Genomic DNA, 144,179 nt, shown 5'->3' on the forward strand with positions numbered 1-144,179 from the left:
TAGCTTTCTGGGCAATTTAGAGACTGAATGGAGATTACATTCAGAATTGGCATTGCTATTACACAGATAAATGCCTGACCACAGAAAAACTAAACAAAGCTAGAAGCAAAAGGCAGACAAAATTATTTGTAGATTATAGAAATAAACATTTGAATTTCACCCTATGGGAGCAGATGGGCCTAATTCACTGTTGTATCCTTGTTTATGGGACTTTACAAGGATCCAAATTTTTTTTTTTTGCGGGGCAATGAGGGTTAAAGTGACTTACCCAAGGTCACACAGCTAGTAAGTGCCAAGTGTCTGAGGCTAGATTTGAACTCAGGTCCTCCTGAATCCAGGGCCGGTACTTTATCCACTGTGCCACCTAGCTACCCCTGGATCCAAATCTTTTGAAAGCTTGTTGGTTGTGTTCAGTCACAAAGAAGGAACCACATGAGTTGACATACTTTATTCAGGTACAAATACTTATACAATGTGTACAGATATTTTAATTTCATATTATTATAATTAATGCCCCAGATAAAAATATTTCTCTTCAGAAATTAACGTGTAAGCTCACATTCTAAGTGGAAAACAGAATGACATGATTTTTTAATCACTTAAAAAAATCATTATCAAAGTTTAGTGAGAGAGTTTTATATTTTTTATATTTATACCCACAAAAGCAGTGAAAACTTGGTCAGATCCACTGTGGAAGAGACAGCTCTAAGCCAGTGCAAGTGCAGGAGGAATGTGGAGTTGAAGAGATGGTTGGTTTATCCCTGAGCAAGTAGCTTTTCTCTACAGCTCTTTCGAAGCTTGGTGATGGTGGCTGTGGACAAACTTCCAGGTTCTGTAAATATTTTCTGGAACAGAGAAAACTAATTAGGGAAATGGTTTGCAAGTTTTTAACCTACCACTGTTACTGGGTGCAGAATTTATAGAAACAGAAGATTCAACCAAGATGAGAAGGCTTGGGTGGGTTGACATAGCAGTTGTACTGATAGAGGGAGTACCCCAAATGGCAAGAACACAAATCCATTAAAATCCCTATCCATTCTGAAAACTGTTCCCTAAGTTGAAATAGACAATTACAATTTACTAAGTGGTTTCTATAAATGTGACTTTAACAGCATCTAAATGAGATGAAAACCTGAGCATGAGACCATATACTTATAACTCATTTACTAAAGACAAAATAATCTTGTTTTTTTTTCCTGTTTTCCTAGGGCATTTTTTTTCTGTATTTTTTCTTTTCCTCCATTATTCTAAACCTAATATGTAGAAGGCCTTCTCACAAATACAGTCACCTCATGCAGGACAGAGACTATTCCATTAAAAAAAAACTTAAAAAACAAAACAAAACAACCCCCCCCCAACTTTTAATCCCACCATAGCACATGGAAGGCATTTAATAAATGTTTATTGGAGGAATTGATGAACTTCTGTGTATTAGTAATAGTATCAAAAGTATACACAATTAAATCTTACAAAAAGCACTCTCTTTACTCAAAATACTTTACAAAAGTAAAACAGTGATCATTGTACTGTCATTGACTTGATAAGAAATTGTGGGAAGGTAACAATATGTCAGGACCTAGAGGAGCACAGCTCCACCACAAATACCCCTCGAAAAATGCAGCAAAAGGAATAATATTAAAGATACCAAAAGGGAAATAGCTGTAAGTTTCACCATCCTGCCCAGAACAAAAAGACTGGTGGAGTGCTTAAGTCAGATCCATAACAAGACAGAGCTACCAGAGCCAGGCCCAGGAAGCCTTCACCATCTGTATCCACAGCAAGAGGAAATGCCAGGGCAGCAACTGAGAAGTAAAGTACTTGGGGTCTTGCAGGAGATTTGCTTTCAGGGCAACATCTGATTGGGACCTTTCGGAGTCACAGCAAGAGATGGAGCCAATTCTGGGTTTAGCACAATGCAAAGAGGAGATGGAGAAGGGAGGGGCCAAAGCCAAATTCTAAGTTAAACAAGTTGGCGGCTGAATCAAAAATCTACGAATTTTTTAATTCTTTTTTCTTTGGGGGGGGGGGGCTTTAGAGGAGTTGGCCTTTTTTTTTGATTTCTTTGTGAAAGCCCCCAAAGTCCTGCACAGTTGGATAAACAGATAAACAAGGGTTGTGTTCTTTTAAGACCTGCTTCTTCTCAAAGGCTGAGGGTGCAGCCTCCCTTAGCTTCCCCAGCTCACCCGCATCTATTCCACGGCTCTTTGCCCAGGGGGCTGGCCTGTCTATCTGTGCCCTTGAGGGTCAGTCAGGCCATCATACTCCTGAAACCCAGGAATACTTGCAGAAGGCTAGTCCCAGTCTTAGCTACGACATCTAGGGCTTGCCATCAAGTGAGGCTTGCCCGCACCATCCAAGAGTAGATAGATAAAGCATTTATTAAGCACTATATTCCAGGCACTGCTAAGGGTTGGGAATAGTCAGAAGCAAAGCAGTTCTTTTTTTTTTTTTAATTTAATTTTATTTTTTTAACTTATGGAGCTTAACAAAGCAGTTCTTACCCTCTCACTTTTTTTGTTTTGGGGCAGGGCAGTTGGGGTTAAGTGACTTGCCCAGGGTCACGCAGCTAGTAAGTGATAAGTGTTTGATCCTGGATTTGAACTCAGGTCCTCCTGAATCTAGGGCTGGTGCTCTATCCACTGTGCCACCTAGCTGCCCCTTGCCCTCTCACTTTTAATAGGAAAGGACAGGAAGGGACATAAAGGGGAGCTGGAAAGGGGGAAAGAAGGGATACACATACAGTGGCATGGAGGGGAGAGTGCCAAGAAATGGCCCTGAGACATGATTCCTAACAAGACAAGATCAAAATTCAGCTCTCAGAGCCAGGGGATGTAGAGGCTGAGTACAAGGTTGTGTGATAGGGAAAAGAGGCTGATGGCCAGAGGGCAGGGAGTATGTTTGAGAAGAGGAAGCAGAGTATGACCTAAGCAGAATGCCCCACCCACAAACTGAGCAGAAGATAGAGCAAACAGAAGAGAAAGACTCAACAATGAAGAAATACTATGCATTGAGAGAAGCCCACGAAGTTAAAATAAGGGGAAGAGAGTAACTCCAAATAAGTCCAAGGAAAGCCTCAGAGAAAAGAATGTTCTGGCCCTAGAGACTACTAGAGTATCTGGTAGAAATGAAGTGAGAGGGGACAGCTAGGTGGCACAGTGGATAAAGTAGGATTGGATTCAGGAGGACCTGAGTTCAAAATCCGGCATCAGACACTTGACAATTAATAGCTGTGTGACCCTGGGCAAGTCACTTAAATCCCACTGCCCCACCAAAAAAAAAAAAAAGAAAGAAAGAAAGAAAGTGAGAGAGAAAATGTAATACTGAATGAAATAACAACTAGGGAAGAAAGAACGGTAAGTAGAATTAATAGGTTAGAACGGAAGGTGGTAATCTTTACCCCAGGATAGGTTTCCCTGAAAACTAGAATGACCCAAACAGAAAGCAGTAATTTTATGAGAAAACAAAACCATAAAAGATTGAAAAAAAAAATAGAAACTATCAAAAACAAGTGACCTAGAAAACAGGTCAAGACACACAGTGATATATACAAAACACCACAAATTTATATGTTTGTTTAAAATATTTTATATTTATTTACATGTGAAATAAAATTTTATTTCTATTTAAATATATTTATTAAACTTTCTATAATACATTAAAAGTTGCGAAAGGTAGACAGATGATGTTAATATTCCCACTTTACAGAGGAGGAAACTAAGACTTTTTTTAAAAAGTTCATTGACTTGGGACAGCTAGGTGGCGCAGCAGATAGAGCACCAGCCCTGGATTCAGGAGGACCTGAGTTCAAATCCGGCATCAGACACTTGACACTTACTAGCTGTGTGACCTTGGGCAAGTCACTTAACCCTCATTGCCCCATGCCAAAAAAAAAAAAAAAAAAGCAATCAAAAGTTCATTGACTTGTCCAAAATCACATGGCAAGTGAGTATCTAAGGCAGGATTCAGTCTCAGGTCTTCCTGACCCCCAAGTCCAACACTTTTCTCCATTGTGACACCTAGCTGCCTCATATAAGGAAAACTGATCTATTAGAGCCAGAGGACAAAATGAAATTAGAAATAATCCACTGGTCAATTCCTGAAAGAAGTCCCAAAATGAAATGAAAAGTGGACAGCCAACATTTCTCTTTTAAGGGCAAAACCAGATTAATCTGTGTTAAAACAATTCTGAAATTGAAAGACAAGAGCTGAACAAATGGAGTATTATGCTACATATTCCCCTACAACATCAAAACATAGCAGGTATTTTTTCACCAAACCTGTTCTTCAGGACTGCTTTTCCAAACTACAAGCTTTGAATGACAAGAGCAAAATAAAACTCCTGACCAATGAAAAAGAGTTAATTGCATGATCCGAAGGGGGAAAAGTATCAATTTGGGAGGATGGGGGGGGGGAGGAGAGGGGGGGGGAGGAGAGAGAGGGAGGAAAGACAGATAGATAGACATTACATTTTTACTATGTGCTAGGCATTCTGCTAAGCAGTAGAGACACAGAATCACAGAATCAGAGTTGGAAGGGCCCTTAGTGAGCTACCAACTTCAATCCATACCCCCAAAAAGTATCCTGCTTACAATACATTTGACAAGTGGTCAGCCAGTTCAAGCCTAAAGACTTCCAATGAGGGGGAGTTCTTCTTTCCAAGGCTTCCTACTTTATTCCACTTCTAGATGGCTCTTAATGGCTAGGAAGCTTTTAAAAAATAATAATAATAAGGGACAGCTAGGTGGCGCAGTGGATAGAGTACCAGCCCTGGATTCAGGAGGACCTGAGTTCAAATCTGGCCACAGACACAACACTTACTAGCTGTGTGACCCTGGGCAAGTCACTTAACCCTCATTGCCCTGCAAAAAAAAAAATAATAATAATAACAAAACCTAAATTTGCCTCTGCAACTTTTACCTATTACTCCTAATTCTGTCCCATGAGGACAAGCAAGACAAGTGTAAATCCTTTTCCACATGACAGTCCTTCAAATACTTGAACATAGCTATTATGTCTTGCCTCATCCTTACTCCACTTTCACATCTTCAGGCTAAATATCACCAGTTTCTCCAAATGACCCTTGCATAAAATGAACTGAAAGCCCTTCATCATTTAACTCTCTCTATGACTCTGATGACAGTGTTCAAGATGGTTCACATGTAACCTCTCTCCATATTAGAATGAAAGTAGTCTGCCCTTTATCATTATTCACTCATGGTCACCTTTTTATGATTCTCTTAATTCCTGTCTTTGAACCTCAAAGTTTCCATGTAACTCATCTTTTCATCAGGAATGTTTGGAAGTCTTCTATTTCATTAAAATCCATGTTTTCCCTCCAGCATTATACTCAATCTTGAAGACTAAGTTAGTTCTGGCTATAAGCCTGTAGCTTTTGCCTTCTGGAATATTGTATTCTAAGTTATTCATTTCTTTATGGTAGTGGCTGCTAAATCATGTATGATTATACTGTGGGTCCACAGTACTTGAATTTTTTTTTTTCCTGGATGCTTACAGTAATGTTTCTTTAATTTAGAAACTCTGGATTTTGGCAATGATGTTCTTGGGATGTTTTCTTTTCAGGGTTTCTTTCTGGGGGTGACCAGTGGATTCTTTTTATTTCTATTTTGTCCTCTTGTTCTAAGAAATATCCACAATTTTCTTTAAAAATTTCCTGAAATATGACATTTAAGCTCTATTTTTGATCATGGTTTTCAGGTAGTCCAATAATTCTTAATTTTTTCCTCCTTTTTCTGTTTTCCAGGTCAGTCATTTTTGTGGTGAGATACCTTACATTTTATTTTATTTCTTTCAATCTCTTGACTTGTTTTCATATTCCTTATTGCCTCATGGAGTCATTGGCTTCTAATTTGGTCCATTCTAATTTTCAGGGAAATTGTTGCTTGGGTAAGATTTTAAATATATTTTGCCAAGTCATTCATTCCCTTTCCAATTCTTTCTTCCATAGCTCTCATTTCTTTTCCATTTTTTTCCTCAAGCATTTATAAAAAAAAAAATGAACTCTTTATAAACTTTTGCTTCATCTCTTCCAGGAATTCTAGGTGAGTTTGTGCTCAAGGTGTGTTTTTCTCTGAGGCTTTGCTTGCAGATCTTTTGGAGTTGTGAATTGTTCTTGTGAATTTCTCCTGCTACCATAATAGCTATTTATGGTGTAATTCTTTTTTAATTTTTGCATTCTTCCAGCCAACTTTCTGACTTTGGGTTTGATGTTAGGGTTAGGCACTGCTGCATTTCTGGAGGGAAGATCTAGACTGGTCCTATTGCTGCTTTCTTTGTGCACTGAATGTTGTGTCATTCTAGAATTTCTGTGACAGGTTGGAAACCTTCAAGCTTTCAGGGTTCTCAAAGCAGTCTAATCAAGAGCAAAATCTCAATTATTCTCCTGATCTGAGCTCTGCAAGTTCCTGACCTGGATTTCAGTCTGAGCAGCAGTAGATTGCTGCTGGACTTAGCTCCTATCAGCCAGCTGGAAAGCTCTGTTGGTTCAGAGTGAAAGAATTGTACGTTTTCCTTTGGTCTGGGATTCCTGCCTTGGCTACTCTTTTGCAGGTCAACATTCCTTACTAGCCTCAGCTCATTCTAAGCTCTAGTACTCAACTATTCTTACAGGAATAATGAAGGATATTAGAGCCCTTTCTGATAATTATAGTATATGTACTTATAATTTACAGATGTAATATTGCATATAAATCCATTCAAATTATAACTCTAAGCAATACTAGTGTCAGAGGATTCCTCCTGGCATGAAGGACCAGATATACTTTGGAACTACTTAGTTCTCTGACTTGTTGCCCTGAAAAAGTGAAACCTGGAAGCTTCAGTATCCAGCAATCCACCAAGGGTAGCCTCCAACTTCCCTTACAAGCATTCAGGTTAACAAACCTTCTAAACACAGAATAATTCTAGTTAAACAGTGAAGTATATGGAAAAGACTTTTACCCAAGACCATAGGCAGAGTCAATTAGATCCATCCTCTTATGGGCCACTATCTTTCCAGAAAACTACAAAGTTTCCATCATTTACAATTTTGTCGGCCCCAAATCCAAAAGAGAGGGCTTTGCTCCTGCACAACCATACTCTCTTCCATCACCCTTTCATTTGTTCCCCTCCAAATTCCCATGTGGGTCTTTAGCCAGAAGTTTTCCTTCAATCCCTGCTCCCCTGTAGTTCTTGGTAGGTCACATGGGTCTTATTGCTACTGTTTTCACCCAGGTCCACTGCAATCCTGAATTCAACTCTCTTCTAGCAGAGAGTATTTATTCTTTTCTTTTCTCTTTAGTCAACCAGTTCTTCATTATTTGGTCTGTGCAATGGATCTCAAAGGATAGAATCTCTTTCGTGCTTTCATGTGAGACTGGCCTTAACTTTTTGAAATTTTCTGGCATTTTTTTAACCCTCAGATTGTACAGCTCCCTCTTCACACACATTTTCTTTGGGTATCTGAGGGAACTCCTTCCTTCTACTCTATGGATAATGACTCACTCATGGTGAATCTGTCCCACTTGCCTCCTATAGAAGTTGGACCTACTCTTTGCATTCTATCTCCCAATGAGTCTTGAAACTTAAAAAGGCAGTCTTATTTTCTGTTTTCCTCCAACACAGAAGAACACATGGCTTCTTTTTGAAAGATCTTTAAAAGAGAAGGGAGAGGGCAGCCAGGTGGCACAGTGGATAGAGCACCGGCCCTGGAGTCAGGAGTCCCTGAGTTCAAATCCGGCCTCAGACACTTAACACTTAACTAGCTGTGTGACCCTGGGCAAGTCACTTAACCCCAATTGCCTCACTAAAAAAAAAGAAAAAAAAAAAGAGAAGGGAGAATGGGAGACCTGGTGCCCATAGAGGGACAACCCTGTCCTGAGGATGAAGAGTTTTGTCCTTACCATCACTACACTATATATGATTTAAAATTTAAGCAGTAATTGCTGGCAAACTGAATGAAATCAGAAATGTGTTATTTTAAATTTTTTATAATTTTATTTTCATGGCATTTTTATTATAGTAACTGACTTTTTAAATAAGCATTTTTATTTAAAGTTTTGAGTTCCAATTTTTATCCCTTCCTCCCTCTCTCCCCTCCCCCTCCCTGAGGCAGTAAGCAATCAGATACAGGTTACACATGTGCAATTATGTAAAACATTACCATATTGGTCATTTTATATAAGAAAACTCAAAAGGAAAAAATGAAAGAAAGTGAAAAAGAGCATGCTTCAGTCTGTGTTCCATCAATATTTAGTTCTTTCTTTGGAGGTGGATAGTATGCTTCACCATTAGTCTTTTGGGATTGTCTTAGACCATTGTATTGCTGAGAATAGTTAAGTCATTCACAGTTCTTCATCAAACAATATTGCTGTCTCTGTCCACAATGTTTTCTTGGATTTGCTCACTTCACTATATATCAGTTCATACAAGTCTTTTCCAGGCCTTTCGGAAATCATCCTGCTTGTCATTTCTTATAGCACAAAAAAATGTGTTCTTTAAATGAACTCATATTTCAATAATTTAGGCTTGTATTTTCTTGGTTTTTTTTTGTTTGTACTATATTTCTTGCACTAATTTCCTCCCCTGAGTTCTCACTGTGGCATGCAGACAACCCTGGTTCCCAAAGGCTATGCTATCAAGGCACAACCAGGCCCTAACCTAGATGGAACAACTTTGAGCATGGGACTACAGATGGACTGATTATATCTGTTGTTTAAAAACTAACTTACCTTAATTCAAATTATCTACCAAGTTATAGTGGGATAGTGATCCCACAAAATTATGTACCCTTGTAGTAAGTGCTTTATTCACTTAGTGGGAGAAGGATTTCCTGACTCTTGGTTATTTCACTTTACTTCAGTTCATATAAAGTCTTCCCATATTTCTCTGTATGCTTCATATTCATTGTTTCTCAGGAAAAGGCTTATGGAGTTGGGGAAGATATGGGGGAGGAGCAGAGCAGTAAATGAATTTTACACTCATCAGAAAAGGCTCAAAGACATTAAACTTATCAGAATTGGCTCAAGGAACAAACTTAATTCACATTTTTGCTATCAAATTATCCTCAGTTGTTAAATTCATATGAGACTTGGATTATTGGAAATTTACCATTTTAAGACATTAATTGCCAGTTGGAACTCTAAATCTTATGAAAATGAATGTTGAAAACTACCCTTACATGTAACTGGAAAAAAAAAATAATATGAACTCAGGTCCTCCTGAATCCAGGGCCGGTGCTTTATCTACTGCGCCACCTAGCTGCCCCCTTAGTCACTTTCTTAGGATAATTCCTTATTACTTCTCCAGAACAGTGGAACTAATTCACATCTTCACCAACTGGCACAGTAGTGTGCCCATCTTTCCATCACCCTTCCAACATTAACTAACTCCATCTTTTGTCAGACTCTTTCCTTAAATACACATGTATTCTGAGAAACCCAATAAAAATTCTGAGTACTGCATTAAAGGACAGAATTAAAGACAAATACTAGAGGGAGAGTCCTACTAAAATTGAAGCCACTGGTGATGCTGAATGCTACCAAGGAAGTCCAGAGTCCCTTCACTTCTGTTACGTTTTCCCTGCCAAGGAAACTGGCCTTATAGGATGAATGCCAACTCCTAAGGCAACTAAAAAGACTGGTGGTATTAGCTTTCACTCACAGTGCCACTGTTAAGGAAGAAGCAGAAGGAACTGAAACATCCATAGGGTCTTCACAATTTCCTTGTCCCCCAGCACAAACTGGTCAATCTGTCATCTTAACTTTCTCCTTTATGAAACTACAAAATGTTTTGATCGGCCATCTGGAAGCCAAAATTAACCTGAGAACACTTATGTAAGCCCCCTAGAGAACTTGGAACCTGTGCTAACTTACTCTAAATAGTCCTTTAATAGGCCCTGCAGCTGACAGTGTGTTAAAGTTTGCATCTTGCTTAACAACTACTCGTGTCCCCATATCCTATATGTATTCTACTTTGTTCATCTCATTAGCATTGTGATATATCTTTTAAGTGGCTACAGAATTTCTCTAAGATTGCCTCCTAAGGCAGGAAGAATATTGCATTCTGCATTTGTGTGGGAGCACCAACACCCATAAAATCCTGGTCCTTGAAATATCACAGTATTTATCTCTCTTAAACACACCTTTAAAAAGCTACTAAGATTTTTTTTTTTCTTTTCTTCAGCTAGGAATCCAATCTTCCCTTGGACAAAAAGTGTCCTGAATAGAGTTGGATTACTCCAAAGAATCAGGTCAGGAAGATTTCCATGACGCCAGGCCCCTAGGCAGAGTTTCCATGGTCCCAGCTGCTCCAAGCCTTCTCCCATCCCCCTCCCTATCGTTGATCTTTTTGATTTGTTTTTTTTTGTTTTGTTTTGTTTTTTTAAAACAAAGTATTATTTTATTTTATTTTTTTAGGCAATGGGGGTTAAGTGACTTGCCCACGGTCACACAGCTTGTAAATGTCAAGTGTCTGAGGCCGGATTTGAACTCAGGTACTCCTGAATCCAGGGCCGGTGCTTTAACCACTGCACCATCTAGCTGCCCCCTGATTTGGTTTTTTAACTGATGGTACTGGATCTGTGATGGTAACTTAGCAATATTGTAAATTCTCAATATTCTATAAGAAAAAGGACAAAATTAAATCCACTGAAATCTAGTCAACAATTTTAACCACCTTTGCTTTTGTCCTTCCCAAGACTTTTGAAAGATGTGATATAATAAATAAGTCTTCCTGTTAGTTTTCTCTCTGCAGCATCCCTTCCCTCCCACTGCCTCCATCCCCTTCATAAAGGTAGAGCTCATAATTTCCCATGAGGTAGGAATGAAGAAACTGTACAAATCCATGTCAGAGGACGAACTTCCAGGGGAAGAGCCAAGATGGCGGAATAAAGGAAGCACTCAGCTGAGCTGGGTCTGGGTACAGGACCAGATGCTGCCTGGCAACTCCACTGCCTATAACCACTTCTGGGTCATAGTTCAAGGGAAGAGAAGTTTACCTTCAGTTAAGAGGAAATGGAAGTCCTAAGGAGCAATATCAACTTTTGGTCACTGGGGTCTGGGACCCCGAGAAACAGATCAATTGCAGTCCCAAAAGATCAGGGGCCCTTCCTTGGTAAGGACCTGAGTGCAGACCAGGACTGCAGTGACCACACTTTTCCTCAGATCACACCACTTTGGAAGCACCAAAAACTTCCACACCCCCAGAACTAGCTCAGAAAACATCAGTGCCTTAAGCTTGAAGATAGTTTTCCCTTTCACTTGTTTCATCTATTTAAAAAAGGGAAAAGCTCCCAAACTATTAATTAATCCCTTAATTAAAAATAACAAATATGCATAGTCAAACAAAACAAATATATATTGGCCCTTTCAAAAAATAATTTGTCTCATTCTGTACCCCAAGTCCATCCTCTCTCTTTAAGGAAGTGGGTAGCCTATTTCATTATGGGTCACAAAATTGGGACTGGTCATTGAGTTAATCAGAACTGTTGTTTGTCTCTATAATATGATAACACCCAAATCTTCATACACTTCACCAATTTTACCTAAAGTCCTAGAGGACATGCTGCAACAGAATGAGGAAAGGAAGCAAAAGTCTACATAGCTTATCAGTGGTCCCTGAATAAAGCATTGATGAAATACAAGTAGAGTGTAATTTAAGTTATTATTTTTAGTAGCATAGGGGTCAACAAGTTTTTAAAAATATAAAAACCATTCTTAGCTTATGGGCCAAACAAAAATAGGCAGATTAGCTGGATTAGGCCTATGAGCTGTAGTTTACCCAGTTCTGGTCTAGCACATGATTTGCAAAGTACCTCTACTACTATAGCTTCTCCTCTTTTTGGGTTAAGGATGAGACAAACAGCTTACCTGCATGAATGTATGACATTCAGTGACAAATGGCCCCTTTGTGACCTGCTTAAATTTTTCACATACGTCTGGGAAATTAGTGGCTTCCAAAATAGAGGATTGGTGTTGTTTAATTAATGTTAAGGCCACACGAAAGATAACTTTTGAACCCTCATAGAATAAACAATCCCAAATTCGGAGTACCGTCTATAGAAAAACAAAATTGGAAAAATAGATTACTTAATTATATTAAGAAAGACATATATATTTGAGGATTTGAAAAGTGCTAAGGAAATGTCATCGTGAAATGCATTTAAGTCCTTACCTCTACTGGGAGGATATCAATAAATAAACAAATAAACCAACGGGAGACAACTAAGGTCCACATGACATTATGTCGGTCCATTAAGTTTGCCACAGCTGGGATTTTCATTTTCACAAGCTCACCAAGAACTTCCTGATCTGTTTTCAGACCCATCATTGCAGGGCTATAGTAATCTTTGATGGAAAGAACATATGGATAGAAAAATAATAATAATAATAATAATAACAATTAAAAAAAATAATAACAATTTTAATATCATTGAACTTAATCGTAAAAATCAGAGGATTTCAGAGTTATACGGTACCTTACAAAGTTCTCTCTCTTTACGGATGAGAAAGATGAAGCCCAAAGAATTTTAAGTATATTGTGTCTGGCAGAGCTGAAATTAAAACCCAGACTCCAAATCCAGTACTCTTTGGGCTCACAATAGCCCCCTCCTAACCTTAACACATCTCCTTTGTTCGTTCAACTTTTTAAAACAAAACTCTTGGGGCAGCTAGGTGGCGCAGTGGATAGAGCACCGGCCCTGGAGTCAGGAGTACCTGAGTTCAAATGTGACCTCAGACACTTAACACTTATTAGCTGTGTGACCCTGGGCAAGTCACTTAACCCCAATTGCCTCACTAAAAAAACAAAAAACAACAACAAAAAAAACCTAGCACCGTGGGACACACCTTTAACATAAATGTGACAAAATTAAAGGAAGAAATACATGGAAGACTCTCTCCAATCCTCCACAAAAACCTAACATTGTGGTCTTGAAGTCAAATAAGACTTCAATAACTGCTTTTTAAAATGACCACTGGGGGGAGCACGGGTACTTTAAAATAAAGTATGTTCTCAGAAATGCACTCATTGCCCTGTCCTGTTTATCAGATACCTACAAGAAAGATGCCACTGCTGTCTTTCTTCATAACAGGAAGGCTGGAACCATGCATGAATTTTCTGAACAATGGACAATTCAATTTCAGTTGTAAATTCTGGGGAGGCTGCAAATTGCTTTCATCAGTTTAACAGAGAGGATGGAGAATTTCTAGACAGGGTGAGAGAAGTAAATATGAAAGAAAAAGCTTCTGAAGAGGCAATGGGAATCAGAAAAAGTTTTAAATGAATAGGAGAATGTGATGGATGAGAAGAAATGTACTAGGAAAACAAACAAATTAGACTGACCCTTCCCAAACAGGGTGAATTTAGACCTTCTGAAGAGATAGCCCTCTATTTTCCAGAGACAAGAAAGGAAAGTTTCCCTGCAAGGGTGCTCTGGTTGTCAAAAGCCAATTGTCAGGGGGCAGCTAGGTGGTGCAGTGGATAAAGCACCGGCCCTGGATTTAGGAGGACTTGAGTTCAAATCCAGCCTTAGACACTTGACACTTACTAGCTGTGTGACCCTGGACAAGTCACTTAACCCTCATTTCCCCACCCTGCCCCCCAAAGAAAGAAAGAAAGAAAGAAAGAAAGAAAGAAAGAAAGCCAATTGTCAAATGGAAATAAGCAAACAACACGACAAACCAGGCTTGATTTATTGTTGGTTGACTGTCTAGACTCCAGAAAGTGATGGAGAAAATTTAATAATGAAGATAAAACTTAAAAGTTTGTCCTTTGCAGATTGCAGACCTGGATGTTAGATTAATAATAACAGTTCATATTTAAACCATCCTTTGTAATTTACAAAATGCTAAGAGTGTATCATTACATGTAACGGAAAAATAAAATATCTCATAAAAAAAAAAACAAAGAGACTGCATAGTTTCAGCAAAAATAAAAAAAAAATGCTAAGAGTGGGATCTAGTGATAAAAAAGAAACAATCCCGTTCTCATGAAGCAAACATTCTACTGGGAGACGTGCAAGCATGCACAAACACACACACAAACACACATGCAGCTAGGTGGTGTAGCAGATAGAACATTGGTCCTGAAGTTGGGAGGGCCTGAGTTAAAATCTCACTTCAGACACTAGCTATGTGACCCCGGTCAAGTCATTTAACCCTAACTGCCTTAAGCACCTGGGGCCATCTCCAGTCATCCTGATATATATTTTGCCACTGGACCCAGATGGCTCTGGAGGAGAGTGTGAGGTTGGTGACCTTGCACAGCCCTCCCTCACTTAAATCCAATTCAGTGCAAGTCATGACATCACCCCAATGTCATGGTCCTCTTCAGGAACAAAGGACAAAACAATAATACACACATATGCATACATACAAACACACGCACACGCACAGTACATGTATGTATGCATGCATATATACACACATACATACATGTGAGTATGTGTGTATACACACACACACATATGTATACTAAACTAGCTCCAAGGTGATTTTCAAGGGGAAGGCACAAGCAGCTGAGGGCAATCAAGAAAGGCTTTGAAGAGACAAAGGATTCTACAAGGTGAGATGCACTACTGCATTCCAAACATGAAGAAGAGCTAATTCCAAGGCATGAAGATGGGTAATCAGGTGGGGTATATGAGTAGCAGTAAGAAAGCCAGGTATATTCAAGGGAGGACTGTGCACTAATGTCTAGAAGTGACAGCCAGAGAAGTTTCTATGTGATCCCTGGAATAATAAGGAGCCACTGGAGTTTATTGAGTAGGGGAGTGACAGAGATACATCTGCTCTTAAGGGGAATCCACTGTGTAAAATGAACTAGAGAGTGAAGAGACTTGAGGCCACTGCAAAAGTCTAAGCAAGAGGCAATTGGAACTTTAGCTAGGGTTGTGTTTGAATAGGTTTGGATTTAGAGATGGGAACAAATGAGAGAGAAGTTGTGGAGATAGAAAGAGAAAAACCTGACAAATGATTGGATATGACGGGTAAAGAGAAGTGAAACGTGAAAGATAATGCCAGGGTTCCAAACCTGGAAGAATGATGGTTCCCTTGTCAAAAAATAGAAAAATTCTGAAAAAGGGTGGTTTTGAGGGGGGAAGATGATGAGCTGGATTCTGAACTCTTTGAAACAGAGTTTAAGATGACCGTGGAACATCCAGTTTGAAATGTCCAATCTGAATGTTTGTTGTTCGGTTTGAAATGGCTATTACTGATGTGAGGGTCGGGCTCAGGAGAGAGATGAGGACCGGAAATACAGATCTGGGAGCCGTATAAAGCCTAAGCCACGTGATCTGATGAGGTCATCAGGAAAGAAGGAACAGAAAGAGAAGATGACCTAGGACAGAACCTTGGGGTACACCCATATATGGGGGGGTATATGATATGTATTCCAGTGAAGGAAATTGAGAAGCTATGGAGAGGTGTCTAAAAGGAGAGAGGTGTATAAATAAAAAACCCCAGAGAGGAGAGCATCCAGGAGGACACTACCATTTTACAGATGAGGAAACTGAGAGAGGAAACTTTAAGAAGCAAAGCATTTTGAGTGGGAACATGGGCAAGTATGTGTCAGAGGTGGATCTTGAACCCATCAAGTAGGCTGGTTTCACATCCAGGTTTCCTTCCACTAACAACACATTAGTGGGTGCAGCTGGGTGGCGCAGTGGATAAAGTACTGGCCCTGGATTCAGGAGGACCTGAGTTCAAATCCAGCCTCAAACAGACACTTGACCCCACAAAAAAAAAAAAAAGGAGAGAGAGAGAGAGAGAGAGAGAGAAGAAAAAAACACATTAGATGCCTTCTAAATTATATAACTTCAACTGAGTCCTCACTGAGGCTCTATACCTCTCTAATTGATCCACTGCTCCACTCACCGTGGTGCCAATTCCAAACCTCTTCAACCCTTCTCGAACCACCCCACAGTTTCCTTCTTGGCTGAGAACCTTGCCTTATATTTCACTGGAAAAACTGAGGTCATTTGCCAAAAACTCTCTCACCCCCTCCTTCTCATTTCACATCACTAAGATGGTTTCTGCTGCTGTGTCCTCTTTCACATGAAGAAGTGAACCTGCTCCTCGCCAAGGCCAGCCCCTCTACTGGCACAAGGAATCCCATTTCATTCCATCTTTTCCAGCAGATTGTTCCTTCTACTACTTCTATTCTCTTCTTTATTTAAAACCATTATTGATTTCTCTTTAATATTCATTTATTAAAAAATTTGAGTTCTGAATTCTCTCCCTTCCTTCCCTCCCCTACTCACTGAGAAGGTAAGCAATGTGTTATCGATTATACATGTTCTTATTGCTGCTGTTTGGGCATTTTCATCTGTGTCCAACTCTTCCTGACCCCAGGGTTTTCTTGGCAAAAATACTGGAATGTTGGGGGCAGCTAGATGGCGCAGTGGTTAAAGCACCGGCCCTGGATTCAGGAGTACCTGAGTTCAAATCTGGCCTCAGACACTTGACACTTACTAGCTGTGTGACCGTGGGCAAGTCACTTGACCCCCATTGCCTTAAAAAAAAATACTGGAATGTTTTGTCATGTCTTTCTCTAGCTCATTTTACAGATGAGGAAAACAAGGCAAATGGGGTTAAGTGACTTGCCCAGGGTCACACAGTTAGTAAGTGTCTGAGGCCAGATTTGAACTCAGGAAGATGAGTCTTCTTAACTCTAGGCCCCGTGCTCTTTCTACATGGCACCTAGCTGCCCTACTCTTCAGTTTCTCCCTATCCTTTCTGTGTACAAACATACCCAAGTCTCCCCGATCCTCCCTGCTGTTTTTTGCACAAGGCACTCTACCTCCCAATTGCAGGCCTTTTCCCCTGCCTGTCTCCCATGCCTGGAATATACTTTCCACTCATCTCTACCTTCTAGCCTCCCTGGCTCCTTCAAGTACCAACTAAAGTCCCACCTTCTGCAAGAGGTCTTTCCCAGTCCTTAATTTTAGTGCCTTACATCTGAGATCCTCTCTTATTTATCTGGCATATATCTTGCTTGCCCATAGTTGTTTGCAGATTGTCTCCCCCATTAGACTGTGAGTTCATTGAGGGCAGGAGCTGATTTTTGCCTGTCTTTGTATCCCTAGTGCTTAGCCTAGTGCCTAGTACATAGTAGATGCTTAATAACAATGTATTAACTTGACTTGACTGGAACAAGGAGCTGGCCTAAAAGAAGGCATGAGATAGTCTTGGGCTCCAAGCCAGTTTTCAGGAGAGGCCTCCTTGGTTGGGATTCCCCAGGGTCAGGAACAGGCTACAAGTTGTGGTGAAGAGAAAAGGAGGTAGCTCTTCACTGAACCCATAGCTATAACAAGAGCCTTTCCCCAGACATGCAAGCCATGCTAAGGATTATGGGAGAAGGAACAGAAACTGGCTCCTTTAATTCCTCAAAATGTCCCAGTGGCAAAGTGCAAAGTTCTGAGGATACAAACAAAGGCAAAAAACCAAACCAGAGCAAAACCAAACCCTACAAGCCCAGCTCCTGCCCTCAATGAGCTCACAGTCTGATAGGATAAAGTGGAAATAATAATCAAGGGAGGGAAGGCACTATAGTAAGGGGTCTCAGGAAAAGCTTCTTCAGAAGGTAGGTTTTTAGCTGAGATTTGCAGGAAACCAGGAGGTAGAGGTGAGGAGGGGGAACACTTGGAGGTATGAGGTACAGTCACCAGCAAAATGCCTGTCATCAGGAGTCTTGTGCAAAGATTGCGAGGAGTCCTGTGTCACTGGGTCACAGAGCAATGGCTGGAAAGGTAAGAAGCAGCACATACTGTAAGTGCAGTTCCTGTGGGCTTTTGAGAGGCAAATGTGGAAACTGCAAAATGAAAGTCACTGGACCGAGTTGGGCCAAGAGAATAAAGGTCAGCTTTGGAAGGGAGAGGAGCTCAATCTCAACAGTCATATCTTTCTCTGGAAAAGAACAGCCCCTGAGGGCCGGAAGGCCTTTCCTCTTATTTATGGGGTGCTCAAGAAGTTCCCTTTACGCATGCTGAATCTGTATTGAGTCTATCCTTTGCTCCCCATGTGGATAGTGGTGTCAGCTGATCTGACAATGATAACTACTAGGACAGTAATCATATAATGTAAAACCACATTAACCAGAACCACATTCAGTGTTAATTCTATCTGTCCCCTGGATAGAGACATCAGATTCTCAATGATCTACACTGAATTTTCTACAGAAAAGGCTACCAGACAGTTGGCCCCCTGACCCTTTTCTTGTACCCCTGATTCCTGGTCAAACTTTCCTTCCTTTTTTTGGCCTTACCAAATCGTCTTTTCTCTGTCTTCAGCAAAAATTTTTGAGGGCTATCTCAGCTGTTTACTGTTTATAGATTTACCAGGAGATCCTGAGGAATGTGACAAACTCCCTCACCCCTATGAAATATGATGGGGGAAAAGTGTTAGCTCACCCCTATGAAATATAATGGGGGAAAAGTGCTAGGACCGGCAAGTCTCCCCCACCTTCCTCTGCTTCATTTTCATTATATAACATCTCACTGCACTTGGGGATAGGGATGGGAACAGTCTTTTAACAGCATTTCTTCTCCTTTTTACGGCGGTTGTTAGCAGACTTGAATTCTACAAGTAACGCCTCTGACGCCAAAAACAGCCTGAGATGAAATTGGCTTCCAGCATCTCAGAACAATAACAGGATTTGCTGAGAAGAAAGGATAAAGGCTAATCCTGCTATGACCTTGTTCTCAGTTACAGAGGGCTTCAGAAGAGGTTCCAAAAATAAAGTCACTCTATCAGAAACTGTTAATATGCTTAGTCAGAAGGCTCAGGTCACCAAGGTATGATAATTAAATTAAACCCAGAACCACTTTCCCCTGCTCACATGCCTGAGGTAGGCTGATTCTAGAACTGCCTGTGAGATCCCTGCCTCCAATCCCCAGTACTGATTCTTAGGCAGAGGGACATCAAATTAAAGACATTTTAAAGAAAGGTGGCCTGACACACAGCAGGTAAAGGGTGTATATACACATAGAGTATACAATGTGGATGCATACACATATGGTATATACATACATGTGTACGCACTTAGATATAGATACCCATTATAGATAACATAGAGTAACGAATTGAAAGCTGGCCTTGGCTTCAGAAAGCTCCAGATTCAAATCCTTCCTCTGACACATACTGGTTGTATGATCTTGGGCAAATCACTTCATCTTAAGTGCCCCAGGTGACTCAAAGACTATAACTTAACAAATGAGTTAGTTGCCTGATATGGTACAAACACTAGGAATTCTGCACACTAATGAAATTTCAATTCCGGGGCAGAAAAACAAACAAAAATGCACAAATCTGGAGTCACTCTGCCATGAAGGAATTAAAGGAAGATGTGTTTGGACATCACATTAAATATACTGACTTTAAATGTTACCAGGAAGCATGTTTTTTCTATTCTAACAAAACAATAACAAAAACATAAAAAGAAAGCCTTGCGCAAAGTAGGTACTTAATAAATTTTGCTTCATCAAATGACTGTCATCATCCTCCCCACTGTTCCTGTGAAACTTCAGCATCTTTATGAACATTTGTACCCTTGGGAATAACTTAACATCCAAAACAATACTCTGTGTCCTTTTAATCATGCCTTCCATGAGAAAACATAACCTTCTGACATATAAGCTCCTAAAAAAACAGATGCTGCTTTTGTATACCCAAGGTACCAGATGGAGTAGGTGAAGTCTTAATGGTATTTGATGGCAGTTTATAAACAAGGAAAGCTCTATAAATCTTGATGCCTGTATCTTTTTATACTCCCTATCAAGTTTACGAGCACAATAACATAACCACAGTAAGAATTCATTTCTCTTCTTTCATGATATATTTTTTTTAATTGTTCAGACCTGTGGTTTTAGCTGTGTAGGGAAATACTAGTGAAGAAATTTCTTCCAATGGATGCAGGTTGGCAACTGTTCTGTAATTCTGAATCTTTTTTTGTACCCTCAAGTAGCTTACATTTTTTTATTCTTTTTTCTTTTGTGGGGCAATGAGGGTTAAGTGACTTGCCCAGGGTCACACAGCTACTAAGTGTCGAGTGTCTGAGGTCACATTTGAACTCAGGTCCTCCTAAATCCAGGGCCAGTGCTTTATCCACTGCACCACCTACCTGCCCCACATTTTTTTATTCTTTAAAATTTTATGGAACAAAACAAGCATTTCTATAACACAGTATAATAAATGTAATTTTTAAATTTAAAGACAATTAATTTAGACATTTCAGTGGGATGTGGAATAAAGAGTGCTGGATTTAGAGTCAAAGGACTTGGGGCACCTTGGGAAAATCACCTGATCCCTCTAAGCCTCATTTTCTTCAACAGTAAAATGGGGGGATTGGACTGGATGACTTGGAAAATCCTTCCAAACTCTAAATCTATGATCCCATGACTCGTCCATAATCACAGACCAGGTGGTATGTGGCAGTTAGTGAAGGCCTGAATCCAAGTCTTCCTGACTCTGAGACCTACTCTCTAACTTCTCGTCACAATTGTCCTGCCTTCTACAAGTATGGTCCAAACCTACTTTTCTGATCTTATCAAAGCACCACAGAGTTGGATGGACCCAACTGGTCCACTACATAATGAGCTGGTCTGTACTTAACTCAGCTGGTTCAATACATAACTGAAAAGCGCATTACACTTTTGGAAAGATGTTATGAAAATTTCTCAACATCAACCCTGAACATGTCTTTTCCACACTATTCTCTACAGTCCCTGGAACAAAATTTGAATATTCCCATTTCCTTCTATGAATTCCCATATCACTTTATTACCTCCCAATCACTTGGCAATCATATTGATCCTTGCCCATTATCAATCTTATGCCTAGGCCTTTAGGAATCCCAGTTATAGCCCTGAAATTACCAGGAAGGGAAGATGAATCAGTCGATTAGTTGGTCAAAAGGCACTTATTAAGCTCTTAGAGTTTTCTAGGCACTGTGCTAAGTGAAAGGATATAAAGAAAGGTAAAAACAGTCCTTGCCTTCAAGGGGCTTGTACTGTAATGTATTTCTAAGCATAACCCTTGTACTTGCTCTTTGAGTAGTAGAAAGCTCCTAAAATTATGATCAGTAGTATGATTAGTAGCCACACAGCCTCTACCTCCTGCCCATTCCATCCACAGCCCACGTGGAAGTGACATATAATGGGCAATGTAGTGACATGGAAAGGGCAGTCAGAGGACCAAGGTTTGATTCCAGCTCTGCCACTTACTACCCATGTGAGTGTGGAAGGATGTACATCAAATTAAGGCAGATAATGTGAAGTAAAAAAAGCAGACCTAGAAAAAGAATATTTAAAGAGACCAGATATGTGGGGAAAGTACACACATGCACCAGAATGAATGGACAAAGTTTATACTTATTTGGTGAATGTTTTATTAAAAAGCCAAGTTATAATGTATATCTAATCTGTCTCTATAGTTAAAGTTAATCATAAACTATTTGAAAAAAGAAAAGAAGAAAAAGGATATAGGATTTAAGTATTTGAAACTCTTTCCCAAACTGATGTTTGTGTATCTGATGACATGTATCACCACATATATACAAGCAATATGAAAAACATAACTAAAGTTTAAATATGTAGTTTTTAATAGTTAAAATTAAGGCTGGATAACATTTTTTGCAATTATGTAAAATATTATTAAATTAATCATTTTGTATAAGACTCAAATAAAAGAAAAAAGAATGAAAGAAAGAAAGTAAAAAATGGCATGATTCAATCTGAGTCCAATCATATGAGTTTTTTCTTTGGAGGTGGACAGTATGCTTTATCATTAGTCCTTTGGGATTTTCTTGGATTACTGTACTGCTGAGAAATAATATTGTCATCACTGTGCACAACATTCTCCTGGTTCTGCTCATTTCACTATGCATTAGTACATATAAGTCTTTCCAGACCTTTCTGAAATCATCTTGCTTGTCATTTCTTATAGCACAATAATATTCCATTACAATAATATACCACAACTTATTTAGCCATTCCCCATGTGATGGGCATCCCTTTGATTTCCAATTCTTAGCCACCACAAAAAAGAGCTACTAGAAATATTTTTGTACAAATAGGTATTTTTCTCTTTTTGGGGATGTCTTTGGTATATAAACCTAGCAGTGGTATTGCTCGATCAAAGGGTATGCACAGTTCTATAGCCCCTTAGGGATAGTTCCAAATTGTTCTCCAGAACTGTTGGATCAGTTCACAACTCCACCAATAATGGATTAGCACTGGATAACTTTAGACAGGCATTCCTATGATTATAACTATGCAGGGACAATCTTACAAAAACTTTGGGCCTCAGGGGCAGCTAGGTGGCGCAGTGGATAAAGTACCGGCCCTGGATTCAGGAAGACCTGAGTTCACATCCAGCCTCAGACACTTGACACTTACTAGCTGTGTAACCCTGGGCAAGTCACTTAACCCTCATTGTCCTGCAAACAAAACAAAACAAAAATTTGGGGCCTAACCCAGTTAGTTGATTTAATAAGCGGGTACAAGAAGCTTAAGTAGACATAACAAAAAGACAAGCAGGAATTGCTGAGGTTAGGTCTTACCGGCTTGGTCTGGATCTGGTGGCAGGCAGGTTGGGGTAGGTGTTTTTCGACCATGAGAAGAAACCCATGATACACTTGGTTAGCATTAGAAAGTTACTGGTGATCATCAACATGACTAATAGACAAATATGTGCTGCATGACTGCACATGTATAAGCTATATCAAATTGCTTGCCATATCAACGAGGGGGTACACCAATGCAATGGTACAGAAGAGTTCCAGGGAACTCATGATAGAAGAGGATCTCCAAATCCAGGAAAAAAAAAGAAAGAAAGAACTGTGGAGTATAGATGCTGAATGAACCATACTATTTCTTTTGTTTTTGGTGCTGATGTTTTTCTATTTTGAGGTTTTTCATCATTGCTCTGATTTTTCTCTTATAACATGACTAATGCAGAAATATGTTTAATGTTATTATGTGTATGTGTGTATATATGTGTGTGTGTATATATATATATATATATATAAAAATAAAACCTATATCAGATTACCTGCTGTCTAGGGGAGGGGGGAGGGAAGGGAGGGAAGGAGAAAAATCTGAAATTGGAAAGCTTGTATAAACAAAAGTTGAGAACTATCTTTACATGTAATGGGAAAAAAAATACTTTATTAATTTAAAAAAAAAAAAGAAAGTTACTAGTGGCAAAATGCCAGAGAACAGGCAGCAACTCAGCTGAACTCTCCCAACATTCCCCTCAAATCAAATTCTGGAGTGACAGAGCCAACAAAAGGTTAGGGTGAGACATTTTTCTAGCCCAAGACAACTCAGGTGGTCAGCAGGAAAGTTCTGCTGGGTAGTGGTAGTATTCAGCCCAGAGCACAGCACATGTCACAACACCACCAGCAGTAGGAGGTGGCTGTGACAGCAGCAGCAGCAGCTTCAGGAACTTTCAGTCCACAGATGATAAGGGGGTCAGACAGCTGGTCAGAAAGAGATTACAGGGGACCTTTTGCTGGTGCTGGGTTCACGAACCCATTGCATTGCCCATATGCAGTTCCAGGGTGAAAAAGAACCACTAGTGCTTGTGGCCTCTGGAGAGTAGGAGTCTAAATTATAGTTCCAGGGTCAAAAGGAGCATTAGCAATTGCAACTAGGAAAAAGATCCCTTCCCAGGTAAAGACTAGAGCAGAACACAGAAGAACAGTGACCACATCTCTCCTTGGATCATAGCACCATTAAAGTACCAAAAACTTACAGATCCCTAGAATCAGCTCTGAAAACAGCAACATGAAAAATCTGAAGCATGTGTACCCTCCACCCTGGGAGCAGAGCCCAACTTTAACATAAAGTTCAAACTTAAGAAATACGCTAGAAAAATGAGCAACCAACAAAAAAGAACCTGACCATAAAAAGTTCACTATGGTGAATGGAAAATATGAAGACATAAACTTAGAAGAAGACAATAATGTCAAAGCAAGTATAAGCAAACCTTGAAAGAACAAATGTGAATTGGACAGAAGCCCAACAAGAATTCCTGGAAGAGGAGGCAGCTAGGTGGCACAGTGGATAAAGCACTGGCCTTGAATTCAGGAGGACCTGAGTTCAAATCCAGCCTCAGACACTTGACACTTACTAGCTGTGTGACCCTGGGCGAGTCACTTAACCCTCATTGCCCCTAAAACAAAACCAAAACCAAAACCCAATAACTACAATGATATAAATGAAAAGAACTTAAAAAGAAACCAATCACTCCATAATTATAATGGCCAATTTTGGCCCTGAATAAGGAATGGGAAATACAACTCCTTCCTTCTTCTGAAGAAATGGGGAATATGAATCTGGAATATTGTATATACTGCCTGAAATGGTCTACCATGTGCTAGTTAGTTTTATTGAAGTGTTTCTTCCCACCCTCCTCTGTCTTTTTAAAATCTTTGTTACAAGGGCAGGCTTGCTGTGTAGGGGATGGAGGACTGAAATATAGGTGATATAAAAAGAAATGCTATCAATATAAAACAAGATTAAAAATAAAGATAGATTAAAAATAGTATATGTGTTAGAAATCTGACAGTGACAGTTCCACCAAAAGCCACCAGCATGACAACAAGGCTTACAAAAAGCCACTAGGATGACAACAGGGCTGAAATCATCTTCTTTAAATTGGATTTCAAAATAATTTCAAACACCAGAAAAACACTATCTGCCTTCAGAGAAAGAGTCTGAATGCAGATCAAATCATATACTTTTTTATTTTTTTGCAGGGCAAGGGGGTTAAATGACTTGCCCAGGGTCACACAGCTACTAAGTGTCAAGTGTCTTGAGGCCAGATTTGAACTCAGGTACTCCTGAATCCAGGGCCAGTGCTTTATCCACTGTGCCACCTAGCCGCCCCTAATCATATGCTTTTTTTTTTTTTTTTAGTGAGGCAATTGGGGTTATGTGACTTGCCCAGGGTCACACAGCTGGTAAGTGTTAAGTGTCTGAGCCTGGATTTGAACTCAGGTACTCCTGACTCCAGGGCTGGTGTTCTATCCACTGCGCCATCTAGCTGCCCCCTAATCATATGCTTTTTAATTTTATTTTTCAGGGTTTTTTTGTTCTGTGTTTTCTTTCACAACATGACTAATAGACAAATATGTGCTGCATGACTGCACATGTATAAGCTATATCAAATTGCTTGCCATATCAACGAGGGGGCAGGGGATGGAGAGGAGAGAATTTGGAACTCAAAATTACAAAAAACATGTTAAAAAATTTTGCACGTAATTGGAAAAAAATATTTAAAGTGCAATAATTTCAAACATCAGAAAGAGGTAGCAGGAAAAAAAAAAGGAATAAAGGAAGTAATTTCCTGAACAAAATGACTTAGCTGATAAATTTGTTAAAGGCCTTAGGCCTGTATTCAAAAGAAAAAAAAAAAGCTTGAGCAGGTATAAAACTAACTCTCCCATTTGTGCTGATTTCAAGGATTCCTTGTATACTTGACCCAAGAGAAGAGATGATCCATAATATTTATACAATAAATAAGGATTTGTTGCATGCCTAGTGAAAGCCACTGTGTTAGATGTTCTGGCAGTAACAAAGAAGAGATGGGAGGAAGTAAAAGTAAGTAAAAAGTTAAAAAGTTTGATATTCTTTCCCTCCCATAGGAAGACCAGCTACTGTAGAGGCAGGAATGCATCTCAACAAGGCAGAATATGCCGTACTGGCTGAACATGTGTGAATGATATTATTTCAACTATCTTGAGGGTCAAATAGGCTTCTGAGGGAAAGTCTGGGAACCAGAACAGGGTACTTGACTTTAAGAAGATATGAGTTGGGGTGGCTAGGTGGCACAGTGGATAAAGCACCGGCCCTGGATTCAGGAGTACCTAAGTTAAAAACCGGCCTCAGACACTTGACACTTGACACTAGCTGTGTGACCCTGGGCAAGTCACTTAACCCTCATTGTCCCACCAAAAGAAAATACACACACACACACACACACACACACGAAGGAAATACAATTTCGGGGGTGGAGAGATAGGACTAGGCAGCAACTGGGGCATCAAGATGGGTTTCATGTAGAAGGTGTCCTTTGAGATGTGTTTTGAAGGGGCTCTATTGGTGTGTGATCTTCCGAATAAGCTCTTGGAACTCACGACATGATCACTCCAAAAGACCTCCAAATAATGCCATAGGACAATTCCTGGAGCAGCAGAACCCATAAAAGAACGGGATGAGATTATTTTTGAGCCAAAGATGGCTTAGAAGGTCGGCAGGAGGGGGCTGCTGTGCTGGGGCAGAAGTGGAACCCAATCACGAGGTGACGCTGACACAGATCCAGTCCCAGGCAGGCCTCACCAGAGAAAGAGACCCCCTGGAGCCTCTGAATCAGCTACAGCACCAGTGTCATCTGGAACTAAGCTCACAGTCTGGTGAGAGGGCTGAGTGGTTGGCAAGGGGGAGATTATAGGGGTCTCTGCTGGAGCTGAGGCAGAACTTGGGTGTTTCACCCCTGCTGGGAACCAGGAAGTAGGCTTGAGTGGCGGTGGCCCGGGTGGGTGAGGGGAGCAGGCTCATCAAAGCTAATGATCAAAAACAAAAAACAAAAAAAAAAGGGGCAGCTAGATGGCGCAGTGGTAAAGCACCGGCCCTGGATTCAGGAGTACCTGAGTTCAAATCCGGTCTCAGACACTTGACACTTACTAGCTGTGTGACCCTGGGCAAGTCACTTAACCCTCATTGCCCTGCAAAAAAACAAAAAACAAAACAAAAAACAAAGCTAATGATCACAGCACACAAAGTTTTGCTGCCTGGTTAATTAGCAAGTTGGCCTGGGGTTACCTATGGACCAGAGAACAGGCCATGAGAGTGAAGAACCTGTCCCTCCTTAAATACCACCTTAGACCCCTTGAAGCTTGGGACAGCACATCCTGAAAGTAGTGCCCCACTTTAAGGAGATAAAAGTCAAGTAAAAGAGGGGCAAGATGAGAAGACAGAGAAAGATGAGTACCATAGAAAGTATCTTTAGTGACAAGGAAGATCGAGGTATACCTCCAGAAGAGGGTAACAATGTCAGGGCTCCTACATCTAAAGCTTCCAAGAAAAATATGAATTGGTCTCAGGCCATAGAAGCACTCAAAGAGGACTTTGAAGATAAAATTTGAGGTAGAGGAGAAAATGGAAAGAGAAATGAGAGTGATGTAGGAGGGTCATGAAAAAAAGTCAATAGCTTGAGAGTGGGATAGGAAGGGGATAGTCTGTGCAAAGGGACAGAGAAGAAACAGGGCATGTTGTATACAGAGATCCTGATTTGGCTGGAATATAGAAGATGCAATACAGAGTAATATGCAGTCGGTCTGGGAAGATAGGTCAGAACCAGATTGTAAAGGGTTTTAAAGACCAGATAGATGAGTTTATAGTTTACCCTACAGGCAAAGTGGAGCCCCTGAGGCTTCCTAAGCAGGGGAGGGTCCTATCTGTATTTTTAGGAATGTCAACTTGGTTGCTATGTGAAAGATGGTGAAGGGCATCCATCTCTGCTCCCCCCCACCCCCTAGAACAGGGGTTACAGGATAATAAATATGTATTTACTTATACATATATGTATGTTGACAATGACAACACCTATTGGTACATATTGATAAGTAAGAAAGTGGCTGGAGAAGGGCAAATAAGTTGGTGAAGGGCCTTGAATTCAAACCATAGGACTATCTGTTGGAAGAACTGGGTTTAATAAGCCCATAGTATGTGTTTAATGAATCAAAACAAAACTAAACAAAAACTTAAAATAAATAAATAAAAACAAAACACACACACACACACACACACACACACACACACAAACTGGGTTGATTATCTGGAGAAGAGTAGACTTAGGGGGAACATGACAACTATCTGAAGGGCATGATTCTAGATTTGTTTGTATGGCCCCAGATGGCAGAACCAGGAGCAATGTTGTTGTTGTTGCTGTTCCTCCTTCATTTCTGAAGAGGACCAATGACATTAGGAGGGTGATGTCTTGACTTGCAAGTGAATTGGATTTAAGTGAGGCAGAGCTGGACAAAGTCATCGGCCTCACTTAATGAGCAGAAGCTGCAAAGAAGCAAATTTGGGCTTGATATCAGGAAAAATTTCCTAACACTTAGCAAAGTCCAAAAGTACACTGAGTTGCCTTGGAAGATAATAGGTGCTCCCCCTCATTAGAGATTTTCTAGCACAGGCTGGATTGGTCACTTGTCTGATAGGTTGTAAGGGAGATTTTTCCATCTATAAAATTCTATGATTCTGTGAATTACTTTCCATTTAGTTCATGGAGCCCTAAGTTAATGGAATAGAAACAAATGAATAAAAACATTTCATGATGCATAAAAAAGAAAAAAAAAGTTCTGATGTGCTTAATCTGCTGCAAGATTTCTCCCCCCTTAAAATGTTGATTTATTCACCTATTAATCATATTAATGAATTCACATGTACTCAGCAAATTCTGAGGTTGAGTAAGCTTGAGAAGGTGAAACATTCTGAGATTTTCTGCATTAAGTAAATTGATACAGCCTGAATGATGATGAATAAGCCATACTGTTAGCTGAATTGCAATATAAGATTATAATTACTTTTAAAAAAGTGCACTCTTATGAAAAACAGTCTGCTGATAATCAGATGATGTTGTGTGTCTGTAGAAATAACTCCCAGGAAAAATGAAATTATGTCCATTGAAAAGATCTGAGAAGTCATAGTGCTTCTACCCCAAACCTCTCCACCCCAAAACTGCCACAGCTTAAGTTAGACCCTGGAAAGAATATAAAATATCTAATGTTAAACTTAAAACAATTTGCTTTCAACCTAGGATGCATATATCCCTTCCGAAGTCATCAGCTTGTGTCTCCCCTTAGTGATAGATAATAAGCTCTCTCCAATACAGAAGAAAAGATTCTTTTCCAACATCTCTTGCATTCTCCTCCCCCGCAGTCCTCTCCACCCCATGCTCGAGAAAGGAAAGGAGCTGGTTTTTGTTCTAGGACCCACACTGCTGGCTGCATACCCCCATACAGCACATATTAAAAAAAACATTTATGACAGCAAAACCAGCTTAAATCTTTCCTCTCCCACCCTTTGTACCAACTTTATGCTTGTCCATCCCCATAAATAAGTATGTGTGGGGTGGGAGGTAGGGGAGAAGGAGTGGGTGGGAAACCAGAACACGGCCATGCAGTCATGTCAGAGATAACATCTGTCACTGTGAAATATGTCCCCCACAATGAAATGTACACCTACAATGGAGAATGCACCTACCCTATCATACCCTCCCAGGACTGGGTTGAGCTGTCCCTAGATGCTGTCTGCACAGTGAAAGAAGAATCAGGTTTAACCAGATTTTCAGGCCACTCATATATTACTTTATCAAATTTACTGCTCCTGCTCCAGGTCTGAATGGGACATCCAGATAAATAATCATACAGAATGGCTCCCTGGGCTCAGTGCTTTAGAATCAGTAATGGGGTGCTTCCAGCCTCAAAATTCCTACTCTGCTTGTGTGCTAATAAAGCGAACAAATCATCTTTGATCTCAAAATGTGGCAGGGGCTGCACTTTTCTCCCTGAATCCTTTTCAGGGAAGTTTGAGAGAACTGAGCCTTGGTTTGACCACAGTGATTATTTGTGACAATCACTTTGAGAGTTCAAAGAAATATTTGTATCATAGGAGTGGTGAGGAGAGCCCTGGGGGCGCAAAGGGAGATGCAAATTAATTAAGTTAAGCATCTATTGATATTGCTTCTTAATATGGGGTCAAGAGATGGCACAGTAAGAGGAAGCAGCCCAGCCTTCTTTCAATAATTACCCCAATAAATATCTAAGTAGAGTACCAGGTCAAGTAGTGATTAGGAAATCCAAGGGGAAAACCAGTAAGTCAGCTTTCTAGTTTAGGGAGCAGGAATAGGAAGATAGCTCGGAGTTGTGTCATCCAGAGCTTTATAGCTAAGATTCAGGAGACATGGGGCTAGGCCCAGCCCAACCTTGAGGCTGCATTCCTGGGCAAGGAGTCATCACAGATCCAGCAAGGATTAGGGATGCTTATGTACCTTCCAGGGTGCAGAAACAGAAGGCAGCCAGCAGTTGTGCCTCTGTGACCTCAGAACTGGGTTGGAGACACAGTGTAGATTTAGGAAGGAACCTGGGGCTAGGCTTGGGGCTGATTTGCAGCTGTATTCTAGGGCAAAGAGAAGTCACCTATGTATGGGGATCCATCTCAGATCTGTCCTGAGGCTGTGCACTAGGCTGGGATGAGGAACAAAATCAAGCAGCATCTATATGGCAATAACCCTAAAGAGAAGCTTATGGACTCAGACCTAGCCCACTCTGAGGACTACAGCTGAGAGAGCAGAGTGGGGAGATCAGACTAAAAAGGAGCAAGCAGTTAGTTATGTTGCTCCAAAGCTGAAGATACTTCCGGACAGCTGACAGAAACTGTAGCTTGCTCCAACCAGGGGCAAGCCAACAGTTGTGTCATCTAAACACTAACTGGGATTTGCAAAATGATCAGACTTCACCAGAGATCAGACTGCTTAGGGTACATTAAAGCTTGCAGTCTCTGCCGGAGGGGCCCCTATGATCTTTGAAGAACACAATACTAAATATCTTGAGAAAGCAGCAACAGGGCCCAGAAACTATAAAACAGGATTAAAAAGGCCTTTCCAGAAGTATATAGAAACTGGCTCTAATATAAAACTGTAATCTGGGAAGTAAGACTGTAAGAAAGAATAAACAACAACAATGATAACAAAAAGGCTTCTATGATAAAGAGCCATTATGGTGATAGATGCTCAAGACACAAATCTGAATGAAGAAAATAACTTCAAAGTACCAGCAAAGCCTCACAGTAAAACATAACTTAGTCACAAGGTCAATTAGAATTCCTGGAAGGGAGGAAGATTTTTTTTTTTTTTGCAGGGCAATGGGGGTTAAGTGACTTGCCCAGGGTCACACAGCTAGTAAGTGTCAAATGTCTGAGGCTGGCCCTGAACTCAGGGTCGGTGCTCTTATCCACTGCGCCACCTAGCTGCCCCAGGAAGAATTTTTAAATGTTACAAATGAAATGACTGTACTAGAGGAAAAGAACTGGAAAGGAAATAAGAGTTTTGGAGGAAAGACTTGAAAAAAGTTAACAGTTTAGTATAAGATGCACAAAATCTTACAAATAAGGGAATATCTGAAAATTAGAATATACCAAATCGAAGGTACATGGTACAAAAAGAAATATTAAAACAAAGTCAAAATACTGAAGAAGTAGAAAGAAAAGTAAAGTATTGAGAAGACTTAAATTGATCCTGTATCCTTTTTTATGGATCCTATGATTAATTGACTTTGTCCTGTAACTGCCTAAGTCACAGTTCTCTGTTTCTGAACTTAGTTCAGAACTCAGCCGGCCTATAATAGGTTAAGTTTGGAAATCCAGTTCTCTTGCTAATCACTGTGCTATTTTTGCCTCCGGGAATCTAGCTAACCTTGGGGGAATGGGGCCTTATATCTTTACACCACCAAGCTATCCTTCAAGGACATCTGGTTTGCTACCCAAAAAAGTCTGAACTACTATCTTGGAGGTACAATCAAACAGTGTACACTTATTAGTCACAGGAGAGAAGGAGACGGATTGTTGCTAGCCCCTATTTTCACTTCCAATCAATCATATTGTTCCCTATGCCCCAGCTATGTAAACAATCATGTTACCTTCAATCCCATGATGTTCTAACCTGTTCTGTGCTTTGTTCTATACTCCCCAAAAACCTACAAAAAGGGAGATGTCATTTTGCTCAGGGTCTTAAGCTGGAAACTAAGGCAGTTACTGACCCATCTTATTCTCAGATTACCAGCCCTGATAATAAAAAGTGTTATATTTCTCAGAGAAATATGCCTTGGTTTGCCTTTTTGTTTAATTTAACTTGAGATAGTATATCATAGAAAAACTGACCTGGAAGAAAAATAAAAGAGAAATAATTTAAGAATCATTGGAGGGATAGCTAGGTGGTGCAGTGGATTGAGCACTGGCTCTGGAGTCAGAAGGATGAGTTCAAATCTGGCCTCAGACACTTGGCACTTAACTAGCTATATGACTCTGGGCAAGTCACATAACCCTGATTGCTTTGCTAAAAAAATAGAAAGAAATGAAGGAAGGAAGGAAGGAAGGAAGAAAGAAAGGAAGAAAGGAAGAAAGGAAGAAAGAAAGGAAGAAAGAAAGGAAGAAAGAAAGGAAGAAAGAAAGAAAGAAAGAAAGAAAGAAAGAAAGAAAGAAAGAAAGAAAGAAAGAAAGAAAGAAAGAAAGGACAAAGTAAAAACAAAAAGAACCTATTGGTCACTCCTGAAAGAGCCCCCAAAATGAAAACTCTCAGGAACATTGGAGCCAAGACACAGTTTTCAGGTTAAAACAAAACAAAACAAAACAAAACAAAACAAAACAAAACAAAACACAGTGCAAGTAGCCAGAATACTGTACTTAGAAATCAGAGTCAGAATTACTCAAGATCTAGCAGCTACCACTTTAAAAGGAGCAGAGAGCTTAGAACATGGCATTCCAAAAAGGAAAAGATATAAGCTTACAAACAAAAACATCTTACCCAGGAAAACTATAATACAAGGTGGGAAAAGGGATCTTTAATGAAATAGAAAACTTATAAGCATTCTTGATGGAAAGCCCAGAATTGAATAGAAACTTTGAAATACAAATGTAGGAGCCGAGAGAGACACAAAAAGGTAAATACAAGTAAGTAATCAGGAAGGGACCATGCAAAGGTGAAATATTTATGTTCTGATGGAATGTGTCAACTCAAAACCTTTATTAATAAAATCTGGTTAAAAAAATAAAATAGAATAAAATAAAATAAAATCTGGTTCACAGGGGGAATTAAACCAGACAATGGACATGGGAGTGGTTTTATTATGTCTTAATGATCATGAAAGAATGAAAGGGAGAGAAAATAGAATATACTAGTGAAGAAAGGGGGAGGAAAGGTGGTACAGCTTATCTCACATAATTGGTTTGGCTGAATAGAAAACTCCACAAATAATGAGAAAGGGGTGGAGGGAGTGGTTGTCACTTGAACCTCATTTTCATCTCTACCAGTCAAAAAGGGGTAAATATACATAAACATACAGAGGAAGAGTTTCATGTAGAAATATATTAAATTCAAAAAGGAAATAGGAGGGAGGGGGATGGCAGGAATAAGAAAGTGGGTAGGGTTTACGGATGGATTAGTTATAAGAAAACAAATTCTAATCTCAGAAGGAAGATCATGAAAAGAAAGGAGTTTAAAAGGAAAGAAAGGATAAGAACTTGGGATTGGGGTCTGGATGAGGGGAAGAGAAAAGTGGCAGGAAAGCAGAAGATTATTTTAATTATAGATCACTAGTGCTGGGTATACTCTCTCTGCTCTTATCACATTCTTTGTAAAGAAAGTTTAGGGAGCAAAGAGAAGAAAAATATAAGAAAACTAGATGGAGGGAAAGGCACAATTAATGATCATAATTATGAATCCATAAAATGGAAAGAATGGCAGAATAATCTAGAAAGCAGAATCTCAAAATATGTTGTTTGTAAGAAACATACTTGAAACCTAAAGACTCACACAAAATTAAAATAAGGGGCTGGGGCAAAAAAAGTTAAAAATTTTAATTAACACCAAAATGAAAAGCCTGAAAATCAAAATAAAGATGAACAAAATTGGAAGCAAAGAACCAATGAATTAATAAATAACATAGGAATCCTTTTTTAAAATAGAAAAACCATTAATGTCTCAGTTGAACTAAAAAAAAATCAAGAGTAGTAAACATGATTTTAGACAAAACAATAACAAAAATAGTCTTAATTAAAAGAGATAAACAGGAAACTATATTATTCTAAAAGGTAGCATAGATAATTAATTTAACTACTTAACATATATGCACAAAATAGTAAATACCTAAAGGAAAAGCTAAATTGTTACAAGGAGACATAGACAGCAAAACTTTAATAATGGAGGACCTCAATGATTTCCTTTCAGAGGGAGACAAAATCCAAGAAAAATGTAAGAAAGAAGTTAAATAACTGAATAAAATTTTAGATTGGTTAGCTATTATAGAACTCTGCAGGTTACTGCTTGAGAATTGGAAGAAAGAAGTATGTGTGTGTACACATGCACACAAATACATACATATGTATCTCTCAGCTATGCATAGCACATTTACAAAACAAATACAGAAAAGCAGAAATATTATACAACACCATTTTCTGACCACAATACATAGATATTATATTTAATAATCCACTGAAGAAAGCATTAAAATGAATTGTAGTCTAAATGGCTAAACGCCAAAGAAAAATAGTAGAGACAATAATAGAGATAATTTCATTAATGATAATGACAATATTGAGACAAAATTTGGGTGCTGTAGCCAAAGTAGACCTTAATGGAAAATGTATATCTCTAAACACTTTCATCTCATCAACAAAAAAGAGAAAGGATATATCAATGAATTGGACATGTAACTAAAAAAGCCAGAAAACCAATATGTTAAAAATTTCAATTAATACCAAAATGAAAAGCCTGAAAATCAAAATAAAGAGGAACAAAATTGAAAGAATTAATGAATTAATAAGTAACACAGAGGGATTTGTTGTTGTTATTGTTGTTGTTGTTTTGTGTGGGGCAATGGGGGTTAAGTGACTTGCCCAGGGTCACACAGCTAGTATTTGTCAAGTGTCTGAGGCCGGATTTGAACTCAGGTCCTCCTGAATCCAGAGCAAGTGCTCTATCCACTGCGCCACATAGCTGCCCCTATTGTTTTTTTAATAGAAAAACCACTAATTTTTTTAAAAAAGAGGAAAACCAAATCACCAATATCAAAAATCAAGAGAATTTACAACAAACGAAGAATAAAGGAAATTATTAGAAACTATTTTGCCCAACTATATCCCAAACTAACAAACTAACAAATTAGGTGAAAAGGATGGATATTACAAAAATATAAAATATCTAAATTTATGGAACAAGAAATAAAGATTTTTAAATAAACCAATCCCAGAAAATAACCTTTCCATGTTCTTGATGTTCTAGACTCTCTATCATGCCCAAAGAGTTTTCTTACCCTAAAAGTTCACTCTGTTCCTATGCCCCCTTCCTCTTATTGGTTGTTTCTGTAGGGTAGATTCATGAATAAGTTACTGTTCAAAACAAACTTGTATAAATCAGCCTGCAGGGGGCAGCTAGGTGATGCAGTGGATAAAAAAGCTGCCCTGGATTCAGGAGGACCTGAGTTCAAATCCGGGCTCAGACACTTGATACTTACTAGCTGTGTGACCCTGGGTAAGTCACTTAACGCTCACTGCTCCGAAAAATAAATAAATAGATAGATAGATAGATAGATAGATAGATAAATAAATAAATCAGCCTACATCTGAGCAATGGGTCAGTAATAGGTCAAACTGGGCAAGGCCTGAAAAAGTAAATAGGAAAATAAAGATTTGAACAAAAACGTATTCATAACACTTATGCTATGAGTCTTCATGCTTAGGTGCTCACTTATTATGATTAAATTCATAGATACAGCATTTCTCAAACATCTACTATGTGCTGGGAACTGTACTGTTACAGATTCAAAAAAGTCCTTGACATCAAAGAGTTTCCATTTTAATGGGGGGAAGATACCACGTAAAAGGGGCATGGAAAGGATGGGATAGTACGGGCAAGTGAGTGGCATCATGTTATGGAGATGGTCCCAAAGTGTCATGGAGGTCTGGTTTTCAGCAAGAAAAAAAAGAAAGCTCATCTATCAAAATCCACCAACCTGTGGTCATTCAAAATCAGACCTCTCTTAACTGGAACTTGGCATCTTTAAAAATTACGAGGCTCTGGGGCAGCTAGGTGGCACAGTGGATAAAAAAGCTGCCCTGAATTTAGGAGGACCTGAGTTCAAATCCGGCCTCAGACACTTAACACTTACTAGCTGTGTGACCCTGAGCAAGTCACTTAACCCCAATTGCCTCACCAAAAAAACCCAAAAACAGAATTATGAGGCTCAAATCTAAACAATAAAATAATTTCCGCCCCCTCCCCTGAAAGCTAAAGGACAAGATTGGCTTAATTTGGATAACCAGATGTTTGATTAATATTAGAGTATATATTTTTAGAGTACAAAGCTGCCTGTCTCCCACTCCATTTGGGTAGCTCCATAATGTTTTTTAAAAAAACCAAAACACCAACAAAACAAACAAAAAAAACCACCCCTATTTCAAAGCAAATTATTTGGGAGGAGGAGACTTACAGTGTGAAACAGCTACCCTAACTAAGTCTTAGAACCTTTTTAGGGTTTGCACTGGACCCTGAACTGATATAAGAATTCAATGCAATACTTGAAGGCTAGGCTTGTGGTTTCATCAGTATAAAGAACTCTAAGTATGGAAACTCCCTCCATCTACACAGAATGGGAAACTGATAGTCTTAAGAGAGTTGCCTGGAGCCCTGAGAAACTTGCCCAATGTCACACAATGTGAATGTGTTATAGGCAGAACTTGAAGCCAGGTCTTCCTAATTTCCAGGCCAGGCCTCCATGATGTTTTTCAACCAGAATATATATTTTTAATAGTAATTACATTTCTTTCTTTTTTTTTTTTGAGGTGATCAAGATTTGAACTCAGGTCCCTCCTGACTCCAGAGCTGGTGCTCTATCTACTGCGGCACCTAGCGGCTGAACACATCTTTTCAAGATTCTTCTAGTAATAATCTTGGGTTTCTTTCTATTCCCCACAATGACTCACCTAGGATTTTTGTACAGTGCAGGGAAGCAACAAATGTTTACTTATGAACCGAAAAGATAGGGAGGAAAAATTTCTTTCTTTTTTTTTTTTGTGGGGCAATGAGGGTTAAGTGACTTGCCCAGGGTCACACAGCTAGTAAGTGTCGAGTGTCCAAGGCCGGATTTAAACTCAGGTCCTTCTGAATCCAGGGCTGGTGCATAAATTTCTTTTTTTAAAGTATGTCCTTTTCATTGGCAATGTTTAAGAACACATTAACGGTGAGTGTTGATCTACTGTGATGGACTATATTCTTCTCACCAATGCAATGGTACAGAAGAGTTCCAGGGAACTCATGATGGAAGAGGATCTCCAAATCCAAGAAAAAAAAAAAAAAACTGCGGAGTACAGATGCTGAATGAACCATACTATTTCTTTTGTTTTTGGTGCTGTTGTTTTTTTTCTATTTTGAGGTTTTTCATCAGTGCTCTGATTTTTTCTCTTATAACATGACTAATGCAGAAATAGGATTAATGTTATTATGTGTATATATATATATATATATATATATATATATATATATATATATATATATATATATATATATATATAACCTATATCAGATTACCTGCTATCTAGGGGAGAGGGAAGGGAGGGGAGGGAGGGAGGGAGAAAAATCTGAAATTGTAAAGCTTGTATAAACAAAAGATGAGAACTATCTTTACATGTAACGAAAAAAAAATACTTTATTAATTAAAAAAAAAAAAGAACATATTAACGGGGGCAGCTAGGTGGCGCCGTGGATAGAGCACCAGCCCTGGAGTCAGGAGTACCTGAGTTCAACACTTACTAGCTGTGTGACCCTGGGCAAGTCACTTAACCCCAATTGCTTCACTTAAAAAAAAAAAAAAGAACACATTAACGAGTAAGCCTCTCTCATCCTGTCTACTGGCTAGGATAGAATCTAGCTTAACAAGAGAGCCAATATGTCCTCTGAAGTTTCATCATAGTGGGCACAGATTGAATAACAGATGATCCCAGTGTATGGTCTAAATCTAACACTGGGATCTGAAAAGAAGAGGGAATAAACTGTCTCAAGTCCTAAAAAAGCTCATCTGTTCTATCTGAAAACAATCTGATTCAATATTTTTCCTACTTCTAACTGAATGGCAATAATATTATAAACTTCAACTCCCAAACCAGTGAACTCTGTTTTAGTCAAATGCAGACTCATTAGCTCTGCCCAAAAATAAGATAAAATTTTTTTAAATCTAACCGATGACAGGAAGAAAATCCAACAATTATAAAAGAAGCTTTCGACATACCAGGTAATATTCTTCCCACAAGAGCATCCAGCAACCAAAAGGACTGCTCTTCATTCTTTGTAATGAGAAGCAGATATCCCGCCAGGAAATTCATTCCCTACAATAGAAAGAACAATGAAGAGAAATTCATAATGGGCCTGAAGATATTCCAGTTTATCTTATATGACTCAATAAATATAATACTCCAGATGAAGCCATTAGCCATTCTATCCTATTTGGTTATGAATTATAATCAAGGACATAGTCTCTTTGGAAAGTGGAAAGGACTAGGAAATGGAGGAAAGAGGGAAAAGAAAAGATATCTATTAAGAGTATCCCGGGGCAGCTAGATGGTGCACTGGATAGAGCACCAGCCCTGGAGTCAGGAGTACCTGAGTTCAAATCCGGCCTCAGACACTTAACACTTACTAGCTGTGTGACCCTGGGCAAGTCACTTAACCCCAATTGCCTCACTGGAAAAAAAAAAAAAGAAAGAAGAGTATCCCTACACTTCCTTTGAACATTGATCTAATAAAACTACTCCAATACTTCCTTTGAATACTGAAGTTTAATAATAGTTTTCATAATTTAATGACAACCTAAAGGAAGAAATCACATAACTTACAATAGGTTTTCCCAAACTTTAATCTAATATAGAGGGTGTCTCGAAAGTCTTTGATAGCTTAAAACTATGCTGACTTTTGGGACACCATATATAACAACAGTATAAAAATTATTACAAAGCATAAGATATATGAGGCAGTTAAAATCCATATGGAAATAAATGGGAGAGAGAAAAAAATGCATTAAGAAAAGTAGCTGTGATAACCATCAGAAATTTACAAGACGATTTAGAGATCAAAACACTATAAATATAGAACCAGGGTTTGTTGAAGAAAAAATAAATAAGCCTTGGTAATAAAAGATAAAGTTTCAGTCTAATCAAGTCTAACAGGAACAACAGTCTTGGCGTCATACATTCAATACTTACATGCATACAAAAGAATGTGTAAAAATATAATCCTGTGAATTATTTAGATGCAGTGATAACCAGTATCTATTACTGTTCTTTATGCTGGTCTTTTGAAAAGCCTCTCTTATTTCATTCCTCTCTCCTTCCTCCCTTTCCTCCAGAATTAATCTGTGATGACAAGCAGATAAATGTCTTTGGGCTCCTCAAACTGTGACCAGACACAAGAGAAAAGTGTTCCAACTGGAGTCACACAGCTAAAATCAACCATATTCTGCTGAGCAGACCTCTACATTAAGCAAGTTACTAGAACCATCTTGCAGTCGAACTGAGCTTTAGACTGAGCCCACAAGCTCTCTGTCACTGACTCTTTGCAAAAATCTTCGAGTCAGTCTGGCTTTCTCTGTGTGTGCCTAATGTAGGAAGGCCTACAGATCTCAAAAGCTGCTTTTCAGTTCTCATGACAGCAGATAGCTTGATGCCTGCAACCATGGTGACAGGAGACTGTGTGGTGCTTTCACAGAGTGGGCACAAAAGATGCCTCTTCTGGAAACATTCCAAGCGGCCCGCATTTCAGCAGCCAACAAGGTCTGTAGAACAGAAACTTCAAAGCTGAACTGGCTCACGCCTTAAACCTCTCCTGGCTTTGTTCTAGTTTGGGGGGGGGGGTTGGCCTTCACTCTCTAAGTGAGCACAATAACTGAAAAAGTATTATCACAGAGAAAAAGGAAGACAACAGAAAGCACACATACACATAAATAGGTGGTGTCTGACTCAAACAGCTCCATTAGGTGTAAGTAGACTGTGAAGGACTTTTCCCCCTTAGTAACTGATGCAAATTTATACCGAAAACTAAGAACATGATGAAACCTTAAAGTGCTTTACAAATGTTAGCTATACTAGTAATAATATCAAAACCATGTGAGACCAGGACATCATGCCTGCTGTTCTGTCTACAATTAGACTACAGAAAATGATCTTAGATCCCAGTACTCTTTCAACTATAAAAAGCAGGCAATTAATCTACTTATTTAATAGTTTTCATAACAATGAGGCTGGGTTCCAACTCAGGTCTTCCTAATTCCAGGTCCGGAACATAAAAGAATAATAATAGCAGGATAGGGGCAGTTAGGTGGTACAGGGGATAAAGCACCAGCCCTGGATTCAGGAGGACCTGAGTTCAAATCTGGTCTCAGACACTTGACACTTACTAGCTGTGTGACCCTGGGCAAGTCACTTAACCCTCACTGCCCCGCAAAAAACAAACAAAATAATAATAGCAGGGTAGAGACTTTCATTCAATTACAGAAAGCAGTCATTTTTATCTATCTATGTAACAGTCTGAAGAATAACAGAATAATAATAAGACAGAGATTCATTTTAGGAATTTAAGATCATAGTGTATGAATACCATAAAAATGAGAAGAATGAAATAATATTATTACGTATAATTTTTAACTGTCCTGTCTGCTGCTGGAGTTATTCTGAAAATGCTTTCCATGAGCATACAGAAGACAAGCTTTCATTCAATTACCAAAAAAAAAACCCCAAAAAACAAACTAAAAAAACCCCAATCATTTCACATTAGACATTAAAAATGGCTAATAGTATTTTAAAGTTTGTAAAGCATTTTACACACATGCAAGGGAAGGGTGGAGCCCCAGTGAGACCAGAAAACACATGAAAGTCTGCAGAGGCTAAAAGTCAGACACTGAAAGGTAAAAGTGAGAAGACTTCAGGTAGAAAGTTGAAAGGCTGGGAGAGGTGAGTTACTTACTTGCTGCTAGTAAGTGTCAAGTGCCTGAGGCCAGATTTGAACTCAGGTCCTCCTGAATCCAGGGCCTGTGCTTTATCCACTGAGTCACCTAGCTGCCCCCATGGAAGCACATTTTTAAAAAACCCCTTAGCTCAAATGAAAATTATATATCTCAGATCTGAAAACTGCAGACTTTTTTCCTTTTGAAAATATGTAAAAGGTTAAGGTGCCAGGAAATAGGTCAAAGGTGATAATCCAACTTAATTAACTTTAATTAACTTGTTTAGATCATTGCCTTCCTATCCCTTGAAGTGATGGGGCTATTAAATTACCCTTCTCCTCCACTCATTCTCCATTGAGAATAGACTAATATATGGATCTCAGGAAAATCTTTTTGATCACTCCAGGAGAACACTTTAAGGCAGTGGTCAGACAAGGTAGCTTTGAAATGTTAATCCCAAACTGTATTTTAATATATAATCATCTTTCCCTTGTTCAAAATTTCTATAAATGTAGAGAGGGATATCTGAAGCCATGGTGGAGGAGAGTGCTATGCCACTTAGGACATTTCTCTCTCTAGGATAAAAACACTAGTATTTAGAATAATGTTTTTAAAAATTGTTTCTAGAAGACTTGTGCCTAAAACGCAAGAGTATAGTGTTAAGATGTTTTTCTTAACAATATGAAGAAGCCAGCAAGACAATGAATAGGCCTCCAGGCCAGAAAGCATTTATACCTTTCTTTCTAGCCACTCATCTACATAAGATTTTCAAAGGAGTATGAAAGGCAAAAATGACTGAATTAAAACTAATTACCCTAAGGCAACATGGAGGGAAGGGACTTTGGAGAAAGGAAGAATGTTGTCATAGCTGAAAGAGCCTGGTGACATTCCAGCTAACTATGGCTCAGTCATGAAAAAATGATCACTGGAGACAAGCTGATTGATCAGTCTAGCAGAAATGCTGGGCCCTAAGAGCACAGGCAACAGTAGCATTGGAGACTGGTAAGGAGCCAACATAGCTAGTTAGTGACCTGCTTGAGCCAGCCCAGCAGCAGACTGCCCCTTCCTGCCCACACACAGAACCCCTAGGGAAAGTAATTAAGTTACAGATCCAGGAGAGACTTTGTGCCCTGCAAGGAGCCCGCCCTACAAAATGCCAGGCCCGCTAACAGCAAAATGAATTGTGGTGAACTCTATGAGGACCTTTGGCCACATGAGCATCCTCCCCTTGTGCTTCTTTACCACTATACCTTAAGTTAGTGCCCATTCTTTCCTCCCTTTGAATCTGGGTGTATTTGTGGGAAAGCCAGCCCCTGGCATTGGGGCAAATGTTTTCTAATTACTGCCCTTGTAATGTCATTTGAGTAAATAATGCCTTTGCTAAAGAGCTGAGTCTAGTGGTTAATTAGGGCAAAGTATACCAGTAGGGACTAATGAGCTGATATTCGGGACAAGCACACACAGGGCTATCTCTAGGTCTCTTGGAGTAGCAAGTCACTGTTGCCACTGGTGTTAGACGCATTATCTCCTTTGAGCCTCATAACAATCCTATGAGGTGGGTGCTATTGTTATTCTTTTACAGATGAGGAAACTGAGGCTTAAATAGGTTAAGTGCCTTGCTTAGCTAGTGTGAGAAGCAAGACTTCAAAGGATGTCTTGCCTGATTCTGAGCCCAGGACTCCATCCCCTCCATGTCAGAAGTGGTGGATTTGCCCCTCTATAAGGAAGATAAGTGCTTAAGGTTCAATATACTCACGGCTTTCACTTTTTCATCTATGTAACACAATTATTTAGACTTGTAGCTTAGACTGTACTTACCTGACAATATCCTACACCTTGATTATGATGTCCGTATGCTACCAATACATTGTACAGGGTATGTTGTAAGCAGGGATCAGCAGTCCGTCTGAATTTTACATTATCTGGAAATGTTCTGTTCATGTCTATGGAGGTATATGAGAAGAGGAAGAGGAAGATATGAGCAGGCGAGGCAGAAAAACAAGCAGTCAGAATGATGGTACATCTAACACATATAACTACAGAGGATGCTCAGGACTATGGCCTGTCCTGTTGTTGTATTTTATTTTAATTAATTAATTAATTTTTTTTTTTTTTTGCGGGGCAATGGGGTTAAGTGAATTGCCCAGAGTCACACAGCTAGTAAGTGTCAAGTGTCTGAGGCTAGATTTAAACTCAGGTACTCCTAAATCCAAGGCTGGTGCTTTATCCACTGCGCCACCTAGCTGCCTGTTGTATTTTATTTAGGATTCAAATAACCCCTTCTTGAGGAAATGAAATTTTATAATTCCCAAAGGATTCAAAATGGAGCAGTGATTCCTTCACTATTGGATTCATCCCTAAAGGACTTATAACTTCCTTTTCATGTAGTTGGCTTATGAGCTGGCTCCCTCAAATCAGGGAAAGAAGTTAACACATTCCATGTGTTCCACTGAGTCTGGTGAGAGTGCAAGGTTGGGTTGCCCAAAGACTGCTGGAGAAAGACTCACAAGTGTGTGCTCCATCATTTGCTGAACCATAAAGCAAGAGAGTCTGGAGAATAATTGGGATTCTTGCTACTCATATCTGAGGGCATCCCTGCTCTAAGGATCATAGGACCATGTAGGAGAAAAGAAAGAGGTCAAAAGTGCTACAGAGTTTTGTCTCATCCCTCCTCATCCCTTCCTATTACGGTAAGCAAGTTCTTTCTCCTCACCATACCTCACATGCTCTACTTACATAAATGTGCTTTTCCTTTTCAAGGTATTCTCATGATTAAAGATTAAGGTACACTCGGTTAAAGAGGAGTTTTAACTCTAAAGGCTATGGGCTATAAACAATAATAGTTGAAAACTTCTTTTTTTTTTTTTTGCCAGGGATTTGGAAAAGAAATCATAATTCTGTCTGTTCAGAAAAAGGGGAGATTCTTGAGACCTCTTCCAGAAATATAGAAACAGACAAACAAAATTAAGTCAGATTAAATGCAAACCTTCCTCCCCACTTCTTTGCAAAGGTGGGATGAGAGTGGGGAGAGAGGGAAGCTATGTTTAGGGAACACTTCACATACTGTCAGACTCATCTAATTTATTATTGGTTGTTTTTTTGGCTGAATCACTATTTTTCTTCCTTTTTTATTCTTTGCTAAAAGGGATGGGTGTTTGGGTGGGAGGGTAGAGAATATTTGGAAATCAAGCTAAGAAAAGAAAGGATATCAATAAAAATATTTTTTACTTTTTTTTTTTTTTTTGGTGAGGCAATTGGGGTTAAGTGACTTGCCCAGGGTCACACAGCTAGTAAGTGTTAAGTGTCTGAGGCCGGATTTGAACTTAGGTCCTCCGGACTCCAGGGCCAGTACTCTCTCCACTACGCCACCTAGCTGCCCCTAAAAATATTTTTTAAAAAACCAAATGAAATGGAAAATATTAACTGGATCATTTTGTGCCCTTTGCTGAAGCCTCTTTTTGGTCAGAAGAGCCTCTCTTCCCCATCCTCTTCCTGCAGATGCTCCCCCGCTTCCTCTATCCTTCCAATGTCTCTCACATTCCAACATCTCTCAGCAAAGGCTCTCGTGACCACATCATCTTCCCTCTGATGCTATACTGACAACCAATTCTGTAAAATTTTGACCTTTGAATAGTTCACTAAAATAAGCAGCAATATTTTAAAGTTATTCTTAAATATTAATTAATTAAATATTAATTTTGTCCAGGAGCAGGGAGAATACAGATTCAGTATCAACCTGATATATTTCCCCTCTCCAAATGCGGAGGTAGAAATACTCATTAAGATCAGCTAGCATTTGCTATTCCACTACTTATGGTCATTGTAATGGACACTGACAGTTTTACATGAAAATCAGATCTATGGATCACAGAGCTATTGGGGACTGCTGAGGTTTTTTTGATTTGTTTTGGGTTTTTTTGCTGGGCAATGAGGGTTAAGTAATTTGCCCAGGGTCATACCGCTAGTAAGTATTAAGTGTCTGAGGCCGGATTTGAACTCAGGTCCTCCTGAATCCAGGGCTGGTGCTTTATCCACTGTGCCACCTAGTTGCCCCCAAGAATTTTTTTAAAAATTCTTTTACTTTATTTTATTTTATTTATTTATTTGGGTGAGGCAATTGGGGTTGTGACTTGTCCAGGGTCACACAGCTAGATTCAGGTCCTCCTGAATCCAGGGCTAGTGCTTTATCTACTGTGCCACCTAGCTACCCCTAAAAATTCTTTTATTTTAAAAAATTTCTATTGATTCTTCTGGGTTGTTTTTTTAAAAACATCATCATAGTTATCCCTAGTATTCTCTCCCTCTGCCTCCCAGAGAAGCAACCCAGTGAACAAATAGTATTTTTCAAAGAGGAAAAAATGATGAGCAAAATTGATCAAGACATTGAAAAACATGTTTGTTTGTTTGGGTTTTTTGCGGGGCAATGGGGGTTAAGTGACTTGCCCAGGGTCACACAGCTAGTAAGTGTCAAGTGTCCGAGGCCAGATTTGAACTCAGGTACTCCTGAATCCAGGGCCAGTGCTTTATCCACTGCGCCACCTAGCTGCCTCCCATTGAAAAAACATGCACAATATATGATATCTCTGGATCTTCCGCCTCCATAAAGGAGTAGGTGGCGAGCATTCCCAACTCCTTAATTTTGCAGATAAGGAAACTGAGGCACATGTAAGTTAAATGAGTTGCTGAAGGTCATGAAGGGAGAATCAGTGAAACCAGCTCCTCCAAGTTCAGAGCCAGAGCTCACAATGAAAGTTATCATGAATGTCAAATGAGAATAAACTTCATTTATTTAAGGAAGTTAGATGTCATCTCCATGTTCTAAGAAACATATATCTGCAAGGCCACTGCATGGCACAATGGAAGAGCAATGAGTTTAGAATTATAGACCTGGGTTCAAATCCCAGTTCTGCCATGTTACCAGTGTAAAATGTGGTCAAGTCACTTCAACCTGATGGCTCAGAGAATCCTCATCTGTGAGGAGTTTTCAGAGGTCTCTTCCAGCTCTAAGTCAATGATCTTCATAAAAATACATGGAGAATTAAATAGAAAATCTCTGGCAAGAGTTACCATAGACTTTATAACTCATTCTGGGATTTAATTTAATTTAAAAAAATTAAACCTCTTCGGCAATATGGCCTAAGAGATAGGGGACCAGATAGGTTTAAAACAACAACAACCTATTCTGTTTTCCTAATCTGATCATTCTGCCCCAAACCTGTTTTTACTGTTCCAGATCCAGAATGAGCTGTTTTAGCCGTGATGAGTGATTAATAGCCAGGCTCTGATTATCTGGGGAGTCAGCTAGCACTTATGCTTTGAGACCTTTGGCTGTACATTTGTTCTGTACTGACCTCAGCTGACCAAGAATTCAGAAACCTGGGGACAGGTTTACAACCACCCACCAGAATGCCTGCTCAGCTCCCTCAGGGCCCTGGTCTGACCCTCAGCTGGAGGCCCCCTGAACTTTGATCTCCAGGAGCTAAAGAAAAGAGTATGACAAGATCACAGGACCAGGAGCTATTTTCCAATGGAGGATACACCGGACCAAAGTCTCATTCATATCCAAGGAAATCAAACTTTTGAATCATTACAGGTTCTTCTGAACTCACATCATTAAAAGTTCATCTGATCTCTAATGAGACACTAAGTACGACAGGGCTACATTTTTATTTCTCTCAAAAAGGGTAAGATCTAAGAGACAGAGCTATTTCAAAAGTACATAGAAACAGTACAAGATGAGAATTTTAAAAAATAAGTTCTCTCAATTGGCAACTCTCAATTCTTCCTCTGCCTACCCTTTTACTGATTGTCATTTACAGTATGGAAGGGTATAAAATGGGAAATCTATGGGTAGTGGGAATATTTTGAAAAACTTTATAAATAAAACACAACTAAATGAATGATTAGGATCAAACCTTTCTCACTAATACAAAGAATGAACTTTCATCTAGTTACTGTTCCAGTGAATAAAGACTATGGATTTTTTTTTTTTTGCTGGGGGGAAGAGGGAGTTATTCGCGAGTTATTTCTACTTATACCATGCTTGCTACTTACAGTCCTTTTTTTTTTTTTTGGGGTGAGGCAACTGGGGTCAAGTGACTTGCCCAGGGTCACACAGCTAGTAAGTTGGCAAGTGTCTGAGGCTGGACTTGAACTCAGGTCCTCCTGACTCTAGGGCCAGTGCTCTATCCACTGCGTCACCTAGCTGCCCCACTTACAGTCTTAAAAGATTGTCTGGGGGCAATGTGGGGTTATGAAAATTGCCCAGGGTCACACAAATAGTATGTGTCAGAGGAAGAATTTGAATCCAAGTCTTCTGGATTTAAATGCCCTCTAACCTCTCATTCCCATCCTTTCCCGCCCACTCCCCCTTTTTAAAACAAGACCTGGAATTTTTTTGGTGTAGGGATCTTCTAGAGAGGGACTTCTTCCAATGCAAATCTTTACTTGTTCTGCTATTTGTTTTTGGTTTTTTAGGGCAATGAGGGTTAAGTGACTTGCTTGAGGTCACACAGCTAGTAAGTGTCAAGTGTCTGAGGTCGGATTTGAACTCAGGACCTCCTGAATCCAGGGCCAGTGCTTTATCCACTGCACCAACTAGCTGCCCCCTGTTCTGCTATTTTGAATCTAAGGGTAATCCAGGGCCCTGAGAAGTTAAATACCTTGCCTAGAGCCATAGGTCTTCTTGATTCTGGTACTAGCTTTCTACCAAACTGCTTCATATTCATTTCTCCCTCATGAACCACCAAAAGCATTTTCTTAAATGAACTGCCTTTTCAAATTAAGAACAATGTTGATCTTCATTACTGTAATTTCATTAGCTAGTGGTAAGTCTAATTAAACTAGAGTCAAGCTGTGGAACAGAACTTGCTGTCCCATATGGTACCATCTAGTCTTCGTCATTTAACACTCATTGCCTTTGGTCAGGAGTAGGAATGATGAGCACATCACCTGTCTTGATTGCCTCCACCAATTTGGCATTTCTTTCTCCTTCCAGTAGCTTTCGATAATATCCTGGGTTCTGGTCCATCTGTGCCTGGGCTCCACTTGTGGCCATCCAGACGAATGCTCGGTGTTCATTGGGGACACCTTTCCTTATGTAGCGCTTTACTGAAAGAAGAAAATACAGTGTGTGGTCTATCTAAAGTTAGCTCTGGAAGGAAAAGACAAAGGCTAAGTAGAACCAGAAATCCAGAGGAAAAAAAACTTTACGCCAAATGGTAATGAAACTCAAATGCTTCTAGCCCTTGCCACACAAGCTTAAAGACAACAAAAATCTAATACGATACCAAACTGTACATATTCCCAAACCCTACTTTTTAAACAGAAAACATGCAGAATCAAGAAGCAACACAATTCTGCATCAAGGCCAAATTATCTAAATAATCAACCATCAATCAACAAGCTAAAAGTGCCAGGTACTGTTTGAAGAAAGCAAAAAATAGTCCTTATTCTTGAGGAACTTACACTCTAATAGGAAAGACAATTTTAATAACACTGTTGTATGTTCATAGGTGTGAGATGTTGGTCTATACCTAGTGTCTGTCATACTATTTTCTAGTTTTCCCAGCAGTTTTTGTCAAGTAATGTTTTTGTTCTAAAAGCTTGGATTTGGGGATTTATAATATACTAGATTACTATAGTAATTTACTATAGCGTAATTTGTACCTATTCTATTCCACTGATCTACCTCTCAATTTCTTAACCAGTACCAGATTGTTTTGATAATTACTGCTTTATAATACAGTTTGAGATCTGGTACTGCTAGACCATCTTCTTTTGTATTTATTTTTCCACTGATTCCCTTGATATCCTTGAACTTTTGTTTGTCCAGATAATTTTTTTTTATAAAATATTTTTTGATAGTTTGATTGGCATAGCACTAAATAAATAAATTAACTTAGGTAGGATTCTCATTTTCATTATATTGGCTTGGCCTACCCACGAGCAATTAATGTTTTTCCAACTGTTTAACTCTGACTTTATTTGTGTGAAAAGTGTTTTGTAGTTCTGGTCCTGTGTTTGTCTTGGCAGGTAGACTCCCAAATATTTTATATGGGTCACAGTTATTTTAAATGGAATTTCTCTTTCTATCTGTTGTTGCTGTGCTTTGTATTTTGTATCCTACAACTTTGCTAAAGTTGTTGATAATTTCAAGTAGCTTTTTAGTTGATTCTCTAGGATTTTCTAAATATAATATATCATTTGCAAAGAGTGATAGATTTGTTTCCTCAATACCTATTCTAATTCCTTTAATTTCTTTTTCTTATCTTATTGTGACAGGTATGTGCAATGCTATTAGTTGTCTTGTTATTGTTTTAATAAAAAGTCATGAGCCATAGGGCATCCATCATTAAATATTTATTAGGCATATATGGGCATTTATTTGGCACTATGTATGCCAGGTACTGCACTAGATACTGGAGATACAAACATGAAACAGTCTTTGCCCCTGAGGAGCTTGTAATAAGTATGTAGAAATATACCTATTTTAAAAGTAGATAAAAGGTGATGGAGTAGAAGATACTAGGAATTGGGGAAATCAGGAAAGGTTTCATACAGAAGGTGGCACCTGAATTACCTGAATTGAACCCTACAGGAAACTGGATGATGGGATCCAACACTCAGGATGTTACTCATAACAGTAAGCTCTTTGTTCCCTCCCCTTCCTTATACTATTCTCAACCAGGCCATCTCTTTATACATTCCTTTTTAGGACTTAGCTCAAGAGCTGCTCCTGTTTAAGAAGTTTCTGTTGACCAAACCCTACTGCACAGCCATTATTCCTATGTCTTATATCCCTCAGCATTCACACTTAAGTTTGTATATCCCCATAGGTATTTTAAAGGTATTGTAAATAGTTTTTGCTCTCTAAGGGTTTCTTATCTCCTTGACTTGACTGAAAATTCCTTGAGGGAGGACCCTGTCTTCTGAAGCCCCCAAATCAATGCTGCAATTATAGAAGCCATATAACACATTGAATTGGTTTGGAGTAAAAAACCACTGAAATTAAATCAGATTCGATCAATCCAGAGGTTAAGCAACTTTCTCAAGGACAAAATGAAATAAGTGATGGAGGCAGAATCTGACTCGAGTTCATTCCTCTGTCTCCAAATTTGGTGTTCTTTCCTGGGTACCACACTGCTTCCGATATAAACACACTCAGATTACTGGCAGAGACACAGAAACACTTAATGTTTAAATAAGGTAAGTCAAAGAAAAACGAAACACAAGCACTCACCATAATATTGTTTTCTAGAAACTGAAAAGACATTGGTAAAGAAGAAGAGGAAGGGATACTTCAGTCCCATTCCAGGGATAAAAAGACAAAATTAATTGCAAAGCACTGACTGAACAAGCTGAGGCCAGTCTACTTTTCTTTTTTTTTTTTTTTTGGTGAGGTTAAGTGACTTGCCCAGGGTCACACAGTTAGTGAGTGTCAAGGGTCTGAGGCTGGATTTGAACTCAGGTCCTCCTGAATCCAGGGCCAGGGCTCTATCCACTGTGCCACCTAGCTGCCTCTCAGTCTACTTTTCAGGTAGGGTTCTTTGTAGTCACAAAAGCCCCTCCACCATATGTGGAATCAAAACTGTGATTCTTTAGCTCCAAGGGCTCCAAACCCTCCTGAATGCCTGAACCAAACCAAAAGATAATGTTAATATGTGGTTTTCTAAGTCAATATGCAGCCAGCAGGGATCTTTAGCTATGGTTTAGTGATTCTGTTTCTATCTGACTTCTGATGTCACTACTTTAGGCTACGCCATTAAAAACAGCTAAATCAACCTGAATTAGAGAAGAGGTTTGTGACTTTTTCAATTTTGTGTATTCCACAATGATTTCAGAGTCTCCATCAGTACATATTTTCTAAATATATATAAATATGTATACTACATAATTTTTTTGTTTCTATATGTATAAATCATATATGTATATATATAAATTTTATGTATACCATAACATATATAAAATATTCTGTAATTTTAAAAAGATTTCTCTCTATTACAGATATATGTGTATATACTTTTTTATTTTGGTGTTTTTTTTTGTGGGGGGCAATTGGGGTTAAGTGACTTGCCCAGGGTCACACAGCTAGTAAATGTCAAGTGTCTGAGGCTGGATTTGAATTTAGGTCCTCTTGACTCCAGGGCCAGTAGGCCATCTAGCTGCCCCCTGTGAGGAAATGGGGATTGATCTCCTCTCAATAAGAATATAAAGGTCTCCTTCTCCTCCCCTGACCCCTTCAGCAAACAAAATCACATGTTCAGGGAAACCCTGAGCTGGTCACAATTAGGCCTGCTTCTGAGCTGTGTCCATATAAGGGAGGAACTGAAAAATTCTCCCTGTATCATCTCCCCCATTGGCTAAGAAACTTTTCCGATTAGCTAGTTTTTGCACATGGATTGTAACCCTTGAGTAATCGGACCAATGATGAAAAAGGGGAGGGGCCATTTTATGTTAGGGATTAGGAGATAAAAGGGGGTCTGTGAGCCTCCATTTTTTTTGGTCACCCACCAGCTGCACATGAGGTGGCCCATTCTCGCGAATAACAATAAATGAGCCTTTGACACATCACCACTGCTGAGTTCCGGAAAATTATAGGAGTGATATTCCTCACACCCCTATATACTTTTGTTTTTGCATCACTTACATTTTCTAAGTATCTCTCCTTTTTTCCCTTCCCAGAAAGCCATCCCTCATAACAAAGAATTTTTAAAAGGGACGAAAAACTGCAGCAAAACTCAAGCAAGATTTCCCAAAAGTCTGACACTATATGTAGTATTCCATACACATAGCTCCCTAGCCCTACAAAGAAGTGGGATAAGGTACTGTCATGGGGTGCAGAGCACCCCAGAATTTCTCTGGGGCACACAGAGGAATCTTCTCCTTGAGAAACTAAACCAGAGGACAGATAATGCCTAGAGAGATAAACTGAACCAAATCGGACTGAGCTGGCTTTGGATTCCCACCCTTCATTCTGGTCTCCCTTACCTTGGGGAGATAAATTTGGGTGTGGCTTCGGCCTTTGCATTCTGAAGATGATCTGTAGCCACCCCTCACCCAATTCCCCCAGCTACCACCAGTGGGGGATGGTCCTCCCTCACTAAAGGAACTTTTCACAGGCAGATGGTCCACCCCCATCAGTCCTCTATAAAAGTACCTTCCAGTCTCCTGTTTGAGGAGATTTGGTACCTCTGAGCCATGTGCTTTGTGCCTATCTCCCCATGAGAAGTCCAAGGATTTCTTTCATGGTTTCCCTCCCCCCACCCTTCCCTTCCCTTGCTCCTAAATAAACTACCACCTTATTCTAACTACTTTTGTGTGCAAGAGGGTGTAATTCTTTAAAGAGGAATTCCTAAGAACCCAAACCCGTACCCCATTCCCCCCATTACATCTTGGTGCCCACCTTCTTATATTCCTTCTCTGGGGCCAAGCTGAGTTATCAAAACCTAGCATTTGGGGGCAGTTAGGTGGTGCAGTGGATAGAGCACCAGCCCTGGAGTCAGGAGGATATGAGTTCAAATCTGACCGCAGACACTTGACACTTACTAGTTGTGTGACCCTGGGCCAAGTCACTTAACCTCAATTGCCTCACCAAAACAAACAAGCCAGCATTCCTTTTCAATTGCTTTTCTTTCCATTTAGAGGCAACTAGGAGGCTCAGTGGATAGAGTGCTGGGCCTAGAGTCAGGAAGACCTGAGTTCAAATTCAGCCTCAGACACTAGCTGTGTGACCCTGGGCCAGCCACTGAACCTGTTTGTCTTGGTTTACAACAGGGATAATAACAATACCTATCTTGCAAGTTTGTTGTGAGATTCAAATGAAATAATATTTGTAAAGTGCTTAAGAATAGTGCTTAGCACATCGTAGGACCTATAAAATGTTTATTCTTTTCCTTTTCTTCTTCCTTCATGGTGTATAGTGTTTTCCTGGGAACCCAAAAACATCTAAGTATCTCCAAGCAGTAGGGAGAGGACCTTTCCCGTCAGGCCTCAAATAACATGATATGAAGCAGTGCGATATGCTAAGCTTAATTACTGTCCTTAAAAGAAGACTCTTAAAAGAGATGGATTGGGGCAGCTAGGTGGCACAGTAGATAGAGCACCAGCCCTCAATTCAGGAGGACCTGAGTTCAAATATGACCTTAGACCCATGACACTTACTAGCTGTGTGACCCTGGGCAAGTCACTTAACCCCAATTGCCTCACCAAAAAAAAAAAGAGATGGATTAATAAAAAGCCATTCCTGTATTAGTATTATGATATCAGTATGATCAGCAGGTGGGCAGGTGTATACCATCAGTACCTCTCATGGAAAAGACGGGCTTTCTTCCTCCTCCCTGACATTCATGACCATTGCCATCTATGCTTTTATGGGTATCAATGGCAACTACTTGTAAACACACAGAACATCCGGCACGGGCTGATTGCTGGTAGTGACAAAAACACAGTCACAGAAGCTCCTCTTCTACTATCAGCTTTCTAAGAACCCCCAGGAGGAGCTTGATGCAGTGACTTGAAGTTAACTGGCTGGTGGCCAGCTGCCCTCCTGCAGCAGGAGGGACCGTGGGTGATAGATCGCTGACTCCTCTTGTTCCCCAGCTCAAGCAGTTCCCACTACTCTCTCAGAGAATTGAGGGCTTAGGCTTCCTATTTGACTGCTGTCTGAATAAAATTGTCCTGCACTCCCCCTGCCCCCGCAAAAGTTTACCCCTTAAGCCCAGCACCCCCATTTTATCACCGGCTCCTTCTGTTCTTTGCCTCAGGCACTATCAGACAAGGTTATTGCTCCTTCAGAGATGGATTCCTTGGCTAGCTCCCCACACTGGGTGCTTGAAACCTTGCATAGAAAGAGGTAGAATTAGGGGCAGCTAGGTGGCGCAGTGGATAGAGCACCAGCCCTGGAGTCAGGAGTACCTGAGTTCAAATCTGGCCTCAGACACTTAACACTTACTAGCTGTATGACCCTGGGCAAGTCACTTAACCCCAACTGCCTCACTAAAAAAAAAACAACAGGTAGAATTGGAATCAGATAGCTTGAACTCACACCACAGAAAATCCAGCCTCTGCCAATTACCACATGTGTGACCAGGGACAAGTAAATTCAACTTGCTTGCCTGTAAGAGAAGGAATTTGTTCTAAAGTGGGCATAATAATAGCACCTATTATAGGGTTGTTTTCAGGATCAAGCATATGTAAAGTGCTTTATAATTCTTAAAGCAATATATACCTGCTGTGGTTGTTGCTATTTTGGTTCTGCCCAGGGCTATGTTCAGAAAAGGAAGGCAAAGTGAAAACAAGAGATATATTTTTTTGTTTGTCTGTTTGTTTTGCAGGGCAATAAGGGTTAAGTGACTTGCCCAGGGTCACACAGTCTGAGGCTGGATTTGAACTCAGGTCCTCCTGAATCCAGGGCCGGTGCTTTATCCACTGTGCCACCTAGCTGCCCCTAAGAGATATATTTTTTAAAAAGAGAAGCAATGTGGGGCATATGTAGTAGAGAACTCTAGCCTCTGGGTTAAGAAGGTCCAGATTCTAGTCCTGCCTTGACACACATCGCTGAGCCCAAGGCAAAGCACTTAATCCACTGGTGACTTCTTTAAATGATGTGTGCGGATCTTAATCGATAGAGGAAGTTTCTTTACCACAAGTTCCTACACTAAGAAAAACCACAGGATTGATAAATGAAAAAAGTTAATAAACATAAGATTAAAAACCCTCCATCTCAGCGTCTACGCTTTCCTCCGTTAGCACTGTCTTTGAGGAGGCATCTCTTCACGTCTCAGAAACCAGTTCCTGTGTAGCCCCTACCTGGCTGCCTGTCCTATGAAGGGTCAGACTCCTCCATTCAAGTCTTCTGCCCACTCTGGCATTTGTACTGGATTCTTTCAGTAACTCCTTTATTTGAAATAACAACAACAAAAAGAAAAATGTATACTTGACCCTGTCCAACTCTCATCATTTGTATTGCCTATCCAGTGGTGGTGGTGATCTGTCCTTCGTTCTCAAAGAGAGCCATGACATCAGGATGATGTCATCTCTCCTCCAGAGTCACCTGGGTCCAGTGGCAAGATATTTATCAGGACGACTGGAGAAGGCTCTGGATGTTTGAGGCAATCAGGGTTAAGTACTTGCCCAGGGTCACACAGCTAGTAAGTATCAAGTGTCTGAGGCTGGATTTGAACTCAAGTACTCCTAACTCCAAGGTCAGTGCTCTAATAACCACTGTGCCACCTAGCTGCCTCCTTGAAATGAATTAATTCACATTCCAGACAATGACAACTTTCTGTTCTCTCTGCTGTCAGCACTAGTAGGTCTATATCCCAAAGATATCCAAAAAAAACCGGAAAAGGACCTATACATACCAAAAAACAAAAAAACAAAAACATAGCAGCTTTTTGTTGTGGCAAAGAATTAGAAATTGAGAGGGATGCCCATCAATTGGGGAATGGCTCAACAAGTTCTGGTGTATAATTGTGATGGAATACTATTGTGCCATAAGAAACTGTGGAAATTTATTGTGATTTGGGGCTCCTGCCTTTGGGCTGAGATTAAAAAGCCTTAGGCCCTCAGGGGTTTTTTCTGTGTAAGAGGGGCTAGGGCCCCTCCCCCTCCATTTCAGCTGCAGGGAGGCCTCTGAGCTGGGCCAAACTGCGCAGATGAAAACCCTAAGCCATGGGTGTGGTACGGCGTGCCCCGTTTGCACAGCAGAAAGGCCCACGAAAACTCTCAGGGACACTGGGGTTTGCTTTGCCCAGCTGCGGGCTCGTGAAGCATGGGGCTCAGCCAGCCCTGGGGGCAGCAAGCCTGGATTTCACCTGGGAGAGCAGGTTAATAAAAAGGGGGCTGACAAGAGAGAGGGGGAGACGGTACAGGGCAATGGAGAAAGCAAGAAAGGGCTACAATACAGAGAAGGTAGAGACGCTAGGGGGGAGAGGGGGGCGGACAGACAAAGGAAGGAGCCTTATGGAGTAAGGGGCTTTTCAGGGTTCAGCGGCAGTGCAGAGAGGGAAGTTAGAAAGGGGGGACGCTAGAAGAAGATCAGTTGGTACGGAGACGCTAAGAAAGTTGCAGGTGTGGCAAAGATTAAGCACAAGAGATGGCAGCAGAGAGACGTGCTGGAAAGTACTCAGGTTGTACATTGTATTTTCCTGTATTCTTAATTTTAAATTGTATCTCACAAATAAACCCTCTGCTATTAAATTGGAAGAGGCTTCTTAATCTTTTGCTTATCAATTTGGGAGTGGAGTAGTGTGGAGAAATTTTTAAAAGGCCCTAACAGATTGGCTTAGGAAATTAATAGCAGTCAGATAGCCAGCCAGTCAAAAGTCCCCAGATTAGTCCCCCAGATAGATTAGGCCCAGTCAGTAAAATATTTTCACATTTGAATGGCAACCACGAAGGGACTTACGGCCCAATTATAATTTTTCTTATAATTATAATTTTTCATATAAGTACAGTTACAAAATTTTCAGATTTAGATATAATTAATTTTTTTTTTTACAAAACAATGAGTAGGATGGTTTCAGAAAAACCTGGAAAAACTTATATGAACTGATGCAAACGAACCAAAAAAACATTATACATAGTAACAGCAATATTGTAAAGATGATCAACTGTGAAAGACTTAGCTACTCTGATCAAGACAATAATCCATGCCAGTTCCAAAGAACCCATGATGAAAAATGCTATCCATTTCCAGAGAGAATGGATGGACTCTGTATACTTTTTTGGCTTTTTTTTTTAAACAACAACATGTGTACAATGGAAATGTGTTTTGCATGACTTCACATATAAAACTGATATTCTAATCTCAATGAGTAGGGGGAGGGGCAGAAGGGAGGGAGGCAATATGGAACGCAACATTTTTTTAAATACTAAAAATAAATAAATAAAAAATAAAAGGAAAAAAAATAAATTTGAAGAAGTTCATAAGCTTTGCCAAACTGTCAAAAAGATCCATGACACATAAAAAGTTAATAATAAATTCCTATTCTACACCAAAACACACTTCCCTAGCCCACCATTCTATGTAAGTATGTATTGTCTTCTCCTGCTAGAGTAGTTTATTGAATAGAGGCCAGATGAAGTGACATGGTCAAACCTGACCTTTAGGAAGATCACTTTGATAGCTGAGTCAGAGACCAATCAGCAGTACCAAAATACAAAAGAAAAAAAAAAAGCAGAGTTGGGGACTTTTTTTTTTTTTTTTTGCATGGCAAATCTAAACCTTATAGTATGAGAGGTACTACAGGACATTTCACACATATAAAGAGAGGGGGATTGTTCTATGATGGGACCAAATACTTATAGAATAGAATGATTCCCCAAGCTCTCATGCTCAATTTGTTTTCTTTCAAAATCTAGACACCAGAGCAACTAGGTGGTGCAGTGGATAAAGCACTGGCCCTGGATTCAGGAGGACCTGAGTTCAAATCCGGCCTCAGACACTTGACACTTACTAGCTGTGTGACCCTGGGCAAGTCATTTAACTCTCATAGGCCTGCAAAAAAAAAAGAAAAAAAAGAATGAAGGACAAATAACAACATTATCTAATCTCAACTGGACCCTCACTGCAATAAGACAACATTTTTTTTCTTCCCTGATTCCTAACTGCAGCTGTTCCAAAACTTCTTTTCTCTATCTCCAGCCTCTCAGCAGAGGTCCTTGCCTCATACTTTACTGAGAAAAGAGAGGTCATTTGTTATGAACCCCCACAGAACTGCCCTCTAACTCTACATCTCAAATCCCTTAACATCAAGCCTATTTCTCTCCTCCTTAATTAAAAAGTGGCCTTTCTCTTTAGCAAGGTCAGCCTTTCTACTTGTATCCTTGTTTCCTAGCCTCCTCAGTCTCTTCTCTAATGTTCAGTATCTTGCTACATTCTGGTTCATTCTCCTGGTGCCTAGAAGAACACTTACGTGTCTACCATGGCTAAAACAGAAAATTAAAAATTAAAAATAATAACAATAACAAAAAAATGTAACGAGAACATTTCAAACTGGATGTCCCAAAGGCATCTCAAGCTCATCATGCCCAAGGCAGACCCATCTCTCACTCCCAAAGACATTCATCTTTAGAATTTCCCTATTTCTGTGAAGGGTACTGTGGAAATTTATTTTGATTTGGGGACCCTACCTTTAGGCTGAGATTAGAAAGCCTTAGGCCCTCAGGGTCTCTCCCCCTCCTCCTCAGCTTCAGCTGAGCGGAAAAAGCCCCGTGGGCTATACAACATGCCAGGTCAGACAGCTGGGGGAAAAAAAAAAGCCCCCAGCTCCCTCCGACCTGAGTGGAGCTATCTTAAGATCCCGGATAGCCTGTGCTGAAGCACATGAAAGCTGGGGAGTGCACCCCCCCACCACCAGCCGCAGCTCTGGCTGGCGGATTAGCTTGGTCTGTGGGGGCGAAGGAAACCCCGAGATTTGAGTGGAGAGAAGAAAAGGTATATATAGACCTGCGAGTTAGCTAGGAGAGAGGAGGAAGGCTGACTAGAGCAAGGGAAGCTGACTAGGAGAGACGGACTAGATAAAGGACAGACTAGAGGACGGACTAGATAGACAAGACTCAGGGGTTCGGACGGACAAGAAGAGGTCAAGAGGCGGCTGAGGAGACGGCAAAGATTGGAGACTAGAGACGGGTCTGACAAGGTTACAGGCCTTAATACAAACCAGGGAAAGTGTAACATGGCCATAGGCGGCTAAGGCCCTTATTGTATTCAAGAAGTTCGAAGCGCAGTAGGTGCGAAAGAGACCCAGTGGAAAGAGACCGCAGGAAAGCAGTCAGGTTGTACACTTTATTTCCCTGTACTCCTAATTTGAAATAGTATCTCATAAATAAACTCTGCTTTGATTACTTAGTTAAGAGCCTTCTTAATCTTTAGTCTATCAGTTTGGGAGCAGTGTGGTGGAACTTTATAAACGGCCCATGTTAAATTAACAAATTCAGATAGCCAAATAGTCACAAGTCCCCAGATTAGTCCTCTAGTCAGCTTCAGCTTTAGTAACCTCAAATTTAGGCTAGTCATCAAAAATATTTCAACAGTACCATAAAATTTCCAGTTACCCAGATTCACAATCAGTTATTTTTATCTCTCCTCAATGCTATATAGCTACTAAGCTGCCAAATCTTGTCCCCAACATCCTTCACATGTTTTCTCTATATTCACACAGCCATCACTCAGGTTCAGGCCCTGATTACCTCTCAAGAAGATTATTGCAATAGCCTCAAAATTGATCTTCCTGCCTCAAGTCTCTTTCCTCACCAATTTTTCTTCCATATAGTGGCTCGCAGATTCTAAAATGGGTAAGGGCAGATAGGCATTTATATGTATCTGCTATGTGCTAAATGCTTTTGCAAATATCCAATTTGATCCTCACAATGACCCTGGAAGGAAGGGACTATTATTATCACCATTTTCTGGTTGCTATTTAATTGTTTTCAATTGTGTCTAACTTCATGACTCCATTTAGGGTTTTCTTAGCAGAAATACTGCAGTGATTTGCCATTTTCTTCTACAACACATTTTAGAGTTCAGGAAAGTGAGGCAAACAGAGGTTAAGTGACTTGTCTGGGGTCACATAGCTAATAAGTATCTGAGCCTGGATTTGAACTCGGGTGGTCCTCACTCCAGTCCCAGTGCTCTATCCACTGCACCACAAATTACCTCCCATCAACTATAAACCCTTCTTTCAGCATTGAAAGTGCTTTGCAACCTGATTCCAACCCATCTTTCTTGCTTTATTATTCATTACTTTCATTCAAATAATCCATGTAGATTAGTCAAACTGATCCCCTTACTGTTTCTCAAATTGAACATAACATCTCACCTCTGAGCCTTTGCATAGTCTGTTTTATATGGATGGAAATCACTCCCTTCTTCACTCCTCCCCTTAGAATCCCAGGTTCAGCTCAAGAGAAACCTTCTACAGGAAGCCTCTCCTGATCCTTCTAGCTGCTTATTCCTCCCTCCCTGAAATTACTTTGTACTCAGGGGTGTGCTGCAGTGAGCAAAGTTCAGACCGAGTGAGTACTGCTAAATTTTCAATGCTGAGTACTTGCACCTTGGAAATCAGCAAATACTATGAATCAGGGCTTGGTTCTTTTTAATTGTCCAGATTAAAGAGAGTGATAAAGAAAATGTTAATAATGCAGATTAAATTTAAAAGTATGTCCTGGATACATTTTTTCCCTAAGAGAGCTGGTCTTTAAACAATTATCAGAACATTCCTGCATGTACTTATTTTTTATGTACTGATACATATGTCTCCCCTTAGAGAATGCAAAAAGTTCAAGGGCACAACTGTTCTTGACTTTGCATAGCCAGGTTCAATGTACTCAGCTTGACACATAATAGCTGCAATTTAATTATTCCCTGATTTCCCCCCAGGTGCGGTTCAATAAATACTAGCTTATTAATCCCAATCAATTATTACATCACTCTGGGTGGCTTTATCACTTAACATATTCAATTTATAGATATATGCAACTGATGTGTTGCTTTGTAACTGTTCTCATACACAGGGTTTTAAGCATTGGCAAACCACATTAAGACTTTGGGGACACCCTATATAAAACACAAGTTCACAGAATTTAGAGTTGCGAAGGACCTAGTCCAACTTACTCATTTTAGAGAGTAGGAAACAGGGTCACACAGAAATTAAGAAGCAGAAATGGGATTTGAATTCAAGTTATTTTCCCAAGTTTTGTTTCCATTATAACTTGAAGGCACTTTTACTTCTATAGGATCAGGGACCAGGATTTTACTTCTTTTTTTTTATTCTTACCTCGGGCATTGTCAATAGTATTTTCTACAGAGTACATCCTCAATAAATGCCCAAGTGGCAATATGTATGGTCCAAAGTCTTTTCTAGGTCTAACATTCTCTGATTCCAAGGCCTGGCACACTGTGCCTGGCACATAGGACTCACTTAATAAACATTTATTGGGGGAACCTAGGTGGCACAGTGGATAAAGCACCAGCCCTGGATTCAAAAGGATCTGAGTTCAAGTCTGGCCTCAGACACTTGACACTTACTAGCTGTGTGACCCTGGGCAAGTCACTTAACCCCCAGTGCTCCGGGGTGGGGGAGAATTTTTTGATTAATTGGTTGCTCTAAATCAGTCTTCTTTGATAGAGAACCTCACCTAAAGACTTAAAAGGATTTAGAGATGGAAGAAGGCCCAACTGATCCAACTCTCTAATTGTGCAGGTGAAGACCCAGAGAAGTAAAGCCTAGGCTTGCTGAGGCTCACATAGGCAGGAGTTAAGATTTTTATACCATATCAGTTCTGAATCCAATGTTCTTTCTACGGAGCAAATTTATATTTCATTTGTAGGGGAATAATATTAAATTTTTTGTTTTGTATGGGAATAATAATAAATCTTTTGGTTCCTCAATTTTAGTTTTGGTGATTGTCCCAAACTCTCCCAAAAAGCACACATACCAAAAATCTGTATTATTGGGTTAATGTCAAATACCCATTTTCAAGTAAGAGAGGTTCTCATGCAAAAGGGAAAAAAAATAATGTTGGTACAAAGATTTAAAAGGAAAAAAGCTTACACAGAAACTGTTTCCTAAATGGCATCATCAAGTGAGTTTATTACATATTGCCTCAACTATATAGACTACTCATTTTAATTTTTTTTTTTTTACAGGGCAGTGGGGGTTAAGTGACTTGCCCAGGGTCACACAGCTAGTAAGTGTCAAGTGTCTGAGGCCAGATTTGAACTCAGGTACTCCTGAATCCAAGGCCGGTGCTTTATCCACTACGCCACCTAGCTGCCCCTAGACTATTCATTTTAAATAGGCTTTTAGAAAGTTGGGGACAAAAGAAACTAAGGAAGAGCTTTCTCCAGAAGAAACTTTTATTTCAGAAGGGTAATGGCATATGCCTAGAAATCAGTGTAAAATCTGAGAAGGAAAAACAATTCTTCCTTTCAGGCAAAATTTATTTTGCTAAATTTCCATTTGTTTTGGCACATTCTTTATCCTGTTTCAAATATTTGTCTCATGGGTAATATTTAGCACAAGTATGGGAGTATTCACTCAAATACTGCTTTGTTTTCCACCAAAAACTAAATCTAATTAATTCTATAGAAAGTGCTTTCTATGAATGAAAAATGTGAAAAAGTGAAACTACTACAATTTCTAATAACTATATAAACACAGAAGAAAGTGGGTTTGAAGAAACTTGAGCCAACCTATTTTTCATTAAGTCACTTTAGAACAAAAGGGACACTGTGCAGCTGACATTCAAATTATGTCCAAGCCTCAGTGTACAACATTGTTATTTTGAGGACATTGACTTGCCTTGCAAAGGAGCTCTATGTTCTAACTAAACTAATGTAACTATTTTATATCCCTTTAACAAAGTTATAAAGTCCTGTTTTTATATATAATCATTGAAAAAAACGCACAACTATTTATAATCAGTGAATTTTTTCAAAGTAAAAAAATAACCCATTAAAATTTCATGGGCACTATTAATATAGGCCAAAATAATTTTCTGTTTTATTTTCTACTCCTTATGTTAACCATTAATTTTCCCATAACATGTATGGGGTAGATATACAAATATCTAATTTCCCCCACTGTATAGATGTTAGGATAGGAAATAGAAATTAAGCAACTGTTAGTACTTGCTCCTCCTGAAATTACTTTATATTTCCCATGTAGCATCCCCCCAGTAAAATGTAAGCTCCTTGAAGGCAAGAGGTATTTAATTTTTGTCTTTGTATCTTTGGCATACAGCACAGAGTCTAACACATAATATATGTTCAATAACTGCTGAAATGAGTTATTGAACTTTCTAAAGATCACAAGGGGAAAAGGAAGGACAAATCTGTATGTGTTAAGCACCCACTATTAATTAAAGGCTTTTTTTTTTTTGCAGGGCAATGGGGGTTAAGTGACTTGCCCAGGGTCACATAGCTAGTATATGTCAAGTGTCTAAGGCCGGATTTGAACTCAGGTACTCCTGAATCCAGGGCCGGTGCTTTATCCACCTAACCACCGTTTTTAGGCACTGTGCTAAAAACTTTACATATATTATGAGGTCAGAAATGGATTTATGAATCTCAGGAATAAAACTAACATGTCTTGTTTATACTGGACTGGCTTCCTGATGCCAGAAATAAAGTAGGATCAAGTAAGAAAACCTTGCTGAATTTTCATTACTTATTGTGCCTTTTATTTGGTATGCCGAGTTGTGCTGTTTATGTGTTCATCATTCTTATTGTTTCATTCATGTCTGACTCTTCTTGACCCCTTTTAGGATCTTCTTTGCAAAGATATTGGAGTGGTTTTCCATTTCCTTCTCCAGCTCATTTTATAGATGAGGAAACTGAGGCAAAGAGGATTAAAAGACTTGTCCAGGGTCACATAGCTAATTAAATATCTGAGGCCAGATTTAAACTAATGAAGATGGGTCTTCCTGATTCCAAGTCCAGTGCTCCATCCACTTTTACCACCTAGCTGTCCACATATATATGTACATATGCCTATATACATATATACATACACATAATCACACACATATATATATATCAACATGTAAATATATTTCAATTATATATACATATCCCTGTGGATGTATAATGGAAATGTATGTATATATTTTAGAACAGTCATGTTAACTCTCTACTTTATCTGCTATTAATCAGGTACCCTATGTGAAGTATGCCCACAATATACATATATGTATATGCCCACAGCAATGAGCAGCTAGATGACACCATGGATAGAGTACCAGACCTGGAGTCAGGAAGAACTTAGTTTAAATCCAGCTGCAGACAATTTTTTAGTTGCATGACCCATGGCAAGTCACTTAACTTTGTTTACCTCAGTTTCTTCATCTATAAAATGAGCTAGAGAAGGAAATGGCAAATCATTCCAATATCTCTGCCAAAAAAATCCCAAATAGGATCACAAAGAGTTGGAAGTGACCAAAATGACTCAAAAACTATATATATATATATATATATATGTGTGTGTGTGTGTGTGTGTGTACACACACACACACACACACACACACACACACACGCATGAGAGGAGCATAGAATAGTGGATAGAAGATTGGTCTTGGAGTCAGGAAGGCTTAGATTCAAGCCAAGTCTTGACTCTGACAAATACTGGCTGTGATCCTATATAAGTCACTTAACTGCTTAATATCAAAAGATGTTAATAGTATATGAATGTGGGAGTTTCTTGATATTTAAAAAAGGTACATGTATACAAAAAGGTTAGGGATCCTATAGGATACCATCTGCCTAATTTTACAACCTGTTTCCATTTATCATAACTTACTATACACATTATAGGATAGAATTAAGATCATTTCTGGAATCTTTTGGTAGCAAGTATCCTATTTAAATTCATAATGTAGATCTATTTCTGCAGATGAGAATTAAATTATTTAATTTCCCATCCAGATTCTTGTTCTTCCCCAAATGCTGCATTAGTTTTTTAGTGGATCAAAAATTATCACTTGGAGTATTATGACAGACCCAATTCAAATGGCTGAAGAAACAGATGCCAGATGCCCTATACAATCAGCTTTCAATTATCTACATCAAAAGGGCTGAGTAGTAGCACAGATAATTGGAAGAGTGAGTAAATCTCTAGAATTTCTTATTTTCATACTTTTAAGAATGCTCTTGCAATTCCATTTGTGTATTAGTATGTAAAGCATTCTGGAAATTCACAAGATTCTCAGAAAAAAAAGTTAGCTATACTATTAAGAACCTGAGAAGCTAGAATGTTATTCAGGTTTCGCCATCTATTCTCTTACAGAAATCTACCTTCCACTAATGAAATTGTATCAAAGTGAGAGATAAGGTTAAAAATCAACCAAAAGGTAAAGAGGCCCCATAAGCTTACTGGATTTGTTTTTTGTTTTGTTTTTTTTCAGGGCAATGAGGGTTAAATGACTTGCCCAGGGTCACACAGCTAGTAAGTGTCAAGTGTCTGAGGTCCGATTTGAACTCAGGTCCTCCTGAATCCAGGGTTAGTACTTTATCCACTGCACCACCTAGCTGCCCCCTTTGTTTTGCTTTTGTTTTGTTTTGTTTTTTTTAGCTTACTGGATTTGAAGGTGTTGCTTTATTAGTTACTTCTTCCCTCGTCACTGATCCTAAGTGAATGTCCCCCTCTCTTCCTCCCCCTTTTCCCCCTCTTCCCCCCCTTCATGGTTTCAGAGAAACCTAGAAGGCTTGTAAGAACTGATGAAGAGTAAAGTGAGAACCAGGTGAACAATTTATGTAACAATAATAAAGTAAAGACAATTACCTTTAAAAGACTTATGGATTCTAATCAACACAATGACCCATGATCCCAGAGGACTCATGACCAAACAGGTTACGCATTTCTTGAGATGAAACATATTTTTTCTTTGACATGGTCAATGTGGGAATTTGTTTTGCTTGAATATGTTTATAACAGGAGGGTTTTTGTTTTCTTTTGTTTTGTTTTGCTTTCCTAATTTAGGGGTAGGGTGAGAGAAAGAAAGAAGGTGCATCTTCATTTGAAAAAAATTTAAAATTACTCCCCTCTTTAGATATTAGGTTAGAGGAAAGGAAAACCAAGAAATATTTAATTGTGATACCAAATGACTAATGCATATTCTGCTTATGCTAAAAGAGCATATTTGTGGGTAATATTTATGAATAGAGCAAGAGCTGGGAGGGAGAAATTAAGTCTATCCTTATTTAAACCTGAAGACATGATGATAGGGGAAATAATGAAGATGATAAGAAAATCACAAAGAATTTTTTTAAGCACAGGTGAATCTCCAGAGGGGAAAAGAACATAAAGAAGGAAGGGCCAAAAATAGTGAGGAGTTAAAGAATGGGACAAGGTGATCTGTGTGTATGAATAAGAATTTCAAGTGTGTGCATATTAAAATTCAGTGCCACAGTTCTTAAAAATTATCCATTTGATTACCAATTTCTGGAATAAACATGTATTATTCAGTCCCACGCAGACTTTCACCTTAGGATGACATAAAACTGATTATACTGAAGTTAACCTAGAAAACCAAAGGTGGAAAATTCATGGGGTTTATGCATTCATAATTAGTCCCAAGCATAACAATTTTGTTTTTCATATGTAATCTCTATTGATCTGCTTATGCTATCCACCTTGTCATACAAGAAAAAGAAAACCCAACTGAAAAACAAGATTAAATACAGTATTCAAAAGGACAACAAAAAGGGCAGAAATATCAATGGATAAAACAGGCAGGATCTTAAAATAAATAAACAATGAGATGCAAGAGGGAAAGGACACTGACTTAAGAATCAGAGGCCCTGGCATTAGTCCTAGGCTTCTGTCACTTATTAGTTAGATCACTTTGAATTGGTTAAGGCAACCAAGAGGTAGAACCTAGAGTGCTGGTCTTGGAGTGAGAAGGGCCTGGGTTCTATTCCTGTCTTTGACACTTCCTAGCTGTGTGACCATGAGAAAGTCATTTATGTTCCCTCAGCTTCAAATGACCTCATATATAAAATAGAAATAATAATAACTGCAGTATGCACCTTGAAGGGTTGCTATGAGGCTCAAATGAGATAACGGATGTAAATAACTTTGCAAACTTTAACAAAGCACATAAACGTCATATTAATTTTTAAAACAGACATTTTGCAATTTGATTTAGTGGAGGGAGTGTTCCTATGGGATAATAAGAGCTGACATTTATATATTGTTTTGAGATTTGAAAATTTCGTTTGATCCTTATGAGGGAGGAGATACTTTGGCTGTTACTATGCCCATCTGACAGAGGAGGAAAATAAGACTTATAGACCCTGCTCACTTGCTAAGTGTCAAGGTAGAATTTGAACCTAGTTCTCTCCTGATCATGAGTTCAGGACTCTTCTACTATACCATAGGTGCCTTCCAGTTCTAGCATTTTACAATGCTTGGCACATCATTATTGTAGCCTAGCAGGAGACAGCAATCACTGGATAGAGCAATGGGTCTGAAGTCAAGAAGACCCAAGTTCAAATCAGGCCTCAGACACTCACTAGCTACATGACCCTGAACAAGTCACTTAACCTCTGTTTGCCTTAATCCACTGAGGAAGGAAATGGTAAACTATGCCACTATCTTTACCAAGAAAACCCTAGACCAGGTCACCCAGAGTCAAATATAACTGAATGACTGGCCCATAGTAGGTACTTAATAAATGTTTCTTGATTGATTGCTTCTAAATCCTTGATCCTTTTTCCCCCTTCCATTCTCTCCCCTTCTGTGGCTGGAAAGAATGATGCAAAAATGCACAAAACCTGTATCAGGTTTTCCTGGTAACAAGGATGACCACCTCAGTGGAGAAAGCAAAAGCAGTCCAATAATCAATTCAAAAGACTTGATCTAGTTTAAAGCTTTGAAGCTTCAACAACTTAGACAAAACAATCTCTATTCACCTCTATTCTCTATCCCACAGAAATCCTACCTAAATGCCAGAATGCCACTGAATTTCCTCTGGGAAAGACAAAGGTGTTTCCCCCCTCCTCCTCCTCTTACTATTTGGATAATTAAAGTTCTCAGGCTGGATGGTTGCCTTGTAGCATCTAAGTTCAACTGCATAGCCCTAAAAATATCTAAGCCAAAAAGTTCAATGCATATCAACTTCACTGAAGTTGCTAGACAACGAAGTTTGTCCATTTTAAAATAGCACTTGATGAGAATATGAATGAACTTATGTTGGTGTACACAACTCACCTTTCATACTTTTCTGGACACTACTTTTTCCCTTCAAAAGCTTTGACCACTTGATTGCTCTTGTAGTTAGTATCCTCAAATAGGTGGAAAAAAATTCTTCATAAGAGGCATAATCAAAATCTGCAGGCCTTTCAAATCCATATGGATCGATCCTGATATTAGGAAACAATTTCAATTAACTTTGTAAATACTTTGCATTTTCTTCTCTGTATAAGTGCTGTCTCATTCCCTTCCATCCCCATAAAAGCTTCTTGATGGTATTTTTGTCTTTGTACCCTTTATGAATGCTTGTGGAATTGAATAATAATGATCATTTAAAATATAAAAATGACAGCTGCTAACTTCATTAAGCCTAGCTCAAAACTGTACTATCAAAGCAGGAAGCTGAAAGCAGACATAGACACCCATTTGAGAGGGATAAGTGCCTACACACTTGGATACCTTGGATATGGAGAATAAAAACGTTGAATCACCCTGTTTCTTTTTAATAGGAATGATTTTATTGTTAACTCCAGTATGTTTGAAACCCAGACACAAAATCTGAAGCTTTTTTTATATTAAACTGAAACTAATCCTCTGTTTTTACAGGCAAGCCATCTGCCCTAACAAGGGTAACACCACCACAAGGCCATGTGGACGAAAAAAGACACAGAATGTTTTATGATATGCCAATACTTAATGTTTAATTATTTTTGACTGAGGAAAAACGATATGAAGTAGTAGAGCAGGGCTGAGTTTGGGAACAGAGCTGAGACTACAAGAGATGTCCCCTGTACAAGGGGGAGCACTGGGACTCAGATTTACATTCAAATCTAGCCTGAGACACCAGCTGTGTGACCCTGAGCAAGTCACTTAATTTCTCTCTGGCTCAGTTTCCTCACCTGTAAAATGGGATAATACTACCACCTACTTCCTTCCCAGGGTTGTTGTGAGGATAAAATGAGATAATATTAATAAAAAACAATTTGCAAACCTTAAAGGGTTCTATAAATGGTAACTATTCTTATTATTCCTATGAGTCATATCTGGATTAGCTTCTGTGATCTTGGCAAGTCCCTAGGCCTCAGTTTCCTCATTTTTTTTAAATGAAGGGTGACCTTAAGATCCCCATCCTGCTCCAAAAGTCTATAGTTTTCAGAAACGAACGAATAACTATCAAATGCGGCTCTCTTAGGAGATTGAATGAATGTCTTCTCTCCCTACTTCTCAAAACAAGGAGACCACCGCCACCAGAATAGGTCGAGCCCCAGCTAGAGGGATTTCCAGCCCAACTCTGGTCCCAGTCTTACCCTATTGAGTGGGGGGACGGCAGCACGTGTGGGCCCCTAGAACAAACCCCTGTGGTGCTGGAAATGATCGTTCTGCCAACGGAAAGGGAGGCTTCTGCCAAGTGAACTGATTATAAACATAAGGATCACAACTCTGCCAGGCGGTTGTGGCTTACTCCTCTCTGTCTCTGTCGGTGTCTGTGTCTGTGTCCCTCTCCCTCTCCCTCTCCTTGGGGGCGGGGGCTCACTAAAAAACGGCCTTCGAAAGAATACACCCAAGGCAGCACATCGCATCCCAAAGAGGGTTGGCGGTCTGTGCCAGCACAGCCCCCTTTTTCCTCGCTCATGCCACCTTCCAGCGCACGCCTGCAACCCCCAAGTCCGGCCGGGGGGTTGTGCCCTCCCTCTCCGGGGACGCCCAGAAAGGCCAGAGCCGGAGAAGCCCCGGACCCACCGCAGATACCTGGGGATCCGCTCCCTGGCCGCCTGCGATGCCTCGTCCTCCCTGCGCCCCGTTTCCATGGAAGGCGGCGGAGACCGCGGCGAGGGCTCCATCCCGAGCGATTGCGGGGCTGTGGTCCGGGCGCAGCGTCCCAAGGTGGGGCAGGGACGGGGCGGGGGTGGGAGGAGAGGAGAGCACCGGCTAGGACGGGAGAGGAGGCTCCCTGCTCTGGGCTGGCTGCTGGGCAGCACCGGCCGGCACGCTAAGTCCTGTCCGGGTGAAAAGTGTTCTCACGCACCGCAGCGGCCTCCGCAGCCCCCCCAGTTCCCGCTGGAGCCGGGTCTGACGAGGAAGCAGGAGAGCAGTGGCAGGAGGGAGGTGCGGGGTCCAAAGTTCATCGCCTGGGCTTCCAGGAGCTACTTGCCTCCTCTCTGGCCTGACAGCTGCCGGGAGGATAGAGCGCAAGCACGAGGAGGGTGCGGGGTCAGGGGAGCCCAATGCACTGGGGGCGCGCCCATCTCTTAGGACCCCGGGGGCGGTGAGCAGCTCCTCGGCCGCAATCGCATGCTCTCTGCTCCCTTGGCCTCCGGTTCTTTGGCCCTCACCAAAGGGCCTGGAAGCAGCCAGGCGCAAAGGTGTAGGAGGAGGCACGGAGGCTGCACCTGGCCTTGAGTGACTTAGACCAAACTGTGGCCCTGCAGCGTAGAACTTCACGAGGGAAACTTGCGCTAGGGCCCCAGGGACGGCAGCGCACAAATCTCCCGTTCGCACGCTCCTAAGCAGCTCCCTCCGGCTTCCCACTGGCATCTAGCTCTCTTCCCCCGCGTCCGCGTCTCCTTTTTTTCCTTTGCCTTGACCCACGCTGTCAGTCATACGATGAGGGCGGAGCCTGTCTCCTACTCAGCCGCCCGAGGAGCTGATTGGGAGTGGGCTAGCAGAGAGGGGACTCCCGGATGGCGGCGGCCACCGGCCTGCCCTGGGGGACCCGATGAAAGTGACTGCTAACCGCTGGTGGGAACTGGATAAGGGGCGCTTAGGGCCACGGGGTGGCCTGGGATTTGTCGGCTCCTCCATCCCTTCTCTGACTTGGCAGCTGCTGTGGTTCCGGGCCGGGAGCATGCTCTTTGCAATGGCATTTCTAAGTTTAAGGCGTGGATATGAACTCTCCTCCAGTCCTGGGGAGAACGAGTGAGAGAGACCCAAGGGAAGGAGAATAAGGTGGGGAAGGGAGGGTCACCAAAATCAAAACTGGAAAGAATCAGACCTAACCCAAACAAACGCCCGTAAGAAACGACCGACCTCGGGGATCCTGCCAGACGACTCAGATGCCAACCGATTGGCAACCCCAGTGGGGGAAGGGGAGCGCAGGGTGCGTTAAAGCAAGTCCTTAGTGCGCCGGAGGCGAAGGCAGGGAGCTCTCGTGGAATCCGGCAAATCCCTGGCCACCAGTGAGATTCAACTGCTCCTGGTTTGCGGAGCGTCCAGCCTGCTAGTTAAAGAAAGAAAATGCAACCCCTCCTCCCCCGCCCCATTCTTTAAAACCTCGGAGTTCAGTAGAACGCACATTTTTAGTTCTAAAGATAGTTTAGGCTTTTGCTTTTAATTACATCTTCTGGAGAGACAACATTACTATAATGTTTCTTTTCCCCCTTTTAACCTCTCTTCAAACGTGTAAACAAGTCCAACAACATCGCTCCAACACCCTCAAAACCGATTACTCCTAAATCCCTCCCTCCTCTCTGGAGGACCCACCTAAAAGTGGTTTGTATGCCACATTTCCTTCTTCCCAACGGCAGGCAAGAAAACACCCCCAGGGCTTTATAACTAACTGCCTGAAACAGACAGAGAAACTGAACGAAAGGAGGCTAAACCATAATCTTCTTCCTACTCCTCTTGCCTCCACACCCTTAATCAAATCCTGACTTTCCAGTGAGCCAGCCTTTGGAAAATTATAATTGCTGCCAGAGAAACAGCCTGTAAAATAGTCAAGCGATGGTTACTGAAAAGATTAGCAGATGGGATTTCTCAAAAGAAATACATTCTTGATCCTGGCCTAGTATGGATGCAAAGGAGGCCACCTTGTTGGGTAATCCCAGATGACCTAAGGAGATATCGCTCCCAGCTGAAAACTCAGATAACGTGGAAGACGTGTTAATCTTTCTCTCTCCTCCCAGTGACTTCTTAGTAACTTTGCACACATCTTTCCAGCCATCATAATTTAATAGTCTTGGGAACATGAGTCAGAAAGCTAGGTACTTGCTGTACTATTTTGCAGGAATACCCAGATAAAAATGCCTTTTACTTTTGGATCTTAAAAAGGCAAATAATTAAACCGTTTGTTGCTACTAAACTTTTTATCTTCCCTAGTGTAGTCCTGATTTACAAGTGAATATTTTGCAACTTCATCCCCTACTGAAGTGTGTTTCCCAGTCCTCTGTCAAGGAATTGACCTAAATAGGTATCTTCACTAATGCAGACATGTAGAGAGCTAAGACTGGTGGCCCAGATCTCTATTACTCTCCTCACCCATTGCAGTACTCTGGTGGAAAGTCTCCATTCATGCTATATGAGTGGATGGATCCCTCAGGATGAATTTCCCATAAAAACCAATGTTGGGGGCAGCTAGGTGGCACAGTGGATAAAGCACTGGCCTTGGATTCAGGAGGACCTGAGTTCATATCCGGCCTCAGACACTTGACACTTTACTAGCTGTGTGACCCTGGGCAAGTCTCTTAACCCTCATTGCCCCACCAAAAAAAAAAAAATCAATGTTGTACAAAATATTATTGTTTTGGACCTAAAGTTAGTAAAAATCTGAGCATGAATCTATACTGTGTGGATTTGGGCAGTTCATTTAATCTCTGAAACTTGATTATCTCACCTGCAAAATGGGTATAATATTTGTATATACCTAAAAGCCTAAATATTGTTTCCACCAATAGAATTCGAGTTGCTCCATGTCTCTGTATCCTTCTTACCTAGTATAGTCCTTGACACATAGTAGGCGCAAAATAAATGGTTATTGATGGAGTCTCTTTTCTTTTTTTTTTTTTTTTGTGGGGCAGTGGAGGTTAAGTGACTTGCTCAGAGTCACACAGCTAGCTAGTAAGTGTCAAGTGTCTGAGGTCACATTTTAACTCAAGTCCTCCTGAAAACAGGGCTGGTGCTTTATCCACTGCGCCACCTAGCTGCCCCTTTGTATATATTAAAGTGATAGAAAATGTAGCTCCAATTTACCTTGTATATATAGCTTATTTATGCATAATTGCTTGCAAATTGTTTCCCCTACTAGCTTTTAAGCTTCTTGAGAACAGGGAGAGTTTTTTGCTTTTCTTTGTATTCCCTGCTGACAAAATATTAGGAGACCCCCTGTTTTCCAGAGCTAAGGCCCATCGAGTGAGCTGTGCCCTGAGCTTGGCAAAAACAACAATCCTTTGCACCCACCCTCTGGATGATCTCACCCTCTGGCAAAATCACATAATTCACCAGGTGTTCTCTGAGCCGGACAAGCACTGGACAAACTCGGAAAGTCCTGCAATGAATCAAACTTGTCACATTCTTGCTGTTACCCCTCCCTCAATGTCAGGGTGAAACTCACTTGGAAGCCACTAGTATAAGTATTGAGATCTCCCCACACTGCCACTAGGGGCAGGCCCCAGCACAAGTGTCCTGGCTTGCAAGCTGTTTTCCTCACTTTGAAAATAAAACTTCTCTTTAATTCTTGACTCTCCTGTCTCTACCCTGCTCTGTTCAGCTCTAGCCATTCATAGATTAGAGGCCTTATTCCGACCAGCTGACATTGCTACACTTAGCACAATGCCTGACACATAGTAGGCACTCAAATTCTTGTTAACTAGCAAAGTACTCTAAAAGTGTGAATTATTGTTTGAAACATTATGGGTGGACTAGCCTAGGAACCCAACCACCATGAAAAATTTGTTTTTATGGGAAAATACACTAAGTTCCAAGCAAACATTTGGAAGCCAACCAGTTTATAAGCTTTAAGTTTGAATGCTATCGAAACCTTTTTTTCCTCTTCTGAATCCTAACTAACTTTGAATAATACTAAAAAGGTGAGCACCTATTTTACCATAGCAAAAGTTCCTGGGTGCATTCACCCTTAGTTTGCTGGGTGTGCAATCATAAAAAGCTTGAAGACTTTGGGCTCAATTGAGCAACCAGTGTCCTCTCTTTCATTGTATAAGTTTCTTTGTCTAAGGGTCCTCCTAAGACGCAATCCGCACAACTTCAGAGTAGGTTTAGAGGTAGAGAGTGGAGGCTCTATTCTGATATTTGAGTTTCCTGTGAAGCATTCTGACCTCTGAATATTAATGCACATGGAACAGATTATAAGTAAACCATTTTGATACTGAAACTAGTTAAAGAATTGTTTTCTCTTTTAAAAATTATTACAAACTAGTTGCACTTTTCCTCCTGAGGTGGACTTGTTTCCTAGCCAAGGGTTTTACCAAGGTGGGTTATTATACATTGATCAAAGCTAATTGGTTAGCATCACTCAATTCCATTGGTTGACATGACTTGAGGGTGGTCTGAATTAAAATGAACTCTCCTGATGACATCTGGGAAGAGTATGCAAAAGACCTTTGCTGAAGCCCAAAAGTGAAGTCCAGTATCTAGGTGTTATTTGATCCCATCAATCCTATCTCCATTTCTTTTGTTCTCTTGGATTTGTCCCAAATAGGATCTGCTGAAGTTCCTCAAGAACTGGACTTTCTGGAGGGGGTTGAGGGTGGGGAGAAAGAACTGAAACTGATCTCTAGGTTCCCCCAAGAAGATCATTATTAATAATTATTTTTTTTAAAAATAAGCATGACAGGGCAGCTAGGTGGCACAGTGGATAGAGCACTGACCCTGGAGTCAGGAGTACCTGAGTTCAAATCTGGCCTTAGACACTTAACACACACTTACTAACAGTGTGACCCAGGGCAAGTCACTTAACTCCAATTGCCTCACTAAAAAAAAAAAATAAGCATGACTCGGCTAGTAAGAGTCTGAAGTAGGATTTGAACCCAGATCTTCTGACTCTGAATTTAGTACTCATGCCATTCTCTTGTGCTGCAAGAAGATCAAAGTCAATTTAAGTAACTTATAAAACAGGTACTGTGTGTAGAACATTATGTTAGGCACAAGAATCTCTATATAATTTCTCATATTTTCCTCTTTTGCTCTAATTTCTAACAGAAGTGGCCCTTCTTGCCAAGGATAGTCCCTTTCCTTGATCCTATCCTTTCCATTGTTATCTCCTCTACTCATACAGTCACCATCCTAGCAGAGGCCTTATCACTTGGAACCTAGACTATTGTAATAGCCTCCTAATTGGTCTCCTTGCTTCAAGTCTCTGCCCGTTCTAATCTTTTCTTCACAGAATGTAGCTGCAGTTGTGGTTCATCCTTTTCTTAAATAGGAACAAAGACAACAGGATGTTGATGTCTTGACTTGCAAGTGAATTGGATTTAAGTGAGGCAGGTGCAGGTGCAGGTGCAGGGTCATAAGCCTCACTCCCTCCTCCAGAGTCTACAGAATCTAGTGGTAAGACATAGGTCAAAATGATTGATGATGGCTGAGGATACAGAGGGAGCCCATGGCCTTTTTTTTTTTTTGGGTGAGGCATTTGGGGTTAAGTGACTTGCCCAGGGTCACACAGCTAGTATTAGGTGTCTGAAGCTGGATTTGAACTCAGGTCCTCCTGACTCCAGGACTGGTGCTTTATCTACTGTGCCACCTAGCTGCCCTCCCATGGCTTTTTTTTTTTTAGTTAAGCTTTTTATTTAATGTTTCAAAAAATATATTTAGTTAAACAGACCAAAGCCCATGTCATCATCAGACTCCTCAGATTCTTCTTTTTTTGTTTCCTCTTTCTTCTTCTCAGCTGGGGCAGCTGTGCTATCAGGAGCAGCACCTCCAAGCAGGGGCAACACCACCAGCTGCTGGGGCAGGTCCACCAACTCCTACATTGCAGATGAGACTTGGAATGTTTACATTGTTCAGGGCCTTTGCAAATAACCCAGGTCACAATGGTTCAACATTTACACCTGCTGCTTTAAGGAGGGCATTAATTTTATCCTCTGTGACCTTAACCTCATCGTTGTGAAGGATGAGAGCAGAGTAGATACAAGCGAGCTCTGAGACGGCCATTTCAGGAGATGGATGAGGAGAGACTTTTTTGTAGTGGTGCTAGTCGCCGGCTGAAGTGAGGATTCACCCCAATGTGGCCTTAGCTTCCGAAGAAGAACAGAGCACCTTACAGACAACTGAAGAGAAAGCCCTCCCATGGCCTTTTAAAGCTAAAGTCTTCCCCAGGTCTCAGTTTGTCAGAGTGTGAGGTTCATTCAATAAGTAAAGGCTAGGTAGTAATTGAGGAAAAAAGATAACCTAGTTTGCCTTCACAAAAGAATCAGTCTGGGAGGGGAAGACCCTCAGAGTTTCTGGCCAGAACAGAAACAGCTGCTGTTTCTAATCTGTTCTTCACCCTGCTGCTTAAGTGATTTTCCTAAAGTCCAAGTCTGATCATGCTAATCTCTTATTAAATAAACTCCTTGAACTCCCTTAATCTCTAGAATGAAATATAAATTCCTATGTTTGGCTTTTTTCTTTTTCTTAAACAGGGAAACAACATGTTTAAAGATATCATGGGGGCAGCTAGATGGTGCAGTGGTTAAAGCACCGGCCCTGGATTCAGGAGGACCTGAGTTCAAATCCGGCTTCAGACACTTGACACTTACTAGCTGTGTGACCCTGGGCCAGTCACTTAACCCCCATTGCCTGCAAAAAAATTTTTTTAAAAATTAAAAAAAAAAGATATAATAAACATAAAACATGCTAAATATACTTGTAGCCAGTAGCATAATATCTAAAAATGTAGAGGAAAAGTCAATTGAAGAAAGAAATAAGTACTGTATTACAACTTTGGCCTCACTCTCCCAGACCAGCTACATTTTCCCTCAGGATTTTATGGGTATCCTGAAGGGTTCAAGCTCCCACTGGCTGTCCTTTCCCCGAACTTCCAATGTTAGGTGCCAACAAGTAGCACCTCAAATCCATTTAGCCACTTAGCATCAATTGGTTTTGTTATGGGGAAATCAAGAGGGTTTGGAATAGGGGTTCTTAGGAATTTCTCTTTTCTGTGGGTAAGAGAACCTAGCATAAGTTATCCATTAACTGGGGTCTGACTCCCTTTTAGAGCTAATATCTGAATTAGAGCTTGGGTCTTAGGTTTTTCTATTAACCCCTTTTTGCCTCCCATATCATTCCCCCGTTTTCATGTACCCCAGGAAAAAGGACAAAGATCATCTCTTCTGTATCTGCTTCCTGCTGAGTGGGAGCAATGTAGGGGCCCACAGGGAGTTTATGAATTGAGGGAGATGTAGGAACTAGTGTTACAAATGCAAGAACCACAACACAAAACACAAATGATTTACAAACAGACCAAGGGGCAACAGGGACCCTAACACAGAATAAATCTAAGAGTTCCATGAAAAATTGGACAAAGCAAACAGTTGTGAACAGTTTCAGCCATCCATGTAATCTCTGTACAGCTGCTCAAACTTCAGGAGGTGTTCTGAACCATATAGACTCTGCCTCAGTCCAGGACCACATTTGCCAGAGAGTTTGAGCACTCTTCCAATTCCTGTAACCCTAATGCAGTAAAATTAGAAATTTATTCCATTACCAAAGTTAAATTTGTCATCATAGCTTCATGTTCAAGTTACCCAAGAAAAGGAATAATGAGGGCAGCAGTTTTTTTTTCAGACCCACCAAAGGTTCCTCTTATGACTTTAAAATGAGAAGAGGCAGTAGCATTCTTAATCTGGAATCCAAATAGCCCAAAGTAACATATGGGCTTAAGCAGTTGGTAGTTTACACTAAAGATTTATAATCTCTTCCTTGGCACAGGAAAGGGAGATACCTCGGGGGAACAATACGGTACAAGGGGACCAGGGCTAAGGTGGACCTGGCAACTAATTTAGCAGCAAGGTCTGCTCTGTGATTCCCTTGTACTATGGAGTTGGTAGCTTGGTGCCCTTGGCATTACATAACAGAGATATGACTGGGCAGATTTATGATAAAACCTGAAATGCATAACTATGTTTCCTAGTTACCATTCTCCCTCTCATCAGAATGGGGAAGAATTTCACTTTCTTCTAAACCAGTATAATACCCAGTTAATTTAACCTTATCATAATACCATGTAAGCATTAGCAGGCAGATGACAAACCTGAATATTAATATACCTTGTTGTTTGACATAAAAAGTGACCACACATTTAAACTGAAAACAGTAAGATCTTACATACTTGCATTGTGCTCATTTCTTCTACCGACTACTTGCTCTGATTATAGAAATATGCTATAAAAGAAAAAGCAGGGGCATGATTATAAGGCCAGGATAAAACATCCTTAGCTCTGTTTGATTTCAGGTAAAAGTTACGTGACCACCAGTCATACAGTAATAGCCAAATTAAGGGATAGCCAGGTAGGGAAACATTTCTTATTCAGTAGGAACACAATGAGCCAGAAGGAGCCTACCTCGGATTGAGTCCGAAATTGTCCTCTTGGCTTTTTCCCAGATACTTCCACCTGTAAGCATCACATTCCCTCTTATAGCATTGATTTGTGGCATTCTCTCCAATACTTGGATTACTGGCTTAACCATCCAAACAATTATACCTGAATTCAAAACTCAAAACAATATAAATTACTGTCTCAAAATATTTTATCTTAAATAGCAAACCTCTACTCTCATGAAATTGCAATGAGCAAAAAAGATTTACCAGGACATATACATGTTGTTTGGTTTTTCTTTCCTTCTTCTCAGGTTTAAACTTTATCCTGGTGTAAAAATCAATCATTAGAAATTACTTCTATACAATAAGCAGCCTTATAAATCCTCAGCAAAACCATTCCTTGTAACAAGTTCTTTCCTGGCAAGTTTACAAATTTTTAAAAAGTCTAGAAGGTTTTTTTTTTCCTGTGTAATGATTAACCAGCTTCCAATTCTTTTTTATCTCATAGAGGAAACAACTAATGTACCTGTTTTTGTTAAAAACCATCAATTGCATTTCCAATTTTAACACAATTACAAATTTTGTTTTGTTTTGTTTTGTTTTTTTTAAGTGAGGCAATTGGGGTCAAGTGACTTGCCCAGGGTCACACAGCTAGTAAGTGTTAAGTGTCTGAGGCCGGATTTGAACTCAGGCACTCCTGACTCCAAGGCCAGTGCTCTATCCACTGCGCCATCTAGCTGCCCCAACACAATTACAAATTTAACATAATTTTAACACATATACATAAATTTAAAAATAACTTTAAAACTTTAACAGTACTCTTTGGTTTCTTCCAGAATTCACAAACCTTGAAATGGCAGGTGAACACTTAAAGTGGCAGTGTACCTTTTTCCCCACCAAGATTCCAAATTCTTTGAACAGTCAGTACAAAATAGCACAGCTTTCTTTCTATTTGCTTTTACCAATTATTTAAAACACTGAACAGTTTCTTAAGATTTACTAAACATTCTCTCTCACCCACCACTCTGCTCAGGTGCTAAGCAGCCAGCCAGCACCTGAGAAAGAGAAAGGGGGAGGGAAGAAAGCAGCGGCACAAGTCATGCTTGACTGGATTGAAACTTTTACACGTTAAAAAATAGTTCCTAATTTTTAACCACTCCACTACAAAAGATTTCAAAGTAGCAGCATTTTTAAACCAGCTTTTACAATGTTCATCTAAGGCTATTAAGGCCTAGCAAAGAAGTTACATCCCAATTCCAAATTCAAACTCTTAAGTGAAGATTTCCAGAAGTCAGAGACTTCCCTTCCCCCTACTTTCAGGGCCTGGCCATTGCTCTGAAAGGCTGCAGGGGTACAACCAAAAATTCCCCACAGATTGTACAACACATTTACAACATTTGACAGATATAAATGCACGAGACAACAAGCAGACTAGCGGCCGCACACAAACAGCCATATCTTGAATCTTTCTCTTGCAAATAAGTAATTTGTTTCTTTTCATCCATGTCCAATTTTTTTCCTTTTCCAAATTTGTAAGGATACACCCAAGGGGTCATGCAGAATGCTTTCTCTCACTGTCCCTTTAAGGTGGATTGGGCTAAGATTGCACCTGAGAAAAATCCTACCTCAGACCTTGGGGGCCCAACCAATGCAACTGAGGTTTCTGAGGTAACAGAGGGGAAAAACACAATGCATACTCCATCCCTGGGAACCCAAGAGCAGAATGAGGGGGTTGTTGTGGCCAGACAGTATTGCAATAAAACGCCACCTGTTTTCTTTTTCAGGTCAGTACTATTGGACTTGTCCCAATTTGTACCTTAATTCTCTTTTTAGCTCAAAATTTTTTGACCCATCCGTAACCTCCCAGAAGTTACCGACACTACACCTGCATCCACATGGGTATCCATTAAAACAGCAAAGAACCCAATCCAGGGTGTCCCCCAGACTGCTGGGTCTTGCCAACAGGGCAATTCCTTTCTTCCCTTTTCAGGAAAAAAAATGAAATCCCTCAGGGTAAATCGCTTGATCCTGGATCAATAAGAAATACCCCCACTCGCTTTGGTGAGCCGGCTGGAACTCCCAAATGAGCCAAAAACCTGGGTGCAGGAGTTAAAGGCAGATCCCAAACTTACCATAACAAGATCTCACACCACTGAGTCTAGGACTTGAAGTCACACAGGGCACCAAATGATGTGGGTTGAAATTTGGGTCAAATTAATAGTGAGTCGTCCCAAAAGAATTACGAGACTCAGTGACTCAGTTTCTCAAGTTTTATTGCAATACTGTGAGTGACCACAGGGAGAGAACCAGAATAGTGGAAAGGCATCTCTCCAATAGTGAAAGAAAAGACAGTTATATGGATAAATTGATTATCAGTCTCATAATAATCTTCACCTTAGGGAGATACAGGGGAGGGCCTGCCCTACTCATTATAATATTCTCCACCTTGGGCTATTACAGGGGAGGGTTTATCCTAATTTGGAGTTCCTGGGGTCTTAAGCCAACCCCCCGAGGCAGGTACCTTTTTCAGTGGAGGTGTGTTTTGGGGGTTTAAATGTCATAAGGTGAATCTGGGGACAAATTTGGCCTTTTCTGCGCATGATTCCCATGCTTAGTTTTAAAACATTTAGTTTCATTTTTCATTAGAATTTCTATAGGTTGTCATTTAGTCTAAGGTCATCATGGCCTCTCTCTCTCTATTCCCATTATGGGCACTGATTTCTGTGGGTAAAATAACCTAGCATAAGTTATCCATTAACGGGTCTGACTCCCTTTTAGAGCTAAAATCTGAATTAGAGCTTGGGTCTTAGGTTTTTCTATTAACCCCTTTTTGCCTCCTACATCAAATCCAGGGCCGGTGCTTTATCTACTGCGCTACCTAGCTGTCCCCCATAACAGTTTTTACAAAGGAGTATTCACTTCAAAAATATAAGAAGAGCAAAAGTGAAAAAATTTCCTCCTAGGGGGTGGGGGAACCACACTCCCTTCTCAGTCTCTGTGGAGCACAAGATCACTCTGCCCAGATTCTACCTAGCATCATTCCCACAAAGTTCATGTCCACATGAATCATGACTACCAGATGAATTCCCATCTCCACTGCCACTAGGTTGAGTCCCAAGGTGTCTTCCTGCCCCTCTGGGCACCAGATGCTGATCTGGCTGGGAAAAATAGGCCCTTGGGATACAGGGATGCTTGCATGCCCAGAAACCCAGGACACTTGCCCTTTGGACCTTTTGAAAACTCACAAAAACAGAGGTGCCAGCCCCTTCATCTAGAATGGAAATGAACAAAGGCAGGAGCCTTTGTAAACCCAATGGAGAAGGTCCTTCCAAGTCTTTCTCCTTAAGCATCACCCTTCACTTGATGTTGTCAATGAAAGAGTCATATTATTAGAGCCAGGCCAAAGAGAATGGGGGAGGCTGTCTCAGGCCTTTTTGAATACCTGCACAGACAATCAAAGGGCTTTTATCTACTACAGGACTATTTGGTTAGAAGCAATCACTAAATGTCTATGTGTACTCCACTGTCTATCTTTCCATATACATCCTAATGCCTCTCTCAGAAGAAAGATGCCCAGCCACTCCTATATGAAGAATTGGCTAGGCCAATCATGATGATGATTCAGGCAGTCCCTTTTACATTTTCCCAGCAAATCAGCAGGGGTGTTTTGTTGTTTATATTTCTAATCCAGAACAATCCCCTTGGGGTCCTAGGGAGGCATAAATAGTGTCCTTTCTCTTGCTTCCCAAGTGTCATACAGAAAAAAAGACTTTTAAAACATTCAATATGACACAACTTGATAGTTTCACATGCAAAGGTAAAAATCACAATTGTTTCCAGAAACAAATTATACACATTCAACAAATAAAGAATATTGCAAGTTTACCAAAGATGACTGCTTGCTTAGTACTTAACCAGTGTCTCACTTGGTATTCAAAATGGCCTTTCTGAACCTATAAGGCAAAAAAGAAAAATTAAAGAAAAAAAATGACAAAAAAACTTGTTTCCAAAGGAAACCTGGTTGCCATCAAGTTTTGCATACTATGAGTCATTTTCCCCAAAGGAATTTAGGACCTTAGGTCTTCTGAAAGTCACCTCCTCACTTTTAGGTAAGAAACCAAAAGAAGTTTGGTGTAAGCAAACCATCTCTGGGTGCCAGGAGGGTAGGGTATTTTACCTTCTCCCTATTCTATGAGGTGTCTCTCCTTTTGGTCTGGACCTAGACACAGAATTTAAGTCTAAATTGAAAGCTAGGGGGGCAGCTAGGTGGCACAGTGGATAAAGCACCGGCCCTAGATTCAGGAGGACCTGAGCTTAAATTTAGCCTCAGACACTTGACACTTACTAGCTGTGTGACCCTGGGCGAGTCACTTAACCCTCATTGCCCCACAAAAAGAGAGAGAGAGAGAGAGCAAGAGAGCACAAACTAGGGAAACTTCCTAGCTCAGGAAAGCTGAATCCCTAACAGAGCATATAGGACTCCATGTATAAGGGATTAGGAACCTGGACTTGGCTGGAAGTCACCCAAAGAATTGGAAGCTCATCACAAATCTTATAAAATAAAAAGAGATTTATTAGGAGAGAGGAATACATTGGGGGAGGGAGGAAGGGGAGGAAGGGCTGGGGGGACAGATCACTGTGGAAAGTTGTAAGAGAAGACCTGGTCTTCAGTATCTTTACAAAACAAAGAAAGGGGAAGCAATTACAAAGCAAGAGGAAATGTAAAAACTGGGAAGAGCCCAGGAAGGGATCTTTGAATAATGAGGTATCAGTACGATATGCAGCATCCATCTATATCCTGTATATGATCTTGCAGACCTTGGTATTGCTTATCAGTGGTCCTGCAGGGCCACAACTTATTCCTGAGGTGGGAGACAGAGCTGTTTTTCCCTTGGTCTTGGGGGTTGGGATCCTTAGGTTTCTTGGGGTCCCACTGCACTCCCACAACAGCTATATGTTACTCCCCTTCAATCACCCCATGATTCAATCCATTTGGCCTTCTGGCAGTCATGGGGAGAATGGGGTAGGGGTTGGGGTTCTTAGGAATTCCTCTTTAAACCTCTTGCACATGAAAGCACTTAAAATAAGATGGTAGTTTATTTAGGGGCAAGGGAAGGGAGGGGAAGGGAAGGGAAACCATGAAAGAAATCCTTGGACTTCTCATGGAGAGAAAGGCATAGAGCGTGGCTCTGAGGTACCAATCTCCTCGAGCAGGAGACTGGCAGGTACTTTTATAGAGGACTGATGTGGGGGAGAGTGACCATCTGACTGTGGAAAGTTCCTTTAGTGAGGGAGGATCATCCCCCACTGGTAGTGACTAGAGGAATTGGGTGAGGGGTAGCTACTGATCTCTCAAGCCATCTCTCTCTTCAGGACACAGAGGCCGCAGCCACATCCAAAGTTATCTCCCCAGGGGTAAGGGAGACCACAATGAAGGGTGGAGGTCCTGAAGCTAGCTCAGTCCGATTTGGTTCCGCTTATCTCTCTAGGCCTATCTGTCCTCTGGTTTAGTTTCTCAAGGAAAAGATTCCTCAATGTGCCCCAGAGAACTTCTGGGGGACTTTGGGCCCACAACAGTAGCTTTTGAGAGTATTGACTGCTTCTAGGTACTCTTTTTTTTTTTTTTTTGCAGGGCAATGGGGGTTAAGTGACTTGCCCAGGGTCACACAGCTAGTCAAGTGTCAAGTGTCTGAGGCCGGATTTGAACTCAGGTACTCCTGAATCCAGGGCCGGTGCTTTATCCACTGCACCACCTAGCCGCCCCCGCTTCTAGGTACTCTTGTCCCTCAAACCTTCATGATACGGTTCTCCTGCTTCTCCAACCTGTCTGACTGCTCCTTCCTTTGCTGAATCATTATCTATGTCCTAACTCCTAAACCATGAGTCATATCCAATGCTGGGTCCTAGGCACTTTTCTCTTTTCTTTCTATATTTTTACTCAGTGTTCTCATCACCTCTCATGGGTACAGTTGTCATCTTTATAGATTTATATAGATTTTTATATAGATTACTTTATATAGATTACTGCCTAATCTATGCATTTATCCTTAATCTCTCTCTGAGCTCCAGTCTTGTATCACCAGTTGCTCTGCAGGTTAGACATTTCTGCCTGGATGTCCTATAGACATTTCAGACTTGACGTCTAAAATATTGTATCTCTTTCTGTCAAACCCAGGTATCCTCAAAATACTCCTGCTCTGCTAAGGTCATCACCAGTCTTCTAGTCACCCAGATTTGCAACCTCAGAATCATCCTTGACTCCTCTCTTACCCTTTTCCCCCATATAATTCAACATTCAAAACACTTTTTGCATCTATTTCCTTCTTCCCACTCACATGGCCACCACAATGAGTCTTGTCTTCTTCACATCTTACTTGGATTATTGCAACGGTCTCCTAATCGGTCTCACTAATTTAGCCTCTTCCCTTTCTGATCAATACTACCCATGGTTGCCAAAATAATATTCCTATAGCATAGGTCTGTCTGTGTTTCGACTCTGTTCAAGAAGTACCTCAAGATAAAATACAAACTCCTCAGTTTAACATTTTAAAGTTTTTACAATCTGGTTCTAGTCAACCTTTCCAGTCTTATCTGACACACTATTTTTTGAGACAAATTTGCCTATGTGTTTATCCTTATACATTACTTTTCATTTCCCATATGCAAGAATTTGAATAGATTGTTTACATACCTGGGAGGCATTCTGTGAAAACCAGTTGACATGGCTAAATGGAATTGGGGAGCTAATCACTGCTACTTAACAGTAAGAGGATGAATCAGAATTGGTGCTTGACTTGATGGAATTTGAGAAAATCACCCCAATGCTCTTTTTTGTTGTTGTATTCATAGGATTTTTTTTATTTAGAATTTTCTCCAAGTTACATGTTAAAAAACCCCAAATTTTTCACAATGATTTTTTTTTTGGTGGGGCGATGGGGGTTATGTGACTTGCCTAAGGTCACACAGCTAGTAAGTGTCAAGTGTCTGCGGCTGGATTTGAACTCAGGTACTCCTGAATCCAGGGCCGGTGCTTTATCCACTGCGCCACCTCGCTGCCCCCAATGATTTTTTTAAAACTTTGTGTTCCAAATTTTCTTCCTCCCTCCCTCCTCAACCATCCCTAAGAAATCAAACAATTCAATATAAGTCATACATGTGCAGTCATGCAAAACATCTCCACATTATTCAGGCTGTGAAAGAAAATAGATGAAATAACTTTAGAAAGAGGAACTAAAAAAAAAATTATACTTCAATCTGTATTCAGATACCATCAGTTTCTTCTCTGTTGATGGTTTGCATTTTTCATCAGGAAACCTTGAAAGTCCCCAATTTCATTGAATGTCCATTTTTCCCCTGAAAGAGAATGATCAGTTTTGCTGGGTAATAGATTCTTGGCTTCAATCCAAGCTCCTTTGCCTTCTGGAATATCATATTCCAAGCCTTGTGGTCCTTTAATGTTGAAGCTGCCAGGTCCTGAGCAATCCTGACTGTGGCTCCATGATATTTAAATTTCTTCTTCTTCTTCTTCTTCTTCTTCTTCTTCTTCTTCTTCTTCTTCTTCTTCTTCTTCTTCTTCTTCTTCTTCTTCTTCTTCTCCTTCTTCTTCTTTTTTAGTGAGGCAATTGGGGTTAAGTGACTTCACCAGGGTCACACAGCTAGTAAGTGTTAAGTGTCTGAGGCCTGATTTGAACTCAGGTCCTCCTGACTCCAGGGCCAGCGCTCTATCCACTGCGCCACCGAGCTGCCCCCTTAAATTGCTTCTTTCTGTCTGCTTGGAGTATTTTGTCCTTCACCTGATAATTCTGGAATTTGGCTAAAATATTCCTTAGAGTTTTCCTTTTGGGGTCTCTTTCAGGAGGTGATTGGTGGATTCTTTCAACGATGATTTTATCCTCTGATTCTATAATATCAGGGCAGTTATCCTTGATAATTTCCTGGAATATGGTGTCTAGACTCTTTTTTTTTTTTTTTATGGAGGTAATTGGGGTTAAGTGACTTGCCCAGGGTCACATAGCTAGTAAGTGTTAAGTGTCTGAGGCCGGATTTGAACTAAGGTCCTCCTGAATCCAGGGCAGGTGCTCTATCCACTGCACCACCTAGCTGCCGCTAGACTCTTTTTCTGATCATGGCTTTCAGGCAGTCCAATAATTCTCAAATTATCTCTCCTGGATCATGTCAGGTCAGTTGTCTTTCCAATGAGGTATTTCACATTTTCTTCTATTTTGATTCTGTTTGACTGATTCCTGGTGTCTCATGGAGTCATTATCTTCCAACTGTTCAATTTTAATTTCTAAGGCATTGTTTTCTTCAGTGATATTATGCACCTTTTTTTTCCATTTGGTCAGATGAATTTTTTAAGCAATTGTTTTCTGGGGCAGCTAGGTGGCACAGTAGATAGAGCACCGGCCCTGGAGTCAGGAGGACCTGAGTTCAAATCAGGCCTCAGACACTTAACACTTACTAGCTGTGTGACCCTGGGCAAGTCACTTAACCCCAATTGCCTCAAAAAAAAAAAAAGGAATTGTTTTCTTCAGTCAATCTTTGTGCTTCCTTTTCCAAGCTGCTGATTCTTTTTTTCACAATTTTCTTATGTTGCTTTCATTTCTCTCCCCATTTTTTCTTCTACCTCTCTCAATTGTTTTTTTTTTGTTTGTTTGTTTTGTTTTGTTTTGTTTTTTTTGCGGGGCAATGGGGGTTAAGTGACTTGTCCAGAGTCACACAGCTAGTAAGTGTCAAGTGTCTGAGGCCGGATTTGAACTCAGGTGCTCCTGAATCCAGGGCCGGTGCTTTATCCACTGTGCCACCTAGCTGCCCCTCAATTGGTTTTTAAAATGCTTTTTGAGCTCTTCCAAGAAGGCATTTTATTCTTGAGACCAATTCATCTTCCCTCTTGAGGCTTCACATGTAGGCAATTTGAGAGTATCATTCTCGTCTGAGTTTGTGTTTGCCTCTTCCCTGTCGACACAGAAGCTCTCAATGGTAAGAGATCTTTTTTGTTTCTTATTCATATTGCAGCTTTTTGTTTTTTTTTAAGTTGAGGTCTGCTCTGGGGGTACCAGGGTCCCTGTTTCAAACTTCTTGTGCTGGGTAAAGGGGCTGTGTCACTGGCTTTCTACACTGAGGGCTCTATGGCTCATGGATTTCTCACTGCCCTGGGCTTGCTCCTGGTGAGCTGGGATGGCCAGGCCTGGTTGCACCTGTCCAGTAGGTGGCCCTCTAGCTGGCAGCCTGCCCTCTTGGCAGGTGCTGGTGGGTTTCACCACTGGCCTGCTGCGCCACCAGCTTGTTGAGCTGGGGCCTCAGTTGCTTGGCTGTGGCATAGAGCTTCCTGCTGACTTGCTCCAACCCCCCTCCACACTGTGCTGTGCTTCAGTGCGCTGCGCCTCTCTTTTGCCTGAGTGAGACCAACATTTCCTGAAGTCTTCTAAATTATCTCTGGTTAGAAGACTGTGTTTCCCTGTCTCTTTGAAGGTTCTGTAGTTTCATAATCCGTCCAGAGGCTTGATTTAATGTTCTTTTTGAGGGAACCGAAGGAGAGCTCAGGCAACTCTCTGGCTTCTCTCTGCTATCTTGGCTCCACCTCCTGGTTTGCATTTTTCATACATCCTTTTGATAGCATCCTGCTCATCATTTCTTTCACAGTTACTATTGCTAACTGTATTACCCTCCATCCTATTCTTTCCCCTTGATATTTACTCTATTTTCTATCTTCTTTCACCCTATCCCTCCTCAAAAGCGTTTTGCTTTTTACTTCCCCCTCCCCCAATCTGCCCTCCCTTCCTTTGCCTCTTCCCCCCTCCTTATCCCCTTCCCCTCCCACTTTTCCTCAGAGAAAAATATATTACTATATCCACTTGAGCATGTATGTTATTCCCTCTTTCAGCCAATTCTGATGAGAGTAAGGCTCACTCACTGCGCTATTCCTTCCCCATCTTCCCCTCCACTCTATAAGCTTTTTCTTGTTTCTTTTATGTGAGCTACTTTACACTCTTCCACCTCTCCCTTTACCTTTCTTCCAGTGCATTCTTCTTACCCCTTAACTTTATTTAAAAGATGTCATCATCAGTCAGCTGGGTAACACAGTAGACAAAGCACCAGCTCTGGACCCAGAAGGCCCCGAGCCCAAATCCAGTCCCAGACATAAGCCATTCCACCCTGCCTGCCCCACAAAAAACAAGGACAAACAAAAAATAAATGCTTTACAGATATCATCCCTTCATATTCAATTCACACCTGTACCCTCTGTGCAAGTATATTCCTTTTAGCGGCCCTAATACTGAGAAAGTTCTTATGAGTTAGAAGTATTATCTTCTCATGTAGGAATGTAAATAGTTTACCCTTTTAATATCTCTCATGATTTCTTTTCCCTATTTCCCTTTTTATGTTTCTCTTGTATTTGAAAGTCAAATTTACTATTCAGTTCAGGTCTTTTCATCATGAATGCCTGAAAAGCCTCTTTTTCATTGAAGTCCCATTTTTCCCCCCTGAAAGATTATACTCAGTTTTTCTGGGTAGGTGATTTTTGGTTGTAATTCCAGTTACTTTGCCCTCTGGAATATCTTATTCCATGCCCTCTGGTTCTTTAATGTAGAAGCTGCTAGATCGTGTGTTAAACTGACTGTAGCTCCACAGAATTTGAATTCCTTTTTTCTAGTTGCTTACAATATTTTCTCCTTGACCTGGAATCTCTGGAATTTGACTATAATATTCCTGGAAGTTTTCCTTTTGGGATCTCTTTCTGGAGGTGATCAGTGGATTCTTTCTATTTCTATTTTACCTTCTGCTTCTAGAATATCAGGGCAATTTCCCCTGACAATTTCTTGAAATATGATGTCTAAGCTCTTATTTTGATCAGTTTTCAGGTAGTCCAATGATTTTCAAATGATCTCTCCTGGATTTATTTTCCAGGTCAGCTGTTTTTCCAAGGAGATATTTCATATTGCCCTCAATTTTTTTATTCATTTGGATTTGCTTTATTGTGTCTTGATTTCTCATAAAGTCAATAGCTTCTATTTGCTCTATCCTAACTCTTAAGCAATGATTATCTTAAGAGAGTTTATGTACCTCCTTTTCCATTTGGCCAATTTGACTTTTCAGACTATTGACTTTTTTTTCATGACCCTCCTGCATCACTCTCATTTCTCTTTCCATTTTTTCCTCTACCTCTAACTTTTCACTCTACCTCTTGTTAAGGGCTAAAATTCTAGCTAGTCTGTCTAAAATATCTAATGAGTGGCCACCAATAAATTATAAGCTTTAGCAAGAGTTAGACTTTTAAGCATTTATTAAGGAGAATAAGAATTTGGTAAAGAGAGAGAGAAAGGCCTAGATTCCTATCTATTAAAGGGAGAGTGCATTTCTAGCTGCCTTCTCCACCAGCGTCCCCAGGAAAAGAGAGTGAGTCAGAGCACCCAGCTCTTCCTTCTTCCTCCCACTAGCAAATGTCACTTCCTGATACCAAAGAAAAGACGCATGTTCTTGCCCTCAAAGACCTTCCTTTCATGGTGGAACTTTTCTACAGTAAGTCTCCAGCAGGTGGTGCCATTCCAATTGTTACACTCTCTTACTTTCTCTTCAAAGTCCTTTTTGAGCACTTCCATGGCCTAAGACCAATTCTTATTTTTCTTGGAAGCTTTGGATGTAATAGCTTTGACTTTGTTATTATCTTCTTCTGAGGGTGTATTTTGATCTACCTTGCCACCAAAGAAGCTTTTGATGGTCTGCTGCTTTCTCTGCCTACTCTTCATGACCACCTATTTCTTTTTTCTTTCTTTCTTTCTTTTTTTTTTTTTTAGTGAGGCAGTTGGGGTTAAGTGACTTGCCCAGGGTCACACAGCTAGTAAGTGTTAAGTGTCTGAGGCCAGATTTGAACTCAGGTACTCCTGACTCCAGGGCTGGTGCTCTATCCACTGTGCCACCTAGCTTCTCCCTTGACCACCTATTTCTTGACTTTTAACTCCTTCTTTACATGTAGCACTGCTTCCAGGAGGTACTGACTCAAGCTACAGGGGGTTCCAGGGGGTATGATTAGGCTTGTTCTTAACTTGCCTGGCCTGTAAGTAACCATGTCCTACTTTCTCTTTAACCTGGAAGCAGAAGTCTGATTGATATCTGATTCTCTATGGTTGGAAGCTTGGTGTGCCTGTGTCCCTCCCCCACTGGGGCACTGCTGCTCAAGTCTGCTTACTGGTTCAGAATATGGGCACTCTGCCTTAGCTCCAGCAGGGACCACATCTATTTCCCCCGGGCTGGCCACTGAATCCCCTCACTGGTCCATGAGCCGAGTTTCAGAAGAAGTAACTGAAGATTCTGAGACTCTGGAGGTATGGCCTGCCTAGGGCTAGATCTGCACCATGTGCTGAGCTCCTCTCTCACCTCAAATAGCAAATGGTCCCAGTCGTCTAATTAAGCTGTCTTTGGCTGGAAAAAAATCTCACTCTGTTCTTTTCTGGTTTATGCTCCTCCAGGAGTTGTCTTATGGCATTATTTTTGGAGGTATGTGGATGGATTTGTCAGGAGTGTGGGAGAGTCACAGCCTTTCCTCCGCCATCTTGGCTCTACTCCTCCACCCCAATGCTTTTAGGCTAACCTTAGAACATTAAGGGGGAAATGTAACCAGCCTGGGAGACTAAGGTCCAAGTATTATTGTGTCTAATGCTTTCATTCTCCCAATAATGTCATTTTGGCCATTTCACTGTCCATCAGTCTGAATAATTGAAATCCAGATATATCAGGATCATCAGGTCCTGTGAAAGCAGGAGAGTAGTTAGGCATAGTGGATAAAGTACCAAGCCTAGAATCAAGAAGATCTGAATTCAAATCCAGCCTCAGTCACTTACTACCTGTGTGACCCTGAGTACATCACTTAACCCCATCTGCCTCAGTTTCCTCATCAATAAAATGAACTGGAGAAGGAAATGGCAAACCACTCTGCCAAGGATACCCCAAATGGGGTCATAAAAACTCAAACATGACTAAAATAACTAAACAATAACAAATAATACTGGGAACAGTGAAGCATCATGATATAGAGGAAAGTGCCTTGTTTCTGGTGTCATAGGATATGGGTTCTAATCCAGCCTTTTATGCCTACTATTTGGGTAACCAAGTCACTTAACTTCCCTTAGATGGCCACTGAGAACCCTGTCAGCTCTGAATGGATAATCCTGAGGTATATGGATTTTAATTATCTAGTCTCTCTCCATGATAAATGAACTCAGCTCAATTCCACAAGTATTTATCAAGTTTATCTCAGACATTATACCAGACATTTGGAATACCAAAGCAAAACAAAACAATCCCAGCTCGATCAACTAATCAATAAACAATAAATAAACATTTTTAAAATACTTTGTGTCAACGGGCCCTCAAGGAGCTTACAATCTAATGGGTGAAAACAACAAGCAAACAAATTTATACAAAGCAAATTATATATAGGATAAATTTTGTTGCTGTTCAGTCCTGTCTGATGCTTAGTGATCCTATTTGGGGTTTTCCTGGCAAAGATACTGGAGTAGTTTTTCATTTTCTTCTTCAGCTCATTTTAAAAGTAAAGAAACTGAGGCAAACAGGGTTAAGTGACTTACCCAAAGTCACACAGCTAGTGTCTGAGGTCAGATTTGGACTCAGAAAGATGAGTCTTTTTGACTCCAGGCCCACCACTGTATCCACTGTGGCACCTAGCTACCCATGTAAGATAAATAGGAAATAATTTTTTTTTTTAGTGAGGCAATTGGGGTTAAGTGACTTGCCTAGGGTCACACAGCTAATAAATGTTAAGTGTCTGAGGCCGGATTTGAACTCAGGTACTCCCGACTCCAGGGCTGGTGCTCTATCCACTGCGCCACCTAGCTGCCCCAATAGGAAATAATTAACAGAGGGAAGGCATGAGAATTAAGAGGGGCTGGGGAAGGCTTCAAGAAATTTACATTCTACTGAGGGGATGCAGTGGGGGATGCATGTTCCCAATTAAGTAAATGCAAAATATACCAAATTAATAACATGTATTTGGGGGAGGAGCATTAATACCTGGTCATTGAGAGCCATCAGGAAAACCCTCTTGTCCTCTTTTGGGAGGTGGTATTGAGCAGAGCCTTGATTGAAGCAGAGGTTTGGAGGAGTAAAGGTAAGGAGCGAGAGCTCCAGGAATGGGGGATGGAAATGGCAGATTGGAATGTTGTGTATAGGACAGTATATATAGAGAAGTTTGGCCAGAGTGCATTAGGGTAATCAGCTTATCAAGACAGGTTGGAGCCAAATTGTGAAGGGTTCTAAATGCCTAAAGCAGCAGTTTGTATTTTATCTTAGAAACAACATGGAGCCATTGAGGTTTCTTGAGAAAGGGAATTCCTAAAGCACATTTTTGTGATGGTGGCTATGGGAAGGGGAAGGAGTCAATGAATATGAGTGATGTTGTAGACATAGTCAACAAAGCTTGGCAATTTATAGATGACGGGTAAGGGAGAGTGTGAAGAGTTGAGGATGATGTTGAGGTTGCAAACCTAGGTGTCTGGAAGCATGGTGATGCTGTAGTAAGAAAAGGAAATGTTAGGAGCAGTGGGTTGGGGGCAGGGATGAGCTGGCTTATAAAGTCTATTGTTAAATTTTTATTCTTGTCATTTACACCCTGGAAATTTGCAAATGCTACAAATTCAGGCTTGATTTTTTATTTAATTAATAGTATGGACATTTTCATAATTGCTTTCTTTAATTTAGTTGATTAGGGCAGCTAGGTGGTGCAGTAGATAGAGCACCAACCCTGGATTCAGAAGGACCTGAGTTCAAATCTGGCCTCAGACACTCGACACTTACTAGCTGTGTGACCCTGGGCAAAGTCACTTAACCCCAATTGCCTCACCAAAAAAAAAAAAAAAAGAAAAGAAAATAAAAATATTTAGTTGATTGCTTAGATTTAAGAAAGTAATGGAGAAAATGTTTATAATGTAGATTAAACAAAAATGTAGTGGGGGGGGCAGCTAGGTGGTGCAGTGAATAAAGTACCGGCCCTGGATTCAGGAGTACCTGAGTTCAAATTTGGCCTCAGGCACTTGACACTTACTAGCTGTGTGACCCTGGGCAAGTCACTTAACCCCCATTGCCCTTGTAACGATTGGAATAACGCCACCTGCTGGATACTAACTGTAGAAGAGTTCTGCCCATGAAGCGAAGGTCTTTGAGGGCAAGACCAGGAGTCTTGTCTTTGGTATCAGGAAGTGACGCGGACTAGTGGGAGGAGGAAGGAAGAGACTGGCGCGGAGTCTCGGGTCTCTCTTTCCTCTGGACTCTGGCGGAGAAGGGAGCTAGAAATGCGCTCTCCCTTTAATAGATAGGAATCTAGACCTTTCTCTCTCTCTTTACCAAATTCTTATTCTCCTTAATAAATGCTTAAAAACCTAACTCTTGCTAAAGCTTATAATTTATTGGCGACCACTCATTAGATATTTTAGACAGACTAGCTAGAATTTTAGCCCTTAACACCCTAAAAAAAAAATGTAGCATGCAAGGGGCAACCAGGTGGTGCAGTGGATAGTGAATCAGCCCTGGAGTCAGGAGGACCAGATTTCAAATCCAGCCTCAGGTATTTATTGACCATGTGACCCTAGGCAAATCACTTAATCCTAATTGCCTATAAAAAAGAGAGAGAGAGAGACAGAGAGAAAGAGAGAGAGAGAGAAAGAATTTTCTGGGAGATTTTTGCTCGGGCAAAATTTTATACCTTTTGTTCCAAGCTATTAATTCCCTTTCCATGACTCTCATTTCATTTCCCAAGTGGTTTCATTTCATTTGTAAATATATTTTTTAACTCTTTAAAAAAATTATTTTGGGGCAGGGCAATGAGGGTTAAGTGACTTTCCCAGGGTCACACAGCTAGTAAGTGTCAAGTGTCTGAGATCAGATTTGAACTCAGGTCCTCCTGAATCCAGGGCTGGTGCTTTATCCACTGTGCCACCTAGCTGCCCCTTTTAAACTCTTTAAAAAAAATTCTTGCTCTGTCTCTTCCAGGAATTCTATTTGAATTTGTACCCAAGCTATGTTTTGCTTTGAAGCTTTGCTTGTACATATTTTGGAGTATTTTTCTTCTAGCCTGTGTACCATAATAGTTTTTAATGATTCCTTTTCTGTTTGTTCATTCTTCCAGCCTACTTCCTGTCTTTGGATATGTTAGGGCTGGGCTCTGAGCACTGGGAATGTTTGGGCTTGTCTTTCTTAGGGTATTGAGTGTTATGTTATTCCAAGATTTTAAGGATACTTCAGATATGGGACCCGTAAGCTTTTGGTGATCCCAAAGTGGTCCATTCTGAGTTCTGCAAATTTCTCACCTGGGTTTGGGCCTGAACTACAAGCCTGTGAGTGTGTTTTGTTTAGACTTTCAGTAGACTGCTGCTGCCCAGGACAGCTAAGTGGTGCCAGTGGATAGAGTACCAGGCCTAGAGTCAGGAGTACTCATCTTCTTAAGTTCAAATCTGGCCTCAGACTAACTAGCTGTATGAGCTTGAGCAAGTCACTTAACCCTCATTGCCCTGCCCCCCCCAAAATGTTAAAAAGAAAAATAAAATTCTTTTTTTTAATATTTAGAATTTAATTTTGAAAAATAAAATTCTCATAAGAAATATGTATAGTCAAACTAAACAAATTCCCTAAAAAGTCATATACAAAAATATAAATGTCTTACCCTACACCCTAAATTCATCACCTTTCTATAATGGATGCATGTTTCATCATCAGATCTTTGAATCATGAATGGTCATTGTATTTAAATCATAGTATTTAAAGCTTTCAAAGTTGTTTGCTTTTAGAGTGTTGTTGCTATTGTATAAATCATGCTCCTGGTTCTGCTCATTTCATCCTTAATGAGTTTATAAAAGTCTTCAAAATTGTTCACTTTCATAATATTGATATTATGGTATACATAATTCTTCTGATTCTACTTACTTATACAATGCGTTATTTCACGTCTTTCCATGTCTTTTCTTTTGTTGTTGTTGTTGTTTTTTTGTTTTTTAGTGAGGCAATTGGGGTTAAGTGACTTGCCCAGGGTCACACAGCTAGTAAGTGTTAAGTGTCTGAGGCCGGATTTGAACTCAGGTATTCCTGACTCCAGGGCCGGTGCTCTATCCACTGCGCCATCTAGCTGCCCCCTCCATGTCTTTTTAAAATATCTATTTCCTCATTTCTTACACAACAGTGGTTATTCATCACATTCATACACCACAATTAAGTTATTTCTCAATTGTTGTATATCCCCTTAGTTTCCAACTCTTTTGCCACCACAAAAAGCTGATATAATTATTAGGCATATAAAGGACCTTTTCCTCTTTCTTTGATCGCTTTTGGGTATAGGTCTAGTAGACTTATGTTTAGGTCATAGGGTACATATTATTTAGTAACTTTCTGTATGTAATTCCAAATTGCTTTCCAGAATGGTTGGACCCCTTCATAGGGTCATCAACAGTGCATCATTGTGCCTGTTTTCTCATAGCTCTCCACCATTTATCATTTTCCTTTTTGGTCTTCTTCTTTGATGAGTGTGATTTGGAATATCAGAATTGCCTTAATTTACATTTATCTAATTAGTAGTGATTTTTTTTTTTGGCAGGGGGGTGTTTCTTCTCAGTCCTTATTCTTCCTAACCTCCCCGCTACATTTAACACTGGATCATTCTTTACTCCTGGATACTCTCTCCTCTCTGTGTATTTATGATACTCCTCTTTATTGGTTTTCCTATCTGACTGATTGATCCTTCTCAATCTCCTTTACTGGCTTATCATCCCTATCATGCCCTGTTCCCTGCCCCTTTCCTCCCCCCCCCCCTCCGCCCCCCATGGATATTCCCTAAGGTTCTGTCCTGGATCCTCTTCCTCTTCTTTTCTCCCCCTTTCTCTTAAGGACCTCATCAGTTCCCATAGGTTGACTTGTCATCTCTATATAGATAACTCATAGATCTGTGTATCTGGTCCCAATCTCTCCCTTGTCCTTCAATACTCCATCACAGAATATTTATTGGATATTTCTAATTGAATTTCCCAGAACCATCTCAAACTCAATGTCAAAAATAGAATTGATCTTGTTGTTGTTGAGTCATATTCAATCATGTTCAACTCTTTGTGACCCCATTTGGGGTTTTCTTGGCAAAGAGAAACAGATCTGAGAGAGAGAGAGAGAGAGAGAGAGAGAGAGAGAGAGAGAGAGAGAGAGAGAGGTATTATACACACACAGATGTATACACTAACACATATATACATATGTACATACATACCCCTCTCTCTCTCTCAAGAGAATGTAAGCTTCTGGAGGTAGGAAGTGCTTCATTTGCGTATTTTTTTTTATTCCTACAGCCTGGCAATTTGTAGGAGCTTAATAACACTTGTTGATGGATTGATTAATAGCAGCTGCATTATTGAAGCCTTGCTAGATAATCCCCCATTCTCAAATTATAGTCTGATAGGAACAAATATGTTTCCCATCTCCTCACCACTCCCAAATCATGACTGATTGAAATGTTTACCCATTGCAATGGATAATCAAGAACTCTTTTATCATAAAGAATAAAACAAACTTCTCATTAGAGACCTAGGGCAGAAGGCAGTCATTGTAGGCCTTGCATCAATATTACTGTATGACAGAATCAAGTTAATTAGTTACTTGTCAATAATGGAAGTTGTCTCTGTATTGACAGCTTATTTATATTTGCTTAACTCAAAATAGACTGAGACTATCAGTCTCAATATGGATTTAGGTTAAATAGTTTGCCCTAAGAAAATGACCTTTCCTTATCATTCCATAGATGACAAAGCTGTCCCTGGGGATAGACAGAGTTTGGCAGTGTTCCAGCCTTCCTTTGACCTGTTGAGGAAGCCAGTAATTCCCTTGTATATCAATTCATCCATTACAGATATGTCCTCTTGTTGGCATTTATATGAAATCTAAAAGTTTTTAATTGGCTCTGTAGAGCCTGGGGAGTAGTAGGGAGGAAACAAGATTGGCTGATTACTTATTACCTGGGCAAAATCTCATTTCCCTGGGCCTCAATTTTATTCTCTTTAGGATGAGGGAGTTCAGAGGATCATACATTTAGAGCTGAAAGGGACCTCACATCCTATCTAGCCCAATCCCAGAATTTTGCAGAATGAGGAAACTGTAGTCCAATGAGGTTGTGGGACTTGTTCAAGGCTACACAGGGAATAACATCAGAGGCAGGACCTGAGCCAAGTCTTCCAACTTCAGAAATAGTGTTCTGACCAGTGTACCATGCTGCCTCCTAAGTTCCCTTCTAGTTCTAAGTCTTATGTATGGTTCTTCCCTTCATCATGGAACAGAAACTATTTGAGTGTTTTGTGATCTTAGAGACTCTGAAATCAATCTTTTTTCTTTCTTTCTTTTTTTTTGGGAGGGGGGCAATGAGGGTTAAGTGACTTGCCCAGTGTCACACAGTTAGTAAGTGTCAAGTGTCTGAGGTTGGATTTGAACTCAGGTCCTCCTGAATCCAGGGCTCCAAGTGGCTCCAAGGTTTGGCCTTTGGGTTTTGATCTGTTTCATTTGTCCTTTTCAGTTTTAAGGTCAGGAAGTGAAGTCCTGGGGCCTAGGAGCTAGAGCCATAGTGACCTTGGAGAAAGGATTCTAGACTCAATGTTGATACCAGCCTAGCAGGAAAGACCTGAGAATGCAGAGTACCAGAATAAAAGCCCAGGCAGGCTCTGGACTTGGAAGTTGGTAGGATCAACCTACATATGTATGTTAGGCTGTTAACCTAATTCCCCTTCCTTCCACAGATACTGGGGTGGTACAAAGTGAAATAATGCCCTACTCCAGCTGTTAGGCAGGGAGTTTGTGTATTTATTCTTGCTATACCTTTAGAGTAAATATTCCTTTGTAAAAGCTAATTAAGCGTCTCTACTCCAAACTCTGTTCTGTTGTTCAGTTGTTTCAGTCATGCCCGACTCTGTGACCCCATTTGGAGTTTTCTTTTTTTGTTTGTTTTTTTTGGGGGGAGGGCAATGAGGGTTAAGTGACTTGCCCAGGGTCACACGTTAAGTGTCAAGTGTCTGAGGCTGGATTTGAACTCAGGTCCTCCTGAATCCAGGGCCAGTGCTTTATCCACTGTGCCATCTAGCTGCCCCCCATTTGGAGTTTTCTTGGCAGAGACACTGGAGTGGTTTGCTATTTCCTTCTCTAGCTCATTTTACAGATGAGAAAACTGAGGCAAACGGGGTGAAGTGACTTGCTCAGGGTCACACAGCTAGAAAGTATCTGAGGTTAGATTTGAACTCAGAAAGATGAATCTTTCTGACTCTAGGACCTTGGCCACCTGGCTGTCTCTACCCAAAAGATACCTGGATGGAATCCATGCCATCTAGTAACTTACAGTCTAAGACAAACATCACTGAAACAAGCAGACATAAAAGACATAGAAAAACTGAATAACAAATAAGCAAATGTCACTGGCATTACTTACCAGCTAAATAGCTTGGTGGGATGGTGGAAAAGGAGCCATAGAATTGTATATTTTTGACAACAAGTGGTAGATAGGGGTGAGATTTCATGTCAGAAAAGGTGAGACATATATGCCTGTATGTCCTTGCCTAAACCCAAAGATGGAAAGAGAGGGGGTATAGGAATGGAAAACCCCAATCCTCTGGAAAAATATGGGACCATCCTGCTTTTCAACAAAGAGGTGGCAGACTATAGCTGAGGAATGAAATATACCTTTTCAGAAGTGAACAATGGGTTTTGTTTACCTATTACAAGGGAGGGTCCTATTTGTGACTGGAGTGGGGAGCCATTGGGAATGAGTGAATGAATGAATGAATGAATGAATGAGTGAATGAATAGCATTTATTAATCTCCTCTCGTATACCAAACACTATACTAAGGACTGTGGATACAAATAAAAAAGTGAGACAATCACTAATAAACAAAAGAAAAAAAAGGAAATTTGGGCCTACCAGTTCTCTGGGTTATTTGGCACCATCATTATGCCTCTGGTTCAGGCTTCTAGCTTTGGGAAGAGTCATATGGCTGGACCTCTTTGTGTCCAGCTTGTGTGTCTATTTGCCTCCTAATCCTGGGTACTTGGAGAGTATTATTAGGCTTTCTCCCCAAACCATTGATCTTGCCCAGAGCTGGCAACTCTAGTTAACTATGATGAACAGAGAAATCCTGAATCAAAGAAAACATACTGTGTACACAAACATCTTTTCCCCTATAAATAGAACTGCCCTGCCCCTGACGAGAAACACTGGTTTGCTAGTTGCTGACTTTCTTTTCCGTTGATCTTGTTTGACCATCCACATCACTTTCCCCAGAGGTTCCATTAAGGCTGCAATTAGATTTTCATTACTGTGTCAAAGTCATCCCCTAGCAACCATTAGATAAACATATATGTTAAAATGCTCTCAAAATAAAATGTGTAGTGGGGCCTGCTACAGGAAAGAAGAACAAGCCCTACACAGAAGGAAAAGGAAACATTAGGCATCAGAAAGGCCTATTTACACAGTTCTCTAAAGAAGAAAAACAGGTTTCAGGAGAAGCACCCAGTCTAAAGTTTGCACGCCCTATTTCTATAGCTCATAGATTCCCCAAAGCATATACACCTAGGAATTGTGGTTATAAAGTAATGAGATGCAGATTTCAGGGTGGCTTGTGAATAAGCTTTCTTGATGTTCTGCCCTGAGCATCATAACCCCTGAGGATTTAGAACAGAGAGGAACTCCAGTTGTCTACAAGAAAATGTCAGGAGAGTGCTAGGATTGGAACAGAGTGGAGAAAGGGTTGAATGACATGGACAGCTTTGACTCTGGGCTCATTGGAATGTCTGTAGCCCTTTCTCTTGAGATACACTGAGTCACTGATCTGGCAAGGTCTTATAGATCCCCTTATCCTACTTGCTTTGAAATTTTATCCTAGGCATAACCCCTGGGGTTTAGCTCCATTCCAGTTCTGAATCAAACCCAAGAGATAATAATAATAATAATAATAATAGCTAGCACTGCATAATGTTTTAAGGCTTGCAAAGCACTTTACAAATATTATCTCATTTAATCCTCACACCAACCCTGGGAGGTGGGTGATATTATTGCCCTCATTTTACAGTTGAGGAAACAGTGGCAGAATATAGTCAAAATGAAAATTCACGTGAAAAAGTTGTGCCTAGATTTCAGAAAAATCTGAGTGACGTGAGCAGAACAGGAGAACAATGTGCACAGGAACAGCAACACTGTGTGATGATCAACTGGGATAGACTTAGCTCTTCTCAGCAATACAATGATCTGAGACAATTCTAAGGACTCATGAAGGAAAGTGCTCTCCACATCCAGAAAAAAGAACGATGGAATCTAGATGCAGATTGAACCATACTGTTTCTACTTTTTTTTGTTTTGTTTTTTGAGGTTTTCCCCCTTTTTTAATGAGTCTTCTTTCACAACATGACTAATGCAGAAATATGTTTAATGTGATTGTATGTATATAACCTATATTAGATTGCTTTCTGTCTTGGGGAGGGGGGAGGGAAGGAAGGAAGTGAGAAAAATTTGGAACTAGAAATCTTATAAAAAACAAATGTTGAAAAAATATTTTTAATTAAAATTAAAAATTTTTTTAAATAATTTTTTTAATTAAAAAATCCAAATGTTGAAAACTATCTTTACATGTAACTGGAAAATAATAAAATACTTTTAAGATTAAAAAGAAAAGAAAAAGAAAAGGTTGTGCCTAAACCCTAGTGATCTCTTTATGAGGCATGAAAGGAACCATGTTGGCTGAGCAAACAAACTAGCCACAGCTGGGGGTGGGGGCACTTTATATGCAAATATTATTATTCCTTATTTTATGGATTTAAAAAAATTGAGGCTCTGAAATGTTAATTGACTTGTCCAGGGTCTCATAATAAGTATCTCAAGTCAGATTTGAACTCAGGTCGTGCTGACTCCAAGTCCAGAGCTCTGTCCTCCACGTCACCTAACTGACACCTAAATTAATTCCCAGAATGAAACATCCCTCTTGGTTGTCCATGTGAACCTGAGGGCCCACCCCCAGAATGAACCTCAGGGATTCCTGAATTCATCTAATTACAAGGAAGTCCTACAGAATAGGAATAGGCCCAACGTAGAATTAAAGTTGACCTATCTGGGCCACTCTCAGTTGGCTTGGATGCAGTATGCTGGAAATGACCTTAGAGGCAATCTAAGGCTCTCACTGAAGCATGAATTCACCCTTTTATTCAAAGTCTCCAATTCACAAATTACTGAGGCAGTTGTAAGTATAGTAGATGGAAGCAGTCTAGTGTCAGGAGACCCCAGTTCACACTACACCTCAGATACTAGCTGAGTAACTAGGAGCAAGTAATTTAACATTTCAGAGCCTCGATTTCCTCATCCATAAAATGGGGAATAATAATATTTGTATACAAAGCTCCCGGAGGTGTGGCTAGTTAGTTTTCTCAGCCAAATTATATGGTTCTTTTCGTACTTTATAAAGAGAGCATGAGAGTGCAGACACAACTGGTTCACACAAATTTTCAAGAGTAACTGTATTCTGTAACTATATTAATGAAGGCAGATGGGGAAATTACTCAACTCCCCTCCCTTAAGTCCATAAAAATTTATTTTTAAAAAACCTTAAATTCGTGAAATTTGTGAATGAAATTTGTGCCCATAGAAAGGTTCATATTCTCTTGGAAAAGTTGAGGCATTGTTGTCCCAGATTTCCTTTAAGCCAGGAGCGATGAAATCTTTGTGGTTTTTTCCAAAGAGACTGTTCATCCAAGTGCTAAATTTAAATTCTTTGTTTCTGGGTTCTTTTTTTCTTATTTAAAGGATCTCTAAGCATTGGGCATATTATTTGAGAATGTAGTTTAATTTTTCTTCCTCAGAAATTTTGATGTTCTCATACTGAGAAGTAGAGAGATTTTTTGAATTCTGTTGTCTCCGTAGCAGGATTTATTAAATGGATGCAAAGGTGAGAACAGAAATGATCAAACAACCAACAAAATCTACAGCCAGGGAACAACTAGGTGGCACAGTGGATAAAGCTCTGGCCCTGGATTCAGGAGGACCTGAGTTCAAATCCGGCCTCAGACACTTGACACTTACTAGCTGTGTAGCTGTGTGACCCTGGGCAAGTCACTTAACCCTCATTGCCCCGCCCCTCACCCCAAAAATATACAGTGAAAAACCAAGTACCTACTATGTTCAGAATATTCTGCTAGGTGTTGGGGAGACACAATGTTTAGATAAAACATTAAAGCAGATTATACATTATACATCATGACAAAATAAGTGTTAACACCTCCTCTGGTACCACTCCCCCAACTTACACATGCACTCTGGTTTATGTTCCTTAGATAGTGGCTATTTCCTTGGGTTCTATTGGTAATCCTGTGGTTACCAACAGTTACTGGGTCCCCACCAGTCTTCTTCCCATGATCAATTGGTCAGTAGATTCAATTAGTTTTTCGCAAGGGCATTTACTCAAATAACATAGCAAGAACAGTGGTTATAAAATGTCCCTTCCATCCCCCCAAAGAGAAAAAGACCTATTTGTACAAAAATAATTCTAGCAGCTCTTTTTGTGGTGCTAAGAATTGGAAATCAGAGGAATGCTCATCAATTGGGGAATGGCTAAACAAGCTGTGGTGTATGATGGTGATGGAGTATTATTGTGCTATCAGAAATTACAAGCAGGATGATTTCAGAAAAGCCTGAAAAGACTTGTATGAACTGATGTATTGTGAAGTGAGCAGAACCAAGAGAACATTGTGCAGAGACAGCAATATTGTTTGATGAAGAACTGTGAATAACTTGACTATTCTCAACAATACAATGATCCAAGACAATCCCAAAGGACTATTGATGAAACATACTGTCCACCTCCAAAGAAAGAACTGATATTGATGGAATACAGACTGAAGAAAGTTATTTTTCACTTTCTTTCATTTTTTCTTTTATTCAAGTTTCTTGTACAAAATGACTAATATGGTAATGTTTAACATAATCATATGTGTATAACCCATATCTGATTACTTACCAAGTAAGGGAGGAGGCAGGGGAGGGAGGGAGGGAAGGAGGGATAAAAATTGGGACTCAAAAATATAAATAAAAATGTTTATTACTTTAAAAAATGTCCCTTCCCCTTCCATTGCCCTTCTCAAAGAAAACCCAACAAACCTGGGATGTACTCTTTTATAAATGCATACACCTTTCTTGGGAAGAGAGGGCACAAACTTAAAATACAATAGTAGAGAGGTACGTATATAGGGAACACGTGACCAAGCAATTCACAACTTTAGAACTACAGGGCCTGGAAGTCCTTTCTCTTTTTGTGGAATTCTTTTTTTAAAAAAAAATTTTTAAAAACATTTAAATTTAAAGTTTTGAGTTCTAAATTCTGTCTCCCCTCTCCTTCCCCCATCCTTGAGATGGTAAGCAATGAGATATAGGTTATACATTTATGTAAATATGTAAATTATGTAAAAAAACTTTGTGGAATTCTTACAAAGTTTGCCACAGGGAACTACAGACAGTTCTGTTGCTGGCTGGATGGAAGGAAGATCATTACCAACCAGGTAGATCAGGGGAGGCTTCCTGAAGGAGGTAGCCTTTGCGTTGGGCTTTAAAGGATAAGTAGGAATTCAACAGGTGAATATGGGGAGGGAGGACACTCCAGACATATTAAACATCCTAGACAAAAATACTGAGAGGAATGAGAGATGAGTACATGTTCTTGGAGCAGAGTCTTATCCAGTTTGGTTTGAGTATAGATAGAATATACAGGGTGGAGTCATGTGAAATAAGTCTGTGTGGTAAAAAACTGAAGTTTTAGCTGAATCATTTGAGAGTTGAGCGCATGCTACTGAAGTGGCTTTTGAAGGACCGCCCTTTTGGGGAGGAGACCACGACAAACGGCTGTGCACCTGCTGCTGCCCGGAGAGTGTGGTCAAGCACGTACTTCCGGGACACCAATTTAAAAGTGAGAGTGGAATGGAAGTTCTCTCTCACTCTGTTTCTCTCACTCTGGCTTCTTAGCTTAGTGGTGGTGGCACGCGTTTGGCTCTGGTTCTCGGCTTGGCAGGCAGTTTTGGGATTCGGTGAGTTTTATAAAAGATATAGACTAAGCTTAGATATAAGATTATTCATTTGTATTTCTACTTTCCTATTTCTCTAATTGGTATCACCTTTTTGTTATCTAATTAATCCCCAAACAATAAAAACTAATCCCTCACTGATTAAAGCTCAGAGGCTTCTTTTTCTTAGAGGTCTGGGAGATATATAAGGGAAAAGTTAAAGGGGGAGTTTAATACTCTTATATCCAATTTTAAATCTCACATCTGGAAGGGCAGAGTGTCAGTTTGTGGAGAGTCTGCATTTCTCAGAGATGAGAGGAAGCCACTTTGGATTTTTGAGCCGAGGAGTGACATGACCATAATAGAACACAAGATAGATTAGTCTGATGTTGGTATGAAGGATGGATGGAGGTGGTAAAGAGTAGAGACCTATGACAAAGCTATTATAATTCCAGGCTAGTTGTCTTCCATTAGATAGTTCAGCTGCCCTAGGGAACTCAGGTGGTATCTTTCTTCTTCTTCTTCTTCTTCTTCTTCTTCTTCTTCTTCTTCTTCTTCTTCTTCTTCTTCTTCTTCTTCTTCTTCTTTTTTGGTGAGGCAATTAGGGTTAAGCAACTTGCCTAGGGTCACACAGCTAGTAAGTGTTAAATGTCTGAGGATGGATTTGAATTCAGGTCCTCCTGATTCCAGGGCCAGTGCTCTATCCACTGTGCCACCTAGCTTCCCCTCAGGTGGTATCTTTCTCCCTGTTTCTTTATAAGGTGTCACAATTACATACCCAGCCTCAGCCCACTTTTTCTCCAGGCCTAGGGTCCCTAGGAATCTTAAAAAAATTAAAAAAAAATTTATTCTTTTTAATAATAAACATTTTTGTTTATTGTTCTGAGTGCCAATTTTTATCCCTCCTTCCCTCCCTCTCCTGACTCCTCTCTCCCATAAGATATGGGTTATACATGTATATGTTATAACATGTTTATGTTAAACATTACCATATTAGTCATTTTGTACAAGAAATATTGAATAAAAGAAAAAAAATGAAAGAAAGTTAAAAATAGCATGCTTCAGTCAGTGTTCCATCAATATCAACTCTTTCTTTGGAGGTGGAGAGTATGCTTCATCAATAGTCCTTTGGGATTGTCTTGGATCATTGTGTTGTTGAGAATAGTCAAGTTATTCACAGTTCTTCATCAAATAATATTGCTATCTCTGTGTACAATGTTCTCTTAGTTCTGCTCACTTCACAATACATCATTTCATACATGTCTTTTCAGGCCTTTCTGAAGTCATCCTGCTTGTCATTTCTTATAGCACAAGAATATTCCATCACCATCATATATTACAGCTTGTTTAGCCATTCCGCAATTGATGAGCATTCCTTTGATTTCCCATTCTTAGCCATCACAAAGAGTTGACAGAAATATTTTTGTATAAAGAGGTTTTTTTCTCCTTTTGGGGCTGTCTTTGGAATATAAACCTAGCAGTGGTATTGTTGGATCAAAGGGTACGCACAGTTCTAGAGCCCTTTGGGGATAGTTCCAAATTACTCTCCAGAATTGTTGAGTCTTTTCACAACTCCAACAATAGTGGATTAGTGTGAAAAAATGGGTAGTTGTCTCCTTTCAATGAGGATATAACTGTCAATCACACTGCTCCTGACCTGTTTTTAGGACAAAGGTATCAGATTCCCTCCTCCCCCTCAGGCTAACAAAATCACATGGTTCAAGGAGCCCTGGTCTCAATAAGGTCCTCTCAGGTGTTGTGTATGTCCGTATAAGGAAGAACTGATTAGGGATGGGAAAATTGCATTCTGATTAGCTAGTTTTTGCACATAGATTGTTACCCTTGAGTAATTGGACCAATGATGAAAAAGGGGAGGGTCCATTTGTGTTAGGGACTAGGGTTTAAAACAGGGCCTTCGAGCCCCCTTTCTTTGCACCCATTAGCTGCACACTAGGGTGCCTCCTTCTCATGAGAAGGAAATAAAAAAGCCTTTGTCACATCGATACTGAGTTCCTGAGAATTATTTGAGGATTGTTTTCCCTCACAATTAGCGTCCCAGCTTTCCCACATCCCCCTCCAACATCCAATATTTTCCATTTTTGTTATATATGCCACTCTGATAGGTGTGAGGTGATACCTCAGAGTTGTTTTAATTTGCATTTCTCTGATCAATAGTGATCTAGAGCATTTTAGAATTTTATTTTCCAAAATATATGTAACAAAATTTTAACATCAATTTTTTAAAACTTTGTGTTCCAACTTCTCTTCCCCCCTCCATTTCTACCCCCCACCCACAAGAACTCAAGCAATTCAAAGTAAGTTATACATGAGTAGTCATGGAAAAATTCCCACATTAGCTAGTTGTGAGAGAAAACAGTCAAAAAACCCAAAACTTCAGATTAAAAAATTGTCAAAGAGGAAATGAAAAAAAATTTTTTAAATGTGTTTCCATCTGTTTTCAGATACTATCAGTTCTTTCTCTGCAGATGGGATGCAATCTTCATAAGTCTTTCAGGGTTATATTGGATCATTGCCTTGCTGAAAATAACTACATGCTTCCCAGCAGATCATCCCCCATTATTGCTGTTATTTTGTATACAGTGCATTTCACTATGCTTCAGTTCATGTAGGTCTTTCCAGGTTTTCCTGATAGTATCCTGTTCATCATAACCTTTATATAGTACCTTAAGCTTGACAGAGAATTTTCTTCATAAAAGCCCAGCAAAGTAGGTACCATATGTTTTGCCATTATAATCAATCATCATAACTATTTCCCTCTATCCCACTCCCTTCCCATGACATTTACTCTATCTTCTTTTTACCTATTCCTCTTCAGAAGTGTTTTACTTCTGACTATCCTCTCCCTTGCTCTGCACTCCCCTTTTTCACCCTTCCTTCCTTGTCCTCTTCCCCTCCTATTTTCCTGTAGGGTTAAAAAGATTGCTCCTTCCAATTGGGTATGAATGCTATTCCCTCCATGAGCCCACTCCAATGAGATCAGGGTCCCTGAGCTAATTCTGTGTTCTAAATTTTTCTTCCTCCCTCCTTCCTCAACCCTCCCTATGAGATCAAGCAATTCAATATGTCATACTGGTGCAGTAATGCAGAACATCTTCATCTTCCTTGAAAGTGTTTTGCTTTTTACTGCTTTCTCCCCCAATCTGCTCTTTCCTCCTTCCCTTCTCCCCTCCCCCTTTTCTCCCCCCACCCCCAGGGCAAAAATATATTACTATACCTACTTGAGTACATATGTTAGTCCTTCTTTGAGCCAATTCTGATGATATTAAGGTTCACTCACTCCCCAACTCCTTCCCCCTCTTCTACTCTCCTCCATAAGCTTTTTTCTTGTTTCCTTCATGTGAACTACCTCTCCCCAGACCATCTCTCCCCTTCTCCCTCCCCCAGTTTATTCCTCCTACACCTCAACCCTATTTTAATGATGTCATCATGGATTAGTTAGGCAGCACAGTGGACAAAGCACCAGCCCTGGACCCAGGAGGCCCCAAGCCCAAATCCAGCCCCAGACATAAGACACCCCACCCTGTCTGCCCTACAAAGAACAAAACATAAATGCTTTACAGATATCATCCCTTCATATTCAGTTCAGCCCTGTCTTCTGTAAATTTCTCGTGAAGACTTTTTGTTTTGTTTTGTTTTGGTTTTTGGTGAGGCAATTGGGGTTAAGTGACTTGCCTAGGGTCACACAGCTAGTAATTGTCAAGTGTCTGAGGTCACATTTGAACTCAGGTTCTCCTTAGTCCAGGGCCGGCACTCTATCCACTGCACCACCTAGTTGCCCCTGAATTTCTTACTGAGATAGTTCTTATGATTTCAAAGTATTATCTTCCCATGTAGGAATGTAAATAGTTTGATCTTTTAATATCCCTCATGAAGTCTTTTCCTGTTTACCTTTTTATGCTTCTCCAGGATCTTGTATTTGAAAGTCAAATTTTCTATTCAGTTCAGGTCTTTTCATCACAAATGCTTAAAAGACCTCTTTCTCATTGAAATCCCATTTTTGCCTCTGAAAAATTATACTCATTTTTGCTGGGTATGTGATTTTTGGCTGAAGTCCCAGTTCCTTTGCCCTCTGGAATATCATATTCCATGCCCTTCGGTCCTTTAATGTAGAAGCTGCTAGATCTTGCTTTATCCATATTGGAGCTCCACAGTATTTGAATTCCTTTTTTCTAGCTGCTTGCAGTATTTTCTCCTTCACCTGGGAGTTCTTGAATTTGTTTATAATATTCCTGGAGGTTTTCCTTATTGGGATCTCTTTCAGGAGGTGATCAATCAGTGGATTCTTTCAATTTCTATTTTAGCTTCTGCTTCTAGAATATCAGGGCAATTTTCCCTCACAATCTCTTGGAGGATGGTGTCTAAGCTTTTGTTTTGGTCATGGTTTTCAGGTAGTCCAATGATTTTCAAATTATCTCTCCTGGATCTGTTTTTCAGGTCAGCTGTTTTTCCAAAGAGATATTTCACATTGCCCTCTATTTTTTCATTCAATTGGATTTGCTTTACTGTGTCTTGGTTTCTCATAAGGTCACTAGCTTCCATTTGTTCAATCCTAATTCTTAGGCAGTTATTTTCATCATACAGTTTTTTAATCTCTTTTTCCATTTGGCTTTTCAAACTGTTGACTTTTTTCTCATCACTCTCCTGCATCACTCTCATTTCCCTTTCTATTCTTTCCTCCTTTTCTCTACATCTTCTTTCTATTTCTCCTACTTTCTCTTCAAAGTCCCTTTTGAGAGCTTCCATGGCCTGAGACCAGTTCGTTTTTTTCTTGGAAGCTTTGGATGTTGGAGCTTTGACCCTGTTATTATCTTCTTCTTCTGAGGTTGTATTGTAGTCTACCTTGCCCCTAAAGAAGTTTTTGATGGTCTTCTGCTTTCTCTGCCTACTCATCCTGGCTTACTATTTCTTGGTGCTCCTTCTAGGACACACTGTTCAAGCTACAGCGTGGCCCAGGGGATGGTTGGGCTTCTTCTCAGCCTGCCTGGCCTTGCTTTCATTTGATTTTAAACTCACCACTGCGGGGTGGGGGGCTGCTTCTCGGCTCCACTCCTGGTCTCAGCTTCAGAGGGTCCCAGGTGTTTTGGGTTGAGGAGGGGCAGGCTTTAATCTCACTTGGCCTGTTCTCAGGTCCGGAGATAACCTCAGGCCTACTTTACTAAGCAACCAACCAGCAAAGCTTTCTGTGGTGTGGTTCTCAGGTTATGATGAGACTGCTCCACTGCTCCCCTCCCCGACCTGGGTCTCCCACCACTCAGGATTTCTTCCTGGTTGCCTGCTGGGGTGGGACAGTCAAATCCTTTCCCCCAGTCCACTGGTACCCCTGCACTTACACCGCTGACTCCCTCCCCTCCCCCCGCCAGCCATTCAGTCCCACAGCCCTCTCAGTTCCAGAAGACGCAGGTGCTGCAGCCGATTCAGAGGCATTGGGGCAAATTCCTCTGGCGGGTGTCTGGTGTGTCGTCCCAACTGTGGGGTTAGGCTTTATTCCTGGTCCAGCATGGCCCCCTGAAATCTATCTAGAGCTGGAGAAAACTCTCAGCCAGTATTTTTGTGTGTTTTTCTGCACCGAGGGTTATTTTATTGCTATTTTGGGGGTTATTGTATCAGGAGTCCTGTGGGTTTAATGTCTTTCCTCCGCCATCTTGTAGAGCATTTTGAAAAGTGCTGGTTATAGATAGCTTTGATTTCTTTGTCTGAAAACTGCCTGTTCATATCCTTTGACCATTTATCAATTGGGGAATAACCTGTATTTTTATAAATTTGACTCAGTTCTCTATATATTTGAGAAATGAGGCCTTTATCAAAGGTATTGGTTTCAAAAATTCTTTCCCAGGTTTTCTGCTTCCCTTGTCATCTTGGTTACATTAGTTTTGTTTGTACAAAAGCTTTTTAATTTTACATAACCTAGGAATCTTTTGATGTTTTTGCCTGACCTTGGGGGAGCTATTGGATATTCCAGATCAAACTCAAAGAACAGCCTGACTTTAGGGTGAATGAGCTCTCCACCCAATTCCTATTTGTCTAATTAGACTGTGCAAGAATTAAAGGGCAGTCTCAAGAGAGGGTAAGCATCCACATAGGTAGAGAGAGGTTCAGTGCTTGACCTCCCTTTGAAAAATCCTCTTTGGAATTTAACTACTCTTTTTTTTTTTTTTTTTTTGCAGGGCAATTGGGGTTAAATGACTTGCCCAGGGTCACATGGCTAGTAAGTGTTAAGTGTCTGAGGCTGGATTTGAACTCAGGTACTTCTGAATCCAGGCCCGTTGCTCTATCCACTGCGCCACCTAGCTGTCCCCTCCTCTTTTTTTAAAGTCTCTTCGAATAGTATTTTTTTTTCTATTACATGTAAAGAAAAATTTTAACATTCATTTGAAAATTTTGAGTCCCTAATTTTCCCCCTCCCTTCCTCAGCTTTCCCCTAAAATGGTAAGCAATTTACTATAGGATATATATGTGCAATCATGACTTAACTCCTCTTCTGACCCTCCAATTTGTTCCTTTACATTAGCTGAGAATTTTCCTCAACCCCCTCCCCCCCCCCCACTTCAATTTTCCCTTGGCATCTAACTGGATATGCAGGGGGGAAAACAAAGGGTACTTGCAGCTTTTGAGCAACTTCTGCAATAAGAGTTACACTAAATTATATTCAGTTATATCAGCACAGTCAGCTGAAGCAAGTTGGCACAGTAGATAGAGGGGGCCCCAGTGTCAGGAAGTTCTGGGTTCAAGTTTTGATTCTGAGACATACTGGTTGTGCAACCTCAGTGCTCTATGCAACTAGGAATATATGTTGCAGAGAAGGAGCCAGCCTGGATTGGTAGAGGGAGTTTCCTTATCCAGAAATTGAAATATTAATTTAATGATGGGTCCAGTAGTTATGCTTTATCCCAAATGATTGTCTCTTGGCCATCCGTGTAGTTAATTAGTCAGCAAGATATCACAGAGTGGAAAGAATCTTGGACCAGAGATTTTTTCCCCAACTTTGTAATTCTGCGGTATTTTGCTGACTAATTGATTATCCTGATTCAGCCTCGTAAGACAGGCCATTCCACTTCATGACAGGCCTAATTATTAGGAAAGTTTTCCTTAATTCAATTCAGAAGAAGTCAAATCTCTCTACCCCATGACAGTCCTTCAAGTCACACGGCTAAAAACAGCTGTGACTACTTCTATTAAGGGCATGGCCCTGGAAAATTTAAGCCAGTCCAGTTGAGTTTTTAATCTCATGTCTTGATGGTAAACAAACAAGGAAGGGCTGACCTGGGCCAATGTATAAAGCAAATTCTAGAATCAGTTAGGAAGGGATCCAAAGTCCCAGATTAATCTTCTGAACCATAGCATTAGTACTACAAGTGAGATGGTGCATATCTAACAGAGGAGTGTAATAAGCCTGGTGTGCTTTGCATGGCTGGCACTAAATTGACCACATAGTCTTTCATGGGGTCTAGTTGATCATTCATGAAATGATTTCCAAGTATGTAAGCTTCATTTGGTGCTCCAAGAAAGGTCTGACTTAAATAGGAATAAGAAAAGAATGCAATAAAAATGAGTAAATTGTAAAACAAGTGTTTTGTGGGTGGGGTTTGGGGAGAACCCCCAAAAAAGGGTCTGGCATCTTAATGGCTTCTTTTGCCACAACATCCAAAATGAGCCCTGGGGATCATGTGATCCACTCATTTAGCATACTTCCGTGAAAAGTTCAGTTTTTCCTGACTGAGGCCAATTTTCTATCCACTCTGCCATGCTGACTTTTTTCCCTGTGGGGCAATGAGGGTTAAGTGACTTGCCCAGGGTCACACAGCTAGTAAGTGTCAAGTGTCTGAGGCTGGATTTGAACTCAGGTCCTCCCGAATCCAGGGCCAGTGCCTTATCCACTGCACCACCTAGCTGCCCCCCGATGGATGGAGACAGACAGTACCAGAGGCAGAGATGGTGCCTGAACAGAAACCACCGTTTAGGTCCTGGAGGGAGACACAGGACAGAGAGCCAGGTCTCTGGTGGGAGGGGTGTCTGCAAGAAGCACCAGTCCAGGAGGAGGTCCCTTTCTCTGGCCATGCTGACTCTTAATCTCATATAGAACTGTCTCCTATTGATGAACTCTTTCTTGTGTGTATCTTTTCCCTCACTTGGTTATATAAAGCTCCTTGAGGACATGGATTGTGCAGTCATCTTTTGTATTCCCTGGAGCTGAGATAGAGCTGAGAATATAGTAGGTGGTGTTGTGGCAGAAATAAGACCATATTCTGGTTAGCAGGTAGGTTGTTCAAAGTTTATTTCTCACATCTGTGTAGCTGGGTAATTAGGGTAGAACTCCAAGGCATTAATGGACACTCAGGTTATATTTATATAATTTATAACTCAAAGGGGCCCTGTCATGGATAGGGAGCAGGATGGCTTTAATATTTAGATCGAAAGAGTGGAGAGGGAAGGATTCTGAAAGATTTGGCATTCATGTTAGGGTGCACAGTCCTGCTAAACTGAGAAGGAGGAAAAAGATTTGGGATGAGATTATATAACACAGCTGTGCAGTTAAGAGAACATTTGTGAGACTGAGAAAATTAGGGAGACAAACTTATTCATGATAGGGTCCCATCTTTTAAAATTCAGTATCTATGGGAACTCAATCAAGAGATCATCAATGACCTTGAGTATCTAAGAAAAACAATAGATACCCTTTCTTCAGAATAAAACTGATCAAACAGACCCTTTTTTGTTTCTATCATATGTGCATTGAACTAGAGTGTGGTTTAGTTAAAATGTGGCAGAGAATATGAAGTAACAAAATAAATAGGAAAGTAGGTATAGCTAAAGATATCCTTTTCTTCCACAGTCTTTGATAATTACCAGACCAGCAATAAAGGCACTTGAAACAAGATTATTGTATTCTCTGTTACCATTCAAACAGTCAACACGTTAAAAATGCTTACTGCCTGTTATACACAGTTCTAGAGTCTGAGGTTCCCAATGCAAAGAATAGAATCATCCCTACACTCAGCAAGCCTTCATTTTAATGGAATCATCAATGGAAGAGAGCAATAGTGTTGATAAGATAATAGAGATTCCAGCATATGTTCACCTTTATTTCCAGATGAGTAGTATTTGCAGATGTGTATGTATATGCATATGGAAAGAGAGAGAGACAGAAAGAAAGTGATGGCTTAGTTGTCAATCATTCTTGATACATCTTCCAAAGGACAGGGACCAAATGGGATTGCTTCTGTATTCTAAAAGCACAAGCCCTACTGCATGAATCTCTAGAACACATTCCCATCTGCATGGAACCTGAGTTAGTCTGCCTGATCCATAGAAAGGTCTTCTCTACACAGACCAGCTGGTTCTCCAGATTACCTATTATGAGTCTTTGTGCTTCATATGCAAATAATTTCTTTGGGATGTAAATTCATTTTTTTAAAGGAAAAAGCAACATTTGGTTGAATGTTTAATGCTAAATCATATATTATATTAAAAACATTTTTAGTTTCCATTCAGCTTCTACCTTTGCATCATATTCAAATCTTCTGATCCCCAAATTATCCCAATAGACCATTTTTGTAGTATAAACTCCACAGGGGAGCTTGTAAGGTATGTTTACCTTCATTTGAATGTAATTGTAATAGAAACACTAAAAGAGAAACATCTTACTAGACATGTTGTTTATGAGACCATAATTTGCAACCATTATTTGATTGTTTAAAGATCTCAAAATATCACAGAAGTGTAAGGCTATAAAACAGCAAAAACAGTTTTCTTGAACTTTCTACGTGAAAAAAGAAGCAAGAGAACTGTGGGCAACATTCCCTAAAATAAAATATAATCAAATTTTATTTGGGTCACACATTCTAAATTTGTGATTATTAGGAATAATTATATGAGATGAAGTGGGTATAGGAGCTGCTCCTGCATGGGTTATAATAATGGCACTAAAGTAAAGTTGTGTGAGCTAGATCATCTCTGAGGGTTTTTAAGGACAACAAAAGGGTATATTATTTACTCTATTTAAAGAAAAAAGGATAAAGGAGGGGTATATGACTTTTGCTTGAAGTGTGTGGGACAATGATGATTGACAACAGAAAGAAGATAGAGCTGCTCAAATCTTACTTTATTTCTGTTTTCCCTGGCAAAGAGAATGACCTTGGAAATGACAGAACAAAAAAAATTTTTTTTACCTATGTTGTAAGAAAATTGTACCAGAGAACACAGTTGCCCTTAATGAATTCAAGTCACCTGGCCCAGATGAACTATATTCTCCAGCACTGAAAGAGGTGGCAGAAGTGATGGCTGAGCAATATTTTAAAATAGCAATATTTTTTAAAGCATGAAAAGTGGTAGATGTACCACAAGATTGGAGGAGGGCACTTTTCTTTTTTTAAAGTAATAAACATTTTTATTTATAGTTTTGAGTTCCAATTTTTATCCCTCTTTCCCTCCCTCCCCTCCCCCCTCTCTAAGGTGGTAAGCAATCATATATAGGTTATACATATATGATTATGTTAAACATTACTATATTAGTCACAAGAAAACTTGAATAAAAGAAAAAATGAAAGAAAATGAAAAATAGCATGCTTCAGTCTGTGTTCCATCAATATCAGTTCTTTGGAGGTGGATAGTATGTTTCATCATTAGTCCTTTGGGATTGTCTTAGATCATTGTATTGTTGAGAATAGTTAAGTCATTTACAATTCTTCATCAAACAAAATTGCTGACTTTTGCACAATGTTCTCTTGGTTCTGCTCACTTCACTATACATCAGTTCATTCAAATCTTTTCAGGCTTTTCTGAAGTCAATCCTGCTTGTCATTTCTGATAGCACAATAATATTCTATCACCATCATATACCATAGGTTGTTTAGCCATTCCCCAATTCTTAGCCACCACAAAAAGAGGTGCTAGAAATATTTTTGTACAAATAGGTCTTTTTTCTCCTTAGGGGATGTCTTTGGGATATAAACCTAGTAGTGGTATTTCTGGATCAAAGGGTATGCACCGTTCTATAGCTCTTTGGGCATAGTTCCAAATTGCTCTCCAGAATGGTTGGATCTTTTTACAACTACACCAACAGTGGATTAGCATTCCAGTTTTCCCACATCCCCTCCAACATCCAATATTTATTTTTTGGTTATATTTGCCACTCTGATAAGTGTGAGGTGATGCCTCAGAGTTGTTTTAATTTGCATTTCTCTGATCAGTAGTGATCTAGAGCATTTTTTCATATGATTACAGATTGCTTTGATTTCTTTGTCTGAAAATTGCCTGTTCATATCCTTTGACCATTTACCAATTGGGGAATGACTTGTGTTTTTATAAATTTGACTCAGTTCTTTATATATTTGAGAAATGAGGTCTTTATCAAAGATACTTGTTTAAAAAATTCTTTCTCAGTTTTCTGCTTCCCTTGTCATCTTGGTTATATTAGTTTTGTGTGTGTAAAAACTTTTTAATTTTATATAATCAAAATTATCTATTTTACATTTTGTTTTACTCTCTATACCTTCTTTAGTTCTAAATTCCTCCTCTGCTCATAAACCTGACAGATAAATGATTCCATACTCTCTTAATTTGCTTATGGTATCATCTTTTATGTGTAAATCATGTACCCATTTTGACCTTATTTTAGTATATGGTGTGAGATGTTGGTCTATACCTAGTGTCTGTCATACTATTTTCCAGTTTTCCCAGCAATTTTTTGTCAAATAATGAATTTTTGTTCCAAAAGCTTGGATCTTTTGGCTTATCATATACTAGATTACTATAGTAATTTACTATAGTGTAATTTGTACCTATTCTATTCCACTGATCCACCTCTCTATTTCTTATCCAGTACCAGATTGTTTTGATAATTACTGCTTCACAATACAGTTTGAGATCTGAAGGGAAGACAATGGAGTATGTAAATTATAGGTCAGTGAGCTTGACTTCTTCTTCTTCTTCTTCTTCTTCTTCTTCTTCTTCTTCTTCTTCTTCTTCTTGCAGGGGGCAATCAGAGTTAAGTGACTTGCCCAGGGTCACACAGCTAGCAAGTGTCAAGTGTCTGAGGCTGTATTTGAACTCAGGTCCTCCTGAATCCAGGGTCAGTGCTTTATCCACTGCCCCTTTGACTTCTATTCCTAGGAAAACTCTAGAAGAAATCATTAAAGAAATGGTTGGGGAACATGTAGAGAGGGAAGTGGAGGTGATTACAAAAAGCCAACATGGCTTCATCAAGAAAAAGTCTACTGGCATTGTGGATAATGATTCAAGAAGACTTTGACTCAAGAAGACCTGAGTTTGAATTCTACCTCACATACTAGCTGCCTGATGTGGCCCTGGGCAAATCACTTGACCTCTGTTTGCCTCAGTTTCCTCATCTGTAAAATGGGGATAATAATAGCACCTACCTTACAGGGTTGTTGTAAGGATCAAATCAAATAAGATCATATACAGAAACCGCTTTGGAAATCTTAAAGAGCTATATAAATCTCAGCTATTATTATTTTGACAGGATTATTAGTCAATAAGGAGAATTTAATTCAATGCAATAAGCATTTCTTAAGTGCCTAGTATATGCCAGTCACTGTTCTGGGGATACAAAAAGAGGCAAAAGGCAGTCTGTGCCCTTAAAGATAATCTAATAGGGGAGACAATATGAAATTAGAATGCTGTGGATATAATTTAAGATCATAGAAACACTTTTGATTAAGTCTCTCATGCTAGTGAAGAACATGGAGAAAGGTGGACTAGACAATATGACCATTATACCAAGCATGCATTGGTTGAGATAGTATGATATGATGGCAGCTAGGTGGTGCAGGGACTAGAGTGCTGGTCCTGGAGTCAGGAGGACCTGAGTTCAAATCTCACCTCAGACACTTACTAGCTGTGTGGCCCTGGGCAAGTCACTTAATCCCAATTGCCTTAAAAAACATCCAGGGTATCTCCCACTGTACTCAGATGGCTCTGGAAGAGAGAGGTTGGTGACCTTACACAGTCCTCCCTCACTTGAATCCAATTCAGTGCAAATCATGACATCACCCTGATGTGATGGTCTTTTTTGAGAATGAAGGACAAACAATACAACAAGGTATGATGAGAAGGATTTTCTCACAATTTTCAGTATGAACATTTATACCTCAGAAACTGGCAAATGTTATAAATCAGGGGAGTTATGTGGCACAGTGGATTGAGTGCCTCCAGGCCTGGAGTCAAGAAGACCTGAGTTCAAATCCAGCCTCAGATACTTACTAGATGAGTGACCCTAGCCAAGTCTCTTAACCCTCTTTACCTCAATTTCCTCATCTATAAAATGAGCTAAAGAAGGAAATAGCAAAACACTCCAGTACTTTTGACAGGAAAACCCCAAATGGATCACAAAGAATTGGATATGACTGAATAACAACAAAATAAATCAGGGCTTGATTTATTGTATTTTTGATTGTCCAAATTTAAAGTGATAGAGAAAAATGTTAATAATTCAGTATTTCCTGTGATACTAATGCACTGTTGGTAGAATTGCAAATGGATCCAACCATTCTGGAGAACAATTTGGAACCATGCTATAAACTGTGCCTACCCTTTGACCCAGCAATACCACTACTAGGTCTGTGCCCCAAAGAAATCAAAGGAAAAGTACTAATGTGTGCAAAATATTTATAGTAACTCTTTTTGAGGTAGCAAAGAATTGGAAATTGAGGGGATGCCCACTTAACTGAGGAATGACTGGACAAGTTGTGGTGTATAATTGTGATGGAATAATATTGTGCTGTAAGAAATGATGAACAGGATGCTCTCAGAATAAACCTGGAAAGCTTTTATGAACAAATGAAAAGCGAAATGAGTAGAACCAGGAGAATATTGTATACAGTAACAGCAATATTGTACAATGATCAACTATGAATGACTTAGGTATTCTCAACAATATAATGATCCAAAACAGTTCCAAAGGACTTGTGATGAAAAATGCCATCTACCTCTAGAGAAAGAACTAATGGAGTCTGAACACAGATTCAAGTATACTTTTTTTTTACATTCTTTATTATTCTTGGATGGTTTTTGTCTATGTTTTTCTTTTGTAGCATTAGTGATATGTAAATGTTTTGCATGACTGCACATGTGTAATTTATATCAAATTACTTGCCCTCTCAAGGAAGGCAAAGGGGAAGGAGGGAGGGAGAGAATTTGGACCTCAAAATTATAAAAAGTGAATGTTAAAATTTTTTTTGTTTACATGTAATTGAGAAAAAATAAAATGAAAAGTAAATGCAAAAGAAGTGTGTCCTGTTTACATTTTTTTTTCTGAAGAACTTATTGTTGTTGTTGTTTTTTGAGGGAATTGGGATTAAGTGATTTGCCCAGGGTCACACAGCTAGTAAGTGTTAAGTGTCTGAGGCTGGATTTGAACTCATGTCCTCTTGAATCCAGGGCCAGTGCTTTATCCACTGCACCACCTAGCTTCCCCCTGGAGAACTTATTGTTAAGCAATTACTAGCTCACCACTGCCAGTAGGAAAAAAAAAAAAAAAAGCAAACTTCCCTGTTGGGCATTTTAAAGCCCTTTAGAAAGTGACTCTTTTTTTCCCTTCCTTTCCAGGCTTTTTACCCATGACTCCCTTTCATGAACTCTGCATTCCAGACAAACTGTCTTACTTGCTCTTCCTCTTATACATAACATTCCATCTCCCATCACTTTTATTTATTTTTTTGTGTACTTCTATGCGCATGTCTTGTTTGTGCTGATGGAATGTAAGCCCCTTGAAGGTAGGGATTTTTATTTCTGTCTTTGTATCCCCAGAACCTAGCAAGTCAACTTGTATGGGATCTTTGGGGTCAAGAACCACAGAGCCAAAGATGACATTAGAAGTAGAAGCAGCTGGAGATAATTTTGGATCTATAATACTAACTGGCATATAGCCATAGATTGACCACTATCTGCTGAATGAGAATAGATTCAGGGAGAGAAACTTAAGACTGAATTAAATCATCAATTAATTAATTAATTAATTAATTAATTAATGCATATTGCCATCTGCTGGAGGCTGGGGAGAACTACATAGGGAGAAGCAGCTGAGAAAGCAGGCAAATTGGTGTTGCCATGGAGCGCAGCAAATGACTGCCATCTCCCGGGAGCTGAGGAGAGATGCAAGATGCGACAGGAGGTGCCAATGTAGAGGAACACTCTTGTGTTCCCTTGCTGGTCTCCTACCTTGGACAGTTCTACTGTAAATGACTAAGACTGTGTAGGTCTCTTGGGGATGGGTTGCTTAAGAGTGGATTCTGCAGAAGCTTGCAATCTAACTATTAAATTCTTTGCAATCTTTCTGTTCAGACTATTAGCAAAACTTTTGGGATTTTGTAAACTTCTAAGTGCCAGAACTGCAGATGGTGTACGGATTGTTTACATATAGTAGAATGGAAGTGTGTCATGCAGCCAATTTCTAATTGGAGTTGGCAGGATCTATGACTTTCTTTCTATTTATCAAGCCCCACCCCCCTTCTACCCTAATAGACAATTTGGAGTAAAAGGCCATCAGTCACCAGCAGATGGCAATATGCACTAATTAATTAATGATTTAATTCAGTCTTTTGTGGTTTCTTTCCCTGAATCTATTCTCATTCAGCAGATAGTGGTCAATCGATGGATTCAAATCCTGGTCCTGCCACTTAATACTCTTGCAACTTTTGGCAAATCATTTAAATCTTCTGCTCTTTTGTAGAAGGATGGGGATGGACTAGATGACATCAAAATAATATCTATCAGTTAAGATTTTTCAATGTCCTTTACAAATATCTCATTTTATCCTCACAACAGCCCTGGGAGGTTAGCTGCTATTATTATCATCATTTCGCAGATGAGGGTTTCAGGAAGGTGGAGATCACACAGCTGGTAAGTTTCTGTGGCAGGATTTGAACTCAGGTCCTCTTAACTCCTATCCCCTGTGCCTTGCTCTCTTCCAACTCTAAATCTATGATCTTATGGTGATTGGCATGTTCCTTAAAAGTATGAATAGGTATAAGTCATTACTTATTCTATGTTATTGGTTTATAAATAATATATATGCTTCTGATTGAAAACCTGAGCATCTAGCACAATGGGCCCCATATTAAAATGTCTATGATAATCCACTCGAAGATTATGTCCTTTGTTACAGAGACGTTCCCTCTGTATGAAGATCCCAAGAAAATAGAACAGAGCCTCAGAGGACCCTATAAATGGGTTTTGTATTAATGGGATACTAGAAATAACCAAAAGGCACTTATAAATATAAGTAATGAGAGGGAAGGAATTTTCATTCAGGTTCTCTGATGGGATACTGCACTCATAGGCCCTGGCTCCTCACCTCCCTGTGATGTTTTAGGAAATCTTTTTCTTTCTGTGATTCTAAGCTCTGAAATAGCACAGAAACAAATCTCAAGTCAAAACTTGCAGGAGAATGTTTCTATGGTGAACAGAGAGGAAATTGGCATGATAAACCAAATTCCTACTTTGCATTGCAAAATAACTTTTAATAGGTTACTTGGCTTAGATGAATGAACATGCACACAGGTTTATTTGTCTTAAGGGTGAATTCACCTGGGATGTGAAGGATAGATAAGGAGGAACAAATAAGTCTGATCTTGGCTCAATCTAGCCTAATCTTGGGGTCTCAGTTTCCTTCCTTTGATCAACATGTTAACCTTTTTTTTTTTTTTTTGGTGGGGCAATGAGGGTTAAGTGACTTGCCCAGGGTCACACAGCTAGTAAGTGTCAAGTGTCTGAGGCTGGATTTGAACTCAGGTTCTCCTGAATCAAGGGCTGGTGCTTTATCTACTGCACCACCTAGCTGCCCCAAAGTTAATGTATTTTTAAATGTCCTCATTTGTGTTTATTTTACTTCATATAAAGAAAGAATAAGTTAACTTCGGTCGAATAAATCCTCTTGGACCCTGGGAATGGTACAATGAATGATGACATGGCTGCCACTTCCATTACTGTCATGGCTCTCACCACTATTCCCTGAAGGTTTTACAGAAATTGTCATCAGCCCTGGAGAGGGGGCTTTCCACTATTTTGAAAAAAAAAAAAGTCCTGACCAAGCTAATTTCACAGCAACATGTGGCCTAGTGTTTAGTCACATGAGAAGAATAACACTGGTCACATTCAAATATGAGTCAGTGAGTATTTTTAGCATTGAGAGTTGTCAGATTTTTTTTCTCACTCCCTCCAGTACCTGGTGTGTGGATAGTCCCTTATGAATAACAGGCGAGCTCCATGACCAAAGATCTTTTCCTGGTTTGCTTTTAATTTCGACACAGCTTTCTTTTTAGCAAGTATCTTCTGTGCTTTCTTTGGAATGGTTAAGTCCTAAAAGCCCAACAACATTCCTATGTCCAGAAAATAGCCACAATGCACCTGTCAGGGAACAGATGTTGTGATTTGTCACAAGGATGGACAGACATATGCTTTTAGGCTGGCCGGCTGTTTGGTAAATAAACCTGGCTTTTTACTCTGAGTGAGTTGTTTGTTTGGAGATGCCTTCCAAAGACTGGCTTGGAAACCCCAGGACTTGTCTCCAGAATTGTAGATTGCCACCAACGGAAGAACATTTGCAGCAGATAAACAAGGTTCTCGTTTGTTCCTACTCCTCCGGAATGACCTAGAGAAGCCAGATCCAGCAAAACAAACAGCTCCTGAAAAGTCACTGGCCTTTAGAATGTCAGAATTTATAGCTTAGGCAATAAATAATTAAAGGAGAACTTGGGAGCCTGTGAGTGTACCAGGGTTATTTTTAGAGGCTCCCTGGCATTTATCAACAACAGCCCTGTAGGCATCCCAGGCATGGGCAGAGACAGCCAGGCCCTGTTCAGGGGCACAGCAGTAGTTATAACTGCTGATAGCAAACATTGGCTTGTATAAAAAAATAAGATTCTCTAATGGATTGATTTCATTATTCCTTTCTCTCCTGGCAATTTAAAGTCTATTCATCTTTCAAGACACAGCTCAAGCTCCAACCTTCACTTCTGCAGCCCCCACAAGCCCTTTGTGGAAAATGCCTTCTCTCTTTTGTATCTCATAGAGTCTAGCACAGTGCCAGGCAGATAATGAGTATTTAATATGATCCTGGGAAACAGAGAAATCTGTGAGCAGAAAAATGATTCTGGATTAGGCATTTCTTTTTTTTTCTTTATTTTTGTAGGGCAATGGGGGTTAAGTGACTTGCCCAGGGTCATGCAGCTAGTAAGTATCAAGTGTTTGAGGCTGGATTTGAAGTCAGGTCCTCTTGAATCCAGGGCTGGTGCTTTATCCACTGTGCCACCTAGCTGCCCCCATGGATTAGGCATTTCTAAGGGACCTTCCAGCCTTATAATTCTGATTCTATTGTAGTGGGGTTGGTGAATTTCTTTTTTCTTTTTTTAAAATTTTATTAAAAATTTTTTTCAATTACATGTAAAGATATTTTTTTTGAATTCCAAATTTTTCTCCCACCCTCCTTTCGCTCCCCACTCCTGAAGCAATCAAGCAATCTGATATAGGCTATACATTACAATCATGTTAAACACATTTCCACATTAGTCATGTTGCAAGAGAAGAATCAGAACAAAAGGGAAAAAAAGCAAGAAAGAGTAAACAACAACAACAACAACAAAGCAATAACAAAAGTGAAAATAGTGTGCTTCAATTTGCATTCAGACTCCAGAGTTCTTTTTCTGAATGTGGAGAGCATTTCTATCATGAGTCTTTTGGCATTGTCTTAGATCAACGTATTGCTGAGAAAAGTTAAGTCTTATCAGTTGATCATCACACTATGTTGTTGAAACTGTGTACAATGTTCTTTTGGTTCTGCTCATTTCACTCAGCATCAATTCATGTAAGTCTTTTTAGGTTTTTCTGAATTCCATTAGCTTATCATTTCTTATAGCACAATAGTATTCCATTACATTCATATAGCACAACTTGTTTAGCCATTCCCCAATTGATGGGCATCCCCTCAATTTCCAATTCTTTGCCACCACAAAAAGAGCAGCTATAAATATTTTTGTACATGTGGTTCCTTTTCTCTCTCTCTCTCTTTTTTTTTTGCGGGGCAATGGGGGTTAAGTGACTTGCCCAGGGTCACACAGCTAGTAAGTGTCAAGTGTCTGAGGCAGGATTTGAACTCAGGTACTCCTGAATCCAGGGCCGGTGCTTTATCCACTGCGCCACCTAGCCGCCCCCTCCTTTTCTCTTTTTTATGATCTCTTTGGGATATAGATATAGTAGTGGTACTCCTGGGTCAAAGGATATGCACAGTTTGAGCCTTTTGAGCATGGTTCCAAATGGCTCTCCAAAATGGTTGAATCAGTTCACAGCTCTATGGTGAATTTTTTAAGGACTTTGATGCTGGAGGATGATTAAGAAATCCTTTAATTATTCTCTTAGGTCTGTGATGGGTATGAGTGGGGATGCATCAGTGTAGAATAGAGAGATAGCCACAAGGTTACTCACTTTCTTGGATACCAATGGAGCAAGTAGTTCTTTTTTCATTCCTTCACTCTAGAAGCATGATGTCTGTCGGTCCACGGCAGTGAGTTGAGCCTAGGTCTTGAAGACTCTGACTTCCTTTTTTTTTTTTTTTTTGTGGGGCCATGAGGGTTAAGTGACTTGCCCAGGGTCACACAGCTAGTAAGTATCAAGTGTCTGAGGCTGGATTTGAATTCAGGTCCTCCTGAATCCAGGGCTGGTGCTTTATCCACTGCGTTACCTAGCTGCCCCCCGACTTCTTTTTTTACATTTTGTGTTTCATTCCCTGAACATAAGTGACCAAACAGTGGTCCTAAGATGGATGTCCCAGCCTTGGAGCCAGTATTGTAAATTTGAGACATTGATAGATACTATTAGCTGACTGGCAACATGGGAAGCTCATGCATTAGAGAATATACCACCAATGGGGAAAGGAGCTCAAACCCTGGTCTACCTTTCAAGAAGACATGGAACAGGAGGAAATTGTTCAGATAGTACAAATTCTAGATGAAATGTAAAATGCCTATTTGGAAGTACCAGAAACTGCATCAAGTCTTGATGTTTTAAGTATCAACCTCCTGGGAGAGAATAACAGTAATTTTGATACCACTGATGTTTGTTTTAAGTCTTTGTTAATCCATGCTTATGAATGCCTTTTCTGTTGATCATTTCTCTTGTGCGGAAGAAATAAATGGCTTTCCTATGCCTGATTCATATTGTACACTAAATACCTGCCTTTTCCCTCCTTTGGGGAGACCCAGACATAAGTAAAACTAAACTTTAAGTAATGTTTCCTTCAAGTTCCAGAGTTGGAGTGTAAAGAGCCAAAGAATATGGGAAAAGGAGATGACTTGTCCTCATTAAAGTCCAAATCCTATCCTCATTACTAGGAAAAAAAAAACATTTCAGAAACATAGAACTTTAGAGGCAAAAAAGGGGAAGAAAGCATCCCCAAAAGAGAACAATTCATTCAGTAGTTATTATAGTAATGTTCAAGATAATAACTTTTTTTTTTTTGCAGGACAATGAGGGTTAAGTGACTTGCCCAGGATCACACAGCTAGTAAGTGTCAAGTGTCTGAAGTCAAATTTGAACTCTGGTCTTCCTGAATCCAGGGCTAGTGCTTTATCCACTGTGCCACCTAGCTGCCCCCAAGATGATAACTTCTTCTTCTTCTTCTTTTTTTTTTTTTTTTGGTGAGGCAATTGGGGTTAAGTGACTTGCCCAGGGTCACACAGCTAGTAATTGTTAAGTGTCTGAGGCCGGATTTGAACTCAGGTCCTCCTGAATCCAGGGCTGGTGCTTTATCCACTGTGCCACCTAGCTGCCCCCGATGATAACTTCTTAACAAAAAAAATAACCAGTCCTGATGAGATGTTCCGGATTAATCTGGCTACTTCTTCCCAGGAGTCATCCTTTAAAGCCCAACTTCACATGGTATTTCATTCATCATTTATATGCATTATAAGTTATATGTTATCAGTTATATGCATTATAAGTTTATATGCATTATAATGTATAAATAAGCATTTATTAAGTGCCAACCATGAAGCCTTCTCAGATTGCCACAATTAGTAAAGGTCTTTCTCCCTTTAGACCTTACATAGTTCTTTTTTTACATGCCTCTCATGCACTTATTTATTATTTTTGTTACAATTGCATGTATGTCTTATATTTCTAAGGTCCATGAGAGCAAGGATTATATCTTTTTGAAATTTTGTATCTCCCCCAGCCCAGCCATGTGTAGCATAATGAATGTTTGTGGAATTTAACTGACTTTAATTCAGTTCAAATTTAATCTAGACTAGTTCCCTCATTTCACAGAGGAAAAATCAAACTGTGACAGTGAAGTGGTTTGTCCACGGCCAAGTGTACGCCCTTCCAACAATGGCTTAGGAAATGTTATATTCATGAGTGATAGAGACCATATGCACGTATGTAAACACACACACACAATCTTGATTGTGCTTCCTTCTTTTTATAATTTTTTGTTTTAAAAAATGGACTTTTTTTTAGTTTGAAATTTTCTCCCTCCCCCACCCAATATGAAGGCAAGAAAAACAAGTATGCATAGTCATGCAAAAACAATTTCCACATTAGTCATGGAGACAATATATTTAGTAAAAGACTTTTGAAGCAACTTTAAGAAGGTGGACTACTTGACACTTCTAAACTTTTATACCAAGAGCCTTTTTAATAGGTGGAATAGTTATAACTGTAGAAAACATCACTATTATCATCCTTTTTGGTTAGAAAGCAATATTATCTATCTGATCTTAACTAAAGTCAGGACCAGGAAAGAGTTAACAGAAAATATTTTACAGGAGCTATGAATAGTATTATGACCTTTTCTTTATTTTTTAAAATGCTAAACGTTTTTATTTAAAGTTTTGAGTTCCAAATTATTTTTTTAATTAATTAATTTATTTTTCCATTACATGTAAAGATAGTTCTCAACTTTTGTTTATACAAGCTTTCCAATTTCAGATTTTTCTCCCTCCCCCCTCCCCTAGACAGCAGGTAATCTGATATAGGTTATATATATGTATATATATATATATATATATATATACACACACACATAATAACATTAATCCTATTTCTGCATTAGTCATGTTATAAGAGAAAAATCAGAGCAATGATGAAAAACCTCAAAATAGAAAAACAACAGCACCAAAAACAAAAGAAATAGTATGGTTCATTCAGCATCTATACTCCACAGTTCTTTTTTTTTTTTTTCTTGGATTTGGAGATCCTCTTCCATCACAAGTTCCCTGGAACTCTTCTGTGCCATTGCATTGGTGAGAAGAATATAGTCCATCACAGTAGATCAACACTCAATGTTGATGATACTGTGTACAATGTTCTTCTGGTTCTGCTCATCTCACTCATCCTCAGTCCACGCAAGACCCTCCAGGTTTCTTTGATTGAGTTCCAAATTCTATCCCTCCTTCCTTCCCTCCCCCCTCCCTAAGGTGGTAAGCAATAAAATATAGGTTATACATGTGCACTTATGTAAAAGATTGCCCTATTAGTCATTTTGTATAAGAAAACTCAAATTTAAAAAATGACAGAAAGTGAAAAAGAGCATTATTCAGTCTGTGTTCAATCAATATCAGTTCTTTCTCGGGAGGTGAATAGTATTGTAAGAATTTATTGTGATTTGGGGACCCCATCTCTGGCTAAAATTAGAAAACCTCAGGGGCGCTGCACACGGCTCCCTGCCCCCCGGGCATGCAAACCTCGGCGCTCCACAGGGATATGCACAGAAAACCCAGAACTCTGGGAGTGCCCAGCATGGAGGTTCCATGCCTCAGCTGGCCTTGGGCACGACCAACGAATTAACTTGGGGTGCATGGGTGCAGCCCCGAGATTTCTGAGAGAGAAGGGGTTTTTTAGTTTTTGGTTTTGGTTTTGGTGAGGCAATTGGGGTCAAGGTACTTGCCCAGGGTCACACAGCTAGTGTCAAGTGTCTGAGGCCGGATTTGAACTCAGGTCCTCCTGAATCCAGAGCCAGTGCTCTATTCACTGCGCCACCTAGCTGCCCCGAGAAGGTTTTTTTTAAGAGGAGTAGGGGTAGTAGAACTGGGGGTTGGTAGAAGGAAGAAGGGCAAGCGGCAAGCTGGGTCAGTCAGTAGAAGGAGTGAAAGAGACATAGAGCAGAGGGGAGCGAGCAACTGAGGAGAGGAGACCAGAGGAAGCACAGGCTGTGGCGGTAGTGGCCAGCCACTCTCACAGGTGAGAGACACGCAGGGGGCAGGAAGTAGAGAGTCAATGTATCAAGTTCACAGGTCATATATCTTGTTTTTCTTTGGCCTTATCTCTAAGTTTATTCTTTTGTTTTGTTTTGTTTTTTGTTTTTTTTTGCGGGGCAATGGGGGTTAAGTGACTTGCCCAGGGTCACACAGCTAGTAAGTGTCAAGTGTCTGAGGCCGGATTTGAACTCAGGTACTCCTGAATCCAGGGCCGGTGCTTTATCCACTGCACCACCTAGCCGCCCCCTCTAAGTTTATTCTTATCAATAAACCCTGTTTTTTGTTTAATTGAAAGGAGGCTTTTAAATCTCGTTTGATTCAGTCTGGGAGAAGCAGTTGGGGAGGGAGCAAACCTTTACAGATTGGCCCACATGGGGCTTAACAAACCTGGGGGATCTTTTAAAGTCCCTTTACAGATTGGAAGCTCCAGCCAGCCAGGAGTTTACAGACTGGCGAGGCCATAAAAGCCTACAGTATGCTTCATCATTAGTGCTTTGGGATTGTCTTGGATCATTATATTGTTGAGAATAGTTAAGTCATTCACAGTTCTTCATCAAACAACATTGCTGTCACTGTGCACAGCATTCTCCTCAACCTTTTCTTTAAAAAGAAAGCAATTAATAAAAATTGACTGGGTTATTAGAAACCTGGGAGAGCCCTCTAGTGGTCCCAGCAATATTTCTGTGCATTCTCATTGCTGTGACCATAGTTGACAGTATTAGCTCTGGTCAAGCTCCTTGAAGAAAAGGGGGGGGAAAAGGCAATATGGCATAGTAAAGAGAATTCAGAGCTTGGAGGCAGGTAGATCTGGGTTCACATCCTACACCTGCACTTCAGCCAAAGTGCTAGACTAGGAGTCAAGAAGACTTGGGTTTGAATATTGCATCTTTACTTCCTTGCCATATGACCCAGGCTAAGTCACTTAGCAGCTACATGGTACAGTGGATAGAGTGCTGGGTCTGGAATCAGGAAAACTCATCTTCCTGAGTAAAAATTTGACCTCCAACACTTACTAGCAGTGTGGCTTTGGGCAAGTCACTTAATCCTGTTTGACTCAGTTTCCTCATCTGTCAAATGAGCTGGAGAAGGAAATGGTAAAACACTCCAGTGTCTTTGCAAAGAAAACCCCAAATTGGGTCACAAAGAGTTAGACATGACTGAAATTAACAAACAAGAAGAACAAAGTTGCTTAATTTCTCCAAGACTCAGTTTTCTCATCTGTAAAATGAGTGAGTTAGACTCAATGAGTTTCAGTCCTTTCCAGCTCTAAATCTAAGACCCTATACTTCATAACCTCTGGTAGTTCCCTCAGTTGCTAAAATAACAGATCCTTCCAGACTCCCATAAAAGAGAAGATGTAGCTTTCTCTGGCTGATCTAGACCAGGAATATTTGAAAGACATGGAGCCACATTCCTCATACCAGCATGCAAGATGGTTTTCATCATCTTAATTTGTTTCAGGCTGTATCTAGAAGGTCTGGGCAAACAGAAGGTTGACATGACCCATCTACTGATTACTGCTGTCTTTTGGATGTAGCAGTGATCACATCAATCATTGAGCAGCCTGAAAGCTGTCAATCAGCCATCTCCTCCAATATGGTAGGGTGGGAGAACTGAACTGGAACATGTCTTGATTCCATTTTGTCTGGAATTCCATAAATTTAGAGCATCCTCAGACAGGGGACCATTCCCAGGAGAAAAGTCATCTCACCTCAGGTTCCTCCAGAATCTTTTTTTTTTTTTTTAGTGAGGCAATTGGGGTTAAGTGACTTGCCTAGGGTCACACAGCTAGTAAGTGTTAAGTGTCTGAGGCCAGATTTGAACTCAGGTACTCCTGACTCCAGGGTCAGTGCTCTATCCACTGCGCCATCTAGCTACCCCTCCTCCAGAATCTTAAACCAAAACCAAATCCTTTTCAGGACCTAGAAAATATTAAGAGAGTCTCACCCTTCTCATCATTCCGTCACATTTCTCCTCCTCTTCACTTTTTACTTCATTTTTGGCTTGCTACTTTAAGAGGCTTCTATTAAAGTCCATAAAAACAAGCATCTGCCATAATGGTGTGAGGATTTTCTTTTTTTCTTATTTTTTAAAAAAATAAACATTTTTATTTATAGTTTTGGGTCCAATCTCTATCTGTCTTTCCCTCCCTCGCCTCCCCCCTCCCTGAGGTGGCAAACAATCAGATATGGGTTATAAATGTATGATTATGTAAAACATTACCATATTTGTCACTTTGTATGAGAAAACTTGATTAAAAGAAAAAGCAGTAATTTTTTTAAAAAACAAACATTTTTATTTAAAATTTGGAGTTCCAAATTTTATCCCTCCTCCCCTCCCTCCCCTCACCCCTCTCTGAGGTGGTGAGCAATCAAATATAGGTTATACGTGTGCAGTTATATAAAACATTACCATATTAGTCATTTTGTATAAGAAAACTTGAATAAAAGAAAAATATGAAAGAAACTGAAAAATAGCATGCTTCAGTCTGTGTTCCATCAATATCAGTTCTTTCTCTGGAGGTGGATTAGTATGCTTTATCATTAGTCCTTTGGGATTGTCTTGGATCATTGTATTGCTGAGAATAGTTGTCATTCACAGTTCTTCATCAAACAGTATTGCTGTCACTATGCACAGTGTCCTCCTGGTTTTGTTCACTTCACTACATCAGTTCATACAGGTCTTTCCAAGCCTTTCTGAAATCATCCTGCTCGTCATTTCTTATGGTACAATTATATTCCAGCTGTGAAGATTTTCTATCTATAGCTCTTACCAGTGGTTTGTCTTTTTTTTTTTGAAGTTTTACTGATGCTGTTTTCTTTTTCTACCACTGTCACTTCCAAATGACTCTTTCCCCTTAGAACCTTCTCATATAAGAAATAATTATAGTAAAGTAAGACAAATTATCCCATTCCCTTATCTGAAAATGTGTATTTCATTTTGCATCTATAGGTCACCATTTCTCTTTTGAGAGCTGGAAGGCATGTTTAACTCTTAGTTTTCTGAAATTATAATTGATCACTATGTTAATCAGGGTTCTGAAATTTCTTTTTTAAAAAGAGAATCTTATTTTTATTAATTTCTGAATTTATTTCATTTCTGAATATAGCTCCCCCCTCAGTAAATTATCCTTTCTTTTTTAAAAATTAAAAAAAATTTTTGTGAGGCAATTGAGGTTAAGTGACTTGCCCAGGATCACACAGCTAGTAAGTGTTAAGTGTCTAAGGCTGGATTTGAACTCAGGTCCTCCTGACTCCAGGGCCGGTGCTCTATCCACTACGCCACCTAGCTGCCCCAATTATCCTTTCTAATGAAGATTTAGAAAGAGAAAAGAATTTCAGCAAAAGCAATTAATACATTGATCTCATCTAACAGTATCTTATATTCCACACATACAGAGCCCTCATTTTTGCAAAGTGGGGCAACCCTGATCATTGTAATCACCCAGTATTCAGTTTCTTTTTCTGTTCTTTTGACTTACAATTTGTAGTTATTGTGTATATTGTTTTATTGGCTGTGCTTGCTTCATTCTTCAACAGTTTATATGTCTCACATGTTTCTCAGAATCTTTAATATTCATAATTTCTTTTCTTTTATTCTATAATTAACCTATTTATTGTTAGGCTATAAATAAGCATACATATATAGTCTCCATCATTCACAAATAAAAATAACATTTTCTAAGCCACTGTTGGAAGGGTTTATGCTTGGCTGTGAAAAAACCATGCTTTACTCTTTGGTGTCCTTTGTTACAACCAAAAGAGTTGTCTCCTCAAAGTTCTAGGTTTTCAAGCCTATAACCTTCATGGTCTTTCCTATATTTGGAATCTAGGAACTGTACCTAAATTAAGAACACATCAGTACTTGCTCATTCAAGTTCGAGTTGTCTTTTTCAACATAGTCACCTTGGGGTGGGGACTAAAGGGAGTCTGTCCATTTATTCCCATTACTCAAAGCATTTCTGGAGCTCATAAACCACAAAAAGGAATCAGTCTCTTCATTTTAATGGTCAAATATGTTTTTTGGGAAACCCCCCACATTTAGTTGTTGTTAATACACAAAGAACATGGTCACGTTATTTATCACACTTGGCTCAAAAAGATCAAACCCATTTTCAAGGAGCAAAGACATCTAAAGGAAGACAGCACACAAGAGAAACAAAGTCACCCAGCAGTCTTGATACAAGCCTTACTAGTTGAGTCTCCACTCCATATGGCGAGCCATTGCCATTATCCCAGGCTAGAGAAAGGCCTCCTTTTTATTTTTAATTTTTGTTCCTGGCTGATATCCCATTTTGCTCCATGAGCCAGAACTCTGATCTCCTCCTCTGTGTGGCTCCCCACAACATCAATTCTCTTCTAGTTTAGCAACCAATCTGGGGGACTCAACACCACAATGAATCATCCATGGCCAGAAAAGGGCAGAGATTATCTGTATATGCTTCCAAGGGGGAGCACAGGGAGAAGAACCTATTATAGCAGCATTTTTGGCACAAGTACCCATCCTTTTCACATTGCTCTCCATTTTTTCATTCATTTGGATTTGCTTTATTGTGTCTTGATTTCTCATAAAGTCATTAGCTTCCATTTGCTCAATCCTAATTCTTAAGCAATTATTTTCTTCAGAGAGCTTTTGTGTCTCCTTTTCTATTTGGCTTTTCAAGCTGTTGACTTTTTTCATGATTTTCCTGCACCACTCTCATTTCTCTTTCCATTTTTAATTCTACCTCTCTTACCTTATCTTCAAAGTCCTTTTTGAGCATTTCTATGGCCTGAGACCAATTCATATTTTTCTTAGAAGCTTTGGATAGAGGGGCTTTGACTTTGTTATCTTCTTCTGAGGGTATATTTTGATCTTCCTTCTCACCAAAGAAACTTTCTAGGATCAGCATCTTTTTCTGTCTACTCATTTTGCCAGTCTATTTATTGACTTTTAACTCCTTCTTAAAGTGGGGCACTGTTCCAGGGCACACTGTCCCAAGCTTCAGGGGGTTCCATGTGGTACAATTTAAGAAGAGGCACGTTCTGCACTCCACTGGCCTGTGCTCTGGTGTGTAAGTGACCACAGGTCTGCTTGCTTTTTAACCGGAGTACCTATCCTTTTAAGGTGATTCCATTGAAGGTAACAACTGTCATTTAGAAGTATTAGTTCTGCTAGTTTTTTGTTTGTTTGTTTGTTTGTTTTGTTTTGTTTTTGCAGGTGATGAGGGTTAAATGATATGACCTGGGTCACACAGTAGTAAGTGTAAAGTGTCTGAGGTCAAATTTGAACTCAGGTCCTCCTGAACCCAGGGTCAGTGCTTTATCCACTGTGCCACCTAGCTGCCCCTGTTCTGCTAGTTTTTTTAAATCAGTCATATAATTTTACAACCTCTTTGGTACTATTTTTCCACTTCTAAATTTTTTTGGGGGTGTGGGGGGGGCAATGAGGATTAAGTGAATCACCCAGGGTCACACAACTAGTGTCAAGTGTATAAGATCAGATTTGAACTCAGGTCCTCCTGAATCCAGGGAGGTGCTTTATCCACTGTGCCACCTAGCTGCCTCTCTTCTTCTTTTTTTAATCTTTAAAAAAAATTTTCTTTTCACTTCCAGATTTCTAATGAGAAATATACCATTTACTGTTTCAAAGAGTACCACAGGACTATATAGTGTGAGTCCACCTATACTTATCCTAAGGTTGTTTTTATTTAAATTTTTTTTTTTTTAGTGAGGCAATTGGGGTTAAGTGACTTGCCCAAGGTCACACAGCTAGTAAGTGTTAAGTGTCTCAGGCTGGATTTGAACTCAGGTATTCCTGACTCCAGAGCCAGTGCTCTATCCACTGCACCACCTAGCTGCCCCCTTTATTTAAATTTAAAAAAAATTAATATCTTTTATTTTTATATCTCCCATCATATCCTTCTCCTTTCTTCCTCACCAAGATCCATCTCTTATACTTAGAATGCTTAAGATTTTTTAAGAGTATTGTTTTCTGTCTGTTAAAAATGTTTTCATTATTCCAGTCTCAGTATTTCTGACTATCTTTATTTTCCTTATATCTATTTATATATAGTCATGCTGGGATTTTCCTTTTCCTCTCCCTGTTCATCCCTGATACTAATTTAGGAGAATGCAGCCTGACTGAATACATGTAGTGGCAAAAGATGAGTAATAGGAGGAAGCTGGTAACTGGTGGAGGCTAGTGGGAGGTAGAGAGGGGAAAAAAAGAGTTAAGCAAGGGGATCATGGAGTTCGAGCTGAATGGAACCTGAGAGATCACCTAGCATAACTCCTAAATTCCCAAACGAGGCCCAGAGAGAAGTGGTTTGCAGCACATTTACCCCATGTGAACTTGATATGATGATGTTTTGCCCTTTGGCTCTCCTGTATCATTTGGATATTTTTGATTAGAAAACCAGTTCCCAAACTCTGAGATGAAACTTAAGGGATGACACCTACACAGAAAATGGAACAGATTTATGAGCATTTCCTTAATGATCTATTCTTATCATTTGAGATAATGGATTAATCATATTTGGATACTTATTTCTCAGACTCCAATTGTGCTATGAGAAAAGAAAACTATATTTAAGAAGATAAAGTCAGGAATGACAGCTGGACATGCATTAGAAACCCGTGTTCTATTTTTGTATCCCCAGCTCATGATAGGCATTTAATATATTTTTATTGAATGAATGAATGAATGAATGAATGAAATCCATGAGGGAGGTGATGCTATTTTGAGAGCATAGGAGAATCAATTTTAGAAATCTCTCAAACACCCCACCCCACCAAAATACTGTTAATGAAGGACTGGTCAATGATGGCGCATGTGCAGATGCGCCCTCACTTGTGTCATTCTAAGAGGCCACTTGAAAAGTTGGTAGGGAACCAAATTTTGGCCATGGTGACTCAAAGTGCCAGTGGCATGTTGGAATTGGTTTATATGGGCTCAAGAGAGCCAACTGTTAAATTTTCAGTGTGAAATGGGCAAAATCAAGGTTTGCTTTATTTTGTTGATTGTCTACACTTAAGAAAGTGATAGATAAAATACATATTAACAATGCAGATTAAACTTAAAAGTATGTTGTGCATACCTTCCCAACCTACCCACCCCTGCCCTGAGACATTTACCAGCACACCCCTGGACTTAGTAGCATGTGATCATGAAAACCTTCTAATCAGCTTCAAAGTGTAAAAAACTTCATGTCTTGGGGAAGACTAAGATAGACTTGAGTGTGCATATAAAAAGTTTGAACAGTTGATCTTTCCTTCTCTTTCCTGAAGGCTTTTGAATAAGGAGTGTTTGGATTTGCCATTCCAACTTTTCTTCTCCAGTCACGAAGTGTCTTTGAGCACAAGGTGCCTCTGTTTCTTTTTTGTTGAGCCTGATCTTTGATGAAGGAGTATTCTAAGAAAGGTGTTCCGAGGTAATTGAGAAAACCATGAAAGTCATAAGAAGTTAAGAAAGATCTGGAATTGGGAGCAGACTCTGATGGAGCAGTAATGACTCATGACAGAGGACGTAGCCAAAGGTAGAAGTGGAAATCAGTTCCTCAAGAAGGATGGCAGTTTCAGAGATAATGACCACTCAAAACATAGAGAAATGCTGACTATGGACTCTAGAAAAATACTGGTATACTGAGTCTAGGAACTGTACCTAAGGGGAAACCTCATGAATGGAGAAAAGGATTTTCAGTGCCAGGATCTGGAAGGTACCCTTTGTCCTACACATGTTCTCTCCCCCCCCCCCCAACTACCATTGTACTTTCAGCTTGATCCCATTCTCCCCATGGATCTTGTATGTGAATGGGGAGAAGATGCCCTAGTTTGGCTGAATTATTTTTAACTACTATTTTTTTTTGTGATACCTTTTCAATAAATGCCTTTTTCTAAAAGTTAAATAGTGTTTTGTTGGTTGACTAATAATGGAGAACACACCAAATGGGGATTTGTGAATAATAGTACTAGACTCTCCTACTGCTTCTCATAGGTTACTACTAGAACTCTGAGGGGAATAATAATTGGATATCTGCTGGAGACCCAGTGAACTGAGAGAGCTTAAGCCCAGGAAGGGTGCTAACATACCAATGATCTTTTAAAAAATTGTAGATAGTATTATTTTTTTAAGTATTTTATTATTTTCCAGTTACATATAAGGATAGTTTTCAACATTTGTTTTCACAGGACTTTTAGTTCCAATTTTTTTCTCCTGCCTTCCCTTCCCTCCCTCCTCCCCAAGACAGAAAGCAATCTGATATAGGTTGTATATGTATAATCACATTAAACACAAGGACACAAGCACAAGGGAAAAACCTGAAAAAAGAAGGAAAACAGTCCAAAAGTAGAAACAGCATGGTTCAATCTGCATTCATAATTCACAGTTCTTTTTTTCTGGATGTTGAGAACATTTTCTATCATGAGTTCTTTGAAACTGTTTTGGATTGTTGCACTTCTGAAAAGAGCCAAGTCTATCCCCATTGTTCATCACACAATGTTGCTGTTACTGCGTACAATGTTCTCCTGGTTCTGCTCCTCTCAGTAAGCATCAGTTCATGTAAGCCCTTCCAGGTTTCTCTGAACTCCTCCCGCTCATCGTTTCTTACAGCATAATAGTATTCCATTACATTAATATACCACAACTTGTTTAGCCATTCCCCTTTTGATAGGCATTTTCTTGATTTCCAATTTTTTGCCACCACAAAGAGAGCTGCTATAAATATTTTTGTACATGTGGGTCCTTTTCCCTTTTCTATGGTCTCTTTGGGATACAGATCTAGCAGTGGTACTAGTGGGTCAAAGGGTATAGCCCTTTGGGCATAGTTCCAAATTGCTCCCCAGAATGGTTGGATCAGTTCACAGCTCCACCAACAATACATTAGTGTTCCAATTTTTCCACAGGTTCTCCAACATTTATCATTTTCCTTGTTTCTCATATTAGCCAATCTGATAGGTGTGAGGTGGTACCTCAGAGTTGTTTTAATTTGCATTTCTCTGGTCAATAGTGATTTAGAGAATTTTTTCATATGGCAATAGATAGCTTTAACTTTTTCATCAGAAAACTGCCTATTCATATCCTTTGACCATTTCTCAATTGGGGAATGACTTGGATTCTTATAAATTTTATTTAGCTCCCTATATATTTTAGAAATGAGGCCTTTATGAGAAATGCTAGTTGTAAAAATTGTTTCCCAGTTTTCTGCCTCCCTTCTAATTTTGGCTACATTGCTTCTGTTTATGCAAAAACTTTTTAATTTAATGTAATCAAAGTCTTCCATCTTGCATTTCATAATATTCTCTATCTCTTGTTTGGACATAAATTGTTTTCCTCTCCATAGATCTGAGAGGTAAACTATTCCTTCCTCTCCTAATTTATCTATGGTATCCCCCTTTATGTCTAAATCTTGAACCCATTTTGACCTTATTTTTGTAGAAGGTGTAAGATGTTGGTCTATGCCTAGTTTCTGCCATACTGTAGATAGTATTATTTTTTTTTAAGTAATTAAGGAAATATCAACAACTACTCATGCAAAAAGACTACTTTCTTATCATTACATAATCTTTATAAGAGTTACCTATGTACCTATGGAGAGTATGCTTAAGTATAAGAAATGAATAGGGAGGCTTTTGTATGTAATTTTCTATAAATTGCATCTTCAGTCACATAAGCAATAGCACTGGGAAAACAGACAATTCAGGTGTCTTTTCTTGCACAGGAGAAACTGACACTAAAAAAATGAATAACTCTAGTGATTAATTCTAGACTTGACTGAGAAATTTACATGAAATAGGTGGCCATGTGTTATTATTGAGGAGAGCCATGAAGAATGGAAGGAATCTAAAGAAAGAAAAAAACCTTCTTCTCCACCTTCAATGAGCAGAGGGTACTGGAAGAATATAGGATTTACTGGGGAAGGGGTCAATAAGAGGAGTGTTTTGTAAAGGCCTCTATCTCATATTCATTTAAGAATACATCTCCTACCCATAGCTGAGAAAGGTATATAAATTGTTTAAAGGTATAAGATTTTTTTCTTTTAATTTTTGGGGTATATATATTTTTTTTTGGGGGGGGGTGAGACAATTGGGGTTAAGTGACTTGCCCAGGGTCACATAGCTAGTAAGTGTTAAGTGTCTGAGGCTAGATTTGAACTCAGGTCCTCCTGACTCCAGGGCTGGTGTTCTATCCACTGAGCCACCTAGCTGCCCCATGGGGTATATTTTTAATATTAAAAACACATCCATTTAGAATGTATTGTGGAATATGGAATAAGGTATTGATCTAAGCCTAATTTCTGTTAGATTGCTTTCCAGTTTTCCCAATAGTTTTCATCAAATGGTGAGTTCTTTCCTAAGTAATTTATATTTTCCAGTTGATCAAATGCCAGGTTATTGAGTTCCATGTTTTTTATTCTCCCTTGTCTATTATATTCCATTGTTCTATTTCTCTAATTTTTAACTGTTGCCAGATGGTTTTGATCACTGCTGCTTTACAAAAATAGTTTGAAGTCTGGAAGGACTATTCCTCCTTCATTCCTACTTCATTATTTCCCTTAATATATTAATATTTTATTTTTCTAAATGAATTGACTATTATATTATTAAGCTCTTTAAAGTATTATTTTGATAATTCGATTAGTATAGCATAAAATTCATCTACAGGAGTACTGCCATTTTTGTTATATTGGCATGGTCTGTCATGAACACTGAATATTCCTTCAGACATTTAAGTTGTTCTTTATTTCCTTAATAAGTACTTCATAGATTGTTGGTGGAGTTGTGAACTGATCCAACCATTCTAGAGAGCAATTTGGAACTATGCCCAAAGGACTATGGGGCTGTGAATACCCTTTTTTTTTTTAGGGCAATGAGGGTTAAGTGATTGCCCAGGGTCACACAGCTAGTTAAGTGTCAAATGTCTGAGGCCATATTTGAACTCAGGTCCTCCTGAATCTAGGGCTGGTGCTTTATCCACTGTGCCACCTAGCTGCCCCTGTGAATACCCTTTGATCCAGTAATGCCACTACTAGGTCTGTATCCCAAAGAGATCATAAAAAAGGGAAAAGGACCCACATGTACAAAAATATTTATAGCAGCTCTCTTTGTGGTGGCAAAGAATTGGAAATGGAGGGAATGCCCATTAACTGGGGAATGGCTGAACAAGTTGTGGTATATCAATATAACAGAATACTATTGTGCTATAAGAAATCATGAGCAGGCAGATTTCAGCAAAACCTGGAAAGACTTAAGTGAACTGATGCTGAGTGAAGTGAGCAGAACCAGGAGAACATTGTACACAGTAACAGCAACATTGTGTGATGATCAACTGTGATAGACTTGACTTTTCTCAGCAATACTATGATCCAAGACAATTCCAAAGGACTCATGATGGAAAATGTTCTCCACATCCAAAAAAAAGAGCAGTGGAATCTGAATGTGATTGAACCATACTGTTTCTACATTATTTTTGTTTGTTTGTTTTGGTTGTTCCTTTTTGTTCTGATTCTGCTTTCACAACATGATTAATGCAGAAATATGCTTAATGTGATTATACATATATAATATATCAGATTGCTTTCTGTCTTGTGGAGGGGGGAGGAAAGGGAGGAAGGGAGAAAAATTGGAACTCAAAATCTTATAAAGACAAATGTTGAAAACTATCTTTACATGTAAATGGAAAATAATAAAATGCTTTTATGATTAAAAAAAAAGCAATGCATAGGTAAATTCATACAAATATTTTGTTTGCTTTGGTAATTGATTCCCAAATGTTTTATGCATTTTATAGTTATCTGGAATAGGAATCACCTTCATATAATTGCCACTTGGATTTTATTATTATACAGAAATTCTATTGATTTTTGAGGTTTCATTTTGTAGCCTTCAACTATGCTAAAGTTATTAATTGTCTCAATTAATATCTTTGCTAATTACTTAGAATTTTAAAAAGTAAATTATCATGTCCTTAGCAAATAGAGATAGTTTAATCTCCTCTTTACCTATATATGTATATGTGTATATCTATCTATCTATCTATCTATCTATCTTCAACATTTTTCTGTTGTCTTATTGCCATTGCTAGACAGTCTTGCTTTTACTCTTGTATGTATTAGGAAAACTTCTAGTGTTTTCCCATTGTATATGATAACAGATTTTGGTTTTAGGTGGATATTACAAAAAGCCCCTTTCTGCCTATAATTTTTAGGGTTTTAGCATAAATGAGTGCTGTACTGTGTCAAAGGCTTTTTCTATGTCTTCTGAGATCATCATGTTGTTTTGGATTTTTTTAAAAAGTATGATTAATTATACTGATAGCTTTCCCATCCTTGGTATAAATCCAACTTGGTCATTCTGTAGTCTGATAGGATTTTATTTTTAAATTTTAAATAGGGGGGCAGCTAGATGGCACAGTGGTTAAAGCGTTGGCCCTGTATTCAGGAGTACCCGAGTTCAAATCCAGCCTTAGACACTTAACACTTACTAGCTGTGTGACCCTGGGCAAGTCACTTAACCCCCATTGCCCCGCAAAAAAAATTTTTTTTAAAATAGGTATTCATTGATAGTATTGATCTATGGTTCTTCTGTCCTTTTTTTAGGCACTAGGACTATATTTATCTTATAAAAGAAATCTGGTAAGGTGCTTTCTTTCTCAATTTTTGAGAATAATTTTGTGCTATTGGTACTAAAGTTTGATGGAATTCTCCTGTGAATCCATCTGGAATAGGAATTTTTCTTTTGATTGTTCCAGTACTGTTAATTCTACATTTTCCCTGACATTAGATTATTCAAGACCTCTATTTGGTTTTTTGTTAGTTTGTGTATTTCATATTTTAAAAATTATTCCTCTATTTCTTTTGTGTTCTCAGTTTTAGTGGCATGTAACTGTGCATAGTAAGTTCTAATCATCTTTTTATTTCTTCTGGTGTGTGTTGTGATATCACCTGGTTCATTTGGTATTTTGTTGATTTGGTTTTCTGCATACATAACTTTTTTACTCAGTTATCTTGCCACAAATCTCCCTCATTCTAGGCCTTTCAATGAACTCTCTACTTTGCTTTCTCTTTCTATCACCTCTCTTGGGTTACACATTATTTCCTTAGGATCCCATGACTCAACAAATTCATCTAAAACTAATCTTTGCTAATGGGAAAGGCCTAAAGATGCATTCATTTGCCCCATATCCTTAGAGACAATGCTTTTGTCTTTCTTATATTGGTAACATTATTGATAGAAATTTTATTCTGCATAGGTATAGGAAGCATTGGAGCTATATATCTTAATATGCTGCTTTTTTTTTTTGGTGGGGTAATGAGGGTTAAGTGACTTACCCAGGGTCACATAGTTAGTAAGTGTCAAGTATCTGAGATCAGATTTGAACTCAGGTCCTCCTGATTCCAGGGCCAGTGCTCTATCCACTGTGCCACCTAGCTCTTAATGGGGAGCTTTAATGTAGTGTTGGCTTCAAATGGCAGAAATCTTGTTTCAGCATCCCTATCAGGTCTGTGGCAGTGAGGAAAATATACCTTCCTTTTCTTAGAAATCTCTTTATCTTGGGGAAGGAATTTTATAGAAACATGGTCTCCTAAAAAGTAAGGTCATAATGTGTAGACTGTGCAAGAAAACTGGGACTGACTTTTTGGAGGAGGAATAAACCATAGCCTTTCCCTCCCAACCACAATGACTCTGCCAAACTGAGGCATGAATGGGAGAGTCATGTTTTGAATTGGTTGCTATACTACATCTGTGCTACTTGATGCTGATGGATAGCAACAGTTTGCAAAACATATAAATGCGGGCCGCATACTTCCATCTTTGGATGATTCAACAACACAAGAAGAAAATAGTCTGAGTATTCAAAACGTTTACTCTTATTCCAGAAACACCAGAAGGAGAGTGGGTCACATGAAATCCTCATTGCTATTTGACATTTCTCTCACCATCTTGTAACTAAAGGATGACTTTTGTTTGTGGGGCAATGAGGGTTAAGTGACTTGCCTAGGGTCACACAGCTAGTGTCAAGTGTCTGAGGTCAGATTTGAACTCAGGTCCTCCTGAACCCAGGACCGGTGCTTTATCCACTGTGCCACCTATCTGCCCCCTAAACATTTTCAGGTGCTTTAGTGATAATACAGGGGAATCTATCATTTCTCCCAACCTTGTTAGTTAAGTTAGACCAGTGCTTCTTAAACTTTTTCCACTAGCGACCCCTTTTCGCCCGAGAAATTTTACACGACCCCGGGTATATAGGTATGTAAAATTGGTATAAACTTTTACTGTTGCCAAATTTTTGGCGACCCCCACATTCAATTAAGCAACCTCATTTGGGGTTGCGACCCACGGGATAAGAAGCTTTGAATTAGACAGTTGCTTTGACTTAAAACTGACCATCTCAAACTTGCCACAAGATGGCATCTTCCTACTATTGTTGATTCTCATCTTCTGTGTTCTGGGAGGTTTTTTCTTTGCCCAGAAACCCTTTATAGGCAGTAACTATGTAACATGGTGAACGTTCTTTAGGGATTCTTTTAAATATATGTCCAAACAAAGAAATGTAGCATACAACAAATTTTATTTCATTTTGTTTGTTTACTTTCCTCCAAATGTGGTTAACAAGGAGAGAATTCAAACAAAATACATTTAGGTGCTTATTGTCCTTCATTTTAGAATAATTTAAAACCAAGCAAATGATACAAATAAGAAATGTTAATAAATAATGTCGGTAGTTGAATAAGAATCACCAGATTGCATTTAAATAGTAAAAGTACCCTTCCCGAGGGAATCAGGAAACTATGCTGAATCTCCAACATTTCAGACAAAAACATTACCTTATAGAATAAGTTTAAAAACACTTTTTCAGGGTTATATTTTATTTGCAAAAAGGTTGTTTACTCTGAGATCGTGTGTGCATTTTTTCTATAAGATTTTTTTGGTTCCTGAAGACTGTTAAAAAAAAAGAATTGTAAAAAAAAAAGTGCTATGTGTAGTTAAATAAATAAATTACTATACAAATATACAAAATCCAGGACATAATCCAAAAATTTTAAAAGTCTCCTATGACATTGTAATTTTTATAAAGTATATCCTACCTTTATACATATCACCCCAATAATAATTAGACCCAGACGTTAGTTTGGTTTTATGAGTTTTAACAGTTCTTCCTTTAGTAGAGTTGACAGTAATATTTTCAACATAAATATACACTTTGAACGATCAACTAATCTTTAGAAATTTGAACCCATGTTGTTGAAAAGCCTTATGAAAATTACTTATTGAATGATTTCTATTTACCTAAACAAGAATGGATATAGCATTTAAAAACTTGGATGGAATCAAATACTGTAGCACCTTTAGCAATATTGGGAGAAACAGGCCTGTGGAGCCAGATGGGTGGGGCTTGCTGGCAGACTTGGGTAAGCCTGGCATGCAGCTGCTGGATAGTTTTAACAGGAACTGACTGTCTACCTTCTCTAATGGGATAAACTGGAGGAGGAAAATGATTGTATTTCCATTACTTAAAATTAGATGACTACAAGCATTCTTTTGTCTTGTGGTCTAATAGGCACCCTAGGCAGCTAGCTTTGTGGTGCAGTGGTTAGAGCTTTGGACCTGGAGTCAAGACCACCTGAGCTGAAATCCAACCTCATACACTTACTGCCTATGTGACCCTGGGCAAGTCATTTAACCTCTGTTTGCCTATTTTCTCCTCTGTAAAATGAGGATAATAATAATAGCTACTTCCCAGGGTGGTTGTATAAAATAAGAGAATATTTGTGAATTACTTGGCATAGTGTAGGTACTTAATAAATGCTTGTTTCCTTTTTACTTCTTAATAATACAGCAATTTAAACTATACCATTTTTATTATTATTATTTTACAAATAAAATGCTCAGTGACTTTAGTATTCTTATGTTTTCTTTTTCTCTGCTTCTGGTTGTCCCAAATGCCAAAGAAAGGCTCAGGAACCTGATGCACTTCTCCATAAATATTCTCATGAATGGATAACAGTTAGATTCGATTACTTGTTGGCCCTGGGCAGCTTTAAAACAACTCCTTTTTTTTTTTAAACAATATTTATCATTACTATCAGCAGCAGCAATAGCCATAGTTATTGAGCACTTACTATGTGTCAGGCCATTACACCAGGATTTATTCTTTTTTTTTTTTCTTTTTTCTTTCTTGCAGGGCAATGAAGGTTAAGTGACTTGCCCAGGGTCACACAGCTAGTAAGTGTCAAGTGTCTGAGGCTGGATTTGAACTCAGGTCCTGACTCCAGGGCCAGCGCTTTATCCACTTGGCCGCCTAGCTGCCCCCTACACCAAGATTTATTTAAAACAACAACAACAACAACCCAGTAATCAATGGGTAGAAGTTGCAAAGAGGTAGCAAATTGAGGTCTGATGTCAGGAAAAAAAAGAGCTATCCAAAAGTAGAATGGATGGACTCAAGGGTTGCCCTTCCTTGGAGGTCTTCAAGCAGAGTCTGAATGATGATGTGTCCTATATGTTATAGTGGGGGGGGGTTGTGTGTGTATGGATTGAAGGAGGCAGCTATCAAGGTTCCTGAGAACCCTCAAATTCTGTGATTCTGTAAAATCAATTTGGCCTCAGCTCATTCATTTCACAAGCCTTTTCATACCCCAGAAACCAAACTGAAAGCTATGAAGGAAATATTTTAACTTGATTCTTTTTTGGATAGTCTTTTCATTGGCTCTTACTTCCTCCATGGAGCAGTATATTCTGTCCTTTACTGCTAGTCCAGACAACCAAATTGTATAATAAGTAAGTACGTTATATACTTAGTGACAGAAATTACAAATGGGGAGATAAAAAGGGAAAAAATTTGAAAGGGTCTTTAACTCCCCAGAAATACAATGAATTAGGAAACTTTTTCAGAGCACCATCTCAAGTTGTTTAAAGATGGGAGAAATCCCCAACACCAATCCAAAATCGGGGATTGCAAACTTGCTAAATATCCAAATCAAAGAAGGGCAAACTCAGGAGACGTTTGTAATAACAACAGTAACCATAACTAAGACCAACATAGTGCTTTACGGTTTTCAGAGTACTTTTACATACATTAGATTATTTGATCCTCACAATAATCCCATCATATGGTATACCAACATTTTATTATTACAGTTTTTAAAAACAAGGAAAATGAGGCTCAGAGAAATTAATGACTTGGCATTGATCACAGATAATCAGTGA

At 39.7% G+C, this 144,179-nt stretch overlaps 1 protein-coding gene and 1 pseudogene across 1 annotated transcript; both read right to left on the reverse strand.

Moving 5' to 3' along the window:
• Positions 1 to 451: 451 nt before the first annotated feature.
• GRTP1 (growth hormone regulated TBC protein 1) lies at positions 452 to 69,336 on the reverse strand. Its single transcript, XM_043999210.1, has 8 exons — positions 69,210 to 69,336; positions 67,479 to 67,630; positions 47,716 to 47,874; positions 42,583 to 42,707; positions 38,059 to 38,155; positions 12,169 to 12,341; positions 11,865 to 12,050; positions 452 to 845 (listed from the first exon to the last, which is right to left on the reverse strand). Exons 1-8 carry the CDS (start codon positions 69,299 to 69,301, stop codon positions 756 to 758), a joined length of 1,074 nt encoding a protein of 357 aa, XP_043855145.1. The 5' UTR covers positions 69,302 to 69,336; the 3' UTR covers positions 452 to 755.
• Positions 69,337 to 74,998: 5,662 nt separating this feature from the next.
• On the reverse strand, positions 74,999 to 75,344 carry LOC122747293 (annotated as a pseudogene).
• Positions 75,345 to 144,179: the final 68,835 nt, after the last annotated feature.

This window comes from Dromiciops gliroides, chromosome 3, assembly GCF_019393635.1.
Source record: "Dromiciops gliroides isolate mDroGli1 chromosome 3, mDroGli1.pri, whole genome shotgun sequence".
In the NCBI taxonomy this organism is placed as follows: domain Eukaryota; kingdom Metazoa; phylum Chordata; class Mammalia; order Microbiotheria; family Microbiotheriidae; genus Dromiciops; species Dromiciops gliroides.

What these genes read in the sequence shown, in the direction of transcription:
- GRTP1 (XM_043999210.1), bottom strand. Translation starts at nt 69,301, where the DNA reads ATGGAGCCCTCGCCGCGGTCTCCGCCGCCTTCCATGGAAACGGGGCGC. An exon ending in GGTGGAGGCAATCAAGACAG is followed by an intron (nt 42,708 to 47,715) that starts GTGATGTGCTCA and finishes ATACCTCCATAG; the next exon opens with ACATGAACAGAACATTTCCA. An exon ending in TGTGGGAAGAATATTACCTG is followed by an intron (nt 12,342 to 38,058) that starts GTATGTCGAAAG and finishes TTTCCATCAAAG; the next exon opens with ATTACTATAGCCCTGCAATG.